Source organism: Zootoca vivipara, chromosome 5, assembly GCF_963506605.1.
Source record: "Zootoca vivipara chromosome 5, rZooViv1.1, whole genome shotgun sequence".
NCBI lineage: Eukaryota > Metazoa > Chordata > Lepidosauria > Squamata > Lacertidae > Zootoca > Zootoca vivipara.
Window position 1 is genome coordinate 65,351,741 of NC_083280.1, and position 144,179 is coordinate 65,495,919.

Consider the following 144,179-nt stretch of genomic DNA (forward strand, 5'->3'; position numbering starts at 1 on the left):
TTGAGGGTGACCAAACTGCTGATGCGGCCCCCGATGAATTTGAGTTTGACACCCCTGTGCTAGGAGATGGAACAAAATCCCCATAGGCTGACCCCATAGGCAGCAGTAGAGCCTCTGCCACACTGTGCCTTCAAATCCCATGTCCTGGAGGACATACCGTGGTCAGCGGTATTGAAAACTGCCAAGAGAACTCTTGTACATAATAGATTCTGCAGTACATAGAAATAGCCCATAAGTCTGAAATAGCATAAGGTGTATTCTTGATTCAGAGGGGGCATGGAAGACAATCCTATATTTCTGAGCTGAGGGTGTCCACCTTTGATGTAGAAAATTGCTGTGCTTAGGATGGAGTGTAACCACTTATGAATGTGACTTCTCTGTATTGTGCAAGATGGTGGGGAACCCCCAAATGACATTCCAAATGTGGACCACAAATGTTATTTAATCTGACCACTCCCTAAGCCTTCCCTTAGCCACCCCAGCAGTGATCCAATGGAAGGAGTGGCACCAGCAGACATAGGGTGGCAGGCAGGTGAATTTGAAAAAAAGGGAGGAAGTGCCCCAGAAGTAGCTTTCGTTGTGATTGGATATGCAAAGTCTGAAGTTCAGAAAATCTTAGATGGGAATTCTTATTGCTGCCATTTCTGCTTTAATTTGGAAGCATTTCTGGAGCAAGCTACAATTTTAAAGCAAGTTGATGCTGCTTTCTGCCACAAGATGGTGCATTGTCACTTACCAGTGATACTTTGTAGCTGCTCCCTAACATTTTTAGCTGGGAGACACTGCTTTTGTAATGTGTATCAAAAAAGAGAGAAGCCGCCCCACCCTTTCCATAATGTTTGAAAGCAAGAATACAAATATCTAGCCAATCTCACAACATTGCTTGGTTTTTGTGTGTGGGGGGGGGGGGATCTGTATGTTTAGGGAGAAGATCAATGTGTTGTGGGTTCCTGTGTGAAGATGCAAAAGCATGCAAACACAAGTTCTAGCAGCTGCATCCACCAGTGCAATCATTTTTAAAGACTTAAGCCTTTATTTTATTTCCAGGTGTTGTTTTTTACCTCTTAACTGCAAAAGCAAACAAGCTTCTAAGTGGTTTACAAAACATGAAACAGAAACATTATCAGTAAAAACCGGTTTAAAACCATATGTTTACAAATATTCAAATATGATTAAAATGAAAATTAGCACATTAACTTCAACATATCTGGATAGGCTTGCTTAAAAGAAAAATGTTTTAAGTAGCTACGGAGAAGTACATAGTGAAAGTGCCTTCCTTAGGTCAAAAGGCAGGGAGTTTCAGAGTCTAGGTCAGGGGTAGGCAACCTAAGGCCCGTGGGCTGGAAGTGGCCCAATCGCCTTCTCAATCCGGCCCATGGACGGTCCAGGAATCAGCGTGTTTTGACATGAGTAGAATGTGTCCTTTTATTTAAAATGCATCTCTGGGTTATGTGTGGGGCATAAGAATTTGTTCCCCCCCACACCACATGGCCTGAGGGACAGTGGACTTGCCCATGGCTGTAAAAGGTTGCTGACCCCTGGTCTAGGTGCTGCTACACTCAAATATCTATTTCTTACAAGTACAATTAAGGGATGCCGGTGGTGCTGTGGGTTAAAGCACAGAGCCTAGGGCTTGGCGATTAGAAGCTCGACGGTTTGAATCCCTGCGAAGGGGTGAGCTCCCGTTGCTCGGTCCCAGCTCCTGCCAACCTAGCAGTTCGAAAGTACATCAAAGTGCAAGTACGGTAGATAAATAGGTACCGCTCCGGTGGGAAGGTAAACGGCGTTTCCGTGTGCTACTCTGGTTCGCCAGAAGCAGCTTTGTCATGCTGGCCACATGACCTGGAAGCTGTACACCAGCTCCCTCGGCCAATAACGCGAGATGAGCGCCGCAACCCTAGAGTCACGACTGGACCTAGTCGTGAGCAGCTAATGGTCAGGGGTCCCTTTACCTTTACCTTTACAATTCTATGGTTCCATATGTGCAGAACTGGTATTATGGAGCACCTCCGTTCCTGTAAAGTGCAACAGGGCTGGTTGGTTCAATATATCAAACTGCTGGAATGGGCATATACAGTATGGGGAAAGGCAATCCTGGAAGTAAACTGCTCCCTAGCTGCGACGGGCTTTATATACAGTACTAATAGTGACACCTTGAGCTCGGCCTCGTAGCAAATGGGGAAGCAGCGCTGATCTTCCGCCGCAGGTGTTCTATGCTGACAGGATCCCATTCATGAAAGCAGCACGTTGTAATACACAATCCAATGCAAATTTAGGAATAAGGGTCCTCGAAAGCCACGGGACTTACTTCCAAGTCAGCGCGCAAGGGACTGCAGTAGGCTACCGGCGAACTTGGCGGTGGGGGTGGTTGCCGGGGCGCATGGAAAATCCACCTGCCTGCCTGCCTCTTTGCCTGAAGGAGCCCGAGTGGCAGCGCCGCCTCTCCCTGCCTGCGTCGCGACTCGGGAGGGAGGGCTCGGAGGGAGCGTTGCTTCCTGAGGAGGCGATAAACCGAGGGGAGAGAGCGAGGGAGCTTCTGAGGGCTCCCGCGGCAATTTTGCACAGAAGTAAGTCCCCTTCGGTTTCATGGGCTTGAAAACGGGCCAGTGCACTGTCAAGGCAGGAGGCAGATAAGGGGGTCGGGGGTGGGTGGGTGGGGAGGTTTGGGGGCGTGGGGTTTCCCAAATCTCCCACTACAACCCTAACCATGTCTACTCCGAAGTGAATCCCATTCCCTGCAATGAGATTTACTGCTGGGGAGGTGGGGTGAAGTTGTAACCATGCTCAGTCAGAGCCATCCCCACTCAGTTTGTAATGTGGCATGTAATTGCAGACTTGTAGAAATGATATTCTCACCACTTTATGGGGAAACTTAATTTTATAGCAACTGATTTTTTTAAAAGTGTTTGACGTTTCATTATGTTTTTATGTGTTGGAAGCTGCCCTGAGTTGCTGGGGCAACCCAGCCAGATGGGTGGGGTATAAATAATAAAATTATTATTATTATTATTATTATTATTATTATTATTATTATTATTATTATTAATGTCTACTCAGAAGTGAGAATTACAGCCTTGAAGAACTGAATTCATTCTCCCCCCCCTTTTTATTGATGTAACAATAAATAATGTATAGCATTCATAATAGGTCTGTTAAAACTTCAGTGTGTCATCATGGGACTCCTCTGCTACATTCCAGAATCGTGTTACCAACAGATTACATAAATGCTGCAAACAGGTTCTAAACCCATGTGACATGGATAATAGCTGGGGTCACAACTGTAATAATTTGATGGTTAGGCAACACAGTGCATGACAGCCATAAAAATATATTGGAAGCTTTGGACTTTGTTGGGCAATAGTTACTGCTTAAAGTTGAAACATGTCTCAACGGGTTTGCTCAAAAGTAACTTTCATCATTCAGCAGAGCTTGCTCTCAAGGAAATGTGCATAGGATTGTAGCCTTTTTTATTCTTTCCTTTTAATCACACCTTTTCTAGAAAGAGCTCAAGGCATCATACATGCCCCTCCCCACCACATTCCAAATTAAGTCACATATCTGAGCAAAGTGAGCTCCAGTTTCCAAAAGCTGGAGCTACCACATTTGTTACTAAACCTATGCAATCAGCCACTATTGAATGCTTAACAACATGGGGGGGGGGACACAAGTCTTTGGTCCTCCAGATGCTGCTGGAAATTGGGTAAGGCCAAACTAATCATATTAATTGAAAAGAACTGGCTGGAGTTCCCCCACCCCATCCAGGAAAGCACTGTCTGTTCTTGAAAAACAGTTGTAAGCCATGTTATCTGCCATTTCTTTCTGTGAAATATAATATAGCTTTCAGTGCATCTTTTTGACAGTTGGTTTAATCTAGCTGTGTGGAGGACCAGTCTTGTACATTTGTGCTGAAAAAATGGATTTGTTTCCATGCAGATTAAGGATGTGGTTCCTCATAAGAGCATAGCCGTCAACTTTCGGATTTGAAACTAAGGGATCAGCAGCCTCACCTGTCCTGGGGACAGTCTACAGCAGGCATAGGCAACCATGGCTCTCCAGATGTTTTGGAACTGCAACTCCCATGATCCCTGACCACTGGCCCTGTTAGCTAGGGATCATGGGAGTTGTAGTTCCAAAACATCTGGAGAGCCAAGGTTGCCTATGCCTGGTCTACGGTATATCTAACAATCCAGGATAGCAGCGGGAAACGGCGCTAGAATAAGGGAATTTCCAGCAAAAAAAGGGAAGGTTGACAGCTGTGACTTGGAATAAGGGAGTTTCCTGCAAAAAAAGGGAGGGCTGACAGCTATGTATAAGAGTGGCAGGTTTGGTCCAAGCCCTTGTTACTTCCAGAACACTTCCAAGAAGAAAATACCTGGATCCAAAAGCTGCTATGAATATCGTAAGCTATTTATCTTTTTGTGTTGTATTTGCTTTAGTTGAAGGTGCATTTGGAACAAGTGCTGGATTCTACAACTATTCACTCTATCTATCATCTATCTATCTATCTATCATCTCTCTCTCTCTCTCTCTCTCTCTCTCATCTATCTATCTATCTATCTATCTATCTATCTATCTATCTATCTATCTATCTATCTATCTATCTATCTATCATCTATCTATCTCATTTCAAAATACTTTCCCTGCCCTCCAAATATAAATGCTCAAGACAGCTTACAGCATGTTTTCTTCTTTTTTTTCTAAGCAAGTCCAGAAGGGTTACCAATCTGTGCTCTAGTACAGTATATTGCAATTATTCAACAAAAGGCAGAAAAGTAATTTTGTAGTCCACCGAGACCCTGAGCAATATTCAGGTGGTCAGGGGTTGGGAACTACTGCCAGCACAACACAACAGCAGAAATAGGCTGGGCTACAACAGAAGGCTCCTAATTCCAGCAGGGGGAGACAGGTGCCAGGAAAGGTCTCTGCGCTTGAATACCACACTGCCTACTCTTTTGCTTCTGTCACCTGGCATTCACAAATACTGCTGATCTGACCACCACAATAGACTCTTAGACGGCGTTGTAACTGACAAATGTTTATGTGGGGCAGTTCTACGATCTTCTCCGACTTTTCACATTTTTGCAAACACCAGCTGTTGGTTGTTTTCTGTGGAAAAGAGGTGTATAGGGTTTTCACAGTCACTTTCTAACTTACCCAACTGAACTCTGGCCATTGTTTTCTGTTCCCCTCCAGAGTGAAATTATTTCATTCAGAGGATATCCCAGCGAGGAATATGAAGTGGTGACAGATGATGGGTATATCCTGAGTATTAACAGACTCCTGATGGGAGAAAGAAGTGGAACATGGGTGAGTGTGTGAGGTACTGTATATATTCTGTGTACACATATATACAAATGTCCAATACTGCAGGGATTTTTTTCTGCTAGGAAAAATGATGATTTCTTGCTTTGGAAAAGTTTGAGATGCCATCAGAATATGGGCAATTTGTTTGGTAACGTATAGTTATTGTATCTCTTAAGTAATAGACAAGGTCAAGTGTGTTTTAGTTCCTTTTTGAACTATGGATTTCAGGTAATACAATTTAACTGGAACACTGTTTGAGTAGGAATCTATATACAGTGGTGTCTCGCTAGACGAATTTAATTCTTTCCACGGGTCAATTCGTATAACGAAAAATTCGTCTAGCAAATCCCATAGGAATGCATTGAAATTGTTTTATTTGTTTTTTTGCCCATAGAAACGCATTAATTGAATTTCAATGCATTCCTATGGGAAACCACGATTCACTAGACGAATTTTTCACAAAACGAATTCGTCTTGCAAGGCAACCTCCGCTCGAAAAATCTATTCGTTAAGCAAAAAATTAGTCTTACAGGGCATTCGTCTAGCGAGGCACCACTGTATATAAAAATGTAGGCATTGCGCGCGCAGAGGTCACAGCCTTTCTCCGTAACTGCTGAACAGTAATGTAACAAATTTGGCCACAACATTCCATGCCCATCAGGGAGGGATCTGGCGTAAAAATTATTTCAAAAAACCACACCTTTCACACACAAAATAGTGGCGCCCAAATTAGACACCACTAGCAGAAGGTCTGAAGACTCCAGCAGCATCCAATAGAAAGGCTGATTGCGTGCTGTCACCAGCAGAATCTCTGAAGGGCGGTGCCAAATAATGACATCATCAACCGAGCAACTGAAACCACCAAGGCGGCCATTACCAGACAACCCACAGAGCATAGCTGCCAAGTTTTCACTTTTCTCGCGAGGAAGCCTATTCAGCATAAGGGAAAATCCCTGTAAAAAAGGGATAACTTGGCAGCTATGCCACAGAGTCAGGCCGGGGCCAAGGAATGGAGATACAGGGTGGAGGCCTCGGCTCACATTTAAATACTAGCCCAAGCCAAGGCCGACAGACTAGGCCTCGCCTCCTGGCGGCTGCATTAATAAACACCTGGCAACATTAGGCAGTCGTCCATCATTTCCCTTAACATGCACTTGGGGGCACGGCGAGGGGTTTTTGCTTTTTAAATTAGCAGGTGTTGTGTCACATGCGAGGCTCTGACAGCCATTTTAAGTAAGGGCAGTCATGCCCCTTTTAACCTAGGCTTTATACTATGACTGATTGCAAGCCTCTGCGTCTTTAAAAACAACAACAACCATGCACTTTCTCTCCCCAGTTTAAGTTTAAGTCCTCGGATATTTGCAGTGGCCAATCCCCCCCCCCCCGATTTAAAATCCCCTACCTTCCCCTTGCCACTTCCTGGGTTTTTTATGGAACCAAACAGCTCGGGCGCTTCGGAACTATGGGGCTTCACTATTTGATCCCCCAAACAGGATTTTTAAAGTAGTTCTCTGGGTCCCAGGGCGCATCATCACCCCCGATCCTTATCTTTGCCCAAACGGACCTCTCCCCACCTTCCTCAACACCAAATACTCCTCAATTATACCCACAATAAAAGTCATAAAAATAAAAAAGCGTTACAAACAACACATTAAAAAAAACAAAATATATCCCATCCTACATTCCAAAAAATCACACCAAAAATAAAAAAACGAAAAACAACCACCCACACCAAAATCATACACTACACACCAAAATAAATGACAACCCCAACTAGAGAAATAAAACATTGCAAACAGCACAATAAAAAAAACCAACACCACATCCTACATTCAAAACACCTACTCCAAAATTAGAAAATCCAAATAACAAAAAAAAAACCACAAAACACACAACACCCAAATCATACAATACCCACCAAAATAAATGACAACCCCCAAAATAAAATTAAACAATAATAACTTCTGCTTCTCAGGTTCTTATTTCAATTTTTTAAAAATCTAAATATATAAGCATGTTCACGATGCGTGCGCAGGGGCCAATGTACAGTACAATGTACAATGTACAGTACAATGTACAATGTACAATGTACAATGTACAGGGGGAAGGGGACAACACTCTCCGGCGACAACAGAAGGCTCAGACAAAAGTAAATACTGGGAAATAGAACCCAGAAACTGACAGTTCCTTCTCCAAGGGTGGGGGCCAATGTAGGAAGATACCGGGGGAGGGGCCAACACTCCCCAGGGACAACAGAGGGCTCAAACAAAAGTGCATGCTGGGAAATTGAAATATACTCGGAGTCGAGAGTGAATTTCATGCTCTTTATTCAGCTCATATTCATCAAGGAGAAGAAGAGAAGACGAATGGCTCTTTTCCCAAAACCATCTGCTTATATACATTATTTACACAATGGGCCTTGCGTGATTGGCTACTTCAGGGCTACACCTGTGGGCCAATTATATTGTGGATTGACTTCTGCCTGCAGCCTGATTGGCTGCTCCTACAGGCCAATCAGGTAGCAGATTCACTTCTGCCAGCCGCCTGATTGGCTGCTCCAGCAGGCCAATCAGGTTGCGGATTCACTTCCACCTGGAGTTGGATTGGGTAGCTCCCGCTGATTCTGAATCCTATTGTTCTAGGATTTAGCTCAGTACATAACACCCCTCCCCTCTAAGTTCCAGTCCTGCCCGGGAAGTTGCATTCGTAGTCCCCAAGGTCTGCTGGCCGCCTCCGTGTGCGTTGTGGCCTGGGGTGTTCCTTGGTCAGGGGTTCTGGTTCTGGCTCGTGTTCCGAGGCTGCTGGCTGTGCCGGGGCTGTCTGGTCTGGCGCCACTGAACCACTAGGTTGTGACTCTGGTTCCGGTGTCCTTCCAGCCTCGGGGCGCCCCTCTGTGCCTACTGCTTCTGCTTCCCCTGCCCACCCCTCTCGCTCTACAGGCCTCACTGCCCTGCTGTCCCCTTGGGACCCCTCTGTCCCGCTCTCCTCCCGGGTTCCTCCTGGGAATCGTCGCCGTAGCTGGTCGCAGTGGCGGCGCCAACATTGCCCCCCTTCCGTTAGTACCTCGTACGACACGGGACCGGTCACCTTGGTGACTGTGGCGGGTACCCATGCTGGGCCTGCCCCAAAATTCTTTGCATACACTGGGTCCTGGGCCACAAATGTCCGGGGGTTCCTGCCTTTCCCCACCACTACCTCATCCTGAGCTCTGTCGGGGTGAAGTCGGTCCAGTCTAGTTGCAAGGCGCCGGCCCATGAGTAGTTCAGCTGGGCTCCGGCCCGTCGTTGTGCTTGGGGTGCTGTGCTGTGCTAGAAGAAATGCGGCAAGGCGGTATTCCCAGTCCCCTTGTGTTATGCGGCGGAGGCTGTCCTTGGTGGTCCGCACCATGCGCTCCGCTTGGCCATTGGTGGCAGGGTGGAATGGTGCTGAGCGAATGTGGCGGATGGCGTTCTGCGCTGTGAAGGTCTGGAACTCCTCTGACGTGAATGCGGTTCCATTGTCCGAGACGAGGGTGTCAGGGAGCCCGTGGGTTGCAAACAGCTTACGTAGTACCCGGATGGCTGCCGCCGTAGAAGTGGACGGTACCAGTGCGACCTCCAGCCATTTGGTGTAGGAATCCACCACTATGAAGAATGTTTTTCCCTGGAAGGGGCCAGCGAAGTCCACGTGCAAGCGTGACCATGGATGTCGGGCGGACTCCCAGGGCTGGACTGGGGCCCTTGGGGGATCCGGGCGGGATTCTTGGCAGGTCTGGCAGTGTTGGACCCAGGCCTCTATCTCTCTGTCAATCCCCGGCCACCACACATAACTCCTGGCAAGGGCCTTCATCCTCACTACTCCTGGGTGTGTCTCGTGTAGGGCTGTGAGGACCCTTTTGCGGAGGGGCTGGGGAACAACAACCCTGCTTCCCCATAACAGGCACCCCTTGTGGGCCGACAGTTCATGTTTGCGGTTTGTGTAGCCAGCGAATTCTGGCCCGGGGCTGCTGCTGGGCCATCCTCGCCACACCCAGTCCAGGACCCGGGAGATGACCCTATCTTTTGTGGAATGGTGCGCAACTTCTTGTGCCTGAATGGGTCGGTCGGGAAGCAGCTCCAGGGTCATAACCTCTTGCGCAGGCGCTGGGTCGGGGCCTGTTTCTGGTAGTGGTAGCCTGCTGAGTGCGTCTGCGTGGCCCATCGCCTTCCCAGGGCGGTGGATTAGTGCATACTGGTAGCCGGCAAGGAAAATTGACCACCTGAGGACACGTGGAGACAACACTTGGGGGGTCTGCTTCTCGGGGGCAAACAGGCCAAGCAACGGCTTGTGGTCAGTCACTATGGTAAAGGGCCGCCCGTACAAGAAATCATGGAATTTTTTTACGCCCTTCACGATTGCCAGACCCTCCTTGTCAATCTGTGAGTAGTTTCATTCGGCTGCAGCAAGCGTCTGGGAGAAGTATGCCACCGGCACCTCTCTTCCATCCGGGAGTTGGTGTCCCAGGACAGCGCCGATGCCATAGGGAGAGGCGTCGCATGCCAGCACCACTGGCAGCCTCTCGTCGAAGTGTGCCAAGACCGAGTTTGAGACGAGCAAGTCCTTGACTGCCTGGAATGCGGCCCTTTGTCGCTGGCCCCACACCCAAGGGGCCCTTTTATCTAGGAGTCTGTGTAGGGGCTCCGCTACCGCTGCCTTATGGGGAAGGAAGGCATGGTAAAAGTTCAATAGTCCCAAGAATGACTGAAGTTCGGGCTTGCTCTTGGGCGCTGGGGCCTCACAAATGGCCCGTACCTTGTCACCGGTTGGATGGACCCCTTCTGCGTCCACCTTAAATCCCAGAAAGTCCACCTGCGGCACTCCCAGTAAACACTTTTCCCGCTTCACCTTGAGGCCCGCCGTCTGGAAACGGTGCAGGACGGAGCGGAGGCGGTCCTCAAATTCCTCTGGTGTGGGCCCGGCGATCAGTACATCATCGAAGAAGGGGGTGACGCCAGGAATCCCTTTAAGGAGAGAGTCCATTAGATTCTGGAATATGCCTGGTGCCACGCTAACGCCAAATTGCAGCCGCTTTACTCTGAATGCCCCTCTGTGCGTCACAATCGTCTGAGCCTCTGCTGTGGCTTCGTCCACAGGCAACTGTTGATACGCTTGGGCCAAGTCCAGTTTGCCAAAGATTTTTGACCCAGCCAGGGTGGCGAGGACATGGCTGACCACTGGCACTGGGTATGCATGGGCCGTGAGAGCCTTGTTTATGGTGCATTTGTAGTCTGCACAGATGCGGACCGAACCGTTAGGCTTGACGGGTGTGACAATTGGAGTTTCCCAGGGGGCGTTGGGCACCGGCTCCAGCACTCCTTGCTCCACGAGCCGGTCCAATTCCTCGTCTATGCGGGGTTTCAGGGCGAACGGGACCCGGCGGGCCTTGTGCCTGATGGGTCGTACAGCGGGGTCTAGCTGTAGGGCAATGGGGGGTCCTGTATATCGTCCCAATGCCCCATCGAAAACCCCTGGAAACTCTTTGCATATGGCGTCCACGTCCACTTGTAAGCTAGTGCGGTTCACCCCGGTAACGGCTAGCCCCAGAGGTCCAAACCATGCCAGTCCCAGTAAGCTAACGTAGGGGCCCTTAACTACCAGCAAGTCCAATTGTTGCTTTCGCCCTCGATATTGCACCCTGAAGGTCCCCACCCCCATTGTAGGGACCTTACGTTTCTGGAAGTCCCGGAGGGTGAATGGGGCCGGCCTTAGTTTGGGACCCCCATTAGGGCACAGTTCCCTTAATGTTCGGGCCGAGATTATGGATAGAGTTGAACCCGTGTCCAGCTCCATGCGGCATGGGGCTCCCTCTATCTGTACCTCTATATAAATTTTCTCTGTGCTGGGATGGGGCAACTGGAATACCTGGTAGTCCGTGATCTCCGTCGAGTTGCCTTGGTGCATGGTGCCGTGTGACCTGGGGCTCCTGGGTCGGTCATCTGATGGTTGTCGACGGGTGAGTCGAGCCCGACACACCCGGGCGATGTGTCCCAATTTTCTGCACTGCCTGCACTCTGCGTTGCGGAAACGACAGGTCCTCCTCTCGTGGTTCTCCCCGCAGCTTGCACAGTTCCCTCCTTCTCGTCGAGGCTGCTGTGGTGTGTGTGCTGCTTGAGTGCGCCGCTGTACTCGGTGTACTTCCTCCCTGTCAGATTCGGATTCGTCGGTGAGGTCTTCGTGGTAGACCCTCGGTTGGGATGGCGGGGCCGGTCGTGCCTCTTGCGTTGACCTCTCGGCGGCTTCGGTTGCCAGGGCTTCCTCCAGAGCAATCTGGAACGTGAGGTCTTTTTTGGCGTAGAGGCGTCGTTTCAACATCTCGTCCCTCAGGCCACCGACGAGGCGGTCACGAAGCATGTTCTCCAACTCTGAGAAGTTGCATAACCGGGCGGCTTGGCGGAGGGAGGTCACAAACCCAGTTATGGTTTCCCCCGGGGCTTGCCGCTTTGCGTAGAAGGCATTTCGGCAAGCTACCACCGAGGGCTGTGGTGAAAAGTGCTCCTTCAGCCGTTCCATTATTGTTTTGTAAGAGACGGTAGCGACATCTCTAGGTGCAAGGAGAGCCCGGGCGATTTCAAACGTCTCCTCTCCACAGACGCTGAAGAATGTCGCCCTCTTCATGGCATCGTTGGTGACTTCTTTCGCTTGCAGGAGGAAGTTGAAACGGGCGGCGTACCCTTCCCAGTCTCCTGATGCTGGTTTGAATGGCAAGAAGCTGCTGTCGGTTGCCATTCTGGGTTCCTTGGGTCCTGGAGCTGAAGCCTGGATGCACGGTGCGATGCAGCGGTGCAGCAGGTGGCGGTGCTGCGGTGCAGTGCGTGGTGGCGGTCAGCTCAGCAGGATCCCACCTTCGTCGCCAGTGAAATATACTCGGAGTCGAGAGTGAATTTCATGCTCTTTATTCAGCTCATATTCATCAAGGAGAAGAAGAGAAGACGAATGGCTCTTTTCCCAAAACCATCTGCTTATATACATTATTTACACAATGGGCCTTGCGTGATTGGCTACTTCAGGGCTACACCTGTGGGCCAATTATATTGTGGATTGACTTCTGCCTGCAGCCTGATTGGCTGCTCCTACAGGCCAATCAGGTAGCAGATTCACTTCTGCCAGCCGCCTGATTGGCTGCTCCAGCAGGCCAATCAGGTTGCGGATTCACTTCCACCTGGAGTTGGATTGGGTAGCTCCCGCTGATTCTGAATCCTATTGTTCTAGGATTTAGCTCAGTACATAACAGAAATAGAACCCAGAACCTAACTGTTCCATCTCCAAGGGTAGGGGCCAAGGTATGGAGATACATGGGGGACAGGCCAACACTCCCCAGGAACAACAGAAGGCTCAGACAAAAGTGCATGCCAAGGTATGGAGTTACAGGGGGAGGAGCCAACACTCCCTGGGGACAACAGAGGGAAGGGTATCTTACCGAAACACAGGGATGAGCCAGGGGGTAGAGGGAGGAGGGGCGGGATACATCATGTATCAGGACAGGGTGGGGGGAATCACAGGGATGACCCACAGCAATGCGTGGCCGGGCCAGCTAGTAATTTATATAACAATTGTTGTTGTTTAGTCGTTTAGTCGTGTCCGACTCTTCGTGACCCCATGGACCATAGCACGCCAGGCACTCCTGTCTTCCACTGCTTCCCGCAGTCAACAATATATAACAATAACATGGGCTAAAAGAGAAGTCCTAGTGCATTATCCATTTTGAAAGTGCTTTAATAGTATTCACTGACTTTGTCCTTTTAAAACAATGTGTGAGGTTGAGTGCCATAACATTCATCCTGTTTCACAAATGTTCAGAGAACTGTTGATTGGATGGACTCATGGAGGAGATGAACTCTGGTCTTCCAGATCCAAGTCTCTTCTTGTATTGCCTTGAGTAGAGAACACAGCATTTTACATGTACAATATTTCATTGCATATGTTAAGCATAGGCTGTTCCCCCCCCTTTTTTTCTTGCAGCTATGATGAAATGGCTAAATATGACCTTTCAGCTTCAATAAATTTTATCCTGAAAGAAACTGGACAGGAACATATTATGCTGGTCATTCCCAGGGCACTACAATGGGTAGGTTAGCAGGCTTTTAAATTCACGTTGGCATTTCTAATAGCTAAACATTTTTCTGTACAGTTGCTATTGCATATTGCTTTCAAGAGGAAGGTTGTTCATGGTACAGTGATTACAAATGGAGCCACTGGACACCTATGGAGAATCATCTTGAATAACAGCTCCTGTGTGGGTTTCCTGCAATTTCCTATTTAGAAATATTTGCATATAAGTAATGTTTCAAGTGGCAATGGCCTTACAAAAAGCAGTGTATGGAGCAGGCATCGCCAAACTGTGGCCCTCCAGATGTTTTGGCCTACAACTCCCATGATCCCCAGCTAACAGGACCAGTGGTCAGGGATCATGGGAATTGTAGTCCAGAACATCTGGAGGGCCGAAGTTTGGGGATGCTTGATATGGAGTATAGTACTCCCAGCACACCTTGTTAAGTGTGCTTTGTGTTTGCTTCTGTTTAAATCAATTAAAATCCGGGGTGGCAAACCATGATCAAACCTGGTTTGTAGTCAGAGTTTAAACAGCAGTTTTTCAGTTTTGATGTAATGTTAAACAGATCAGTGTAGATCTAGCCTTGGTCTGGTAAGCCATAGTTCTATAATGAAGACAGTTGTAACTTCAGCTCACCTCTGACTGTCACTCCATATATCATGTATATCATGTATTCAGCCACTCAAGTGAATTTACACTTGCATTTTCAACCCTGCCACAGCTAGCCATTGATCCTGATTTATTTACAGATTAGATGATGTTGAGTATTTAATGGGTACTCATTCTGATTTGCTTCTGAAGAGCTTATAGAACAATGAGCATGAATCCTATATTAATCCTGAATTTACTTGTGGAGTGTTTACATGTCTTCACATTAGTTGTTTGTTCATCTTACACTTTTTAAGGCATTCCCACATAATTTTTGAAACCGCAATATTTTATTTATTTAAAGTGGATTTGTTGCACAAGGTTAGAGGTTGGACCAGTGGGCACATTTTAGATTTTGAGACAGCATTGGGGGCAGTCTCAACTTGAGTGCTATGGGAAGGGTGCATGACATAACACAAAGTGGCTACCATGGAGAGTGTGGTGTAACATAGAATTAGAGAGGCACCCACCCTTGACAGCCTTATGCTTACCATAGGAAGTCAGTTAGGTCCTGCTGATCCTGATAATTGAACTTTTCATATACATCTAGCTAAGAGCATTCTTGATGAGAGTCCATGAATGTCCCCTAATCATTGTTGGGAACCCAATTGGACATGACATTAAAGTAGGGTGGGGTGAATTCATGTCATATGGGCGGAATACATACAATGCCATGACCCACTGCATCAATGGTTGTTAATTGTCACATATATGTTGGCACTAATTGTACTGTATCATCAAAAGTTCTAGTTAGGGCTGTAATCATGCACACAGTTACCTGGGAATAAGCCTTGTTAAACACAGTATAGTTTACTTCTTAGTAAAGGTGTGTAGGATTGCACTGTAAGTATTTAGATACATAAAATGTAATAATGAATTTATGTTTTGGGTCAGTTAAACTGAAATGCCTTGCTCTATGCTAATATCCCTCTTGTTTGGTAACATAATATTGGGACCATAGCTGCCAAGTTATCCCTTTTTTAAAGGAATTTTCCCTTATGCTGAATAGGCTTCCTCGCGAGAAAAGGGAAAACTTGGCAGCTATGATTGGGACTGGGAGCTAGTTTAAGCTGATCTTCCTAAAAAGGTGTGTGTAATTACTAGGTGGCGCTGTGGTTAAACCACTGAGCCTAGTGCTTGCTGATCAGAAGGTCGGCGGTTTGAATCCCTGTGATGGGGTGAGCTCCCATTGATTGGTCCCAGCTCCTGCCAACCTAGCAGTTCGAAAGCACGTCAAAGTGCAAGTAGATAAATAGGAACCGCTACAGCGGGAAGGTAAACGGCGTTTCCATGTGCTGCTCTGGTTTGCCAGAAGCGGCTTTGTCATGCTGGCCACATGACCTGGAAGCTATACGCCGGCTCCCTCGGCCAATAATGCGAGATGAGCGCGCAACCCCAGAGTCGGTCACGACTGGACCTAATGGTCAGGGGTCCCTTTACCTTTACCTTTAATTACTACTTAAACACTGATTCCTGCATGATATCCATATGTTAAGTTCTGGTGCACTTCTTTTGTTCAAGCCAACAAACCAAATTGAAGGGAAAGTGGCTGTTGCACTATGTGATAAATTCAGCTAATCATTTCCCTCTTTCTTACAGAGTCGAAGTGATGTATATTTTTCTCACAGTCCAGCTGTAGCACCTAAATCCTCAGTTATCTTAAAATAAGTTTTGTGTATAGATTTCAGCTTTAAATGGCTGATCATATTCATGAGAACAGGCTGATAAAGAGGTGCGGGACATCTTTGACCACATATGGCACATGTCGTGGACTTGTGTCAGTGAAGGATTTGGATCTGTATTTCCTCTGCCTGTGAGAATTTGAATGTTTTTGTAGAGAGGTATTGGAAATTGGCTTGCTTCTTTGAGCCATCTGGAGTTGTCTCTTCCTAAATGCTGCTTGCCATGAACCTCCTCTCTATTTTGGATCAATTGTTATACTGTACTGATGATCCTTAGGGCTCTAGTGGCTGCAGTAGGAGTTGAACGAGTTGGTCTTTTCTGACTCTGATTCTGTGACTTGGGCTGCAATCCTAGACATGCTTCTCTGGGAGTAAGTCCCATTGAACTGTTTGGAATAGGCATGGGGAGATTTGTGCTGGTGGGGCTTATCCACACCTCTGTTTGCTCCACCGCTTTCTCCCAGGGAAACGTGATCTTTAGAGCTGAATCGGAACCAATGGCAATCAGGTGTTCTGCAGATTGTCATTTATTGTGATTTATAGCTAAAGAGCAGGTTTTCCAGCGGGGAGCAGTGGGGCAAAGGCAAAACCACTCAGACCTGTACCTAGAAAGTGCAGGAGAAACAGAAAACCTCTTTTCTGTGCACAGGACAAGAGGAAGTGTGGACAAGCCCTTAGACTACAGTCCTAAATGCACTTTGAAATGGCTCTGTTTAAGATTGTTATGTATGTCAGGATTGGTAACCTATTTAGCTCCACAGGCCAGATTCTTATCAAGATAATTTTCATAGGCCAAAATTAAGAGCAGGTTAGGGCCACCCATTTGTCAGTAACCTGATGTAACAATGAATGACCTCAAAACATTTTGCACAATGCTCTTGAAATTGTTTTAGTTGCGAATTCCGATGCAAACCTCTCCCTGATTCATCTGAATGCAAACTCCTTTCTCATTCAGGATCTGATTTACATAGGATCCCACTCACCAGCTAGCTTATCCTTAAGTATCCCTAAGTAAAATGGGAGTTCCTAATTAAAATGGGAGACATAGGTGAATGAGCAATATAGAAGAACAACAAAAGCTTTAGTAAGATCTGCTGCTTTCAGATGGCTTTCTGTATCTTCGGGTGGTTAAAACACCAATCTTTGTTTTCCTAAAGGGAAGAAGCTAATACATTACTGCGTAGCCTTAATTATAGCTTGAACATGGAAGCATGCACTGTCCTTGTTCACATTTGTTTGTTTATTTGTTTGCTTTTAAAATTCAACACATCTCTTTTTCAGGGTGTGAAGACTGGGAAGTTCAAAGCCTTTGACTTGGGATAGCAAGGAAGAAAATCTGGCTCGCTACAACCAGGTAAGAATTTACCAGTAATTGTTCATGTCCCTCCCTCTGTTTACATAATAGTAAAAAATGGAAATAGCTACTGGTGACAAAGACTGCTGTCCAAACTTAAATGAATTTTATAATCAGGCTAAATACTAAATATTTAGTTGACTATAGAAACCTCTATAATACAGTAATGGAAAAAGATGAAGCCATGAATTGAACACACACAATAGAGCCACAATATCCAACTAGCTGCTCTGAGTCCTGGTCAAAAACCGGTATCTCCAGTTCATACAGGTTTGCAGCAATTTGTAATAACCTGTCAAAAACTATGTATACAACATTGTGTGTTGTATGTATACAACATAGAACTGTAACTGAAAAAAATGTAAAGATATATGGCTGGGATGTGATTTTTTTTTAATTATTTGCAATTTCTCCTGTGTCTTAGCAGTTAAATCTATGGACGATTCCTTTTTTAAAAATGTGGTATTGGGCTTGGCTAGATAAGGTCCAAGGAGTGTGCTGATTTGTAGAAAATCCAAAACTGGGTTTGTTGAGATTTTTATGAGGTGATGTCATAGGTTCTTCATTATGTCACTCGCCAGGATCTTATATATTTCATCATTCACCACCAGAGACCATTTCACTTTTGACGTGCCCGAAGATTCGCCGACTGCACACATCGACTCTGCAGGAGGCTGACGTACTAGGAAAGGAGCTAATGAAACTAAAAGCGGTAAGTGATCACTTTCAGTTCTTACCAGCATGTCTACAATTTTCACCAGGCTGAAGAGTGGCAGTGAAACTATGAAGTAGTCTATGACACTTCCTCCCTCACTATGTAAGAAAGTGAGTTGGCCCTTGGAGCTGTCAACTGGGCATCCATTTAATATTAAGAAATCATGCAGAAAAACCCATTCTAGGAGTTTCAGACTTTCTTATCCATGGAGGTACGAATAAAGGGGGAAATGTCATCCAGATCTATTCCACGTGATATTAGGCTTCCTTCTGGGCTTTCGCCAATATAAGAACTGTCATATTGCAAATAAGAATTGGCATCTTTAGGTTTTCTATAGGAATTGGTCTCCAAATTCCCTTAATCATATCTAATTTCTATATCCAAATATATATATATATATCTCAGATTTAAACTGGGATTTAAATGGTTGACATATCTGCTGAATTCCCAAAATCTGCCTTCAGGGCCCTGCCATATAATGAAGATACTGTCTAGATCTTTTTTATATATAGTAAGATGTTATGCCTATGAGGATTGCCTGCATTCAGCATGTATGTTCTTTCAAATTTTTCTATACATCAATTAGCTGACTCAGATGTAAATGTGGTACTTGCCAGAACAATGTTGTTTAAAATGAAATCTTGTTTGGTTAGTGCCAGTTCCGCTAAAGCACAAATGAAACTGGTGTGTATGTGTGTGAAACTTGCATTTTGCTTTGAAGATCCTCAGTCACTAGTGTGACTTTCTCCTGTGGAACGTTTGTGTAACATAAAACTCCACAAAACACTTTGTTAGAAGAGTATGATGTGATAAAGGACATAAACAGACAATTTTTGCCTACAACAACTTCCCTAAAGCTAGTTACATCATCTTCCCATAGCAGTCAGTGAGATGAATGATATTTGGATGGAAGGCAAACTGGAGGAGAATGGGAACAGTGTGGCATGTGATGAGCATAGGGCGGAATGGAAAACGATGCCGTCTGACATCCAGAGGTTTTATACATGCCCTTTGAGAAATGTAGAAAGAAATGAGCTGAAATCCAGTAACTCTCCAGTTCTGTCTCAGGATTCCCCCTCCCCTTCTTGTACACTTGGAAAATAAACAAACAAAACTGGTGGGACATGGAGGAACACAGAGATGGGTATTTCTTGTCATCAGTCAATGACATTGAGCTGGTTTGCAGGTAATGGTAAGACAAACCATGGCTTGGTTTGAATGCTGGTGTGGGAGGGTTCCTAGAGAGGAGCACGTGGCCCTTGGATCTCCTACTAAGCTAAGCCATGGTTTGTCTTTCCCAAGACACTCAATGAGTTGTAAATCCAAGAAGAAACCTTGGTTCCAGCTTGTGGTTTGTTTGGAGTGAGGCAGTACATACCTGGGATGTGTAATTAATGTTAAGCAAACTATGGCTTATCTCACAGCAGAGCAGCAACAGCAGGACCACAGAAAGTTCAGTGTCTGTGATCCTCTCTTTAGCAAGTTGCACGTTCATTCTGTGTCATAGTTGAGTTTAGTGTCAAATGTAAGTCAGTTCATTTCTCCAGAATGCCTGGAGAATGTACAAAGTGCAGCTCACATATGGACATGCCCCAAGGCCTGTTAAAGTATATTAACTGGGTAATGTACACAATTTATTCTTTATGGTTGGATTATGTTCTCATTCTTCACAACACCATGTGAATCTGCACAATGGTCATTTCTTATGCACGTTAACTGCTCAACTTACATGCATCTTAACATATAAGTGCTTGTGTGTGTTTGCTTTGATCGGGAGGCCTTTGCAGAGCTATAAACAATGAACTGTTTTTAAAACGGTTATTTCTCCCTTCTCTTTTAGTCAACACCACCTTTCTGCACTGTAAAACAGATGACTGTTCCAACAGCTTTCTGGAGTGGTGGTCGTGACTGGCTTGCAGACCCAAAGGACATTGCTCTGCTGCTACCTCAGGTCCCAAGCTTAGTTTACCACAAGTATATTCCTGAATGGGAACACCTGGATTTCATTTGGGGCCTTGATGCCACACATCACATGCACATAGAGATAATTGAGTTAATGCAGAAGTATCATTGAGTCTGTGTCATCTCTGGAGCTCGGATCCTGAAAAATTCCTTCAAGAAACCAGCACTCTCAGTCTATGGCAAAGACGATGACAACTACACACAGGTCCTGCTTTCCAAACACAATGCATTCCCAGGAAATCATTTGTTAGGCGAGCATTTGCATAATGAACTGATGATTTCCTATGGAAGCATTTCTAATCCATGCTTTCTGCCCCAGACTACTTCAGCTAATCAGCAAAAGCCAAACACAGGAAAAACTGACTTGTCCGATCACTGTCCCTCCCTCCTTACTTTCTTCCTGAAATGGCTGCTACCAAACCTGCAAAACACAAACAGGTAAAGAATTGGGAAACTCCAGTTGTTTGGATATCTGAATCAGCCATTTGTGTAGCAAGGTTTGGGTATTATTCTTTGTGTTTGGCTAATTGAGATTTCAGATAATGACCATTCCAATAGTGGGTATTTAAAAACAACAACACCATCACTATGGAAGGAAGTCCCTGCCATCTTAAATACATAAAATATTCTAAGTTGTCTATGTGTGGTTTAGTAATCCCTCAGACACTTACGTTTTTACATTGCTCTTAGGTATTTAGATTCATACATCTTAGATGGAAGTATTGAGATGGTATTCTCATCACAGTAGTCCTGAGGAAATGAAATGCTTTCCACGAAACTTTTATAGTAGTAATGTTGGGATCGCCTGGACTGAACCTTCTGAAGAATTCCAACTAGAACCAGTTGGACACAGCATAGTGCACGCAGGTCTCCAGCAAGCTTGGGTCGCAAAGCGTCGGCTAGACAGGATGAAACAGGAACCAATACACTGCCACTAGTAACTGGAATAACTATATGACATTATTATATACAATAGTCTCACACATACAAGGTTATACAGACACGGATCTTAGGAAAACAAACACTTTCCCTCTCACTAACTCTCTCTACACACCAACCTCCTCTCATCCACTAACAACAACCTACCCAGAAGGTAATGAGTTTCCTGCCTTAATGGGAACATTGACCAATTACCGGCCTGTTGCCAGGGACCCATATCTCCAGGCAGATTAGGGAGAGTTCTTTAGCTCATTCTTCTTATCTGCCGGCCAACTCTTAATTGTTCAGTTGTGTAGCTGTGAAATGGCACATAGACAAAAATCCCAACAAATATATATCTGAAAGTAAATCTGATACCCCCAAATTCTGTTACGGAGAATGGGATGGAGACAAGTTCTTATTAATCTGAAAGCTATTTTTAGGAAGCTTTTTAAAAACAAGATATGTGGTAGTCAACTTAAGTTTTACTCAAAGTAGTCCCATTGACAATAATGAACACAACCATATTGGGGGCCACCCCACTTCCCATAACAGAGTTAGCAAGACCAGTTTTTCATGGTGCTCCAAAGCAGTAAACCTGAATCTTGAAAGCAACATGGTTTGTCACATTTATTTAAAGACTAGCACCTTGGGACTAAGCAGAATTCACTTGGAAATGATTTTTTGAATCTTGCATTTACGTAAGTCCCTAGCTGCTGGAATGCATGTTTTGAGGGTGCTGTCCTTGGTAGACCATAGCTCAGTGGTAGAGCACCTGCATCACACCCAGGGGGCTTCATGTTCTACCTGTAGCAGTTCCAGGTAGGCTTAGGAAAGAGCCCTTTCTGAAACCCTGAATAACTGCTGCAAGTCAGTATAGGCCAGCAGTGGGGAAGTGAATCAGGTCAACAGGCTGGAGCCTTATCTCACACAGCTGTCGCTCTCCTGGTGTCACAATGATGTCAGGTGATCCATTGTTGCCTGTGTGTCAGTGTGTGGCACTATGTCAGGGGTCATCAAACTTTTTCAGTCCACTGTCCCTAAGACCTTGTGAGGGGCCGGACTATATTTCGGAAAAAAAGTGATGCGAGAGCACCACAAACCCTGGAGGCTGCTTACCTGTGTCTTGTGAGTGGAAGGGGCTGGCGGCGGCAGAGGGATGATGAGCGGTGTGTGAAAGGGCTCCAGAGAGCGGCTGCTTAAATTGTGTGAGGGAGAAGGAAAGAACACACACACAGGTGATCCACGCGATGATTCCCGGACTGTCCGCAGGCTGGATCCAGAAGGCAATTGGGCCTGATCAGGCCTGTAGGCCTTAGTTTGCTGACCCATGCACTATGCAATCCCTGACAACCAGCTGACTGTGAGGGCTTCCAAAGAGCTGTGGGCATTCTTATTGACTGGCTGCAACTACCTTTGGTCTAGTCCTGTCTTTACCTTCCCCACACTTGAGGCATATGGCAGACTTTGCCAATCCGGCCCCACAGGTCAGATAGGGAGAATTAGTAGGTCTTATTAGGCATGAAGGCTGGAGACTCCCCACTACTGATGTAGACAGTATGGAGCGAGGTGGACTAATGTGCTGACTCTTACAATCCAAATCTCAGTGAGAATTCCCTAAGTGCTAGCTTGATATATCTGACCTTGTCCACATCTTGAGGCTTTTACTATATTAGAGGAGTGGTCTCTAATTTGAGATGGTGTGAACAGTTTTCTTTCAAATGTTTTTCAGAACTAACTTATGAGAAACAGCTTTTTGTAACTTCACAAATCCATACATGTTTACTTTGCAAATAGTTCTCTATTCTTTTAAGGCATACCTGTTTTTTCCCCTGCATCGATAAACTGAGGTGTAGTGTATAGACCAGCTGACTGCCAAAGATGCTCTATCAATTGTATTGTACCTATGCTCTGATTTTCTCATTTTTTACAACTACCGCACTGAAATGAAATTGACAGCTGGAAATGGAGAACATGCAAGTTAGAATGTTTCATAATGCATGATTAAAATAGCACTTTGAAACCATTTTATTCTGGGGTATTTTTGTTTCTAAAAATCATTCTAACCACTTACCCTAAATGTACCCTAAATCTAACCACTTACCCTTGAATCTATGTGCCCTTTTGTATTACCATGGAAAGCCATCTTCTGTCCAGGTGAATATGACATACCTTATCAAAGACTCCTAAGTAAGCCTAGCAGCCATAGAATACGAGTTAAGGTCCTCTTGTGGATTGGTAACCATTAAGAAATGGGAAGTAGACAGTAGGGATAACTGAACACATGTTTTGGAGTGCCATGTCAGAAAAAGCACTTTTTGTAGGGGGAGAGGGAGCCACAGTGCAAAATTGCACGAGTAATGGCAACCCAAACAGCCACCATGCTCTTGCGATTAAAAATACAGGAAGATGGTATCTAAGAGGATGGCATCATGGATTTTGGCTTCAAAGTGTTGGAAGGTGTGCTGGTGCAGGTGTGATGCAGGCCTTGCTGTTGCCCTCTACAAGGACCCTTGCATGTGTGTAAAGAGTTGGGGGTCACATACAAGAACTATTGCCTGCATGTACTACAAATCCTCACGTCCAGCTCCTCCTTGCCCTGGGATCAAGCAAGAATGATAGATGCACTTTATTTTTCCTTACATGGGGATATTGATAGGGTTATATTTCTCCTGAACCTCTCCTCCAAATTCTACCCTTCTTCTGGAAGAGCTTCTTTTTGCTTCCTGGGTCTCAGTCTCACAGGTCTTCGGGTTGTGCCCTGCTGCTGGCCTTCTCCACTACTCACTGAGAAAGCCCGCTTGCATGGGGAATGGTTAGAAAGCATTTTATCTTCTCTTTCATTAGGGACCTATTTGAAGTCCCCACCCAGGAAGACCACTCCTTCCTGAGCTGAAAATAGTTATCTAAAGACTCTAAGCCATTTGTGCTTATGTTACCTTTCATGCCTAGCAATGTGATACCCTGAAGCATAATTGCAACCAGGGAAAATTCTTTTATATGTCTAGCCATGTGGGATGTGCAAGTGTACCTCAATCCTCTCTTCACAGTCGTACCTTGGTTGACGAATGCCTTGTAACTCAAACGTTTTGGCTCCCGAACACTGCAAACCCGGAAGTGAGTGTTCCTGGTTTGCTAACATTCTTTGGAACCTGAACATCTGACGCCACTTCTGTGGCTTTGGATTGAGTGCAGGAAGCTCCTGCAGCCAATCAAAAGCTGTGCCTTGGTTTTTGAATGTTTTCAGAAGTTGAATGGACTTCCGGAACGTATTCTGTTCATCAACCAAGGTACGACTGTAGTTGCAAAAGAGGATTTTTGCATGAAAGAGAGAGATATGCATTTCTGTCATTTAGACTGAGTCACTGCTTGATTTTTAAAAAAAATGAGAGAGAAACCAGGGCTGTGTGCAACCTACCATTGGACAGAACTGAGTTGCCCAATGTCTTTGTTTGTGTTGTAGGCAGGGTGGTAGGACAGCCTGATGGCATTGCATTTGTGAAATCTGAGCAAAGGATGATCCGAAAAGTGAGGCACCAAGGCCATCCAATTAAGGAAGGGCAGATGAAATGAGCTTACTACTTCCAGTGCTATTATAAGATTTAAAGAGGGAGTAACGCTGAGCAGATAATTCTTTTAGCTTAACTGATACTTTAATGAAGTTTAACAAGCACTGCAACCTAAGACTGGCCTACATAGTTGGTCTATTCACATGATACCAAATGAATGAAAGTAATTGTTTATTATTTTAAGGCTGCTGTTCTGATTCCTCATACCTGTAAGTGAAAGGAAACACTGAATTGATGATATGTTAGTTCTTAAAAAATACCTTGCATCCAGAAGATACTCATTCCAGACATGTGAAATTGCTGGCCTGCTCTGTGCCCCAAGTTTATAGTAGGTGATATGCAGAAGGGGCCAGTGAGTCAGCACATGAGGGGCATCATTGCTCTCCTGGCTTCCCAACATGGGTCATTGCTGCTTATTTGGAGGGACAGGGGAGGTGCAAGGTTGGGGGAGCTTCTCCTAGTGAGACTGTACTGGGCCAAAGTGCCAGTGTCGAAGCAATGATTCTTCAACATCAACTTCGATGGACTGGTCATGTTGTGTGGATGCCTGATTATTGTCTTCCAAAGCAACTACTCTCTTCCCAATTTAAGAATTGTAAGCATAATGCTGGTGGTCAACAAAAGGGGTTCAAAGACTCTCTCAAGGCATAATATAAAAAATGTTTTAGAAACACCGACAACTGGGAAACACTGGCCTGCAAGCGCTCCAATTGGAGAACAGCCTTTACCAAAGGTGTCATGGGTTTTGAAGACGCTCGAACTCAGGATGAAAAGGAGAGATGTGCTAAGAGGAAGGCACGTTTGGCAAACCCACACCATGATCAACTCCTGCCCGGAAACCAATATCCCTACTGTGAAAGGGTGGATCCAGAATTGGCCTCCACAGTTACTTACTGTGTTTATGTTAAAACCGTGTTTATGTAAGACAATCTTACTCGGCTACAAGTGATCACCAAAGAAGAAGAAAGGAGCAGAGTAGTGGTCAACATACTGTGGTTCTTCACATCCTACAGCCCCTTTCTATTTGTGATGACTCTTGGCACAAATTATTTGTGAATAGATTATTACTAATCTTAATCATATGAAAATATTTTAAAAAGAAAAGGGAACCTTTTGTTCCTTAAATTCCTGCTTTATTCAGAAAATATTTATATGTGTATCACTGCCAAAACACAACACTCAAACTAAGACAGATGCACTCCTTTGTTTTTTAAATGAAACACAATAGGAAGTGCAATCCAAACCCCAGTTCCCTGGGAATTAGAGCAACTGAATTCAGTGGGACGTCTAGTCATCTAGTCATCACATAAATAGTTCTAGATGCTTTTCTTCCTTTCACAATATTTTTTGCAAGTAACTTTTTATAAATACCCCTTTCGGGTAGGAGTGAGGCAGTGCTTCGTCATAGTAGTTGCTGTATTGATTACATTCATGCAGAGAACCGATGGATTGCAGTTCATTCATTCAGGAAGCAGATTTGTCTGAGTGATTGGGTGATGACCACCTCTCTGTGTTTTTTTTTGCAGTTACCATGCGATCAGTTTTCTCAGAAAATGTCACAATGCAGAATGTCCATTGTGGAGGTTAACCAAACAGGAATATTCAAAGTGTCCCTTTTCATCTTGCTTTACTGGCCAAGGGAGCCAGCGTTTGTCCGCAGCTTCCGGGTCATGTGGCCAGCATGACTAAGCCGCTTCTGGTGAACCAGAGCAGCACACGGAAACGCTGTTTACCTTCCCGCCGGTGCGGTACCTATTTATCTACTTGCACTTGATGTGCTTTAGAACTGCTAGGTTGGCAGGAGCTGGGACCGAACAACAGAAGCTCACCCCACTAACCTTCGGATCAGCAAGCCCTAGGCTCTGTGATTTAGACCACAGCGTCACCTGCGTCCCCCCAACAATGTGCCTAGGTGAGTGCAAAAGGGTTCAGTTGCACTGGTCACCGAGCTTCTGGGGTACTGCAACAACAACATCCAATGGAAGGCAAGAGACGGCGTGTATGTGTGCTGGGTTTTGGCATTGCACAGGGCAGCACTGAAATTTGAGATGCCAAGGTCTCCCACTGCAGCTGCTGACTGATTGATGCTTGGTACTCTCAGCTGCTATGCTAAACTAGTTTTTACACCTTGATTAGCCTATTTTTTTATAAAAAAAATTAAGCTTGCAGTCCTATCTATGCTTGCTTGCATAGGAGACTACTCCTAGAGGGCCAAGGTCCCTTTGTCCCCCTATAAAATATTTGAGGGGGCTGGGCCCCTCCAAAGTTGATGGCCATAGCCATTCAAATGATGTGCATGTGTTGCATCTTGCAATCAATTATGTGGGCCGGGGCTTACATGGGCCCCCCAATATATTTTTCCCCAGGTTGGCACCCCTGCTTGCCGCATGGAATTCAGCGGTTGCATAGGCTTATAATGGGAGTTGGGCAAGTTGCCAACCCAACCCAACCATATCATTACATTGGATCCCCCTTCCCTCCTGGTAGGTGTTGAGAAACGAGGGCAAGCTATTTAAGCATTGTTATCTGCCATTTCCTTCTGTGGAATATGAAGTGGCTTTCAGTGATGCTGATGGCTGCTTGGATCTAGTTTTGTGGAAGAGTAGTCTTGTACAGCTGTGCCGAAAGATGGATATGCTTCCATGCAGATCAAGGATGTGGCTCTTCATAATGGGGGCAGCCTTGGTCCAAGCCCTTCTTACATCAGGAATATTTTTGAAAAGAAGAAAACTAAATCCAGAAGCTACTATGAATATTGTAAGCCATTAACCTTTTCTTCCCTGTCTTCTTACCTCAAGGAATCTTTGACAATAAGTGATGCTTACTGCTGCTATACGTCATATAACTGGAGTTCATTTTTAATGGGCTGCTGGGATTTTAGGGGGCAAGAAAATATTTATTATTGTTTTATTTTGAATATATACTTTGTCCTGCCAACACATCATTGCTCAGCATAGCTCACATCATTTTCCTGAAAAAAAATAAGCAGCCTAAAGTAGTTCCCAGCATGTGCTTCATGGAATGCCAATGCTCTGTCAGCTTCATTTAGTTGCTCCAAGAGTGGCAACTTTAGCATCTTGCAGAGTTCATTATAATTGCTTAACTGCAAGAAGAAAAAATATTTAAGTGGTCCACCAAGACCCTCCGCAACAGATGGCTCCCTTCATTTCTAATTACGCCAGAGGGAGGCAGGAAATCAATTCTTAGATTTCTTTTGAACTGCCAAACAACTGATTGTGTTTGGCAAATTCATAATCTTACTACTTTACTTTAACTGGCTTTTCACCTATCTGCACACTCTAGTTAACAATTGTGTTATGTGAAAATAAGTGTTTAGGCATTTTACAGTCTTTATAACCTTCCCAACCAAACCCTCTCGGCCTTGCAGAGCGAAATTATTTCTTTCAGAGGATATCCCAGTGAGGAATATGAAGTGGTGACATATGATGGTTATATTCTGAGTATTAACAGAATTCCTCATGGGAAAAGAAATCAGTCAAATGAGGGTGAGTATGTGCTTTGAGTTATAATTTGTGTGTATGCATATATACAAAGTGTGAGGATTTTTCATTATAATTATAATATGATCATTTCTTGATTTGCAAAAGTTTGACTAATTGCAAGAACACATAGTCAGTTTGTTTGGTAATGTGACTATTATTATGATTTCTGTGAGTGTGTCCTTGTTCTAATTTTCCTATAAGTTTGAAAGAGATAGGCCATATAAATTGATGAGGTCAAGCATATTTTACTCTTTTCCTGGGCTACTAGAGAAATGGAAAAGTATGGTGGAAAGGGAAAGAGGAAGCTAGAGTAAGTGGTTCACAGCCCATGTTGACTGCAAGTCATATGAATTGTTTGTGATATTTTTTATTCACTGTATTTCAGTTTTTTGTGGGAGGGAGTTGATTTAGTTTCAAAATAGTGTTTTTGTATTAATCATGGATATATCTGCTTCAGCCATTCATAGAGGGCCACTGTTTTATTTTTATTTTTTAAAGGAGAGAGAACCTAGTTCACTGTGGAGGCACCGGCAGTTTGGTTGCCCAACGCCTTTGTGTGTGTTGCATTCAGCTTTTCTTGAGGAGTAAGGAGTGAGGTGACCTGATATCTGAGGGAGTAAAGGTGGTGCAATGAAGGACGGGCAGGTGGACTCCTTCTTTCAGTGCCAAGTTTCAATTATAAGATTAAAGAGGGAGTGAAGCTGAACAAATAATTGATTATCTCATGAACTTTAACAAAACTGCAATGTAAAATGGGCCTGCATATTTGGTCTGCTCTAATTAAGACGCAGTAAATGGCACCAAAGGGAGGAAAGAAAAAGTGAATGATTTCAAGGCTGGTGTTCTGGTTCCTCACACTTCTAATCAAATGAGAGGAGCATTGAATTGATGTTATATGTTTATTCTTAAAAATACCCCTGTCTTGCTACTGTCTTCTTATAATCCTTGTTTCTCAAATCTATAAAGTATTAAACTCCCAAATGCTGCCACCCCTCATAACTCTAATGGCACGATACGAAAAAGATTTCGGTGAGCCTTTAGATGATACTTACGTAACAGAATCCGGATAGAGCTCCCTTTAAACTGTTTATTTAAGATTCCAGGAAAATGCACTCAAATTTATACCCATTATTATTGAGTAAAACGACTAAAAACATATTAGTTATGTGTTCTAGAATTTGCATTGCCACTGGCTGATTTATACACATGTGGTGGCAATACTCACAAGTTTTTTTTGTTTGGGAAAGAAGTTCTCCATGAAGCAAACCTTATCACAAAACAACATATCACTTTGAATCCTAAAATAGCACTTCTATCATATTAGTCAGAAACTGTTCAACAACTTTCCCATAAATATCTCATTAGTGGCTTGCTATTGCAAGGTATTGGAAGTCTGGATCTCACCACATAGACAAGAAAACAAATATGTTTCAATCAACCTGATATATATATATATATATATATATATATATATATATATATATATATATAAACACAGCATTGATGGAACATTGTTATAGGCATTGGAGAACACATGACTGTTTGTGGAATGATATGTTAGTTTAAAAATTGAAATAACTTAATAGTTAAATGCAACTGAATAGACATTTGGTGTTTCTGTGGCAGGTTGCTAGAATGGTTCAATATTGACTGTTACGTCTTGTACAAATAAGTCAAAACAATAAAACATTTCTTTGGAAGGAGGGAGGCTCTGACTTGATTTTCATACTGCATTCTGGAGTAATTTATTCCAGACTCTAATTTCAGGCATGTGAAATTGCTGGCCATGCATGCTCTGTGTCCATGTGCCCCAAGTTTATAGTAGGTGATATGCAGTAGCTTCCAGTGAAGTGGCATGTGTTGCATCCTGATTTCCCAACACTTCACTTCACTGGAGCTTATTGAGAGGAAGAGGGGAGGTGCAAAATTGGGGGAGCTTGTCCTGGTATGGCATGCAGAGATGGGAGAAATGGATTGGCTGTGCCGATATGCACTGCTTCCTTCCCTCTCCCTCTCAGTAAGCACCAGCAATCCAGTTTGTTGGGAAACCACCTGCCCCACCTCACTGGCTGCTACTTGAAATATGGAATGATAACAACTGCCATTCAAGGTTCTGATGGATCACTGTCTTGTTTGGAAAAAGACACTGAAGTTACTTCTTATAACTATATTTAAAACACTTCTGTTTCAGATCCGAAGCCCGTAGTGTTTTTGCAACATGGCTTGTTTTGCTCTGGCAGTAACTGGGTAGCAAATCTGGACAACAACAGCCTGGGCTTCATACTGGCTGATGCTGGCTATGATGTTTGGCTAGGAAACAGTAGAGGGAACACCTGGTCCATCAAGCACATCAACTATACTGTGGAGCAAGAAGAATTCTGGCTATTCAGGTAGAGTGAGCTTTCTAAACTTAATTATGTGTTTCTGGTTCCTAATCTTCCTTCCTTTTGGGATGATTAATCTGCCATCCTCTTTCTCTTCTGTTTCAACATTGAACAGTGCCCTCATAATGCAAGATATGGAGGTATAAAAATTAATTTCCAAATAAATGTAATTGTTAGTTGTTTCTTTAAACAAACAAACAAACAGCATATATTCTTCATGTGAGGAATTCTATGCTCTGATGAGGAATGGAAGATGGCAGGATTCCCAAAAGGTGTGTTCTACAGGGAGTTGGCTTCAGGCACCAGGCCCATTGTCAGACCAACTCTGCATTACAAAGTTGCTTGCAAAATTGACAATGAGGGCTGGCAGCATTAAACCCACTGTGTGGGAATCCCTTGCAGACAACCGCAGGGCTTGGAGACAGTCATTCAGGTCATGCATCCACGGCAATGACTAGAGGAGGAATGACAACTGAAGGAGCATAGAAAACTATGGTATAGCTGCATCAGTACAACCTGATGCCCCAGCTGCAACAAGATATATGCATAGCTGCCAAGTTTTCACTTTTCTCGCAAGGAAGCCTATTCAGCATAAGGGAAAATCCCTGTAAAAAAGGGATAACTTGGCAGCTATGGATATATGTATCAGATTCTGCATCAACAGCAGGCATTGTAACTCTTTGACTTTGCAGCGCAAGGCACACTCTTTAATTGTCTTCTGAGACAGACGGGTGTCAACAGCAAGATGATGCTGGATAACCCCAGCATAAAGGGATGAAATATGGCTTTGGTGAACTCTGCAGATGTTAGCAGCTCAGCTTTACTTTGGGTGCCATTTGATTTCATGTGGGAGGACCAAGTGCAGAGAGCAACATGGTTTTTTTCGCAAGGAAAACTGTCAGCAACAGAAGCAGTTGTTTCCCCATTCTAATCAATGTTGCAACAGATGGACTCATTTCCCTCTTCTAATCTGTTTGTGATGCATTTTTATACCGCCCAGCTGATTTATAGGCACTCTGGTGGCAGCCCTTATTCTGTGCAGGGGTGTTCTGCAGGCTTGCCTTATTTGGCTCTCTTGGTGCTGATATTTGCTCTTAACTGTATGTAGTGAGCTTTTTTAGTTTGCAGCGAACAGCTCATAGGGCAGCACAGATTAATAGTGAGCAGCCCCAGCGGAAATTTCTAAGGAGGATAAGTAATTGCTTAATCATAATTACTATGTTTCGCAAATGTTTATGGAATTGGTAGTTGAGTACATGGAGGAGGTGAACTCTTGTCTGCCAGGTCCAAATCTGTTTTTGTATTGCACTGAGATTAGTGGAGAACATGGCATGCTCGGCTTACACAATGTAGATCTCACTCACAAGTCTGTAAATATTCCTTTTCCTTTGCAGTTATGATGAAATGGCTAAATACGACCTTCCAGCTACTATAAATTTTATCCTGAGCAAAACCAGACAGGAGAAAATATTTTATGTTGGTCATTCCCAGGGCACCACAATGGGTAGGTTAGAAGGCTTCTTAAACACACGTTGGTCATTCTAACAGCTACACATTTATTTGTATGGTTGGTGTTGCATATTAATTTCAATACAGATCTTGTTTATGGTACAGAGATTTCACTTGGAGTCTATGGAAACCTGTGGAGAAGCATTGTGAATAACAATCTCTGTGTTGGTTTCCTATATTTTCCTACTTAGTAATGTTTCCCATAAAAGTAATGTTTCAAAGCTGCTATGGACTGACAAAAAGTGGTATATGGAGTATAATAATCCCTACACATCTTAATTGTGCTTTGTGTTTGCTTTGGTTTATCTGAGCCAACAGAGTTTGCTTGGGTTTGCCTGAGTTTCCCAGTCTGGGAACAACCCCTGGAAGTATTGCATTAAGACCCCCAAGAGAAGGGGAGAAGAGTGTGGGCTGAGTGTGGGTACCTTGTTTGAGGGGTCCAGGAGGTTGAAGTCCATGGGGGGAGTGATGGGCCAATACACTTCTCCCAAGCCTGTGCTGGGTTGTGGAACCCAGTCCATATCAGGGGTGACTCCCCAGGCCAAAGTCTACCCGATCAGGTTCCTAATAAAGTTGTGGTTTAATTCAACCCAGTACAAGTCTCAGTGTCCATTCTTTAGGCACTCCCTGTACTGGTCATGACCATCATGCACCTGTGACGGGAAACACTTCTTCACAGGCCTTACAATACTGTGGACTTTACTGTTTTTGTGTTATGAGAAAAGTGAGCTAATTTTGTATTCTTCAGTATTTATCAAGACTGCATTCATTTCTCTTCTATTTCTGTTTCTATTTTCCATCCTGTTTCTTAGCATTCCTTGCATTTTCAACCATGCCGCAACTCGCCCAGAAGATAAAAATGTTCTTTGGATTGGCACCGCTAATCACCGTGAATTATTTTACCAACCCAGTAGCAACTAAGTTGCTACAGCTTCCTGACCACACGCTCAAAGTATGTATTTTGTACCCATCATTTGACCTGAGACCATTTCTCGTTCTCATAGACACCTAAATTGGCCAAAGCTGCAACTTGGTATCAGGGTGTTGTTTTAACTAATCTGTACCCAGGCCCATTTTTCCATCTTGCTGTGTCCTGGGTGCCAGCAGAAAGCATCTGCTGTGAGGTGCTGGTATAAGAACAATCCTCACACCTGTGTTTGCATTCAGGGCCCATATTAAAGGGTTTGGTACAGGCAACTCTGCATTTATGCATGCTCTATTTAAGTGTAGCCATGCACCCAAGGAACCCGCAAGTGGATCCCAGAAATGGGGAGCACCCCGAGAGTCGTCCTGGCTTGTGAGTAGACCCTCCCCAGCACCTGAAGAGGATATCCTCTTCAGGCTCTGGGGAGGGTCTCCTTGAGAGCAGGAGGCGGGAGGCATGCGGGGTAGCTCAGCAGCAGACAGACTGACAGCTGGCATGCGGGGTAGCTCAGCAGCAGACAGGCTGACAGGCAGGGAAGGTTCTTCCCCATGCTCAGCTGTTCAGATACAGATGACTCCCCATTTTACGCAATTTCACTGATGTGTGCGGGGGTTCATAATGTAGGTAAAGGTAAAGCAGGGGTCCCCAGACTTACCGGCGTTTGGGCCGGTTCCCACCGCGCTGATCGCGCGGCGGGCCAGAGGATGGGGGAGCGCACGCCTGTGCAGGCCGGCGGGCGGGGGAGTACTGGCGCGGCGGCGCGCTTCCAGGGTGGAAAAAGCGCCGAAAATCGGTTGTGCGCATGCGTATGGGCCTCCCCCGACCCGGAAGTGCACCAGAAATGACCTCTTCCGGGTCGGGAGAGGCCCATACGCATGCGCACAAAGGATTTTCGGCGCTTTTTCCCCGACCCGGAAGAGCGCTGCCGCGCTGTGCGCCGTAAGAGCGGGCGGCGGGGGCGGGCAGCGGGGGTCGTCGCGGGCCGGATTGGCAGGCCAATTGGGCCGCATCCGGCCCCCGGGCCGTAGTCTGGGGACCCCTGAGGTAAAGGAACCCCTGACCATTAGGTCCAGTTGTGACTGACTCTGGGGTTGTGGTGCTCATCTCGCTTTATTGGCCAAGGGAGCCGGCGTACAGCTTCCAGGTCATGTGGCCCCCATGACAAAGCTGCTTCTGGCAAACCAGAGCAGCACACAGAAACACTGTTTACCTTCCTGCTGTAGTGGTACCTATTTATCTACTTGCACTTTGAGGTGCTTTCAGACTGCTAGGTTGGCAGGAGCTGGGACCGAGCAATAATGTAATGTAACCCCCTCATAAATAGAGAATCACTTGTACAAGCTTACAGTTCCTGCTGATGGGGAAGATCCATAAGGATCTTGACAGTATGATGGCATTTAACCCGTTTTTCTGGACTCAAAAATACTTGCTGATCATATTGGAGGCTGTTTGGTTGGGGTCCTGAGTTGGCCAGTGCTCCCCTCCTCCTGGTTTGAGCTCAGTGACCCATTCCACAACATTGTAACATGGTCAGTTTTATTCCCAGATTAGTGTCCTGTTGGTGGGAGGATTGAGAATGAGCGATTTTGGGTTGTTTAAAGCCCCCTGGTGGCTCAGGGGATATTTGATCACCTTGGGGGCTTTATGATTCACAGCTCACCCTTGGCTGTTATGCTACACTACTTTCTACCCTTGGCAAAAGCAGACTGAATGCTCTGTTCAGATCCCTCAGCAGGGCGCCAGTTGTACATTGCATAGATGTCAAGGTGCACTTTAACTTAGACAGCTGTAATTAGATTCTATACTGCCCTTCAGGTAGAGAACAGAGTGGTTTACAATATAAAACCACAAAAATACATACCATAATAACAAACAAAAACAAAACACCTTTTAAAAGGCCATAGATGGTTTAATGGGCATTCCGGCACCAACAAACCAACCCACTCATAAATGATACACCCGGAATCAATAAAGTTTTGGCCAATTTCTAATATCCCATAATTTTGTCTTGTCTAGATTGGTCCCCTTTGGGGCTGAGGCCTTGCTTGGGGCGGGGGGGGGGGGTAGTCACCGTGAGTGGGCAATATTTTTTGTAGTATTTTGTTGCTACTTGATATTATTAGAAGTATCTCTAGGAAAACAGGCTTGAATAACAAAATGACCTATGTACTCATGTTTTTGTTTTGGCAGGAAATGTTGGGAACTAAGCAGCTGTTGCCTCAAGGCAAAATTTCTAAATGGTTTGCTACTCATGTGTGTAACCGTTTCTTAATTGATTATCTCTGTAGCAGTGTTGTCTGCCTATCAACTGGCTTTAATATGAAAAATCTAAATATGGTAAGATTTCTGACTACTTAATAGGAGATAGAGAGTGTGATCTAAAGAACATAACTGTGTGGAGGCATCTCTGAAATGAAAGCCACTTAGGACATCCGTAACTTAATTACTCCAGGACAAAATTGGCCCTAGTTGTACTGTATAATGAAATGTATTCTAGTTAGGGCTGTAATCCTGTGCACAGTTACATGGCAGTAAGCCTGGCTTAACACAGTACAATTTACTTCTTAGTAAATGTGCATAGGATTGCACTGTAAGTATTTTGGTATGTACAAAGTGAAAATGGAATTTATTTTGTGGATCAGTTGCATGTTTTGCTCCAAGCAAATTTCCCTCTTATTTGGTAACACAATATTGGGACCGGCAGCTAGTTTAGAGTGTTAAGCTGATCTCCATAAAGAGGTTCATGTAACTACTACTTAAACAATGATTTTTGCATGATATCCACATTATTAGCTCTGGTGCACTGCTTTTGTTTAAACAAACCAAATGGAAGTGAAGTGGCTGTTGCACTTTGTGATAAATTCAGCTAAGCGTTTTGCTCTTTCTTACAGAGTCGAAGCGATGTATACATATCTCACTGGCCAGCTGGGGCATCGGCTCAAAACATGCTTCACTGGAGTCAGGTAGAATATTTAACAAATGTATTTTGCTTTTATGCTAAAGGATTTGAAGCCAAATGTGCTTTTTGTGTTTTTAAAGTTACCAAACAGTGACATTTCACCAGCAGCAGATATAATCATTCCCCCCCAGTGGATTTGCTTTTTTAAAATTGAAAATATATTTCCTCTGTATTTAGATGGACAAATGCTACATTTCTGCAGCATTTGGTTGATTTGTATATTAATGAATAACCCAGGTACTGGTAGTGCAACTGCAACCTTTGCCAACCTGCTTGGACTACAACTCCCATCAGCCAAGCCATGCTGGCTGGGGTTGATGAGAATTGTAGTCCAGAACATCTGGAGGACTCCAGGCCAGTGAAGGCTATGTGTTGTAGCATAAGGCAGGCCAAGAAGTGCTATGATTTGGGAGTACATGGTCTTGAATGTACTGTAGTCACTGGTAACATCTGCATGTCCCTGTGAAAAGAACAGGGTTGGGGAATCTTTTTGCCAGCACAGGACAGTTTTTTAAATCAGGATTAGCTTCATAGGTCACTGTGAGGCACAGGGGATATCGCGAAGTCCCTCCCCTCCTGAGATTCAGCCCATCCCCGAGCGCAGGGGAAAGCAGGGAGAGCTCCGTCTCAAGTGGGGAAGCAGGAAGTGGGGTCCGAGGCTCAGGCAGGGTAGCGAAGCCATCGTCCCAGGTGGGACAGGAAGAGGGAAGCAAGGGGGGCAGACCTATTCCCCCAACTCCGGAATTGCGCCGAAAACGTAGGGGGAAGAGGCTGGGTCTCCCCAAGTTATTATGTTGGAGAAAAACGCGCCAAACGCCATTCGGAGGTTCTGATTCTAGCGGATAAGATGTGTCTCTGTAAATAGCACTGCCTTCAGCACTGTAAATACGCAGCACCAATAAAAAGATAAAATGCAGAGCGGTGTAGAGTCGTTACTCTGAAGTAGCCCACTCCGGCCACTGTGACAGCAACCTCCGAATCATTTTTTGGGCTACTTTGGAGTTGCCGGGATGAGCACGCCAGAAGCGGAGAAATGGCGGCAGATCGCGGAGAAAGCCCAGCAGGACCTGCAGCAACTGGCCATGCAGGCACAGGGGGAATTAGAGGCGGCTAAGCAAGAAACGGAGCAGGTCAAGGAGGACTGCCAAAACCTTGCTGAACAGGTGAGAACGCTACAGGAAAAAGAGCAGCAGTTAAGGGTGGTAGCGGCAGACCTCCAGAACAAGTTGGATGCAGAGAAAAACAAGGGGGGAGGGCCCCCCCAACTCCAAGTGCTGCCAGGAAGGAGAGCAGGGACCCTAGTAAGCAAGTTCAACGGAGATCCAAGGGAGTATCATGGCTTTGAGACTGAGATCTTGTATGCCCTTGAGCTGCACAATGATGAGTTCCCTGATGATGCGCACAGAGTAGCGTTTGTAGTGGAACACCTTACCGGGGCAGCAAGGGAATGGCTCAGACCGTTAATCGTGACAAAAAATCCTTGCATGAAGAATGTCAAACTATTTTTAGAAGGCTTAAGAGTAATGTATGCGTCTGATAGCCATATGGACCAGACCAAAGAGGAACTGCATAATTTACGCCAGGGAAACATGACAGTTCGCCAATATTGGGCGAAATTCACCATGCTGGTGCACAGACTGGGGTGGGAACTGCACTCGCCTCCGATGCAAGCTGCATTCTATTTGGGGTTGCATGAGGATGTCAAGGATGAGCTCTCGAGAGGTCCAAAGCCCAATAGCATGGATGAGCTCAGCAAAGCGGCTCTGGCGGTGGGGGTGAGACAGGAATCCCGGTGGAACGACAAGCAAGCAACGCGCGCAAAGCGGGCTTGGTTCCCACGGTCTCTGGAGAAGCCACTCCCCCAACAGCCCTCCCAAGCCACGCCTGGGGCCAGCCAAGACCAGGTACCCATGCAAATTGATAGCGCGCGCGCGCGCGGGCTTTTCAAACCCCGGCGGCACCAAGACGCAAGGAGGGGAGGGGTGGAAACTGCTTCCTCTGCAACTCCCCCCAGCATCTAGTCAGAGACTGCCCACATCGCCGGGAGTGGCAAGGAAAGGCGGGAACGGTTGTGCCCTCCCCCACTGACACAGCACCACAGCAGGGAAACGAGACAGCCTGGCTGCAGGAGACAAGGGGCAGCAGCCAGGCGCAATCGGCAGCCAACAGCCCCAACCCACCCACCCGCGCAGCAAGGAGAAGCACCCCCCCCCAGAGCAGGGGTGGTTCTAGAAGTGACTCTAACGCTCCCAAATGGGTACCCCCTGACGGTCTTAGCGTTAATTGACTCGGGGGCGTCCGCGAATTTCTTTTCGAGAAACTTTGCAGAAGAGCACCAGATCCAACTTCTGCAGCTGGATTTTCCCCTGCACGTCGCCACCATTGACGGCAGGGAGTTATTGGGAGGGGCCATCACCCACCAGACCCCCCCCATGAGAATGACGGTGGGACGACACTCAGAGACACTGGCATTCAACGTCACCACCATCTCAGACCCCCCCATCGTCTTGGGCATGAGCTGGCTGGCGCGCCATGACCCCTCCATCAGTTGGCACCAGAGATGCATCACGTTTGGATCAGACTTTTGTCTGGAACATTGCATGCAGCACCAACCAGGGGAGGGGCCTCCAATAGCCATGGTGGCCACCATGCACGTCAAGGGGGGTGAGGCAATACCCAAGCCGTACTGGGACCTGCAGGAAGTCTTCAGCGAAGCGGAATCCGACCACCTGCCTCCCCACAGGTCCTTTGACTGTCAGATCAACCTGGTGCCAGGGGCCACGCTACCCCCTGCCAAACTGTACTCCATGTCAGACCAGGAACTGGAGGATCTGCGTGCGTTCATCGACAAGAACCTCAAGCGGGGGTTCATCAGAGAAAGCAAGGCAGCGGGGGACAGCCCGGTCTTCTGGGTGGACAAGAAAGACACGCAACAGCGCCGCCTGGTGGTGGATTTCAGACGGCTCAACAGCGTGACGGAACCGGTGGCTTTCCCTATGCCCAGAGTGGACGATCTACTGACAGCGGCACGCAGGGGCAAGGTCTTCACCAAGCTCGATCTGCGGGGGGCCTACAACTTGATCAGGATCCGGGAAGGCGATGAGTGGAAGACCACGATGTTCACGCCACTGGGCTCTTTTGAATATCTGGTGATGCCCTTCGGTTTGCAAGGGGGCTCTGCTTGCTTCCAGGCCTTCATGCACCACGTCCTGGGGTCCCTCCTCTTCAAGAACTGCTTGGTCTTCCTGGATGACATCCTTATTTACTCCAATGACCCAGTGCAGCATGTGAAGGATGTCAGGGAGGTGTTGCAGCGCCTGAAGGAGAACCATCTGTATGTGAAGCTGGAGAAGTGCAAGTTTCACACCAAAGAGGTGGACTTCCTGGGCTACAAGCTGTCAGACAAGGGGCTAGCGATGGACAGGGACAAGGTGCAGGCCATCCTGGACTGGCACAGCCCCAGGACGTGCAAAGATGCCCAATGCCTACTAGGCTTCGCCAACTTCTACAGGAAATTCATCAAGAACTTCTCGCGGGTTACGGCTCCCATCACTGACTGCCTGAGAGGCAAGCAGAAGTTCAGGTGGACACCGGAGGCGCAAGCAGCGCTCGAAGGCCTCAAGAGGGTGTTCGCCTCAGACCAGAACCTGTTCCACGTGGTGCAGGATGCGCCCCTACGCGTGGAAACCGACGCTTCAGACAGAGCTGTGGGAGCGATCCTGTTGCAACTGGATGCCAACAGAGAGTGGAGACCCTGTGCCTTTTTCTCCAGGAAGCTGACCCAACCAGAGCGCAACTACACGGTGTTTGATAAGGAGCTTCTCGCGATCCATTCTGCGTTTAAACACTGGAGACACTTCCTGGTGGGCGCCAAGCACCCCATTCAGGTGTGCACGGACCACAAGAACCTGGAGTTCTGGAGAACAGCCAGGGTGCTCAACCAGCGACAGATACGGTGGGCAGAGTTCTTCTTGCACTTCAACTTCTCCATCCACTACATACCGGGGGAGCAGAATGTCAGGGCGGATGCCCTCTCCCGCAAGCCAGAGTACATGGAGGAGGAGTTGCCACCAGCACCCCGACACGTGTTTCCCCCGTCGGCATGGTCCTGCGGAGCAGCAGTGGTGAGCGAGGCAGAACTCACAGCACTGACGGCAGCAGATGAGTTTGCCACCCGCATCTTCAGAGACCTGCGAGGGGGGAGGGAGCAAGCAAAAGGCTTTGCAGAACGCGGGGGGCTGCTTTTTTACAAGGGAGCCCTGTACCTGCCCACCAACCAGCTCAGAGGTAAGGTCCTCAAGCAGATGCACGACAACCCAACGGCGGGTCATTTTGGAAGGGACAAAACCACTCACCTAGTCATGAGACACTTCTGGTGGCCAGGGGTGCGGGAAGATGTTCGGGACTATGTAAGGGGCTGTGACACCTGCCAGCGAGCAAAGGTGGTCAGAGCAGCACCAGCAGGGTTGCTGGAGCCATTAGCCACACTGCACAGGCCGTGGGAAGTAGTGTCCATGGACTTCATCACAGACCTGCCTTCGTCCAGGGGCAAGACCGAGGTGTTGGTGGTGGTGGACCTTATGTCCAAAATGTGCCATTTTATACCGTGTGCCAGGGCGGTCTCTGCAGAAGAGACAGCCAAACTGTTTGTTGACCACGTATTCAGACTGCATGGATTACCTTTACGAGTTATTTCGGATCGAGGCCGCCAATTTGTTTCCAGGTTCTGGAGGCGGCTCATGAACCTCCTGCAGGTGGAGGTCAGCTTGTCGACGGCTCGGCACCCGCAGACCAATGGACAGGCGGAGAGGGTCAACGCCATTCTGCAGCAGTACCTGAGATGCTACGTCAGCCAGAGGCAAACGGACTGGGTGGATCGCCTGCCACTGGCAGAATTTGCCTACAACAATGCGGTGCACGTCTCCACAGGGGTGTCGCCCTTTAAGGCCAACTACGGGTGCGACCTCAGATCTTTCCCAGAGAGGGAGGGGGAGGAGGAGGAGGAGGGCCCACAGGCAGAGGATTGGGCAGAGGAACTGGAGACGGTGCACCAGCAGCTCAGAGAACACTTGGAGAGAGCCAAGGAAGCGTACAAGAAGGGGGCAGATCGCCACAGGCGACAAGGGGAGGTCATCAGGGTGGGGGACAAGGTTTGGTTGTCCTCGGAGGGCCTTCCCACAAGAGGGCGGTGCAAGAAGTTGGCACCCAGAAGGTTGGGCCCCTTCACGGTCACGCAGCAGGTCAACCCGGTTGCCTTCAGGCTGGCACTGCCAGAGGACATGAGGGTGCATCCAGTTTTTCATAGATCGCTGCTGTCGCCGTACAGGGAAAGCAGCAGGCTCCGAGGCAGCGAACAGACCCCCGAGGGAGGGGGGGAGAGGGGAGGCAGGGAGCAACTCAATGAAGCCACGGCCATCCTTGATTCATGGAGAGGGGTGGGGGGCCTGGAGTACCTCATGGCATGGGAGGATGCGCCGCCTTCCCAAAATGAATGGGTCCCAGCCACTCAGATACAGGAGGAATTCTTGGTGGAAGAATTCCACGCACTCTTCCCACACAGACCCAAGCCCTGGCACATGGAAAGAGAGGGGGAGGGGGAGGGGGAGGAGGTCGCAGAGAGCAGTTCACCGTGGGGATGGGAAGCGGAGTTTGAGGACCCAGAGGAAGAGGTATGGGTGTCTCCGAGGTCCACCCTGTCAGAGGAAGAGGCAGACTGGCAGCGTATTTTTACCCCCACCAGCTCGGACGCCACGGATTTCTTGGTCTTTCAGTCTTCTCAGGCGGAAGGAGGGAGCTCGAGGGATTGGGGAGAGGTGTTCACACCAACAGGCTTGGACAGCACAGAGTTTTTAGGCTTTCAGTCGTCACCGACGCCCTTGGAGCCCCTCGGGAGAGGAGAAGGGGGGCCTGGGAGGGGGGTGGATGTGAGGGACAGGGGATATCGCGAAGTCCCTCCCCTCCTGAGATCCAGCCCATCCCCGAGCGCAGGGGAAAGCAGGGAGAGCTCCGTCTCAAGTGGGGAAGCAGGAAGTGGGGTCCGAGGCTCAGGCAGGGTAGCGGAGCCATCGTCCCAGGTGGGACAGGAAGAGGGAAGCAAGGGGGGCAGACCTATTCCCCCAACTCCGGAATTGCGCCGAAAACGTAGGGGGAAGAGGCTGGGTCTCCCCAAGTTATTATGTTGGAGAAAAACGCGCCAAACACCATTCGGAGGTTCTGATTCTAGCGGATAAGATGTGTCTCTGTAAATAGCACTGCCTTCAGCACTGTAAATACGCAGCACCAATAAAAAGATAAAATGCAGAGCGGTGTAGAGTCGTTACTCTGAAGTAGCCCACTCCGGCCACTGTGACAGTCACATTTAACAGCAGAGTGGGGCCGCCAACCTGTCAATAACCTGATGTAACAATGGATTATTTCAAAGCATGTTGCAAGTTGCAGCAAGTCCCTCCCCTTAGTGTTAGTTGGGGATTCTGATGCAAACCTCTTGCTGATTTGTTTCCCCGAGTCTTTCAATGAAAAGGCCTCTCTGAACTGCCGTCTCAGTTGATAGTAGGTGGGAGTCTTTGGAGAAAGTGTGTGGGCCAAACTGGGTCCCCTGGCAGAAAAAGATTTTCTTGTGGAGTGAAAGTTCCTGATCCCTGCAATATATTTCACTTCTGCACAAGGGGTTACCCAAGCTACTTATCCACGTAATCTAGCTGCCGGGAGCAGAAAGGAAAATTCAGATTATATGACACAAGAAATTGGCAGCCCATAAATTACATGGGAATTACTTCCAAGTAAGTGTAAATTATTTTTACTATTTAAAATTTTAAAAGATGGAGACTTCCGGGTTGGTCGCGGTCGAGTCAAGACGTGGGTCGAAAAGGTGGGAGCATAATCTCGCTGATTTGGCCCTTTTGTAGGGGGCTTATAGACTCTCTGAGGGCAACGGAGGGTCGGAACCCTCGAAGGAAACTTTCGGGGTACGAAGGGAGGAAAGCGGCGCGGAAAACGGGGCTAGAAAACAGACTAAGAACTGATTGAGTAAACCTGGAGGCCCTCGCGCATTCCGAATCCCCTACCCCCCTATAAATGGCCTCGAGAGAGAGACAACCTAGCGACAGCTACAACATCGAAGACAATAACTAAAGAGCAAGGCTTAGTTCCTTTTTTAGAAAATTTATCGAAGACTTACCTTAGCCTGTGCTTCTATCGGGGAACGCTTGAGAATAGCGACGGGAACAAAGAAAAGGGCTTGCCTGAGCTCCCGGAGGTTGCAACATTGTAGCGAGAAACGCGGGGAGTGAGACAAAGAAACTTAGGAACAAAAAAGGAATCCAAGGAACAGAGAAATAAGGGACGACCCCCCCCCAACGCCTGGTCTGGAGGTACCCATAAAATGTTTTGGGGAAAGGACGAGGCGGAACGACGGGAGACTAGCGACTAACGATCAGCCAAGGAAGCAACAAGGAAACACCGGAGAGCAAGCGGGAAAAAGTAAGTCGTAAGTCGTGTAAGGGAGAAAGGAGTGGGGGTGTTCCCGGTCCCGAGGGAAGGAAGGAAAAGTATCTTTTCCCTTTTTTTTTAAAAAAAGTGACTCTCATTGACGGAAAGTGGATTGGCGGTGAAGAAGGGTAGAACACAAAACCCGGAGGAGAAACCCCAGAATGCAATTGTACCAACTTATTAAACTAACTTGAGAGCTGGGAGAGATCAAGGGGAGGAGGAGACTAGACAGAGAGGTAGACCACTAGAAAAGAAAATCGGCAAAAGGGGGGAAAGGTCTGGCAATTACAGAAGCCCAAAATGGCGACAGCAATGTGCTGAATCACGGCCAACCGGAAACAACTGAGTACAAAGAACGGGAAGAAGAGGGAAGGGCTAAGGAGTGAGAGAGAAGCCCCATAAGCAAAGACATTAACAAAGGCACAGCGACATCTGGTGGCGATCAATATAAAGACTAAGAAAGTGCAACTAAAGGGCGTAAAATAGAACAGACAATAGACCCTAATACCCCTCTCAACGTGGCAACTCTTATAATAAGACTTTCCCCCTTTGCACAGCCTCTATTCACTATGCAAGCTTAAAAATAGATGCCCAACCCCCCCCCAAAAGAGACAATTAGCTCCACCTCAGAAGTGGGAAAATTGGAAGGTCTAATCCAATTTAATTGGGCACAATACTCCCAAAATATAAAAATCAACATGAAGAAAAGGCTTGAAAATCAGGCAACGCCGGCTGTAGCAGGTCAACAAAGGCGTCAATCAAACGCAGATACCGAACCAATGGATATAAGGGAATTAATTCTAGGAATGAAAGCAGAGATTAATGAGAAAATGGACTCTATGAACGAGAAGCTAGATAATATGGGAAACAAAATTGAACAAAACTTGAAAAGAATTGAGGAAAATTCGAAAGCAATAATTGACCTGAACAAACAATATGAGGAGCTGCAAGAGAAAAATAAAGGGATAGAAGAAGTCACCCAGAGCCTGTCAACCAAAATGAGCAAACAAGAGGAAACAGCTAAAAAACATGCAGAGGAGCAGAGAGAACTGAAAAGGGCCCAAGAAAGAATAAGAGAAGAAATGCAGAAATTAAAGGATATGCAAGAGGCCACCTGGGATACAATTGCGATGCATGAACTTAAACAAAATGATTTGACATTGAGGTTTAGAGGTCTGAAAGAGAACCCAGAGGAAAATGTGGAAGACACCATAATTAAGGAAGTTGCAAAGTGGATGGAGTTACAAGAAGAGGATGTGTCTATATGTGTTGACAGAGCTTTCAGACTAAGAACGAAACAGGCAAAAGCTGGCAACTGGCCAAATGACTGTCTAGTCTTTTTGAACTCTAGAATATTAAGAGACAAAATAATGCAGCACAAAAAAACACAAAAGCTGAGGATAGAGGACAGAGACATTGTCATTATGAGGGAAATTCCACCAAGACTTTTGAGGAAAAGGTCGAAATACAAATTATTAGCAGATGCTCTGCAGAGGAATAACATTTACTATAAATGGGAGTTTCCTGAAGGGATAACCTTCACATACAAGCAGGTTAAGAGGAAATATACGACAGAATCACAGGTGGAAAAGTTCTGGAGAAAATATGCTAGTGCGTTGGGGGGGGGGGAGGTTGTGGAGAAAAAGAAGAGGAAAGGAAAATCGGAAAGTGAAGAAGAAGAAGATTAGATTAAGAATAAATAAATAATTACGATAGGGAAGGAAGAGGATAGATGTTCTACACTTGATCTATAACCCAAAGCTAGTCAGGAGAGTGAGCAAAATGATATGAGAAAGGAAGATTTTAGATAATGAGTGGTTGGTTATGGTAATTTTGGTAATTTTGTGTTGTTTTATTTAGATTATTTCTTTTTTGTATGTTTCTTTTCTTGTGAATATTATCTTTTTTCTGATGATGTGTTTACTGAGAAAGTAATTTTATTGTAGATTTTGTTGTATGTAGAGAAAGAATAAAGGTAATTGGTATAAAGTATATTTGGTGTCAGGGAGATTAAGATTGGAAAGTGCGGAAAATGGATTTAAGACTTACCTCTTGGAATGTGAACGGATTAAATAGCAAATTAAAGAGAAATAGATTGGAGCGCCTGCTGATAAAAATGAAATCAGATATAATATGCCTGCAGGAGACGCATATAGCAAAGAAACACCGCAGATTATTGGTGAATAAGAAATTAGGATTGGAATTTATATCCTCAGACGCAAATAAGAAAAGGGGTGTAGTATTTTACATTAACCCCAAATTAAACCCAGAACAACTATATAAAGATAATGAAGGAAGAATTATGATCCTAAAAATCAAAAATAAATTAGAGAAAATAATTTTAGTAGGGATTTATGCGCCTAATCAGAATAAGTCAAAATTTTACCAGAGATTGGAGAATGTGATGTTAGAATATAGTGACCAAAAAATTATTCTTATGGGGGATTTAAATGGGGTAATATCCACCGAACTGGATAAGGTGAACAAAGAGAGGAAAAACAAAAAAGAGGGGCGTCTCCCAGAATCCTTTTTTCAATTAATAGACAATCTGGATTTGCAAGATGTATGGAGGCGTAAACACCCCACCCAAAGAGAATTTACATTTTACTCGTATCCCCAAGATTCAGAAAGTAGAATAGACATGATCTGGGCGACTAAGGATTTGATGTTAAGATGTAAAAAAGTAGAAATTTCGCCCAAAACAATATCGGACCACAACCCAATAGAGATGGAAATAATTGGCGCAGAGAAATGCATTAAAAGGTGGAAGCTAAATGAATTTTTATTGGAAGATGAAAGGATAGTTAAGAAAGCAGAGGAGACAATAAGAGAATTTTTTCGGATAAATTTGAATCAAGAAAATAATTTAAACACAGTTTGGGATGCTGGGAAGGCTGTCTTCAGAGGGTTCTTCATTAGTCAAAATAGTTGGAAAAAGAAAGAGAGAGAGAAGAAATTAGAAAATCTTTTGAAAGAAATTAGGAAGAATGAGAGAGAATTAGAGAATACGAGGAGTAAAGACAAAGAGGATATGAAAAGGAACATTAAAGTATTACAAAGTCAAGTCTCTATGATTTTAGATGATGAAATAGAAAGGAAAATAAGATATTTGAAACAAAAGAGTTTTGAGCATTCCAACAAGGCAGGAAAATACCTAGCCTGGCAATTAAAGAAAAAACAAAAAGAAAGGACGATAGATAAAATAATAAAGGAAGGGAAAATAATAGAAGACCCAAAAGAAATTGCAAAACACTTTGTACAATTTTACGCCAATTTATACAAGGAAGGAAAGCCAGATCAAACTAAAATTGATGAATATATTAAAAACACAGATATATTAAAAGTTGATGAGAGGGGAGTGAAATTATTAAATGAACAAATAACAAAGGAGGAGATACAAGGAACAATTAAAAGAATGAAATCCGGCAAATCCCCAGGGACAGATGGAATCTCGGCAATATTCTACAAAACATTTATAGCAGTACTGACTGACCCCCTGCATAAATTATTAAATGAAATTTTAGAAAAAGGAACAATCCCGAAGACATGGGAAGAAGCATACATAGCTCTCATCCCAAAGCAGAACTCGGACAAAAATCAAATACAAAACTTCCGGCCCATTTCATTATTAAATAATGATTATAAGATCTTTGCAGACCTGATAGCCAATAGAATGAAAAAAGTATTGAAGAATATGATAAATAAAGACCAAACAGGATTTCTCCCAGAAAGATTTATGCATAATAACATCAGGAATATCATCAACATCTTAGAACATTTAGGCTTGAGGTTTAATAAAAAGGTTGCCTTTCTGATGTTGGATGCGGAGAAAGCCTTTGATAAAATTTCATGGACATTTATGAAGAGGTGTATTATAAGGTTGGGATTTGGAGAGAAAATTATAAAAGGAATCGAGGCAATTTATAAATCACAAAGTGCCAAGCTAATAATAAATAGTGAAATATCTGAGGGAATTCATATACGGAGGGGGACGAGGCAGGGCTGCCCATTATCCCCGCTATTATTCATTTTATGTCTGGAGTTTTTGTTGAAAAATCTAAGGGAAGAAACTAGGATAAAAGGCATAAAAATTGGCAAAGATATACACAAGGTTAAGGCGTTCGCGGATGACGTCATAGTCACTGTGGAAGACCCATTAGAGAGCATCCCAAAAACTATAGAAAAAATTAGAAAATTTGGTGAATTAGCAGGATTGGATATAAATATGAAAAAGACAAATTTGCTAACCAAGAACATGACAAAAGAGGAAGACAGGCAACTACAAGAAATAACAGGATTGGAGGTAGTAAAGAAGACTAAATACCTGGGAATATGGATAACAAATAATACAAACAATTTGGTTAAAGATAATTATATTAAAGTTTGGAAAGAAGTCAAGAGGGATTTGGAAAATTGGAACAAATTAAATTTGACGTTATTAGGTAAAGTGGCTGTAGTTAAAATGAACGTCTTGCCGCGAATGCTTTTCTTGTTTCAAATGTTACCGATATTGGGTACGGGGAATAACATATTTAAACAATGGAAATCGGATTTGACGAAATTTATTTGGAGCAATAAAACAGCTAGGATAAAACATAAATTATTAACGGATTCTAAAGAAAGAGGGGGGCTAGCCTTGCCAAATCTTAAATTGTATCACGATGCGGCAAGTTTTTTATGGTTAAAAGATTGGATAACCTTAAAAGACCATGAATTATTAGACTTGGAAGGAATTGATAATAAATTCGGCTGGCACGCTTATTTAATAGATGGGAAGGTAAGAGTTCATAAAGGGTTCAACAGCCATTTAATCAAAAAATCCCTTTTAAAGACCTGGGAATGTTATAGAAGGCTGCTGGAACCCAAAACGCCGAATTGGGCATCACCAATTGAAATAATTACAATCAAGAAGGTAAATTCAAACGGGAAATGGGGGAGATATACAGATTTACTGCAAGAACAGGAAGGTAAACTCAGATTGAAAAAATATGAAGAAGTAAAACAACACTTAACAGGGTGGCTGCAGTATTGTCAGATAAATAGCAGATTTAAAGAGGACTATTTCAAAAACGGCTTCCAGAATGAACCATCATTATTAGAAGTTAACTTGTTGCAAGGGGATCGGAAAGTTATAAACAGGATGTACAAAGTATTATTGGAGTGGGATTTAAAGGATGAATCCGTAAAGGAAACAATGATTAACTGGGCGATAGATCTGGGGAAACCAATCCTAATGGAGAGTTGGGAAAAACTTTGGAAATATTCGTGGAGATTCACGGCGTCAGAAACGATCAGGGAAAACATGGTTAAGATGTTTTATAAGTGGTATCTCACGCCGGTTAAAATTAAAAAAATGTATAAAACCCATGATAATCTCTGTTGGAGATGTAAAAGAGAGGTAGGGACATTTGTGCATATATGGTGGCACTGTGATAAGATTAAAATATTTTGGAATGCAATTTTGGAGGAATTGAAAAAGATATGTAAATATAACATTAAAAAAAAACCGGAATTTTTTCTACTAGGGATGTTGGGAGAGGAAATTAAAAAACAAGATGAAAAAATATGTTTATACGCAACGGCAGCTGCAAGAATTCTATTGGCGAAGTATTGGAAAAAGGAAGAAACTCCCAACATTAAAGAATGGCAGGAAAAATTATTAGGGTATATAGAATTGGATAGACTAACAAATGTAATAAGGGGAGGGAGCTGGGAAAAATCGGCGAAAAATTGGAGGAAATTTGGAGAATATCTTAAAAAACAGTGCCCCATGATAAAAACTTGGATTTGCTTTTAACACCTCGCAAAGAGTGAATTCAAAAAAACAAAAGAAACAATGCAATAAATATTAAACTATTAACCCGGGAAGAGGACAAGCGGAAGTCGGTTAGTAGGTGAAGGGGGATTATGTATGAATATTGTGTGTACATAGGAATTTATGGAATATAAGTATCATAAGCATTACAAGAAGATACAGGTATTGATATATGGGCTAATTTACATTCAAATTACACATCAGAATATAGATTTTGATTCTATTTTAGATTTAAGTTTTGATATTAATTTCGTGTTACGTTTTACGTTACGTTATAATTTTTGTTATGATATGATTTAATTCTAATTTGTATTTGAATTACGATTTATTGTTATTTAGACATCGTTAGGCTCTTTTTTTGTATTTATATATGTATTTGTTTGTGTTCTCGTTTTTTTTTCTTTTTTTCTTTTTTTTTCTATTTTCTTTGTATTTTTAATGTGTGTTTTTCATTTGGTATCTTTTCTGTATGCTTGTGTATTTTAATCTCAATAAAGTTTATTAAAAAAAAAAATTTTAAAAGATGATGCTGTTAAGGTGCTACACTCAGTATGCCAGCAAGTTTGGAAAACTCAGCAATGGCCAGAGGATTGGAGAAGATCAGTCTACATCCCAATCCCAAAGAAGGGCAGCGCCAAAGAATGCTCCAACTACCGCACAATTGCACTCATTTCACACGCTAACAAGGTTATGCTCAAAATTCTACAAGGCAGGCTTAAGCAGTATGTGGACCGAGAACTGCCAGAAGTGCAAGCTGGATTTCAAAGGGGCAGAGGAACCAGAGACCAAATAGCAAACGTGTGCTGGATTATGGAGAAAGCTAGAGAGTTCCAGAAAGACATATACTTCTGCTTCATTGACTATGCAAAAGCCTTTGATTGTGTCGACCACAGCAAACTATGGCAAGTTCTTAAAGAAATGGGAGTGCCTGATCACCTCATCTGTCTCCTGAGAAATTTCTATGTGGGACAAGAAGCTACAGTTAGAACTGGATATGGAACAACTGACTGGTTCAAAATTGGGAAAGGAGTACGACAAGGTTGTATATTGTCTCCCTGCTTATTTAACTTATATGCAGAATTCATCATGCGAAAGGCTGGACTAGATGAATCCCAAAATTAAGATTGCCGGAAGAAATATCAACAACCTCAGATATGCAGATGACACAATCTTGATGGCAGAAAGTGAGGAGGAATTAAAGAACCTTTTAATGAGGGTGAAAGAGGAGAGCGCAAAATATGGTCTGAAGCTCAACATCAAAAAAAAAAAAACCAAGATCATGGCCACTGGTCCCATCACCTCCTGGCAAATAGAAGGGGAAGAAATGGAGGGAGTGAGAGATTTTACTTTCTTGAGCTCCTTGATCACTGCAGATGGTGACAGCAGTCACGAAATTAAAAGACACCTGCTTCTTGGGAGAAAAGCAATGACAAACCTAGACAGCATCTTAAAAAGCAGAGACATCACCTTGCCAACAAAGTTCCGTATAGTTAAAGCTATGGTTTTCCCAGTAGTGATGTATGGAAGTGAGACCTGGACCATAAAGAAGGCTGATCGCCGAAGAATTGATGCTTTTGAATTATGGTGCTGGAGGAGACTCTTGAGGGTCCCATGGACTGCAAGAAGATCAAACCTATCCATTCTGAAGGAAATCAGCCCCGAGTGGTCACTAGAAGGACAGATCCTGAAGCTGAGGCTACAATACTTTGGCCACCTCATGAGAAGAGAAGACTCCCTGGAAAAAACCCTGAAGTTGGGAAAGATGGAGGGCACTAGGAGAAGGGGACGACAGAGGATGCGATGGTTGGACAGTGTTCTCGAAGCTACGAACATGAGTTTGACCAAACTGCGGGAGGCAGTGGAAGACAGGAGTGCCTGGCGTGCTATGGTCCATGGGGTCACAAAGAGTTGGACACGACTAAACGACTAAACAACAACAACAACAAGTGTAAATTAGACAACTCCTAAGTGTTAGTACATCTCTCCATCATTCTCCCGATAGCAAGTCTAGAAAAACTGCAAAAGCTGAAATGATACCAGTGGCTTTTTGATGGCTTTGCATATCTTTCTTTGGACATTTTCAACACTTTTCTGCTCCCTAAAAGGAGGAGGTTAGACATTATTGCATAGCCTGAGTTACAGCATGACTATTGATTCATCCACTAATCTCTGTTTATGCCCCGGGCCATGATCTATTTATATGGCACTCTTGTATATCATGCCTGGGCAGTCTTGAAAGAAGTGGATTTTCTAGATCCACTTCAGTTGGGGTTTACGCCTAGTTTTGGCACCGAAGCTGCTTTGGTTGTCTGATATGATGACTTATATTGGAGCTAGACAGTGGAAATGGGTCCCTATTTATTATCCTAGACATCTCAATGACTTTCAATACCATTAAGCATGGTATCTTTTTGGAGCAGCTGTCTGAGTTGGGGCTGAGCAGCACTGCTTTGCAGTGGTTCTGGTCCTACTTGCATGCTGATGCTTGGGAAGTGCTATTTGGTCCTGTGGATCCTTCAATGTGGTGTTCCTTAAGGTTCGATTTTATCCCCCATGGGATCTTTTTTGGATCCTTTGCTGTCACATGAGGCTCCGGTAGTCTTGGTGGTGAGGAGTGTCTTCCATCAGCTTCAACAGATGCCCCAGCTGTGCCCCTATCTGGGCAGGGATAGCCTAACTCAGGCACCCCCAAACTTCAGCCCTCCAGATGTTTTGGACTACAATTCCCATCTTCCCTGACCACTGGTCCTCTTAGCTAGGGATCATGGGAGTTGTAGGCCAAAACATCTGGAGGGCCGCAGTTTGGGGATGCCTGACTAACTTTAGATGTCTATGCTCTGGTCTTCTTCCATCTCTCTCCCCCCCCCCCCAGCCCAGGGAGTCCTCATAAGGAAGCTGTGCCTGGAGGAAGAACTGTGAGGGGAGAGACTTCATCAGGCAAAGTCTTCTTCCACCTGCCTTGCCCCACCCTCCAGTCTCTGCATCTCAATTTGTATTGTATTGTATGTTGTTGTTTTATTGATTGTAGTTAGCAATTATTTATTGTAATTGTTAAGAGTGGATTTCTGTTTAATTTTTATATGCTGATATTTAATATTATTCTATGCTATTCTAATGAATATTGAATGTTACTTTATTTGACACAGATTGCGTATTTTAAAGTTAGGTTTTATTATCACATTTTTGTATTGCATTAGATTGTTATAAGGTGTACATTCTTTGTTTCTTCACCTTGTAAACCGCCTTGAGTATTGTAAGATAGAAAGATGGTATACAAATTAAAAGATGATGATGATGGTAACCTATAGGTTACAATACTGCAACATGTTACACCTGGGGATGCCTTTGAGGACACGTCAGAAGCTTCAGTGGGTGCAGAATTCAGCAGCCAGTTTGCACACTGGGGCAAGACAGTTTGGGCAGATAACACCAATCCTGGCCCAACTGCAATGGCTGCCAGTCACTTTCTGGGCCTAATTCATAGGGTTGCCAGACTCAATAGTGGACAGGACTTCTGTGCCTTTAGTTGCCCTGCTCTCATTTGAGTCTGGAAACCTTAAAGAGAAACCAGCAGACCCTTTGCTTGGAAATTAAACAAAGGGTCTGCTGGTTTCTCTTTAAGGTTTCCAGACTCAAAAGAGAGCAGGGCAATTAAAGGCACAGAAGTCCTGTCCACTATTGAGTCTGGCAACCCTATTCATAGTACTGGTTTTGACCTATATGGCCTTGAAGTGACTCAGTACCACTATACTCAAGGATTGCCTCTCCCCGTAGGAACTGACCCAGACCCTGCAACCATCATCTGAGACCCTTTTTCATGTGCCCCCTCCACAAAAAGTCTGGAGGATGGCAACATGAGAACAGCCTTTTTTGTGATGAATCCACACTTGTTGAATGCTCTCTCCTGGGTAGCTCATTACGTATCTTTCGGCACCAGGCAAAAACTTTCTTCTTTTCCCAGGAACAACCCCACACCAATGGCCTTTTAAACTGGTGTGGGGTTGTTCCTTTGTTTTTATGTCATGTGTTTTTGTGCTTTTATATTGTAAACTGAACTGTGTTCCTTGGATGAAGGATGGTATAGAAATATCATCATCATCGTCATCGTCACCATCATTTTCCCATTTGACTTTTCAAAATATGGTACACCTCTTTTTCAGGGTGTGAAGACTGGGAAGTTCAAAGGCTTTGACTGGGGAAGCAAGGAAGAAAACATGGCTCACCACAATCAGGTAATAATTTCTCACTAATTGCATCTCTCTGTGTGTGTGTGTTTATATGAGGGTAGATACTGGTAAGGCTTGGCCTTGGCTACTGGTGGGAAAAGCTGCTACAGTGGAACCTCGGTTTATGAACACCTCAGTTTACGAATTTTCGGTTTACGAATGCCGCGGACCCACCTGGAACGGATTAATTCACTTTCCATTACTTTCAATGGGAAAGTTCGCTTCAGTTTATGAACGCTTCAGTTTATGAACAGACTTCCGGAACCAATTACACCCATGCTTCGGGTTAAGTACGCTTCAGGTTGAGTACTCCGCGGACCCGTCTGGAACGGATTAATTGACTTTCCATTACTTTCAATGGGAAGGTTCACTTCAGTTTATGAACGCTTCAGTTTAAGTACTCCGCAGACGGTCTGGAACAGATTAATCCATTTCCCATTACTTTCAATGGGAAAGTTCGCTTCGGTTTATGAATGCTTCAGTTTATGAACAGACTTCCAGAACCAATTGTGTTCATAAACCGAGGTACCACTGTATTCATAAAACACATGGTGGATAATATGAAGTTCCAATGTAAAACAAAAAAGTCAAGAGTGATAAACTTAAATGAAGTTTATAACCAGGCTGTATATATGTACATACAGAAAACATAATGGTTGTGATGCCCATAAATATGTTAGCAAAATCGATATTTAATTCCATAAACTGAACATATATCAAAAGAAGATAACCTCAGCAAGTGAAAACCTATGCAGTAATCAGAATAAAAAGAAGCTTTTTGTACGGTGCATGATGTGTTCTTATACTTCTTCCATCATATTCTTTAGATAATTGAAATGCCTGCATAAGATGTTCTTAATGTCCTTCAGTCAGACTTTCTGAATAACTGAAATGCAAACTGCATTTTGGTGTTCTATGCTTCTCCAGTGGACTAATTTGTTATGCAGCATCATTTATGTAAAAGTTCAGTCTCGCATTTATTTATTTTTTAATAAAAAGAAAGTACAGTGGTACCTTGGTTTAAGAACAGTTTAGTTTATGAACAACTTGGATTAAGAACGCTGCAAACCCGGAAGTAGGTTTTTTAGTTTGTGAACTTTGCCATGGAAGCAGAAGATGTTCCACTTCCTGTTGAGTGTGTTCCATTTGTAAATTGAGTCCCCCGCTGCTATGGGAAAGCATGCCTTGGTTTAAGAAGGCTTTGGTTTAAGAACGGACTTCCGGAACAGATTAAGTTCGTAAACCAAGGTACCACTGTAATTAAATTCCAAATACAGGCAATGACCAATTTAAGCACGTTTCATTGACTCGTGACTGTGCATACATACATTGCGCCAAACCTGGACGCCACTAGAAAAAGTGCAAACATGGCCTTAAAAGAGCCCAGAAAGTTTTTTTTAAAAGGCACAAAAACAATGCCCAGCAATCCTAGGAGCCCTTGCACTGACTGTCAAGACCTGTGGAGAGTTGGAGTTTGATCAAGGAGTTTTAGAGGGAACAATTATGGTGGAATTTGGCAGTTTTTGGAGATCATGCATAATAGCCAGACAATGTACAAAGATCAGTCAATCTATGCACATTCCCCCAGGCCTGCTGGAGACTATATATATTAACCAGGAAATGTGCACAATTTCATCTTCATGGATGCTGTGCACATTCTGTATGATGCCTTGTAAATCTGCACAATTGTCCAGTTGTTATGCACATTAACGGCTCAATTTATATTCCCCTTATATGTGTGTTTGTTTTGATCAGGAAGTTTTTGCAGAGTCCTAAGCTACAAGCTATTTTTTAAACGATTATTTCCCCCTCTCTTTTAGGAAACAGCACCTTCCTATGAAATTAAACAAATGACTGTTCCAACAGCTCTCTGGAGTGGTGGAAACGACTGGCTTTCAACCCCAAAGGATGTTGCCTGGTTGGTGCCTCAGGTCTCAAACTTAGTTTACCACAAGTTTATTCCTGACTGGGAACACATGGATTTCTTCTTGGGCCTTGATGCCCCACAGCGCATGTATGAAGAGATAATTGAGTTCATGCAGTATTATCAGTGAGTTTGTGATCCTGAAATAGTCTTCCAAGATACCAGCACTATGAATCTGTGATGATGAGTGAAACTGCTACTACTTTGAAAAATTCACCATGGAAAGAAATCCCTATGTTCTTAAATACTATTACTAAACTGTCTATGCAAAGCACGGTAATTCCCCAGGAAATAGCATTTATGCACTACATATAATTAGCTAAACCCATGCATCTTTAGTGGAGGTGTTTCGTGTTTTCCCTCTTTCACTACAACTTATTCACAAAGCTTCCCAGGCTACAAAAAAAGTGGATAAAATAAAATAGGGAAGGCTTTAGACCTAATGTTGCCCCCTTTTAAACTCAAATAGAGGTTTTACAAGTCTCCTTTTTCATTCACAAAAACCAGGTCTCTAAGCTGTGTGACTCTTTTTTCAGCTGCTTCAAAGGGCCCTGAAATTATCCATTTATTTATGTTAATTCTGGGGTGTTTCAAACCAAGTGTCCTTTTCCCTTTTCTTCAGTTTCTTCCAAAAGCCCACCTCTTAATCCATATATAAATAAAAGTAAATTACACCTGCTCCAGTTTATATCTAGTCCCTGTCAGATCCAAATAAATAATAATAGAGAGAAATTAACCATCCTTCCTGATGCCAAAAAAAGCAGAAAACAGACCAAATTCAATTCAATCCCACAGTGTCAGTCTCTTTTAAATTTTTATAAAGTCTAAAAATTCCGCTTCCAGTACTGCATGAAATGTGTTGAGAAACGGCCACAGCCCAGTATTCCTGAAGGAGCGTCTCCACCTTCGTCGTTCAACCCGGACACTGAGATCCAGCTCTGAGGGCCTTCTGGCAGTTCCCTCACTGCGAGAAGCAAAGTTACAGGGAACCAGGCAGAGGGCCTTCTCGGTAGTGGCAGCCACCCTTTGGATTGGCCTCCCATCAGATGTCAAGGAAATAAACAACTATCTGACTTTTAGAAGACATCTGAAGGCAGCCCTGTTTAGAGAAGTTTTTAATGTTTGATGTTTGATTGTATTTTTAATATTCTGTTAGAAGCCACCCAGAGGGGCTGGGAAACCCAGCCAGATGGATGTGGAATGAATGAATGATGATGATGATGATGATAGCAGTGGTGGGAAGCAGTAAATAACAAATGCAATTCAATCCAAGCAAGTGTAAACTGATACACATGGAGGCAAATAAAATCTTAATTTCATTTTCTGTATAAGCTCCTGGGGTCTTTCCTGACAGTGATTGACCAGGAATGAGATCATGGGGTCATAGTAGATTGATTGATCAAGATGTTGACCCAGTGTGTGGCTGCTTTGTGGGGGGGGGGAGAGAGGTGGATTTCATGCTGGGGATCATTAGGAAAGGGGCTGTAGATAAAGCTCCCAGTATCATAATGGCATTATGATCCAAGAACCCATTGAGGTGCTAGACCAGTGCTTGGAGACAGTGACAGGCAGGATGTGAATCAATTTTTTAAAAAACTGAATTCTGAAAGAACGTAAGTGCTATGTGTTTCAAGTTCTCCAATCTGGAAAGTGTGAAGATGGACTGTTCAAGATGGAGTTGCAGGCTCCTGAAAGGAATAGACTTGTTGTTTGGGGATTCTCCTGGATTATTTCAATCTGTGCTACATAGGCTGCCCTTGAAGATGATTCAGAAACCTCAACTTTACAAAATGAAGCAGTCAGGATATTGGCTAAGATTGTGTATACAACCCGTTTTAAAATACATGGCACCTGAGCCCAATTCAAGGTGCCCACAGTGTTTAAAGCACAAAATGAATTAGGCTCCAGAATATCTGAAATACTACGTCCTTCCCTACAGATCCTTGCAAATGTTAATCTCAGCAGATGGGGCCTGCTTGGTAGCAGAGGTTTGGGGTGGTGAGTGCCTAGGAGATGACAATCTCCCTGGCAGCTTCTATTCCTCACAAAAATGCATCTGCCATCTTAATTGTATAGCTTCCATCATATGGTGAAGACATGTCTTTTTGCCCTGGCCTTTGACATCTGAGATACATATTTTCATTTAAAGTGCTCAAGTTAAAGGTTTGATGTGCATAAAATGTGATGTTTGTATGCATGGATATTATGTACCAGTGTGTATTTGCAAAGCAGAGAAGTTTGCAATTAAGGGAGATGGTCCGTTCTAGGTGAAAGTGGAAGCCTAGTGGGGTGTTGTTGTTTTCCATTCCATAGGGTTTAGGCTGCCTAATGACTCATTACGAGCAGGTCCCTCATCAGCAGAAAAATTTAAACCTGAAAAGTCAACATCCTTGTATTGTGGGAAACTGGCAGAGAAATTGCCAGTTCAGCATGTTGGGAGAAGGGTTCTGAGCATCCATCTGTCTTGAGAGACAATGTAACGGGATATGCAAAACCCATAGTTAGAAAGATCCTAGCCTTTTGAATCTAACAATGTTGCCAGTTTCTGCTTAACTCCAGATACCTTCCTGGAACAAGCTATCATATCAAGCAAGTTGATGCTATCTGCTTTCACAAGATAGAGCTGTGGCCCTTATAAGAGATGCTTTGTAATTAGTTTGTAACATTGCTCAAATTAGCTGCCTAAAAGCAAGATTCCCAATATCTAGTGTGACGGGTATAGGGCTCCGTTGAGTTGTTTATGACTCAATTAGGAGCCACTGATTATCGCCCGGCGCGCTTCCTCTGCGCTTCTCTGCTTCCGTAGATCCGGGCTGGCAGTAAAACACACACAGCAGAGTTCTTCTTCTTCTCACACAGCGAAAGCTTGTATAGCCGTTGTATAAAAAGCCTCTTAAGAACACACAGAGTCCAAAGTGTTCTAATAACTACTTAAGTTTATTCTAGAGAGAAAATAACAAACAACCTGGTGAGAGCGCAGACATCTTGCGACCGTCTCCCAGGCAGAAACGAAACCAACTGTAACATACAGAAACACTTCTGGTACATTCTGTAACATGATATTCCTCAGTGGTCAGGTGCTATACAGAACACAGTTAACCCTTTGGTTACTTGTTTCTCCTCACACCCCCTCTCACCTGAACACTGGGGATAGCGGGTATCCAAACTTACCCCAAAACCAACCCTTCACAGAATTCCCCATGCCGTTGGAAACTGAAGGGTTTTGTGAACCCATCTGCTAGGTTCTCCTGGCTTGGACAATACCTCAACTTCACCAAGCCTACCTGTATGCTCTGACATACGTTTCGGAAGCGGATGTCTAAGTGTTTGGTTCTGGCCTTGAACTGTCCAGACTCCGCCAGTCTCAAAGATGGTTGATTGTCGCCCCAAACAGTGATGGGCTGGCTACAATCACCCCAGATTTCCTGGACCAAACATCTGTAGTACTCCAATTCAGTGCATGTCGCAGACAACGCACAGAATTCGGCTTCCGTGGAAGACATTGCTATTAGGCTTTGCCTGCGCGACCGCCAACCAATCAGGGCATTTCCAAACTTGACTACCAAACCAGTCACTGACTTCCTGTCCTCCTGATTGGCCCAATCAGCATCTGCAAAACAAGTGAGTTGTGGCTCACCTTGCGCTGACATTTCCAAACAATACTCTTTGGTCTCCTGCAAATACCTAAGCACTCTCTTAATGCCATTCCAAGCATGCACGCTAGGTTTCGATGCTTCTCTACTGAGCAAATTGACTGCAAAAGCAATATCTGGTCTGCTCCATTGTGACAAATACAACAGACTCCCTAGCGCTGACTGAAACACTTCAGGACTCTCAAACGCTACTTTGTCCTTCACTTGTGACTCTTTCACAAAGTTTGTCTCCATGGGTGTTCTGACCCCTTTACAGTCAGACATTCTGAACTTCTCAAGCAAATGTTCAATCTTGCCTTTCTGACTGAGCAAGAAACTTCCATCCTCAGTTCTGTCTATCTGCACACCTAGATAAACATTCACTGCACCTAGGTTCTTGAGTTTGAACCTCTTGCCTAGCTCTTTTGCAAACTTCTGCACTTGCATCTGGCTCTTTGCTAAGCAGATCAAGTCATCTACATAGACAAGCAACAGTTCCTGCTGTTCTCCTTCACCTCTGAGATACAGACAACTGTCAGCTAGACTCTTCCTGAAACCTAGGCTCTTCAAAACAGAATCAAGACATGAATTCCAATTTTTAGCGGATTGCTTCAGACCGTAGATCGACTTGTGCAGCTTCCACACCTGACCTGGCACGTCACTCTCAAACCCTGGAGGAGGCAACATGTACAACTCCTCCTGGAGGTCAGAGTTCAAATACGCGGTGTCCACATCAAAGTGGTTGACCACTAGGCCTCTCTGCGCTGCAGTCGCTAAAAGCATCCTGAAAGATTCCGCTCTCGAAGTTGGACTAAAGACATCTGTGTAGTGGATTCCTTTCTTCTGAGTAAAACCTCTAGCCACTAATCTAGCCTTGTACTGAGGCTCTCCAGTCACTGTGGGTTTCAGCCTGTAGACCCACCTACAACTGACTGCTTTCTTGCCTTCTGGCAACTGTGTTAGGCTATACACACCAAGAGATTGCATGGAGTTCAACTCTTTCTCGATTGCAACTTTCCACTTACTAGCTTCCTCCACTGACAACTGTTGCACCTCTTCAAAGCTTTCAGGCTCACACACTGCTAGGTTCGCCCATACACTGACAGCTGAAAACCTTTCAGGTGGTTTACCTTTCGTGGTGCATTTTGAACGCCTTGGTCCCACATCTTCCCCCTCTAAATCCGAACTGCTTGTCTCTGACTTTGGCTCTCTCGGACTAGCAGCACTGTCAAGAGACTTACTACGCTTTGCAGCCCCCTCTGGGCTTGCTTTGGGTGAAGTGGGTGACCTACCACGTTTGCTGTACTTCCCAGGCTTGACCTGGGGTGAAGTCGGTGCGCTTCTGACTACTTGCTTCACTTCCCTAGGAGCTACACCACTTGGACCAGCTGCCTGACCTGGATCTGGTCCTGCAGCACCTGGAACTCCAGCATCAGCTACCTGAGTTTCCTCTTCCTGGTCAAAACCTGAAGACCAGTCAAGAAGAACTTCGGGGTTAGCATGAATGCGTCTCCAGCCCTCTTGTTCACAGAACGTAGCACTCCTGCTAATGTGAACGCGGGTTTGGTCCCCCTCTGCTGGTACAAACCTCCAAGCCTTTGAGTTTGGTTCGTAACCACAGAAGATCATTTTTCTGGATCTTGATCCTCCCTTTCTGCGCTTCTGCTTTGGAATTAGAATCCAAGCCTCACACCCAAAAGTTCTGAAATAGTGCACCTTCGGAACTTTGCCATACAACATGTAGTAGGGTGTGTTGTCCACAACTGAATTAAAAGCGCGGTTTGAACAATAATTCACAAATTTATAGCATTCCCCCCAAAACTTCTGGGGTAGTCCTGCATCAAACAACGTTGCCTCCACCAGTTCAGACAGCGTTCTAAATTTCCTTTCAGCTAAACCATTCTCCTGTGGACTAAAAGGAGCGGTTTTCCTGTGCCTAATTCCCTTGCTGCGGAAAAACCCTTGTAGTTCTGCACTCAAAAACTCTCCCGCCCTGTCACTCTGGAAACACTGGACAGTGACGGAGAACTGTAGTTCTACTTCGGCTACCCACTCCTGTATCACTCTGGCAGCCTCCCCCTTCTCTTTCAGTGTTATGACCCAGGAAAAATGGCTGAAATCATCCAGAAGACACAAAACATATTTTGAACCACCTAAACTTAACGTTGACATAGGCCCAGAAATATCCAAGTGCACTAACTGAAATGGTTTTGTGCTCTTCCTCTCAGACCTAGGATAAGAGCATCTCTTCGTCTTCGCTTTCGCACATGCGCGGCATTGCAGGTGTTTTTGACATGGCTTGAACCTGCAACCTTTGACAAAATCAGGGGCTTTTTTCACATAAGGAAAAGACATATGACAATATTTCCTTTGCCAAGCATGAATACAATCCTTATGGATAGCGCCCTCTGTGCCCTTTGGGGTATTGGCACTTTTAGCCTGATCATCACCAGTGTTACTTCCACCTGCTTGCCCCCTCCCATCTAGGACAAACAGACCATCAGACCCAACAGTAACACTTACCAGCTCAGCCCCATCTCTGGCAATTTTGCAAACACCATTGGCAAAACTTATTTCAAAGCCCTCACGCAATAAGCAAGACACACTTAAGAGACCATTCTCCATGCCTGGTACAACATAAACATCAAGGTTAGTGTCTAAGCATTGCATATAAAAAACACCCTTGCTTTTAATTGTTCCAGAAGAACCATCAGCAAGATGCAGGCTTTTTTCATCTTCAAGTGGCCTGCAGTTCAGGATCTGTCCTGAAGGAGGTACAAGATGATGGGTGCTGCCTGAGTCGATAATAAAAGTGAAACTGTCCTGTCCTCTGTTTCGAACCGTTGCTAAGGCAGCAGAAAGACGGCTGACAGGCTTATCTGGAGTTTTCCCACGTCCTCTGCCTCGGCGCTGCTGGCTGGTCCCACGACCACGTCCGCTGGGTTGCCTGGCACCTGGCTGAGTGACCTTGGCTGCTTCCGGAGCTGGGCAAAATCTTGCTACGTGCCCAGGCTCCTGGCACCGATAGCAAAGCCTTGTTGCGCACGCACTCACAGTGGATTCCTCAGTGCTTTTTACTGCACCCCCACTGGCTTCTCTGCGCCCACGGCCCCCCTTCTCAGCCGATTCTTTCTGGCGTCTCAGTTCCTCATCCGCCAAACGCCCAGAAACGTAAGCAATCGTGAGTTCAGCTTCAGGCATTGACTCAAATGTTAAACACAAATGTTCAAAATATAAACTTTTTCCTTCTCTTTGAACACAAGCTCATGCCGCTGCAGCTTATGGAATGCATCAATCACATTGGCAATGTGCTCCTTAATGGGTTGCCCTGGTCTCAGTCTCAACTCAAAGAGATGCCTCATAGCATGCAGCTTAGCTCCAGCTGTTTTTCTCTGATGGACCCTTTCCAAACTGTCCCAGGCTTCCTTGGCATTTTCAGCATTTTGCACATAGGGCAGTTGCGTAGCATCACAGCTCATGGTAATGGCACATAGAGCCTTATTGTCTTTCCTGGTTTCTGCTGCAAACCTCTGTGCTTCAGCTGCTGAATTATCAGCGACAGGGGTTGGAGGATTTAACACACAAGTCCACAAATCCTTTCCCAGCAACCACATTCTGGCCCTTTCTCTCCACTCTGCATAGTTGTCGCCATTCAACCTCTGGAACGGCACGACAAATGACTCCTGTAGCTGCTCCGCCATCTTGTCCACCCCCGGGCTCCGTGTCCTTGTACTCACTCAGAATAGTTGACGTTGCTCCTCCGGGTAGACTGCGGATCCCAGCCTTCAGGGTCAGGGTCTTTCTGCTAGCGAGTGCATCTGTTAATTGCCGACTGCAAAACAACAGGTTTCTCCCAGCTAGCTCTTTACACCGGCTTTCTCCAAGGCTTTTACAGCTGCAATCACCTTTTATTGCTTTGGTGATTGATTAGGTTCTATGACCCATAACCTGTCACCCAGAACTTGTGACAGGTGGGTCCATGACCTGTTATCTCCCATAACCTGTGACGGGTATAGGGCTCCGTTGAGTTGTTTATGACTCAATTAGGAGCCACTGATTATCGCCCGGCGCGCTTCCTCTGCGCTTCTCTGCTTCCGTAGATCCGGGCTGGCAGTAAAACACACACAGCAGAGTTCTTCTTCTTCTCACACAGCGAAAGCTTGTATAGCCGTTGTATAAAAAGCCTCTTAAGAACACACAGAGTCCAAAGTGTTCTAATAACTACTTAAGTTTATTCTAGAGAGAAAATAACAAACAACCTGGTGAGAGCGCAGACATCTTGCGACCGTCTCCCAGGCAGAAACGAAACCAACTGTAACATACAGAAACACTTCTGGTACATTCTGTAACATGATATTCCTCAGTGGTCAGGTGCTATACAGAACACAGTTAACCCTTTGGTTACTTGTTTCTCCTCACATCTAGCCAGCCCCGCAACATAGCTTCTTTTACAGGAAAGAAGGATAAAACAACAACAACAACAACAACAACAAATGATAATGATAATGATAATGATAATGATAATGATAATGATAATGATAATGATAATGATAATGATAATGATAATGATAATGATAATGATAATGATAATGATAATAATAATAATAATAATAAATCATTTCTAACCTGCCCGTCTGGCTGGGTTCCTATGTGAAGATGCAAAAACATGCAAAGGGCCAGGGCCTTTTCAGTATTGGTCCCAACTTGGTGCAACGCTCTTTCACAGGAGACCAGGGCCCTGCGGGATTTGTCATCTTTCTACAGGGCCTGCAAGACAGAGCTGTTCCGCCTGGCCTTTGGGCTGGGCTTAGTCTGACCCCTGTGTTTTTCCTCCCTCATGGTTTGGATTTATGGACTACTTAAAATGAGGCTGCATTTTAAATTTTAATATTGTATTTTAATCTGTATTTTAATTAATTGCTTTTTATGTTTTATTGTAATTTTATTGGTGTTAGCTGCCCGGAGCCCAGTTTTGACTGGGGAGGGCGGGGTATAAATAAAAATTTATTATTATTATTATTATTATTATTATTATTATTATTATTATTATTAAATACCAGATCTAGCAGCTGCCTCCTGCAAACATTTTTATATGAAACTTTTTAGAAAGCAAGCTTCAAGCCTTCGGACTCATTCAGGCCTGCCAGTATAGTGTAAATCATTTAGGGCACACCTGATAGGTGAAAGCTGAGCATATGAAGCCTATGAAGAGTCATTTGAAAAACACTGAGGTGGCATGATTCCCTATCTCCCCAGGCAGATATTTCATGTGTGGCAGCTCATTCACAAGTTATGCTTGGCAAGACAGTCTCTTCACCCATCCCTCAACAGGACCACATTTGCACCGTTTGCTTCCAATTTGACACAGCTAGGCAGCAGGAATCTTGGCATCACGGCCAATCAATGCTTAGAACTTGGACAGGAGAATGAGCAGGCTACAGGGCATAGCTTCTTCACTATGGTGACATGTATTTCTAGTTAAAGTAAGAACATAAGAAAAGCCTGCTGGGTCAGGCCAGTAGCACATCTAATCAGGCATCATCTTTTCACAGTAGCCAACTAGATGTCCACTAGATGTCTTTCAAGTGATCTACTATGACCCCAAAATCACATTCTTGGTCAGTCACTTCCAGTACAGATCCCTTGAGCATATATATATATATATATATATATATATATATATATATATATATGATTTTATTTTGATTGCCCCAGTGTGTATCAGTTTACACTTGCTTGGATTGAATTGCCTTTACCATTTCACTGCCTCTTTGAAGAGATCATTTTGAACCCATTTATTCCTACTCTTTGCTTCCTGTTTCTTAACAGTTACTAATCCACAAGATGACCTCTCTTCCTATTCTACTAAGCTTACCGGGAAGCTTTTGGCGTGGTGTGATTTACTCACTAGGTCAGAAGATGAATTGCAATGGAGATTAAAAAGTGTGCATAGATTTAAGGTAAGTAATTAGAATGATTTAAAAATCAAACCACAGACCAAACCGGTTTTTAATGCTATTCTTTTCATGGATTATGAAGCATTCTCACTTGTATGGTCCCCATTTTCAGCTGTGAATTTCATCTCTGTGCAGCAGTTGGAAAAATGCACTTCAGTTCGTCAATGCAAGAAAAACCCGCTAGGTACAATCATTTGAACAGAGTACAAGATGCAAATATGTAGATTAGGGTGATGACTTTTTACAACCTCATTTCCCTGTATCATAATTTGATGAGCTTTCATTAAAGATTAGATAAAAGCTTACTTTCAAAGAGATTTGATAAAAAAACCTCACACACAAAATGATTTAAATTTTTTTATCAGTTTTTTGACCATTTTTGAAGTCACTGTAAGCAGATATAAAATTGAACCCAAGCTTTAGAGTAACATATATACAACATTATATAGGGTCATCAAACACACAAGGAAGCTTTGTTTTAGCTGCAGTAACAGTATAGATGCCGCTAGAGGACGATGTTTTGCTACCTCTCCTGTAGGTTCTTTTCCCAGCATGCCCGGCAGGGTCTGCTGGCTGAGTTTTGAGGTCCCTAAAAGGGGCTTTTACCTTGTGCAGGTGTGACATTTGTATACCCTATGTTGCTAAGAACACTCCCCAATGTGGAATGTGGTGTTGTGTCCAAATTTGATACGAAATATATATAGAATTGTTAATACAATTTTATGAAATGGTAAAACGGCATTAAAAAAAACGGTTTGTACGTAACCTTTTTTATTATTTCAATGGAATATACCTCATTTTAGTCATAAATAGGCAAAAGTTCATCCATTTGTGCTACAGGAAATAATTTTTGAGAAAAAAATATGAAAAAGTCATCACCCTATTGTAGATTTGTGAAGTTACAGAAAGTGGCTTCCCATAAGTTAATTCTGCGATATAGGTAAAAACAAAAACAAAAACACCCTATTCACACCATTTCAGTCTTGGGACCATTAATCTAATATAGTTAATGCCCTAAGATGTGCAGATATGCAGAAAAAGAAAAAAAGGATCACCTCAAATCATTGTGACATCAGGTGATTGAAAGATTCCAACCTGCTAATCAGATCCACTTCCTCCCACTGCTCTACACTGACTGGCAGAAGTTCTCCAGGGTTCCCAAAGTGTCTCTTTCCTAGGAGATACTACAGGCAGAACATGGAACCTCCTCGGGGTGAAGCAAGTGCTCTACTACTGAGCTAAGGTTCACTGAGGACAGTAGTTTAATACATGCTGAGAATTTGCATTCCAGCAACTAGGGGCATACATCAATGCCGGTATTGAAAGTCACTTCCAATTGTGCTTGGTCTCAAGGTGCCAGCCTTTCAGTAATTGTGACATACCAGGTTGCTTTCAGGATGCAGATTTACTGTTTTGTAACACTTGAATGAAGAGCTGGTCACCTTGTGTTATGGGCCGTGGGGGTGGCATTCAATACAAACGAGAACGCTTCACAATCTATGGATTAAAAAAGCCTTTAAAAACCATTGAATTCTGGTGTGATTTTTAAATCATTCTAACTGCTTACCTTATGAAACTTCTTTTGTGAATGTATGCACTCTTTTCAATCTCCATTGCAATTCATCTTCTGACCTAGTTAGGCTCTGAGATGGGCTGCAGGGAAGCCCCAAAATCTGCCTCATAAATTTATTTTGTAGGACGTCTATTTCAGATTTGACACCAATTCTCAGCCCCAGAGCATTTGGGCGATGATTTTTGAGACAAAAATATTGAAAGCTAGGTTGATTAACTGTCCGCCCTTTGAATGGAATAACATACAGTATATAGCTGCCCAGTAGAACAGCCAGATATTAGCTTAATTGCTTCTGTGATGACTTCCCATCAATAAGTTATCCTAGATATTTAAATCTGGGTACTTGCTCAAGGGTGTCATCGTCTAGAGTCCACCTGTACTTGGTAGGCCTCTTGCCAAATACAGTCACCTTGGTTTTATCATAGTTAATTTTTAGATGCTTTTTTTTTACACGGCTGTCTAACTTTAACCAGCATCCTTCTAAATCCGATTTTATTCTGGGAAAGCAAAACCAAGTCATTGGCGAAGAGCAGAACTGGCACTTTACGATTCCTGAGGTCGGGGGCAAAGAAGGATGGGGATGCCATATCAGGAATGAGATTATTTATATAGTAATTAAATGGGAAGGGTGCCAGTATACAACCTTGCTTGAAACCTCTGTTAATTGCAATTGCCTGCGGGTCCCTCGATGTGGTTGTTTGATGATCCAGAGAAGTCTTTTATTGGTATTTAAATGGGCCAATTTGTTCCACAGCTGTTCCCTGCCTAATAAATCAAAGGCTGAGGAGAAGTCAACGAATGCAGCATAGACAGTCTTATGTGGGTTTTTGGTGAATTTACAGATTAGGTGGTACAAAACAAATACTTGGTCTGTGGTGCACCTGCCCTTCTTAAATCCTGCTTGTTCTTCATGGATGACGGCTTGTTTGCTGTCCCATTCCAAAATTTTATTTAGTAGATATCATAAGTATAATTTAGAAGTCACACCTAGGAGACTAATGCCCTACCCTTTTGGGGGGGGGGGGCTTAGCACGACTATGCTGGTGCGCCACCCCGCAGGGATATCTCCAGTCATGTTTATGTGAGTAAATAGTTGGGCCAAAATTGGGGCCCCCATTTTTTACCACCAGAGGAGAATATCTCAGGAGGGATCATATCTTCTCATGACATATCAGTTCTCCAATCTCCATAGTGTAAACAGGTGGCCAGTCAGGGAGGTTCAAAGAATTTTCTGGCCTGTAAGGGATTAAGTTCATTTCACTGCCATAGATATCACTAAAGTGGGTCACCCATATGAGGGGTACAAGCCCAAAGGGTTTGTCCGATAGGCCTCCTTAAACTAGGCTCCAAAACTCAGCTCCGTTCCCATCAATGAGAGCAAGGCTGGGAGATTTCCAGCTATTTTCACAATATGCCCCCCTTTTCTCCCTTTGATAAGGGAGACGCCAGAAGGTGATATCGCGGCCTGGGGTGCAAAATACCCTAGCACCAGCCCTGCTTGTAAGTATGCTTAAAGCTATTTACTCTCAGGTCCCAAGACTGCAGTATTTCGGCTGATGTTGGTTATGATGCTTGGCTAGGAGACAGCAGAGGTAACACCTGGTTCAGCAAACACATGAGATATACTGTGGAACAACAAGAATTCTGGCTATTCAAGGTAGAGTGAGCTTTCTAAACTCTATTACTTGGTTCTGGATCCTAGTTTTCCCTTTGGAGAGTTTAATCAGCCATGCTCTTCCTAATCCACTTGTGCTTAAGGAATGCAGAAAATCCATTGTGGATGTTAACCAAAATGATTCAGTTGTACTGGGTGCTGAGTTTCTGGGGTGCTACAATGACAACGTCCAACAGAAGGCAAGAGGTGGTAGGTGGGTGTGCTGGGTTTTGGTGAAATTTGAGGTGCCAAGGTCTGCCACTGCAGCTACCTGTTGGTTGGTGGTTTGTACTCTCAGCTGTTATGCTAAACTAGTTTTTGCATCTTGACCAACCTTTAAAAACACACAGTCTTATCTATGCTCACTTGCTTGGAAGAATTTCATATTAACACTCAATGGACTGACTTCTGAGTAGGTTGGAAGTTGAGCAAGGGACAATCCAACTACATCATTACTTGGCATTTCCCCCTCCTATCAGGTAGGTGTTGCTTGTAATTGAGAAACAATGGCAACCTATTTAAGCCATCTGTAATGACACTTGCTTTAATCTAGCTCTGTGGTGCAGGAGTCGTATATCTGTGCTGGAATATGGATTTGTTTCCATGCAGATCAAGGATGTGGCTCTTCATAATGGGGGCAGGCCTTGTCCTAGTCCTTCTTACTTCAGAAATATTTTTGAAAAGAAGAAAACTAAATCCAGAAGCTACTATGAATATTGTAAGCCATTAACCTTTTCTTTCCTGTCTTCTTACCTCAAGGAATCTTTGACAATAAGTGATGCTTACTGGTGCTATACTCCATATAACTGAAGTTCATTTTTTAATGGGCTGCTGGGATTTTAGGGGGCAAGGAAATATTTATTATTATTTTATTTTGAACACATACTTTGCCTGCCAACGCATCATTGCTCAGTGTATCCTACAAATTTTTGTTTAAAAGAATAAGCAGCCTAAAGTAGTTCCCAGCATGTGCTTCATGGAATGCCAATGCTCTGTCAGCTTCATTTAGTTGCTCCAACAGTGGCAACTTTAGCATCTTGCATTATAATTGCTCAACTGCAAGAAGAAAAATATTTAAGTGGTCCACCAAGACCCTCAGCTCTTTTCAAGTGGTCCAAAGGAGGGGGGCTGGGAGGCATTTGGGAACCACTATACAATGGCAGGAGCAGCAGCAGCAGCAGCAGCAGCAACAACAACAAAAACAGGTTTGACAGATAAAAACATCCTGAAATGAAGGTGTCATGCCAGCAACAGAACGCTCCCTTCATTTCTAATTGCAGCAGAAGGAGGCACGAAATCAATTATTAGATTTCTTTTGTACTGTCAACAACTGATTGTGTTTGGCACATTCACAATCTTACTACTTTCACTGGCTTTTCACCTATCTGCACACTCTAGTTATCAATTGTTTTCTGTGAAAATAAGTTTTTAGGCATTTTACAGTCACTTTATAACCTTCCCAACCAAACCCTCTTGGCCTTGCAGAGTGAAATTATTTCTTTCAGAGGATATCCCAGTGAGGAATATGAAGTGGTGACAGATGATGGTTATATTCTGAGTATTAACAGAATTCCTCATGGGAAAAGAAATCAGTCAAACAAGGGTGAGTATGTGCTTTGAGTTAATTTGTGTGTTCAACAGTGTGAGGATTTTTCATTATAATTATAATATGATCATTTCTTGCTTTGCAAAAGTTTGACTAATTGCAAGAACACATAGTGAGTTTGTTTGGTAATGTGACTATTATTATGATTTCTGAGTGTGTCCTTGTTCTATTTTTCCTATAAGTTTGAAAGAGATGTTGTTGTTGTTGTTTAGTCGTTTAGTCATGTCCGACTCTTCGTGACCCCATGGACCATAGCATGCCAGGCACTCCTGTCTTCCACTGCCTCCCGCAGTTTGGTCAAACTCATGTTCGTAGCTTCGAGAACACTGTCCAACCATCGCATCCTCTGTCGTCTCCTTCTCCTAGTGCCCTCCATCTTTCCCAGCATCAGGGTCTTTTCCAGGGAGTCTTCTCTTCTCATGAGGTGGCCAAAGTATTGGAGCCTCAGCTTCACGATCTGTCCTTCCAGTGAGCACTCAGGGCTGATTTCCTTCAGAATGGATAGGTTTGATCTTCTTGCAGTCCATAGGACTCTCAAGAGTCTCCTCCAGCACCATAATTCAAAAGCATCAATTCTTTGGCAATCAGCCTTCTTTATGGTCCAGCTCTCACTTCCATAAATCACTACTGGGAAAACCATAGCTTTAACTATACGGACCTTTGTTGGCAAGGTGATGTCTCTGCTTTTTAAGATGTTGTCTAGTTTTGTCATTGCTTTTCTCCCAAGAAGCAGGCATCTTTTAATTTCGTGACTGCTTCCATGATCTGCAGTGATCATGGAACTCAAGAAAGTAAAATCTCTCACTGCCCCCATTTCTTCCCCTTCTATTTGCCAGGAGATGATGGGACCAGTGGCCATGATCTTGGGTTTTTTTGATGTTGAGCTTCAGACCATATTATGCGCTCTCCTCTTTCACCCTCATTAAAAGGTTCTTTAATTCCTCCTCACTTTCTGCCATCAAGGTTGTGTCATCTGCATATCTGAGGTTGTTGATATTTCTTCCGGCAATCTTAATTCCGGCTTGGGATTCATCTAGTCCAGCCTTTCGCATGATGAATTCTGCATATAAGTTAAATAAGCAGGGAGACAATATACAACCTTGTCGTACTCCTTTCCTAATTTTGAACCAATCAGTTGTTCCATATCCAGTTCTAACTGTAGCTTCTTGTCCCACATAGAGATTTCTCAGGAGACAGATGAGGTGATCAGGCACTCCCATTTCTTTAAGAACTTGCCATAGTTTGCTGCGGTCGACACAGTCAAAGGCTTTTGCATAGTCAATGAAGCAGAAGTAGACGTTTTTCTGGAACTCTCTAGCTTTCTCCATAATCCAGCGCATGTTTGCTATTCGGTCTCTGGTTCCTCTGTCCCTTTGAAATCCAGCTTGCACTTCTGGGAGTTCTTGGTCCACATACTGCTGAAGCCTGCCTTGTAGAATTTTGAGCATAACCTTGCTAGCGTGTGAAATGAGCACAATTGTGCGGTAGTTGGAGCATTCTTTGGCACTGCCCTTCTTTGGGATTGGGATGTAGACTTCTTTGGGATTGGGATGTTGAAAGAGATAGGCCATATAAATTGATGAGGTCAAGCATATTTTACTCTTTTCCTGGGCTACTAGCGTAATGGAAAAGTATGGTGGAAAGGGAAAGGGGAAGCTAGAGTAAGTGGTTCACAGCCCATGTTGACTGCAAGTCATATGAATTGTTTGTGATATTTTTTATTTACTGTATTTCAGTTTTTTGTGGGAGGGAGTTGATTTAGTTTCAAAATAGTGTTTTTGTATTCATCACGGATATATCTGCTTCAGCCATTCATAGAGAGCCACTGTTTTATTTTTTAAAAAAGGAGAGAGAACCTAGTTCACTGTGGAGGCACCGCCAGTTTGGTTGCCCAACGCCTTTGTGTGTGTTGTATTCAGCTTTTCTTGAGGAGTAAGGAGTGAAATGTGATAGACAACCTGAGGTGAACTGATATCTGAGGGAGTAAAGGTGGTGCAATGAAGGACGGGCAGGTGGACTCCTTCATCCAGTGCCAAGTTTCAATTATAAGATTAAAGAGGGAGTGAAGCTGAACAAATAGTAATCAATTATCTCATGAACCTTAACAACACTGCAATGTAAAATGGGCCTACATATTTGGTCTGCTCTAATTGAGACGCAGTAAATGGCACCAAAGGGAGGAAAGAAAAAGTGAATGATTTCAAGGCTGGTGTTCTGGTTCCTCACACTAACATCCATGGACAAACTGACAATACATGTCTGAGGGAGTAAAACAGACAAGAAAATAACTAGGTTTCAATCAACCTGGCATAGTTTTTTAAATATGCAACATAGATAGAACAGGAGCACAGTCTGAGAACACATGACTGTTTGTGGAATGATACTTTTGTTTAAAAATTGAAATGACTTAAAAGTTAAATGCAATTAAATAGACATTTGGTGCTTCTGTGGTAGGTTGCTGGAATGGTTCAATATTGACTGTTACATCTTGTACATCTTGTACATCTTGTACAAATAAGGGAAAACAATAAAACCTTTCTTTGGAGGGAGGGACCTCTAATTTTTAATATTGCATCCAGGAGTGATTTATTCCAAGCATGTGAAATTGCTGGCCATGCATGCTCTGTGCCCCAGGTTTATAGTAGGTGATATCAGTAGCTTCCAGTGAAGTGGCATTTGTGGGGTACCATTGCTCTCCTGATTTCTCAACACTTTGGTTCACTGGAGCCAGGGCCGTCTTTTTTTTTTTAATAATAATTTTTATTGGTTTTTATATAGACAAGACAAACAAAAAATACAATATAAATTCTGTCCCTTCATCCCCCTCCCCCCCACAGGCCCACTTCTGCCACCAGCAACACCCGCGGAGGTGGAGAGTCAAAGGGGTCCATTTTAAGGCTAGGTTCGACCTCCCCCCCTCTCCTCCCCCCCCAGTCCCTCCCCTGCCACTGAAGGGACGGGGACGGAGGAGCACTGAGGTTTGGTTTACTCCCTGCTTCTCCTTCAACACAACCAACAAACAAACAATAAAACAATAACATAATCTAAATCCTACTTCCTTAACATTGTATTTGTGACTTCCTCGATTCTCTTCTTCCTGGTTTTCTTAATTTCTATATCAAATTGTGGCGATTTTCGTATTCTAATTCAAAATCTTACCCTTATAATATTCACTCAATCCTCCTCCTTCTTCATGCTGCACCTCCGCCAGTCCTCTCCTGCCACCAGAAGAACCCGCAAGGCGCAGCACTTCAAAGGATATCCATTTTTACATCTGGGTTTCCTTCCATCCCCCTCCCCTCCCCTCAGGACACCCCCTGCCACCAGGTGTTCCCAAGTGCAGAGAGGAGGAAAATGGCTCTCTGCCCAGATGCCTATCTAAACAGAAAATATTTAATACAAATCTTAAATTTTTTCCTAGATCATTCTTCTTTCTCCCTCCAGAAAAACTCAATTTTCATATATATTCATTTCCCTAATCAAAATCTTAACTTTATACTTAAAAACACTCTCCTTCCCCTCCCCTGATGCCCTTCCCCCAATTGGATCAACATTTCCTTTTACAGGCCAAGATTTCCGAAACCGTTGTTCAGCTACCAAAAGTCTCTAACTAAAAAGTTTTTACCCCACACCACATCTTTCCCTTTTCCAAATCCAGGCCTCTAACCCCCCTCCTTCTGCATTTCCCTTTCCACCAACACACATCTCCAAATTTCAGTCCCTCCAGGTTCCTCCATTTCTTGAGTCTTCTTTTCACATTGTTGCTCCTTGCTTTCATCTTCTTTTTTTCCAATTCCTTGTTGTGCAACATCCAGAACTTGTTTTTTACAGTCCCAGTCAGTTTTAGTAAAGTCAGTTTTGATAAAGTCTTCTACTTCTTGTTCCTTAGTCTCACTTTCAAAGTCATTCTCAAAATCCTGTTCTTGAGCCACAGTCTCTGCCCATGACGAGCTGGAATGTTGCAGTGTCTTATTCATGTCCTTCAATATTTCCAAGTAACCCAACACAGCTTCCTGGAAGGCCGGAGTATACATTGTTTTCATTCCTCTCTTAACCACAAGCAGTCAGGAGGTTTGCAGACAAAGCAGACAAAGGGCACTGGAAATTTCCTTTCAGCTACACGGTGTCTCCATCTTGGCAGATCCTTCCCATTGTTTTAACTAGTCCACAAGTCAAATCAAAGTTCAGTCTGTCACAGCTTCAAACATCAGAAATATCTTATACCGCAACGATTTAGTAGATTTTCCAAATCATTTTGCAGCTTTGACAGCTTTTGACAGCTGTCAACGCACCTTCCCCTTAGAACCTTGCTGATCCTCAAGGGGTGCCGGCTCCAGGGTCTAGGAAAGGTTTGCAAAGTCTTTCATTCTTTTGGGATCCACAGTCAAATAGTTTCCCTTCGATTTAGGATTGCATATTTAATGCGCCTCCTAATTGTCCATTAGGAAGAGATCGACTTCCGTTTTTTAAATCTCTTCCTTTTTCCCAATCTTTGCCGAGATTAACAGAAAGTCCAATTAGAGATTCCACTTACTTTCCTTCCTTTTGATTCCTTTGGAAGAATCCACAGCTAACTGGTAGAAGACTTGAGGCTTCGCTTCTCGGAGGCAAGATATCGTCCGAAAATGGCTCCCGCGACTCCACTCCGCCAGCTCACAGGGTCTCTATTGATTCCCTGGGCAGCGGAGGAATCGCGGACCGGAGCCTGCCGGACCTGCGCCCCAGGGACGCTCTTCCCTGGGTTCTTGTGGGGAATCCGCTCGCCCCGCGGCGTTCCCCCCCCCTCTGCGATGCCAGGGACCTCGGAGCTCGAGGTCCCTGCGTCCTCTCCCCAGCGCTGTAGACCGGAAGTCCTCTGGAGCCAGGGCCGTCTTAAGCGCCCCTGGCGCCGTGGTGCGCCGGATCCCTCCGGCACCCCCCGGCCCCGTTTCCCAGCGCGGTGGACAGGTGGGCGCAGCACGCAGCACGGCTGCCACAGGCACTGCTGTGCCACGGGCGGGCGGGCAGGCACAGCATGGTTGCCATGGGCGCAGCTGCACAGTGGACCGGCGGGCCGGCGGGCCAGCGGGCGGGCGCAGCTCGCGGGGCCCTCCTGGCGGGTCGGTGCGTGGTGCCCTGCACAACCCAGCCTGGCCGTAGGGCTGGCCCTGACTGGAGCTCATTGAGAGGAAGAGGGGAGGTGCAAGGTGGGGGGAGCTTGTTCTGGTGTGGCAAGGAGGCAGACTCTAATTTTAGGCATGTGAAATTGCTCACCATGCATGCTCTGTGTCCATGTGCCCCAAGTTTATAGTAGGTGATATGCAGTAGCTTCCCGTGAAGTGGCATGTGTTGCATCCTGATTTCCCAACACTTCACTTCACTGGAGCTTATTGAGAGGAAGAGGGGAGGTGCAAAATCGGGGGAACTTGTCCTGGTATGGCATGCAGAGATGGGATAATTGGATTGGCTGTGCCGATATGCACTGCTTCCTTCCCTCTCCCTCTCAATAAGCACCAGCAACCCAGTTTGTTGGGAAACCACCTGCCCCACCTCACTGGCTGCTACTTGAAATATTGAATGACAACAATGCCATTCAAGATTCCGATGGATCACTGTCTTGTTTGGAAAAAGACACTGAAGTTACTTCTTATAACTATATTTAAAATACTTCTGTTTCAGATCCGAAGCCCGTAGTGTTTCTGCAACATGGCATGTTTTGCACTGGCAGTAAGTGGGTGGCAAATCTGGACAACAACAGCCTGGGCTTCATACTGGCTGATGCTGGCTATGATGTTTGGCTAGGAAACAGTAGAGGGAACACCTGGTCCATCAAGCACATCAACTATACTGTGGAGCAAGAAGAATTCTGGCTATTCAGGTAGAGTGAGCTTTCTAAACTTAATTATGTGTTTCTGGTTCCTAATCTTCCTTCCTTTTGGGATGATTAATCTGCCATCCTCTTTCTCTTCTGTTTCAACATTGAACAGTGCCCTGATAATGCAAGATATGGAGGAGTAGAAATGTGTGTGTGTGTGTGTGTGTGTGTGTGTGTGTGTTTGTGTACACATTTCCAAATATATATAATTGGTAGTTGTTTCTTTAAACAAAACAAATACAGTGGTATCTCAGTTTAAGTACACAATTGGTTCCGGAAGTCTGTACTTAACCTCAAGCGATCTTTCCCATTGAAAGTAATGGAAAGTGGATTAATCCCTTCCAGACGGGTCCGGGGAGTACTTAACCTGAAGCGTACTTAACCTGAAGCGAACTTTCCCATTGAAAGTAATGGAAAGTGGATTAATCCGTTCCAGACGGGTCCGCGGAGTACTTAAACTGAAAGTACTCAAACCGAAGCATACTTAAACCAAGGTATGACTGTATATTATTCATTTGGGGAATTATATGCTTTTATCAAGAATGGAAGTTGGAAGATGTGCTGCATGACGAGCTGGCTTCAGGCGCCAGGTCCATTGGAAGACCAAATCTGTGTTACAAAGTTGTCTGCAAATCTGGCATGAAGGCTGGCAACGCTAACGCTGCTGGGGGGAAATCCCTTGCAGATGGCTGTAGTGCCTGGAGACAGTCATTCAGGTCATGCATCCACAGCAGAGGAGGAGCTGCTGGGGGGAAATCCCTTGCAGATGGCTGTAGTGCCTGGAGACAGTCATTCAGGTCATGCATCCACAGCAGAGGAGGAGCTGCTGGGGGGAAATCCCTTGCAGATGGCTGTAGTGCCTGGAGACAGTCATTCAGGTCATGCATCCACAGCAGAGGAGGAGCTGCTGGGGGGAAATCCCTTGCAGATGGCTGTAGTGCCTGGAGACAGTCATTCAGGTCATGCATCCACAGCAGAGGAGGAGCTGCTGGGGGGAAATCCCTTGCAGATGGCTGTAGTGCCTGGAGACAGTCATTCAGGTCATGCATCCACAGCAGAGGAGGAGCTGCTGGGGGGAAATCCCTTGCAGATGGCTGTAGTGCCTGGAGACAGTCATTCAGGTCATGCATCCACAGCAGAGGAGGAGCGCAGAAAGAAGGAGCAGCATGGTGCACTTGCATCAACCCATCCAGGCGCCTTCCATTTTCCCCAGCTGCCACAACATATCTGTATCAGATTCTACAGCCACAGCAGACTCTTAATGGTTTGACTTCACCCCACAACACACACACCCTTCCATCTCCTGACATAGGCGGTTGCCAACAACAATATGACACACACAATTGGGATATCTCAAGCACCAAAAGATGAAATATGGCCTTGGGTGAACTCCACAGATGTTAGCAAATGAGCTGCACTTTGGGCAGAGGCGTAGCAAGCCCAGGTGGTAGCCGGTGCGGATTTTTTTGTCACCCCCCCCCACACGGCTCTGGCGAAAAGTGAAAAACATGAATTGCAAAAAACCTAAAGCTTACAGAACAAAACCGACTTCAGATATGAAATCAGCATTGAAAGAACATATAAGAACAGTTGAAAAATCTCATGCAACAGAAAAAAAATGTTCCCCAGTGGGGGGTGCGCCGCCGAGTGTCACCCCCTTCCAGGGTGGCACCCAGGGTGACCGACCCCCATCACCCACACTTGCTATGCCACTGACTTTGGGTGTAATTAGATTGGGTGTGGACAGACCCACTGTGGGTCCTGCGAATTCACAGTACAGTTACTGGGCCAGAATTTGAAGCTCCTCGGACCTGGGGGAGGGGAAGCAGAGCCATTGGCTGCCCACAGGAAAACATTTTTTCCTCCTGAAACTCCCATTTCAGATGGTTTTTTACTCTTTTTTTCTTCCAGTATTAAAGTCATGCTACATGTTTTTTCATGAAGAAAACTGTCAGCAACAGATGGACTCATTTCCCTCTTCTAATCTGTTTGTGTTGCATTTTTATACCGCCCAGCTGATTTATAGGCACTCTGATGGCAGCCCCTATTCTGTGCAGGGGTGTTCTGCAGGCTTGCCTTATTTGGCTCTCTTGGTGCTGATATTTGCTCTTAACTGTATGTAGTGAGCTTTTTTTAGTTTGCAGCGAACAGCTAGCTCATAGTGCGGCACAGTCTAATAGTGAGCAGCCCCAGTGGAAATTTCTAAGGAGGATGAGTAACTGCTTAATCATAATTACTATGTTTCACAATGTTTATACAGTAGAAACAAAATAAAAAAGTTTGTCATTGGTATGAGCTTTCGTGTGCATGCACACTTCTTTCACACCAAAGCTCATACCAATGACAAACTTAGTTGGTCTCTAAGGTGCTACTGGAAGGAATTTTTTTTATTTTGTTTCGACTATGGCAGACCAACACGGCTACCTACCAGTAACTAATGTTTATAGAATTAGTCTGGAGAACATCAGCTTCCACAATGTAGATCTCACTTCATATTCAAGTCTGTAAAACATAGTCTGTTATTCCTTTTCCTTTGCAGTCATGATGAAATGGCTAAATATGACCTTCCAGCTTCCATAAATTTTATCCTGAACAAAACCGGACAGGAGAAATTATTTTATATTGGTCATTCCCAGGGCACCACAATGGGTAGGTTAGAAGGATTCTTAAACACACGTTGGCCATTCTAATAACTACACATTTATTTGTATGGGTGGTGTTGTACATTAATTTCAATACAGATCTTGTTTATGGTAGAGATTTCACTTGGAGACCATGGACACCTATGGAGAAGCATTGTGAATAACAATCTCTGTGTAGGTTTCCTACATTTTCCTAATTAGTAATATTTCCCATAAAAGTAATGTTTCATAGCTGCTATGGATTGACAAATAGTGGTGTGTGGAGTATAATAATCCTCACACACCTTGTTAACTGTGTATTTGTTTGCTTTGGTTTACTTGAGCTGACAAACTGTTGTTCAATGTAAAATCCTGGATTTCAAGCCAGGATCAAACAGGTTTGTAGTTGCAATTTCAATAAAAGTTTCCCGGTCTGGATATAACAAGAAGCTGTAGTCTAACAACCTCTGGAAGTATTGCATTAAGGCCCACAAGAGAAGGGGATATGAGTGTGGGCTGAATACTATTTCCATAGTTTATTTTGGCCTGAAGAGTGTGACCATAACATCTGCTCACCTGGGGCTCTAGGTGTGTAGCTTTTGCCACATGGCACAGCTGTGGTGGGTCCAGGGAGGCTGCCATCTTTGGCAAAGCTGGGGGAAAGGACAGTCACCTGGTGCCATTCCCCTGTGGCATTATCAGACGACCAGGTATGGGTGGGCAACACCCCAAGGCCAATCAGGGGCAGGAGCTTGGAGGCTGTGCTCAACCCACCCCTGGCCTATTTAAGTGGGCAGCCAGGTTCAGGCTGCCTGCTTGACTGACTGTTGTAATTTCCCACCCACCCATTGGGCTAGATTCTTATTTTCAGGGGCACCTTGTTAGTGAGGTGTCTCTGTCCAGGACTTCACAGGGGGACTGGTGGGCCAATACACTTCTCCCAAACCTTGTGTTGCGCTGTGGAACCCAATCCATGTCAGGGGTGGCTGCCCAGGCCAAAATATACCCGACCAGGTTCCTATCAGATAGCAGGTGGGCTGCCTTTATGCTGGATACGTGCCCAGTGCCTTGGTCATACCTACTCTTTCCTGTAATCAATAATGTTGTGGCTTAATTCAACCCAGTACCAGTCTCAGTGTCCATTCTTTAGACTCTCCCTGCCTGCGATGGCAAACACTTCTTCACAAGCCTTACAATACACAATATAAAAGCAATAATGTTGTGAGGAAAGTGGGCTAATCATTTGTTCTTGGATTTTGATCAAGACTGCATTGGTTGCCATATTCATTTCTCTTCTGTTTCTATTTCCCATTCTGTTTCTTAGCATTCATTGCATTTTCAATCATGCCGCAGCTCGCCCAGAAGATAAAAATATTCTTTGGATTGGCACCACAAGTCACCGTGAGCTATTTTTCCAACCCAGCATTGGTGTTGGTCCTTGGGTTATCTGAACACAGGCTCAAAGTATGCATTTTGGTCAAAATACTCGTTTAAACTACAAATCTTTGGCTTTAGCTAAGAACTTGGGAATGTACCCATCATTTGACCCGAGGCCATCAGACATCTAAGCTGTTCAATCTGGCCAATGCTGCAGACTGTTGCTTTAGCTACTCTATACCTAGGACTATTTTTGAGTAAAAAAAATGGGGTGCCTGTCTTTTTATCTTGCTGTGTCATGGGTGCCAGCACAAAATGTCTGACGTGGGCAGTAAAAAGAGGTGCCAGTGTGAGGACGATCCTCATACCTTTGTTTGTATCAAGTGCCCATATTAAAAGGATTGGTACAGGTAACTCTCCATTATGCGTGCTCTATTTGAGCCCAATCGTGCGTACAAGCTGGGCCAGTAAATGAATCCTGGAAATGGGGAACACCCTGGAGAGTTCTCCTGGATCATGAGGAGACACTCCCCAGGCTTTGGGGAGAGTCTCCTCGTGAGCAGGAGGCCTCCCCACTTAACAGCTGAAACATGGGGTGGCTCAGCAGCAGCTGCTTCCCCACCCATCAGCTGTGAGCTGGAGGAACAGCAGAGCTTCATAGCTGACAGGCCAAGGAGGTTCTTCCCTGCACTCAGCTGAGCTGAGACAGGTGACTCCCCATTTTATGTGATTTCACTAATGCGCACAGGGCTTCAGAACGCACCTATTTCTAGCCTTGGTAAAAGCAGACTGAATGCCCTTTCCGATTGGAGGAAGTGCCACTCCTCGGATTCTCAAACTGGGAATGAAGACGAGAGGCATGGCACTAAATTCATTCTCCCTAACGTCACCATGCCGACTATAGAGAAGGAAAGCACCTTTGTTGAAATTAGTGAGGAATTAAGCAATTTATAGCACAACTATTTGGCAAAATGGCAAGCAGTTTGGAAAACAGTGCCCTTTCAGACTATGTTTGCATAACTACAAGTCATTTGCATATTCAAGCTCCTACTGAAATGATGTTAATGTTATGGGAACCACTTTGGAAGGGTGCCAGTTGCTCATTACATACATGTCAAAGTATACTTGACCTCTGTCATCTTGTCTCTTAGCTACAATTACAATGCCTGTGTCTTGAATATAGCTGGGTTTTTTCCTCCCTGCCTGACTGGGCATGCATGTGGGATTTGAATTATTATCAATTAATGAATTAATTAGATTTCTATACTACCATTCACACCAACATCACTTCTGTTTCTAGTGTATCTGAAGAAGTGTGCATGCACACGAAAGCTCATACCTAAACAAAAACTTAGTTGGTCTTTAAGGTGCTACTGAAGGAATTTTTTTTCTATTTTGCTTCGACTCAGACCAACACGGCTACCTACCTGTAACTACAACATCACAGGGTCGTTTACAATATTAAAAACACAAAAAGACATACCACAATAACAAAAAAAGACATACCACAATAACAAACAGAAACAACACACAGTTTAAAAGGCCATAGATTGCTTAATGGGTATTCTGGTGCCAACAAGCCAGCCCAATGATTGGTCTTGGGGGCTGTGTTATCCAACACCTGGACATCAAACCTGACAGAATGGACTTATTCAGACCTGATGACACACACCTTCCCCCTGCAGGAAAATAAATGTTGGTTGAAGGATCTTTGATTGGTTGCAGTTGTAGGTTGGTTTGGTGGTGAGTTGGCAATTGCACTGTCTGGGGTAATGGATAAGGCCTGGGGGTGATGTGATGTATCCCCCCCCTAACCCAGAATTGTGCAACAATAGGGTACTAGATGGGTCTAGTAGGATGTCTCTGTCCAGAAGCTAAGGAGTGCAGCAGATGGGCCATAGAGCTTCCTCCAGCGCCTTGGGAGGTTTATACATGTAGACCCGCAGTTTGTGGATGACCCTTTAAACCTGGGCTCGACCCTGTCGTAGCACAGCTCTCTACCAGGGGGCTCTGAGGGATACACACACAACGCCTAAGCTAAATCCAAGCTACATCTGGAACCAACAAAGTTGTGGCCAATTTCTAAAATTCCAGAACATTGTCTTGTCCAGTTTGTTCCCTTTTGGGGCTGAGGCCTTGCTTGGGGAGGGGGCAGTCACCGTGAGTGGGTAATTTTTTTTTAATGGTATTTTGTTGCTACTTGATATTATTAGACATATCTCTAGGAAAACAGACTTGAAAAACAAAATGACCTATGTACTCATGTTTTTCTTTTGGCAGGGAATATTTGGAGCTAAACAGCTGTTTCCTCAAAGCAAATTTGTTAAATGGATGGCTACTCGTGTGTGTAACCGTTTCTTAATTGATTATCTCTGTAGCTCTATTATCCACCTAGCAACTGGCTTTAATATGAAAAATCAAAATATGGTAAGATTTCTGACTCCTTACAGGAGTGTGTGGAGGCATCTCTGAAATGGTAGCCACTTACGACACCTGTAACTTAATTACCCCTGGACAAAATGAGCTTGGGGCAGCTCCCAAATAAGCTTTATTGAGCACTAGTGCTGTACTGCTCATGAATTTGAAGGAACTAATTCAAAAATGTGATTTTCAAATGGATAGGGTAATTTGTGATATTTGGGGCAATGTGCACACACAGACATGAACCCAGGGCTACCACTTAAGTCAGACAGTGTCTCACCTGGCCCCAAATCATTTTCTTGGGTGGGGGAGGAATGTTTAATTTGGGTAAAATTGGCCTGCCATCCTGATTGAAAATGGAGTCATTGCCACCATGATGCAATAGAACCATAGCTAAGAGCATTTATGAGGTCCAGTTCATAGTTCCTGATGAGAGTCCAAGAGTGCCCCTTAACCATGGTTGGTCACACAAATGGACATGGCACCAAAGCAGGGTGGGGTGAATTCATGTCACACAGGAGGAATGTACACAAATGTCATGGCCCACTGCATCAGTGGTGGTTATTTGTCATGTCTGAATTGGCCTTAGTTGTACTGTATAATGAAAAAAATTATAGTTAGGGCTGTTATCCTGTGCATAGTTACCTGGGAGTAAGCCTTGCTGAACACAATGTCAGTTTCTTCTTATTAAATACTAGCTGTTCCCAGCCACGCATTGCTGTGGCTCAGAAAGAGAAACCCCCAAGGATCAGAAACACACATGTTCTGTTAAATAACCCCACCCCACCCTGCCCCATTCATCCTCCCCAAAGGCACAGCCCTCCTCCACTCAGCGCCTCCACCCCAGCCTTGTTCCTCACCCTAAACGTCACAACACCTCTCTCTCTGGTCCCCCCGTTGCGTGATGTCCTATTCCTCCCACGTGATGGCACCCGTCACCCCGACCCCTCTCTCTCTTCCACCCGCACATCCCATGTATATCTTGGGATGGGCCTGGCCTGTTCCCCTGGCTGGGCAATGCTGGGCAATGCCATGTTAATGTGATGTCACAGATAGTCTTCAGCCAATGGCAGCAGCTGAGGTATGAGATTATGATGCAGCATCCTCAGCTGTGCTGCTTTGACATCCAGCAGATGGCGATGTTTTTCTTAAAAAGCATGTTCTCTCTTACCTGTCACAGGTGAGAAATCTATATGATCCAGGTATATAAAAACACTCAAATTTTCAAAGCAATCGGTCAAGAACTTTTGGAGATTATCGATTTCGAACAAGGTCATCTTTTCATTTTTATTTATATAGATGCACAGGTCTCCAGTATAATTAGAAATGCATTTACATTGTGGGACAGCTAAAAGTGAAATGCCCTGTTCTATCTATGCTCATTTCCCTTTTGTTTGGTAACATAATATTGGGAATGGAAGCTAGTTTAGAGTGTTAAGCTGCTCTCCATAAAGAGGTGCATGTAATTGCAGGCCCAGGCATTGGGCACTTCAGTCCCCACCCCCCTGGAGAATTAATGGACAACCAAGACTGCTCTGGATTGAAACCGACCAGAATTTTATTGAATACAGATGAAGGGTTGGGCTTGGGCATGGGGCAATCAAAATACTTCCGTCCCACCTGTTGGAAGTGACGCTATAGGGCAATCCGTGCTGGGGTTCCTAATACTTACATCAAATAGGGTGATGCCCACAGGGACCACCATCTGGGAGAGAGCCCTGGCCCTGACTGGGCAGAAGGACATGGCAACTCCCACGGGATCCCTTTAACTGAATACCCCAGGGTTGGAGGAGCAGGCAGAGACTATAACCTCCCCTCCATCCAAGACTAAGATTACCCCAGTGACATGCTAATAATAATAATAATAATAATAATAATAATAATAATAATAATAATAATTTATTACTTATACCCTGCCCATCTGGCTGCGCCTCCCCAACTGGATATTAAAAACACAATAAAACATCAATCATTAAAAACTTCCCTAAACAGGGCTGCCTTCAGATGTCTTCTAAAAGTCAGATAGTTGTTTATTTCCTTGACATCTGATGGGAGGGTGTTCCACAGGGCGGGTGCCACTGCCAAGAAGGCCTGGTTGTGATGATTACCATGAGGTAGGTGGGCAAATTCCTACCTGGCCCAGAAAATGGTGATCACTGTAACCACAGCAAGGTCATTGAGCAGCAACCTGAACAAAGGGTGGGTGGGGAACCCCAGGGGTGTAGGAAGGGGGGGCGATAGGGGTGCTCTGCGCCAGGCAGCGCGATCCTGAGGGTGCCATCGCAGCTGACCCTGCCTGTGCTGGGCACCCCGTCCCCGCAGGTGGCGGTCCCTGCCCCTACGGGCAGCGGCCCCTGCCTCCAGAACGCACGCCACGCCCCCCAGAATGCACGTCAGCCCCGCCCCCGCCTGCTCTCCGCCCCCGGTGCCGGAGCATGAAGCTCCGCCACTGGAGAACCCAATGAAAAACTCAGGTAATGGCTCCAGGTGCAAGCTGTTTAAATGTCCTGGACATGGACCTGAGGGAAGCTTTCTTCTTCCGTCAGCTCTGCCACCTGGCTCAGCCCACATCCAAGCCTGCACCCCCATTTGTCAATCCCGGGTGCAGGCTTGATTACGGTCCCATCAGGACAGGATGCCAATGCTGCGCTCCCTCATCAGGGCCTTTGGAAGAGCCTTAGGTAGTGAGTGGACTTACTAACTAAACACTGATTCCTTCGTAACATCCAGATGTTGAGCTCTGGTGTACTTGTTTTGTTTAAATAAACCAAATGGAAGTGAAGTGGTTGTTGTACTTTGTGATAGATTCAGCTAATCACTTTGCTCTTCTTTCTTACAGAGTCGTAGTGATGTGTATCTATCACACTGGCCAGCTGGGATATCGGTTCAGAACATGCTTCACTGGGCTCAGGTAGAACCTAAATCCTAAATTATGCTAAAAGAAGCATAATGTATTGATTGAAGCTTTGAATGGATGATTGTCAGGTCTTTTTTTTAGCGGGAACTCACCAGAACTCAGTTCGGGCACCTCTCAGGTGGGCTCCATTACCATTATAAGAGAACAAGGGAGGTGTTCGTGATGAGTTCTGGCACCTCTTTTTCTATAAAAATAGCACTGCTGATTGTATTAAAAAGAAAAGACTATTAAAAATATAACAGAAGGAAGCATTCAACTATGCAATTCAGCCTCTCTGTTTACATATTTAACAAATATATTTTGCTTTCATGCTAAAGGATTTAAAGGGTGCTTTGTGTTTTTAACTTCCTTGTTTAGGGAAGTTTTTAATGTTTGAAGTTTTATTCTGTTTAATATTCTGTTGGAAGCCACCCAGAGTGGCTGGGGAAACCAAGCCAGATGGACGGGCTAATAATAATAATAATAATAATAGTAGGTGGGAGTAGGTGGGAGTCTTTGGAGAAAGTGTGTGGGCCAAACTGGGTCACCTGGCAGAAAAAGATTTTCTTGTGGAGTGAAAGTTCCTGATCCCTGCAATTTATTTCACTTCTGCACAAGGGGTTACCCAAGCTACTTATCCACGTAATCTAGCTGCTGGGAGCAGAAAGGAAAATTCAGATTATATGACACAAGAAATTTGCAGCCCATAAGTTAAATGGGAATTATTTCCAAGTAAGTGTAAATTAGACAACTCCTAAGTGTTAGTACATCTCTCCATCATTCTCATGATAGCAAGTCAGTTACTAATGAATAGTCTAGAAAAACTGCAAAAGCTGAAATGATACCAGTGGCTTTTTGATGGCTTTGCATATCTTTCTTTGGATGTTTATGACATTGTTCTGCTCCCTAAAAGGAGGAGGTTAGACATTATTGCATAGCCTGATTACAGCATGACTATTGATTGATTGATTCATTCATTAATCCCTGTTTAATCCCAGGATTTATTTACATGGCTACTACAGTATTATAAGGGCTTACACACCAACACTGGATGCTGATGAAGACATTAAAGAAATTTGTTACTCTCAGCTGGATACCGTCCTAGCAGAGACGCCTAAGGAAGATAAAATTATCCTCCTGGGTGATTTTAATGCAAGTGTTGGGTGAGATTTTGATCTGTGGCCCGAGACTATTGAGAAAAACGGAATTGGCAACAACAACCAGAATGGAATCTTGCTTTTGACAATGTGTGCAGTGCACAACCTTGTCATTTATCTTTCAACAGAAAAATAAATTAAAAACTTCATGGAGGCATCCTCGGTCAAACCACTGGCACCTCTTAGTCTATGTTATAATCTAAGGATCGCTGTGATGAGCTCTTTACCAGAGCTATGATGAGTGCCGATGACTACTGGACAGATCACCGACTAATACGCTTCATGATGGCTTTCAAGAGTATACGCAGGCTTCAATCAAGGAAACCAAGGCACAAAATAAACACTCAAGCCCTTCAAGATCCCATTAAGTGGGATTGCATCCTAACAACTCTTAAGGACTACCTGCTTTCAGAATTCCCTGATAACATCGAGGAACACTGGACCAAGCTAAAAACATCCATTATTGCAGCCTGTGAACAAACTATTGGATACCAAATCAAGAAACACCAGGACTGGTTTGATGAGAATCACAGTGAGATTGAACGCATGATTGACAAGACAAGGAAGACCTATCAGATCTGGCAAAGAGATAGAAACTGTGCCACTAAGAAAAAAACCTATGTCATCACTAAGAAAAACCAGAGAACTAAAAAAACACCTGGTGGGTTAAAAAAAAAAGCTCAAGAGATCCAGCACTTAGCCAACACTCAAGATGCACAGTTTCTTTAAAGCCACAAAAACCATCTATGGTTCAATAAATCATGGCATATGCCCCCTACACTCCTAAAAGATAAATAAGCTATTGCACTGCACTGGAAAGAACATTACCAACATCTCCTTAACTGCAACTCCCCCGTAGCTTCTGAGGTCCTCTCACAAATTCCACAAAACCAAGGTAGAGATGAGCTTGCAGTATCTCCAAATCTGAGAGAGTTGTGTATAGCTATTAACCAAATGAAAAACAACAAAGCCAGCGGGCCTGGTGGGATACCTGCCGAAATCTTCAAAGTGCGTGGAATTTAACTTACACAACAACTTCACAAGCTCATCGAAAAAATCTGGGAGAGAGAAGAAATCCCAGCCGACATTAGGGATGCCAAAATTATCAATCTCTTTTTAAAAGGTGACAGAACTGATTGTAGAAACTATCGAGGCATCTCTCTATTAGCTGCAGCCAGCAAAATTCTTGCAAGGATCTTAGCAAACCTTCTCTTAACAATATCTGAGGTGGCCCTTCCTGAATCCCGAGATGGTTTTCGACCATCTAGGGGGACAGTGGGCATGATTTTCACCGCTTGACAGCTTCAAGAAAAACGCAGAGAGCAAAACCAAGCATTCGGCTCCTCCATGATAATATGACAGCAACAATCGCAGATAACAATGGCTCTCAAATGAACCATTCACAGTGGGATCAGGTGTTAAACAGCATTGTGTTATTGCCCCAACTCTATTCATTATTTTGATTGCCATGATCCTACACTTTGTCGAAGGGAAACTCCCCACCGGAGTAGAAATCATATATCGAACAGATGGAAAGCTCTTCAATCTGAGCAGGCAAAGAGTAAGGCAAGCTTGGCAAATCCATACCATGATCAACTCCCGCCTAGAAACCAATGTCCCCACTGTGGAAGGATGTGTGGATCCAGAATTGGCCGCCACAGTCACTTACGGGCTCTTTGTTAAAACTGTGATTATGTAAGACCGCCTTACTCGGCTACAAGTGATTGCCAAAGAAGAAGAATACCACACCCAGATTCAGGGTGCCCATGCTCAACCAGTTGAGGTTTAGCTCCAGTTTTGGCACCTGAGCTAGACAGGGGAAATGTGTCCCTATTAATTCTCCTAGACATCTCAGTGAAAAACTGCAAAAGCTGAAATGATACCAGTGGCTTTTTAATGGCTTTGCATACCTTTCTTTCGGTGGTTCAGAAAGTTCAGTGGATACAGAATTCAGCAGCCAGTTTGCACAGAGAGGCAAGTTTGAGCCGATAACACCAATCCTGGCCCAACTGCACTGGCTGCCAGTTTCTGGGCCTAATTTAAAGTACTGGTTTTGACCTCTAAGGCCTTAAGTGGCCCAGAACTCCCATACCCAAGGATTGCTTCTCTCCATATGAACTGACCCAGACGGCGCAGTCATCATCTGGGGCCCTTCTACTTGTGCCCTCTTCCACAAGAGGTCTGGAAGATGGAAACATGAGAATGAGCCTTTTCTGTGGCAAATCTGCAATTGTGGAATGATCTCCCCAGGGTGGCTCATCTGATGGCTTTATTACGTATCTTTAGGCACCAGACAAAAACTTTCCTATTCTTCCAGGCTATTGGCTAACCACACCTCTTTTAAACTGGGTGGGGAATTGTTGCTTTATTTTTATGGTATGTATTTTGTAAACTGAACTGTGATCCTTGGATGTAGGTAAGTATAGAAATATAATTAATTAATTAATATAACGATAATTTGCCCATTTTATTTTTCAAAATACGGTACACCTCTTTTTCAGGGTTTTAAGAGTGGGAGGTTCAAAGGCTTTGACTGGGGTAGCAAGGAAGAAAACATGGCTCGCCACAATCAGGTAAGAATTTCCCACTAATTGCATTTCTCTCTCTCTCTCTCTCTCTCTCTCTGTGTGTGTGTGTGTGTGTGTGTGTATGAGGGTAGATACTGGTACAGGGGGAGCAGTCTGAGTAGGAGTTCAACACCAGCTCTGGTTGGCTGAACTGCTTCAAAGGTTGCTTCAATTTGAAGAACATTCCCAGCACTGGTGAACTGAATTTGCAGACATGGAGGTTGCTGAAGAGGCTGTTGCAGGAGAAGGAGTATCTTCCAGAGCAGGTTTTCAGCACAGATGAGATGGGCCTGTTCTGGAAGAAGATGCCTGAGTGGACCTACATTGTCAAAGCAGAGCAGTTAGCCCCTGGATTTAAAGCTGTGAAGGATCAACACGATGGATGCTGATCTGCATCGCAATCTCATGGCATCATGGGAGTCCTTCAGCAATTGGTAACTGCATCATTTCACATTGAGCAAGCAGTGGATGCCATCAAGCCTGAAACTGTAAATGGATGCTGGTGCAACCTGTGGAAGGAATGTGTTCACAATTTCAAGGAATTTCAAGGGATTGTCCAAAGCCGGTTGGAGACCATGTATATTAACCAGGAAAAGTGCACAATTTCCTCTTCATGGATGATGTGCACATTCTCTATGATGCCTCGTAAATCTGCACAACGTCCAGTTGTAATGCACATTAACTGCTCACCTTATATTCCCCATAACATGTGTATTTGTGTTTTGTGTGTGTGTGTGTGTGTTTTGATAATAATAATATAACAATACCTTTATTGTCAATGTACAACCTATGTACAATGAAATTAACCAAGCCTCCCTCCCCCTTGCCACAAACACTCAATCTCATTGCACTCTGTGTGCTTGTCGCACCAACCCTGAAAGTCAGTTGCACTATATTATTATCCGTTCAGCAGCCTAACAGCCTACGGATAGAAACTGGTTTATAGCCAGTTGGTACGACTGATTATACTTCTATAGCTCCTGCCCAAGGGTAGAAGATTAAAGAGGTCCTGGCCGGGGTATGAATCGCCCCTGAGAATTTTTCTCGCTCTCCTAAGGCATCAATCCATTGCGATGTCATCTAGCGGGCTCAGGGGTCAGGCCATGATATCATGTTCTGTGTTCACCACCCTCCGTAAAGACTTTCTGTCTGTGGCTGTCAAGTCAACGTCTCACACTGTGATAAAATATGAGAGGACACTTTCTTTTGTGGACTGGTAGAACTTTCTGCAAAGTCCTAACTTACAAACTATTTTTTAACCTGTTTCCCCTCTCTTTCCCCCTCTCTCTTTTAGGAAACAGCACCTTCCTATGAAATTAAACAAATGACTGTTCCAACAGCTCTCTGGAATGGTGGAAATGACTGGCTTTCAACCCCAAAGAATATTGCCCGGTGGCTGCCTCAGGTGTCAAACTTAGTTTACCACAAGTTTATTCCTGACTGGCAACACACGGATTTCTTCTTGGGCCTTGATGCACCACAGCACTTGTATGAAGAGATAATTGAGCTTATGCAGAATTATGAGTGAGTTTGTGATCCTGAAATAGTCCTCCAAGAAACCATCCCCATCAGTCTATGATGATGATGACATCAACAACTACTACATTTTTTTTAAAAAAAATCACCTTGGAAAGAAATCCCTATGTTTGTTCACACAAAACAATCCCTTTGGAAATAACATTTTTGAACTGCTTATCATTATTTAAATCCGCGCATTTTGAATGGAGGTGTTGAGGCATAACTCAAGTGACTTCTCATCACAGTAGTCATGAAGAAAGGAACTCTGATCTTCCCAAATTTTGTTATGCAGTGTGGGGTGGAGACAAGTTCTTTGCTAACATCTGTGGAATTGACAATATGAAAACATGCTTAGGATGGCAAATGAAGGTGTAAGAGCAAAACTGTCTAGGGAGATAGTGAAGTGGTTATATTTGAAACAGGAAGATGTTAGATATACTGTAGAATTGTGAATGCTTTTTGGATAAATGTGTTTATCATTGCTTATCATTCCTAGTCTCCAAGTATTCTATTCTATCAACTATATTTCTCACATTATCTTTCATTTGTCAACCAGGAAGAAAGCCTCCTTGATCTTTATGAAGCATTTCATTCGAAACATATTTCATTCTATTTGCTAGAATGTCTGCAAATAATTTGTAATCATTATTTAGTAATGAAATCGGTCAGTAATTCTTGACATTCAATCGGTTTGTATCTTGCTTAGGAATCAAAGTAATATACGCTTCTTTCCAGGTATTTGGGATTTGTCCCTTAATCAATATATTATTCATAACCTCCAGCAACAGTGGTGTCAGTTGTTCACCAGGTGTTTTGTAATATTTTGCAGTAAAACCATCAGGTCCTGTCACTTTCTCTAATTTCATAGATTTTATTGCCATTTGGATTCCCAACGCCGTTATTTATGAATTTAAATGTTCTTTTTTCTCTAATGAAATTTGTTTTAATTTATATTTTTCTAAATATCTCTCAATTTCCCTTTTATTTCCCTTCTCCCTCCTATACAAATCTTTATAAAATTTCTGAAAAGTCTTTCTGATTTCTTTAGGATCTTCTGTCAATATATCTCCTATATTTATTTTATTTATTGTATTTTGACTCTGACGCTTTCTTAGCTGCCACGCTAGTAATTTGCCAGTTTTATTAGCAGATTCAAAATTCTTTTGTCTCATTAATTTTATATTCCACTCCTGATTCACAATCATGGAAAACTGAGTTTGCAATATCTTAATATTTTGTCCCCGCATGTCCAATAAGGTGGAATCTGTTATTCATATTCTTTTATTTTGTGAACTCTATAGTGAAGAACGAACGTGACTTATTTTACCCCTATTATCAAAATTCACACCCTTGCAATATTATCTGGAATTTTCCTCCGAAACATTACGTAAATTCATTTTGGAAGATTCTCTGAGCCCAGTATCCTACGCTGTGGCCAAATTTTGCACCTTAGCTATTAAAAAATTGTAAGGGTGACTCCCTACAGGGAGCCAGCCCCCATCATCCCAATGTCCACCTCGCTAAGCACAGGGAGTAGCAGTGGGTCTGAAGCAGCCGGGGGGGGGGGGAGGGAAAGACTTGGAGAGAGAGAGAAGCCAACGTGCAGAACCATGGGAGAGCTCACTGGAGGAGAGATGTAGGCAAGGGCTCAAGGATGCTTGAGAGCCCTTCCACCGCCTTGACATGGAGGAGACTGAGAGGGCATCGCTCCTTCCAGCGCAAGAGTTAAGGAGAGCACTGCGACGCAGGTCAAGGGGGAGGCGTTTTGGGGTGCCCCGACTACTTTGCTGGCGTAAGAACAGACATATGCCATTGCCAGATTTTGATTCAGAATGAGAGGTCATGTTTTAAGCTGTCTCTGCACTGTACTTTGCACAATAAAAGTCTTTAAAGACAAACTGGACTCAAGCATATCTAGAGCCATGACGACCCTCTGACAAAAACATAAATCTCTTTTATTGACTAACATATTATAACAATTTGTCCTGCCCTCTGATGATGATATTGCCGATCTTTTGTTTGGAGTTGTGTTGTTTTGTATTGCTGGCTCTTGCTGTAATAAAATTGATTGATTGAATATTTTGTTTTATTTGTTCATCCTTAGGTTTTGATGTTAACAATTTCTCATTCTCCATGAGGTGATTCAGGATTTCTTCCTTCTTCTTTTCTCTTTCTCTTTTTTGGAAACTATTTTGTTGTATCAAAAAAACCTCTCATGACAGCTTTACCATGACAATTCCAGTTCCTTTGTTTAAATTCCATTTAAAATAGTCTATTATAGTCTCTTTTGCTTTTTCTACAACTTTTTGATCGTCAAATAAACTTTCATTCATTCTCCATCTGAAGGAGGATTGGTCCTTCCCTTTCAACTCCATGTATATTGAATTATGATCTGATAACATTCTTGGGAGAATCTCAATTTTATTCACTCCTTGGGTTGACTCCTTGGAGGTCCATATATAGTCAATTCTTCCTGAACTTTGAAATTTCTTTGCCTTAAGTCTTTACCGATTTAACATTTATCCTTACAGACGCAAAAGAAAGAGGAGGCTTTGCCCTCCCAGACTTCAAATTGTACTATGAGGCTACCTGTTTGGTTTGGATTAGGGACTGGATAAAACCGGAAAAGGAAGAAACATTAGATTTGGACGGTCATGACAACAGATATGGATGGCATGCATACTTATGGTATGGGAAAGGGAAAGTACATAAAGGATTTTATAATCATATAATTAGGAGATCATTAATGAGAGTATTGGAGAGGTATAAAGACCTAATAGAACAAAAAACACCTTGGTGTCTATCACCAATCGAAGCTTCGTTACTCAAACCGCTTGGCAAAAAGGGGAAGTGGCCTGCATACAGAGACTTACTGGGAGATCAAGAAGAAAAATGGAAATTAAAAGATTATGATGAAATAAAAGACCACGTTCAGAGTTGGTTGCATTACAGACAACTAAATGAGATTTATAAGGAAGACAACAAAAAAGGGTTTAGCTATACAATTTCTAGATTCCAAAAAGAGGTTATAGAAGAAGATGCGAAGCTACTGAAGAAAGGATATAGTATTCTGCTAGAATGGGAAACGAAAGATGAAGAGGTTAAATCAGTTATGATTAAATGGGCGCAAGATATAGGACATAACATACAATTTGAGGATTGGAAAAAATTGTGGAAGGTAGATGTCAGGGGACCACCAGGGGTCAGCGGAGAGTCCAGGAAGTGGGGACAGGGGCTCTCGAATGCAGCAGGAACCCGGGATGGCAGCGCTTCAGAGCAGTCCGCAGAAGGTGGTACTGACCCTCAGGAAGCGGTGCAGAGCCTTGAGGATGCTGAGAGGGGAAGGTTCCCAGAGGGAAGATGTGACGGATTGGCCTGGTGGGCAAAAGAACTCCAGGGTGCAGAGAGTTAAACCCCAACCTCCTGGATAAATGACGCATTCCATTCCTGAGGGGCGGGACTGCCAGGAGTTTAAAAGGAATGGGAGTCAGTTAATTCGGTGGAGAGGGTTGTGGGAGCGAGGGAGAGTGTGGGTAGGTGTAGGAGATCTTAAAGTGTTCTGAGGAGTTTAATTGAATTATATTATCTAGCCATTGTTAATTGAAACTAAGAATATGATCTAAGAGCCTGTACACATGAAACCATTACGCTTTTAAAAGTCATCTAGTCTAAATAAAGCTTTCTTAAATGTTAGTGGATGTGCTTAATTATTCCAGCTGGGTATATAAACTCACAGAAGTGGTGGCTCAATAGAGGACAAAACTTACCTCGGGAATTGAGGCAACGGTTTGTGTCTTAGAGTTACACTGAGGAGGCTTAGGAGGATAACCTGGGGTGCTACAAAGTTGCCAGAGTGGAAAGGGCAAACTTTTGCAGTGGGGAATCAAACTGAGTGAGACCCTTTACTGTAGGCAGGAGGTTATTCCGTCAAACAGCCTAGAGTTTCTCATGATACCAGGCCATGTAAGCTGGAAGACTCTCTTTACTAAGAAACCCAAGTAACAGGAGTTCAATTTTAAGGCAGCAGGAGAAGTGGGGTGGTGGTGGTTTTAGTAATAGAGAGGGAGGACATTTCATCACATATTAAGAAGGATCCCCGAAAGTTTAGTGACAACGCCGGGACTGGGTTTGCCGCATATTAATTGGTGGCAAAGTCCCTGGGTTCGTTACAGAAGTGTTGGAGGGTCGGACCAGGGCACGCAGGAGGGGGAGGTGCCAGAGGAGACAGCACCGGCTCCCCAGTTTGGCAGTTCCAGTGGCAGTTCCATCACCCCAACAGTGGAGGGGGAAAAAGAGGTGCACAGAGAGGAGGAGATTCAGAACGCCTAGCGTGTTCTGTTGGCGAAAGTCCCGAAGTGTGGTGCTTCCGGATTCTGATTCAAGATAGAACAGTCATGCTTTTTGTTGCTCTGTCTTGTACATATGTATATAATAAAACTCTGTAAAAACCAGTCACATAATTTGGAGAGGATTACTCATGAGGAAGCAACCAGCACCATTACAGTAGATTTGAAATTTACAGATTGTTCTCTTTTGAAGGAAAACTATATGAAAATTATGTACACATGGTATATGACACCAGTTAAGATGGCAAAAATGTATAAAACCAGATCAAATACATGTTAGAAATGTAAAGAAAAAGAATGTACTTTGTATCATATGTGGTGGGAATGTAGGGAAGTCAAAAAATTTTGGGAGATGATATATAATGAATTGAAAAAAAATGTTCAAATTGACATTAGTTAAAAAACCAGAAGCATTTTTGTTAGGGATTTCAGGACAAGACCTGCCAAGGAAAACAAATAGTTTGTTCATGTACACTACAACAGCAGCAAGAGTCTTGTTAGCACAAAGATGGAAAAATGAGGAAATCCAATCTCCCCATCTCTTTCACCTCACTCTGTGTCTTCTTAATCGAGTCCTCCATCACCATGGACTTCACAGTTAAAACCTTTATTTTGCCTGTTAATTCTCCTACTGCATTTTCAATTTTTTTGTCTAATGTCTCCAGTACCTCAGACATTTTTTTTCTCGAGTCATGGAGCCCAAAATCGCTCGTAAAATCAGAACAATTTTTTCCTCAATGTTGTGCTCACTCTGTTTAAGTTCTTTCCTTATTTCTGTCATCAGGCCTTCCCAGTCCTTTCCATCCTTCTCCTCCTCTTGTCTTGATGGACTTCTTTCCCCTGGTGTAACTACATCTTTTTGCCCTGCCATTATAAGCACTAAACACAAATTTAAGCAAATTTTTAACAATCATTTCTTTTTCTATCCACCAGGGGTCGCAATTTCAGAAATTAAATTTGCAAGCTGTAATTTAACTAGATTCCACCAGATGGCATGTGAGATCACTTCTTTGACTCCAGATCCACTGAGCATATATATGTAATTTAAAGATTTTATTTTATTCGCCCCAGTGTGTATCAATTTACACTTGCTTGGATTGAATTGCCTTTACCATTTCACTGCCTCCTTGAAGAGATCATTTTGAATCCATTTATTCCTACTCTTCGCTTCCTGTTTCTTAACAGTTACTAATCCACAAGAGGACCTCTCCTCCTATTCTACTAAGCTTACAGGGAAGCCTTTGGCATGGTGTGATTTACTCACTAGGTCAGAAGATGAATTGCAATGGAGATTTAAAAGTGTGTATACAGTAGATTTAAGGAAAGATTTTCAAAAGGTAAGTAGTTAGAATGATTTAAATATCAAACCACAGACCAAACCGGTTTTAAATGTTATTTTATTCATGGATTATGAAGCATTCTTGCTTGTATGGTCCCCATTTCCAGCTGTGAATTTCATCTCTGTGCAGCAGTTGGAAAAATGCACTTTTTAAATATAATCTTTATTCAGTTCGTCAATGCAAGAAAAACCCCACCAGCTTCAATCATTTGAACAGAGTACAAGATGCAAATATGTAGATTTGTGAAGTTACAAAAAGTGGCTTCCCAGAAGTTAGTTCTGCAATATAAGTAAAAATAGACCGATTCACCACATTTCAATCTTGAGACCATTACTCTAATATAGTAATGCCCTAAGTTGTGCAGGTGTTCAGACGTACAGTTCCCCATTAGGCCTGTGGGGCTGTAACAACAAAGCGACACTCACCCCCCCCCGTTACACATGACCTCAAGTGTGGGGTAAGTAAAGACAGCACTGGACCAAAGAGATTTGCAACTGATCGATGGCACTCTTTGGAAAACCTCACAATCAACTGGTGGCCAAGGCTTGCATACTGTTACACACAGAGCTTTGCAAGTCATCATAATCAGCTGATTGTGCATAAAGTTAAAAAATGGATCACCTCACATCATTGTGACGATCACCTCACATCATTGTGACATCAGGTGATTGAAAGTTGGAGGAGATAACATCCCAGCCTGCTGATCTGATCTACTTCCTCCCACTGCTCTGCACTTACTGGCAGAAGTTCTCCAGGATTCACAAAGTGTCTCTTTCCTGCCCCTCCCTGGAGATACTTCAGGCAGAACAGGGAACCTCCTTGGGGTGAAGCAAGTGCTCTACTACTGAGCTATGGTCCACTGAGGGCAGTAGTTTAATGCATGCTGAGAATTTGCATTCCAGCAACTAGGGGCTGACATCAATGCAGGTATTGAAAATCACTTCCAATTGTGATTGGTCTCAAGGTGCCAGTCTTTTAGTAAGTGTGACATACCAGGTTGCTTTCAGGATGCAGATTGTGGTGTACTGGTTAAGAGCGGTAGACTCGTAATCTGGGGAACCGGGTTCGCGTCTCCGCTCCTCCACATGCAGCTGCTGGGTGACCTTCGGCTACTCACACTTCTTTGAAGTGTCTCAGCCCCACCCACCTCACAGGGTGTCTGTTGTGGGGGAGGAGGGGAAAGGAGATTGTTAGCTGCTTTGAGACTGCTTTGGGTAGTGAAAAAGTGGGATATCAAATCCAAATCCAAATCCAAACTGTTTTGGAACACTTGAATGTAGAGCTGGTCTTCCTAATTCTGTGATGGGCCGTGGGGGTGGCATTCAACTTAGTCAAGTTCACTAATTTCAAGAGATCTACTCTGCATAAAACTTAGTTCAATACCATCCTAAGCATGTTTTCATATTGTCAATTCCACAGATGTTAGCAAAGAACTTGTCTCCACCACACACTGCATAACAAAGGGATTATTTTGTGTGAACAAACATAGGGATTTCTTTCCAAGGTGATTTTTTTAAAAAAAATGTAGTAGTTGTTGATGTCATCATCATCATAGACTGATGGGGATGGTTTCTTGGAGGACTATTTCAGGATCACAAACTCACTCATAATTCTGCATAAGCTCAATTATCTCTTCATACAAGTGCTGTGGTGCATCAAGGCCCAAGAAGAAATCCGTGTGTTGCCAGTCAGGAATAAACTTGTGGTAAACTAAGTTTGAGACCTGAGGCAGCCACCGGGCAATATTCTTTGGGGTTGAAAGCCAGTCATTTCCACCATTCCAGAGAGCTGTTGGAACAGTCATTTGTTTAATTTCGTAGGAAGGTGCTGTTTCCTAAAAGAGGGGGGGGGAAGAGAGGGGGAAACAGGTTGAAAAATAGTTTGTAAGTTAGGACTTTGCAGAAAGTTCTACCGGTTCACAAAAGAAAGTGTCCTCTCATATTTTATCACAGTGTGAGACGTTGACTTGACAGCCACAGACAGAAAGTCTTTACGGAGGGTGGTGAACACAGAACATGATATCATGGGCTGTCCCCTGAGCCCGCTAGATGACATCTCAATGGATTGATGCCTTAGGAGAGCGAGAAAAATTCTCAGGGGCGATTCATACCCTGGCCAGGACCTCTTTAATCTTCTACCCTTGGGCAGGAGCTATAGAAGTATAATCAGTCGTACCAACAGGCTAAAAAACAGTTTCTATCCGTAGGTTGTTAGGCTGCTGAACGGATAATAATATAGTGCAACTGACTTTCAGCACACAGAGTGCAATGAGATTGAGTGTTTGTGGCAAGGGGGAGGGAGGCTTGGTTATTTTCATTGTACATAGGTTGTACATTGAAAATAAAGGTATTGCTATATTATTATTATCAAAACACACACACACACACGACACAATTACACATGTTATGGGCAATATAAGTTGAGCAGTTAATGTGCATAACAACTGGACGTTGTGCAGATTTACAAGGCATCATAGAGAATGTGCACATCATCCATGAAGAGGAAATTGTGCACTTTTCCTGGTTAATATACATAGTCTCCAACCAGCTTTGGATAATCCCTTGAAATCCCTTGAAATCCCTTCTGTGCCAAAACTGGGCCTAAACCTCAACTTGAATTGGATCTGGGCGTCGTATTCTTCCTCTTTGGCAATCACTTGTAGCCAAGTAAAGTGGTCTTACATAAACACGGTTTTCACAACGAGCCTGTAAGTGACTGTGGAGGCTAATTCTGGATCCACACGTCAGCTGGCTTTTAACCCTGGCCAGCAAAGAAAAGTGAGAGCTTTGCCGCTCTGGTCTGCCATCCCCGCTCCTCCCACTTGGCTGCCTTCGTATGTTTGCATTTGTCATGCAGAAAGTCCATTGTGGATGTTAACCAATCAGGAATATTCAAAGTGTATTTTTTCATCATGCCAGTATGTTTGGCCAGTATGAACTCCATATGACTTCAGTTAGAAGAAAAATAATGTGCCTGAAACCACCCAAAGAAATGAGATTTGGCTCCCCCTCCAGCAGGAACTCACAGGAACTGTGCTCCAGCTCCTCTCAGGTAGGTGTCATTGCCGTTATTAGAGAACAATGGAGGTGTTCGTGGGAAACTCCAGCATCTATTTTCCTAGAAAAATAGCACTGGATTTGAACCACCTACCTGCTGATGGATGGTTTATACTTTTAAATGGAACACTAAGCTAGCGTTTACACTTTGACAAACCTTTTGCTAAACTGAGACTGCAGTCCTATCTGTGCCCACTTGCCTGGAAGAACGCCACATGGAACTCAGTGGAAATTACATCAGAGAATTTTCCTGGATGTTAAGCAAGACCAAACAAATTATATCAATTAGAGATGACTTGCCATTCCAAGTAGGTGTTCTTTGCTCTTGGCAAATAATGTCAAACTATATAAAGTCATGCTGTTTGTCATTTCATTCCGTGGAACCTAAGTACATCTTCTTGATGGCTGCTTTAATGTAGCTTTGTTGAGGAGCAGTCTTGTATATCTGGGCCGAAAGATGGATTTGCTTCCACGCAAATCAATGATATGGCTCGTCATAATGGGGGCAGGCTTGGTCCAAGTGCTTATTAGTTCAGGGATATTGTGGAAAAGAAGAAATGTAGATCCAGAAGCGACTATGAATACTGTAAGCCATTTACCTTTTCCTTTCTCATCTTCTTACCTCATGGCATCTTTGACAATTAGTGTTGCTTAATGGTGCTGTACCCCACATCCCTGAAGCTCATTTTCCATGGACTGCTGGGGTTTTAGAGGGCAAGAAAATATTTAGGTGCTCTGCAGTAGCAACCCTAGCATCCTGCACAGTGCATTATAATTGTTCAACAGCAAGAACAAAAATCATTCAGTGGTCCATCAAGTCCCTCAGCAAGTGGTCCAAGGGTGGGAGAGAAGGGAGGAGTTTGGGAACAACAGCCATAAAAATATAGAACAGCAGCAACAGCAGCAATTGGCTGGGAGGACATTCTGCAACAAAAGGCTCCCTTAGTTTCTAATTTCAGCAGAGGGAGGCAGGTAATCAGTTCTTGGACTTCTTTGGAACTGACAAATGAGTGATTGTGTGAGACGGTCTTACTACCTTATCTGGCTTATCACCCTTCTGCACACTCCAGTTACCACTTGTATTATGTAGAAAATAAGTGTTTAGCAGTGCTTTTTCCCCTGGGGGTACTCAAGGATACACAGTACCAGTGCCTCTGTTTGTTTTTGTTTGTTTGTTTAAAAGTATGGGACTTACTATAACAACTTCATGGTGAGTACCAGCACCTATTTTTCTAGAAAAAAGCAGTGTTCTGTAGACATCTTAAAGTTGCTTGTTAACCTGTCCAACTACACCCCCTCCACCCTGCAGAGCGAAATTATTTCTTTCAAAGGATATCCCAGTGAGGAATATGAAGTGGTAACAGACGATGGTTATATTCTGAGTATTAACAGAATCCCTCATGGCAAAAGAAATCAGTCAAACAAGGGTGAGTGTGTGCTTTGAGGTATATATTGTGTGTACGTATATATACAAATGTTCAATATTTTGGGTATTTATTATTATTATTATTAAATGATGAATTCTTGCTTTGCTAAAGTTTGATTTAGTGCAAAAGAACATAGGCTGTTTGTTTGGTAATGTGTACTATTATTATGATTGTTATTTGAGATCTGGATCTCACCACTCTGAGATTTAACATTCATGGACAAACTGACAACCCATGTCTGAAAGAGCAAAACAGACAAGAAAACCACTACTTTTCAATCAGTCTGTTTCAATAAATCAATATAGTTTTATTACATACGCAACATTGATGGAACATGGTTATAGGCATCAGAGAACACAGGGCTGTTTGTGGAATGACACATTTGTTTAAAAATTATAAATTTAAATTGAAGTTAAATATAATTAAAAAGACATATGGTGCTTCTGCAGCAGGGGAGTGGGATGGTTCAATATTGCCTGTTACAAATAAGTGGGTGGGCTTTTTTGGGGGGGAAGGAGACTTGCTTTACATATTGCATTCAGGAGTGATTTATTCCAGGCACATAAAATTGCTGCCCATGCATGCTTTGTGCCCCAAGTTTATAGTAGGTGATATCAGTAGCTTCCAGTGAAGTGGCATTTGTGGAGTGGTGGCAATGCTCTCCTGATTTCCCCCACATTGGTTCACTGGAGCTTATTGAGAGGATGAGAGGAGGTATAAGGTTGGGGGAGCTTGACATGGTGTTGCACGTAGAGGTGAGGGAATTGGATTGGCTCCACCAAAATGCACTTCTCCCTTCTCTTCTTGCTCTCTGTAAGCACCAGCAACCCAGTTTGTCAGGAAGCCACGAGAGTAACATTGCCCCACCTGCACCACTTCACTGGCTGCTACTTGAAATATGGAATGACAACAACTGCCATTCAAGGTTCTGATGGATCACTGTCATGTTGGAAAGAAACTCTTATAACTATACTTAAAAGATTTCCATTTCAGATCCAAAGCCCGCAGTGTTTCTGCAACATGGCATGTTTGGCACTAGCAGTAACTGGGTGATGTCTCTGGAGAACAACAGCCTGGGCTTCATATTGGCTGATGCTGGCTATGATGTTTGGCTAGGAAACAGTAGAGGGAACACCTGGTCCATCAAACACATCAACTATACTGTGGATCAAGAAGAATTCTGGCGATTCAGGTAGAATGAGCTTTCTAAACTTAATTATGTGTTTCTGGTTCCTAGTTTTCCTTTTGGGAAACTGCCATGCTCTTCCTCTTCTGTTTCAACATTGAACAGCACCCTGATAATCTGGAGGTAGAGAAATATATTTCCAAATAAATATAATTGGTAGTTGTTTCTTTAAACAAAAAGCACGCGTTGTTCATGTGGGGAATTAGATGTTCTGATAAAGACTGGAAGATGATAAGATTGACTAAATGGATATCTAAGAAGTGTGCATGCACACGAAAGCTCATACCAATGACAAACTTAGTTGGTCTCTAAGGTACTGCTGGCAGGATATATATATATTTTGTTTCGACTACCAACACGGCTACCTACCTGTAACTAAATGGGTGTGGTGAGCCAGTTGATGACTGTTAACGACTGCAATTGGCCCTACTGGATAAAGCAAGGGATAGTATGCAGATTATTAGCCTATCTCATTACTCCACCCTCACACGCCGCTGGGCACCCATAATATGGGGCCCAAGTCGGTGCCCCTGGGACCAAGTGTGGGTCCTGCTGATTCTGAGGAAACTTACTTGGCCAGAATTTGAAGCTCCTCAAATGTGTAGGGCAGTGTTTCTCAACCAGTGTGCCTCCAGATGTTTTGGGACTACAACTCCCATCATTCCTGACCACTGGTCTTGCTAGCTAGGGATGATGGGAGTTGTAGTCCCAAAACATCTGGAGGCACACTGGTTGAGAAACACTGGTGTAGGGAGGCGAGGCACAGCCTCCTGAAACTTATGTTTTTAAAAAGCTTTTTGTTTCTCCTTTGGCTTCCAGTATTAGAGTCACACTAGTATCAGCAACAAAAGCATTCTCCTCCCCCTTCTAATCTGTCTGTTTTATTTTTATACCACCCAACAGGTTTATAGGCACTCTACTGGCAATTCCTATTCTGTGCAAATATGTTCTACAGTCATGACTTATTTGGCTCTCCAGGCGCTGATATTTGACACTTAGGGACAGCTTGCCTGTTAAAACTGTCACACTGCAGGAACCCCAGTGGCCCAGGGGCGTAGGAAGATAGGGGCAGTGGGGGCAGGCCGCCCTGAGCGGCGGGCTCCAAGGGGCACCATCACGGGCGCACACCCCACCCCCAAAATGCGTGCCCTGCCCCGGAACACATGTCACGCCCCTCTGGGAGGTGTGCCACACCCCTGGAATGCGCGCCGTGCTCCCGGGAGGCACGGGCACCAGCCCTGCCCCCGCCCCCAATGCCGGAGCATGAAGCTCCGCCACTGCATTGGCCATTGTGAACTATGTGGTGGACTTTTTAAGTTTTCAGTGAACAGCTCATAGCATTTCATTGACTGCTAGTGAACAGTGCCAGTGGAAATATCTAAAGAAGTTGAGTCATGGCTCAATTTAAATCAGATTTTTGTCCACAAATGTTCAGAGAATTAGTAGTCCATGGAGGAGGTGATCTCTGGTCTTCCAGATATTGTATTGCATTGGCTGGAGAAGTCTGTTTGCAAGTTTGTAAAAGACAGCCTGTTATTCCTTTTCTTTGCAGTTTTGATGAAATGGCTAAATATGACCTTCCAGCTTCAATAAATTTTATCCTGAGAAAAACTGGACAAGAGAAAATATTTTATGTTGGTCATTCCCAGGGCACCACAACGGGTAGGTTAGGAAGCTTCTGAAACACATGTTGCCAATTCTAATAGCAACATGTTTATTTGTACAGTTGGTGTTGTGTATTAATTTCAAGGGAGATTTTGGTCATAGTACAGTGGTTAGGTTTCCTGCATTTCCCCCTTAGTAACATTTCCCATAAAAGAAATGTTTCAAAGCTGCTATGGACTTAGAGAAAGCAGTGTATGGAATATAATACTCCCCTCACACCCTTTGTTTCATGTACTTTGTGTTGCTTCAGTTCATCTCAGCTGACAAACTCTTGTTTGATTTGAATAAAATCCTGGATTTCAAGCCAGGATCAAACCTGGTTTGTAGTTGGAATTTAAACAGAAGTTTCTGAGCCTGGATGTAAAAGGAAGCTGCATGGGCGTAGGCAGGAGGGGCAGGAGGGGGCAATTGCCCCCCTATAAGCAGGGCCGCTGGCCAGCCTGCCCCGCTGCCCGCCCGGTGCTGTCTCCCTTCTCCCTGGCTGTGGGGCGGGCGGAGGAAAAGCCAGGCAACCGCTTTGCGCGGCTCTGGGGCTTTCCCTCCACCTGCCCCGGCGATTGCAGAGGGGGAGGAGGGGATCGGAGCAGCCCGATTTCGGGCTGATCCTGGCTCCCCCTGGCCCCTGCCGGTCGCGGAGGGGGAGGAGGGAGTCGGAGCAGCCCGATTTCGCGCTGATCCTGGTTCCCCCTGGCCCCTGCCGATCGCGGAGGGGGAGGAGGGAGTCAGAGCAGCCCGATTTCGCGCTGATCCTGGCTCCCCCTGGCCCCTGCCGATCGCGGAGGGGGAGGAGGGAGTCGGAGCAGCCCGATTTCGGGCTGATCCTGGCTCCCCCTGGCCCCTGCCGATCGCGGAGGGGGAGGAGGGAAAGCTGGCAAGGAAGAAGGGAGCTTTCCTTGCCCCGCTGTGGCCCCTCCCCTCCCCTTGGCCCCGCCCCTTGCCCCCCCTGATTTTCATCCTGGCTACGCCCCTGGGAAGCTGTAGCTTAACAATCCTGGAACTACTTTTTTAAGGCTGCCAAGAGGAGGGGATATGAAAGTGGACTTTCCAATATTTCTTTTGACTTGAAGTATGTGACCATAAGCCATTCCTCACAGGCCTTACAATAATGTATATAGTCAAACCTCAGTTGTCAAATGTAATCCATTCAGCTTCTGAAACATTTGACAACCGAGACACAACTTCTGATTGGTTGCAGGAGCTTCCTGCACTCAAGTGGAAGCCGTGTCTGACATTTGGCTTCCAAAAAAATGTTTAAAACCTGGAGCATTTACTTCTGGGTTTTTGGCATTCGGGAGCCGAAACGTTCCAAAATGGAGCTGTTTGGGACCCGAGGTTTGACTGTACTTTATTGCCTTTGTGTTATGAGAAAAGTAGGCTAAGGTTATTTTTCTTGTATTGTGATCAAGGCAGTAGTGCTTGATATATTCATTTATCTTCTATTTCTATTTCCCATCTTGTTTCTTAGCAATCATTGCATTTTCAACCATGCCACAGCTCGCCCAGAAGATAAAAATGTTCTTTGGATTAGCACCAGTGGTCAACATGCTTTATTGTGGCAGCCCATCATCAACTGTGTTACTTCAGCTTCCTGAATATTTGATCAAAGTATGCATTTTGGACCAAATATTTGTTTAAAATAGAGGGTGCAAATATCTCTGGCTGTAGCTAAGAACTTGGGAATGTACCCATCATTTGACCTGAGGCCATTTGTCATTCTCATAGACACCTAAACTGTTCTAGCTGGCAGATGCTGAAATTTGGTATCAGGGTGTTGCTCAGTCTAAGCTGATCTGTAAAAACTGGGGTCCCCATTTTTTTTACCTTGCTGTGAGAATCATGGGTGCCAGCACAAAACACCTGCTGTGGGCAGGGAGGGGGGGGGAGAGGTCCTGGTGTGAGAGCAATCCTCAAGTGCCCAAATGAAAGGCCTTGGTACAAACTTACACAGTTCCCACTGATGGGGGAAACTGAAGTTCCACGAAGATCTTGATAGTATGATGGCAGATTACAACTGTGCGTAACTCAGCTGTCTTTAAAGCAGTAATGCTGAACAGTTATAGGAGTGTGTATTTATTACAGTATTGATTTATTGAAACAATGTATGACTATAAGATAAGAGAGCCAAACCAATCTACAGTACTGAGAAATAACTTGGGATGATCACAGTGTGGTGGGCAGTTACAGGCACATTTTCTGGACTCAGAAACATTTGCTGATCATGTTGGAGGCTTTTGGGGGCTTCTGTGTTGGCCAAATGTCCCCCTCACCCACTTTTAGCTCAGTAATTCATACAACAACATTGTAACATGATCAGTTTTATTCCCAGGTTAGTGTTAGGGCGCCAACAGGTTGGCGCGCTGAAGGCAGCAGTCGGATGCAGTGGGAGCCTAGGTCCACAGTCCAGGTCAGGAGAAGCCAAAGTCAGGAGCAGTCCAAGTCAGGAACCAGCCGAGGTCAGGTATCAGTACCGGGGGTCAGGAGAAGCCGAAGTCAGAAACACTGGAATCAGAAACTGGACGAGCAAAGACAACCACACGCTTCAGCACACCAGTTGCAAGTGCTGGCGAAGGGAGCAGCCGGCCTTCCTTAAGTAGTAGTAGTAGTTGTAGTAGTAGTAGTAGTAGTAGTAATAATAATAATAATAATAATAATATATTATTTATACCCCGCCCATTTGGCTGGGTTTCCCCAGCCACTCTGGGTGGCTTCCAACAGAAATATTAAAATACAATGATTTATTAAACATTAAAAGCCGGCTCATCACCATGCACGCCTCTTACGAGCTGCAGCTGCCTCCAATTGTTCCCTACGTTTCTTCGCTCTACGCCAGGCATCCCCAAACTGCGGCCCTCCAGATGTTTTTGCCTACAACTCCCATGATCCCTAGCTAACAGGACCAGTGGTTGGGGAAGATGGGAATTGTAGTCCAAAACATCTGGAGGGCCGAAGTTTGGGGCTGCCTGCTCTACGCTCTACAGCAGTGAAGGGAGGAGGGGAGGGAGTTCGCTGGCTCCTCTCCTCTCCTCACAAGGGCCTGATTCTGGCTCAACTCCTTCCTCCTCCTGTTCTGGTCTTCCCTCTTCCCTATCTGATTCTTCCTCTTCTGAGGAGTGCCGCCACCAGTCTTCTCCAGGTATGAATTCCTCCATTTCCCCAGACTCTTCCGTGGTTGCCGCTTTGCCTAGGGGGGCTTGCCACCACCCCTGCTTGTCTAGCACAACCCTGACAATTAGAATGTGGTTGGTGGGAGGATTGAGAATGAGAGATTGTAGATTGTCTAACACCCCATACTGACAGTGGCTAGGGGGGTATTTGACCACTTTGGGGGCTTTATGATTCACAGCTGCTATGCTGCACTACTTCTACCCTAGACAAAAGCAGATTGAAGTGCCCTTTTCAGATTGTGGGAACAGCCACTCATGGTATTCTCAACCTGGAGAAGTCAGAAGACAAGGCAGTAAAATCATTCTCCCATATGTTACCATGTAGACAATAGAGAAGGAGTCCTTTGCCAAAATTACTAGGGAATTAAGTAGGATTGCCATATTTCAAGTTGTTGAGCTTTGTCCAGGCATATGGCAACCCTAAATTAAGTGATTTCAAGCACAGCACAATTATTAGCTATTTGTGGCTATGTTTGCATAACTGCAAGTCTTTTGCATATTTGGGCTCCTACTGAAATGATGTTCATGTTGTGGGAACCACTACTATCTGGCCTGTTCCCAAACCACGTTGTAAGGGCGCCAGTTGCACATTGCATACATCTCAAGATGCACTTTAATTGTGTCATCCTGTCTCTTCAATGGCTGTGTGTGTGGTGTAGTGGTTAAGAGGGGTAGACTCGTAATCTGGGGAACCGGGTTCGTGTCTCCACTCCTCCACATGCAGCTGCTGGGTGACCTTGGGCTAGTCACACTTCTCTGAAGTCTCTCAGCCCCACTCACCTCACAAAGTGTTTGTTGTGGGGGAGGAAGGGAAAGGAGAATGTTAGCTACTTTGAGACTCCTTTGGGTAGTGATAAAGCGGGATATCAAATCCAAACTACTCTTCTTCTTCTTCTTCTTCTTCTTCTTCTTCTTCTTCTTCTTCTTCTTCTTCTTCTTCTTCTTCTTCTTCTTCTTCTTCTTCTTCTTCTATAGTGCAGAAGGTCCTTTTGCTTGACTATGTATGTGGGATTTGAATTATTGTTGTTATTATTATGGCCATAGATTGTTGAATGGGCATTCTAGCCTAACAATCTGAGTAGAAGATTCTCATAATACTGTTTGTGATATTTTCTTGCTACGTAATATTGCTGGAAGTATCTCTAGGGAAACAGTCTTGACTAACAAAATGACCTGTGTACTAATGTTTTTGTTTTGGCAGGGAATACTTGGAACCAAGCAGTTTGGTGCTCAAGGCAAACTCACAAAATGGTTTGCTACTAACCTGTGTAATCGTTTCTTACTTGATCATGTTTGTGGCAGTATGTTCTTCCTAGGGATGGGCTTTAATGTGAAAAACATTAATCTGGTAAGATTTCTAACTACATAATAGGAGGTAAAGAGTGTGATGTAAAAAAAATTACGTATGTGGAGGCTTCTTTGAAATGGTTGCTGCTTATAACATCCATATCTTAATTACCCTTGGAGAAAAAGAGCTTGAGGTGGATCCCAGATGACTACTTCATTGAGCACTAGTGGATAGTGTAATTTGTGATATTTTGGGCTGTGCGTACATACAAAAACCAACCCAGGACTGCCACTTAAGTTTAAGTGTTTAATTTGAGTTTAATTGGTTTACCATCTCGATTCAAAATGGTGCCCTGCATGCAAACATAGTTGAAGACTAATATGTCCACCTCAGGAGTCCTCGTACAAAGTTTGGCGATGATATATTGAGAGGCAACCTGACTGGTTGGAGCTGTCCTGCATATTGGGCAACATAGCTGCCAAGTTTTCCCTTTTCTCGCGAGGAAGCCTATTCAGCATAAGGGAATTTCCCTTTAAAAAAGGGAGAACTTGGCAGCTATGTTGGGCAATGATATCTTCAGAGATGTCCAAGATGGTGAAGGTTGAAATTGTCACCACAAATTTAACAAAGACTTGCAGAATGGGGTGAAATATCTTCAGAGGTGTCCAAATGGGCAGAGCTATTGTTGTTGTAAAATTCTTGTCTGGTAGCATTAAAGCAGGAAGCTTAAGAGGGCACAGCTGCCACATTCCTTGATACAAACCAAATACAAATATTAAATACACAATAGAAATTAGAGCAAAAATAAGAACAAAATAAACCAATATGGCTTTATGTACAGATACTTGTAAACTGGAACTTAATACCTGTATGCATTGAAAGATGGTGCACATCAGCCCAAGAAACAGGTGAAGAAGTGAGAAGTCATGGTGTGCACCAAGGCCTGGTTAAGGTGCTTGGGGGCCCTTGCGCAATTTCCCATACAGGGGTTCACTTCCCCAAAACAGAATGCAGGTAATGCCTTATGGGTCACAAGAAGACTGTGTCTTCCTTGCCACCATGATGCAATAGGACCATAGCTAAGAGCATTCCTGAGTTTCAGTTCATAGTTCCTGATAAGAGTCCAGGAGTGGCCCTTAACCATTAGGGTGGGTCATAAAAAACTTTTTTTTGAAAATGTTTCCTCCCTTGATCTTATATCAGGCGTATGGTATAAACATAGCCAAATTTCAAATTTGGGACAAATCGGTTAATATTTAGACCCTGCTCCTACAGATTGAAATTTTGCCTCACTACGAGTGATGAAAACATAGGAATTTGACTCATTTATTCTCAGTATGTTAAATTGTGAACTAATAAACATATATTTTAGGTTTTATGTAGAGCAATAATAGTTGCATACTATTATTTTCTGCAATATTTATTTATTTAAGATAAAACATGTTGATAATTTACATGAAAAACCAATGGTTTTGAACAAATTATATGGAACAATTAAGCAAACGGTGTACTAAGCAAGTAAACATAAACAATAAACAAAACACCACTCATATTATGTGTTGCGTCAAAACATCACATTATACTTAATTACTTAGGTATAAATTGTACTAAATGCTTACATTTTGTTTAATTAATAAAATTTAACAGAGGAGCATATTTCAATTGTTTCATTGCCTGATGGAAATTACATTGGTGGTCATGTTACACCGGTTGATAGCAAGGTGAAATCTATTGCAAATTCTATCTCATCTCATTTCTCAGAGAAAAATACCTAGTGTGAGTCTACTTGCAGCAGTTGCTTTGATGGGACAAACACAAACATAGGTGCCCCGGGAGGAATTAACCATCTTATTGAAATAGACATTGGCCGGCCATTGCAATGGAATATTTGCCTCCTTCCTGCTAATGAACTGCCTCTACAACATCTCATCATTGAACTAGATCGACCCACATCTGAGGCTAACACCTTTTCAGGGCATATTGGGAAATTACTGCCCAGTGTCACCGATTTGCCAGTTGTTGAATACAAATGCTTTGCATGTTCAGATTCGATCCCAGAAATGCCATAAGTAGTTTGGAAAAAATCTATCTACTGACAAAAAGTATTTGTGGCAAGTTACATCTGCACTCATCTCTGGAGAATTCAGCAGTGACTTACAGCTGTTCAGAATTGGCCCATGCAGCCATAGCAGATGCCTGTCGTATCTGCCGGCTGTATGGAACAAATGATAAAATGGTCGGAAACAGAGACATATATGAGCCACCAATAATCAGGAACATGACAAACAATGAACTGTTAAATATTGTGACCACGCCATTAACAATTCCAAAATTCAAGTGCCATTCTCAAATGGTTGAACGTGCAGTGAAGGAGGTTACTAGAGCATCTAGGATAGTTATTGGAGAGAAAAGACGTGATGCTACCATCAAAACAACAATGAACAATCACTCTAAATTCCCAAAACAAGAGACAAATAAGGACTTTGCACCAAAATAGACATTTAGTGTAAGGCATAAAAGCATATTTTTAGCATGATATAATATGGTGTACATGTACAATGTATAATATTGCATAAGACATATTTTTATTAATTACACAAAATGTAAGCATTTAGTACAATTTATACCTAAGTGATTAAGTATAATGTGATGTTTTGACACAACACATAATATGAGTGGTGTTTTATTGTTTAATGTTCATGTTTACTTGTTTAGTACACCGTTTGCTTAATTGTTCCATATAATTTGTTCAAAACCATTGGTTTTTCATGTAAATTATCAACATGTTTTATCTTAAATAAATAAATATTGCAGAAAATAATAGTATGCAACTATTATTGCTCTAAATAAAACCTAAAATTTATGTTTATTAGTTCACAATTTAACATACTGAGAATAAATGAGTCAAATTCCTATGTTTTCATCACTCGTAGTGAGGCAAAATTTCAATCTGTAGGAGCAGGGTCTAAATATTAACCGATTTGTCCCAAATTTGAAATTTGACTATGTTTATACCATACGCCTGATATAAGATCAAGGGAGGAAACATTTTTCCAAAAAAAGTTTTTTATGACCCACCCTATATTATGACCCACAACTGGACATGGCACCAAAGCAGGATGGAGTGAATTCATGTCATACAGGAGGAATGTACACAATGCCATGGCCCACTGCACAAATGGATGTTATTTGATATGTCTGCAATTGCCCTGGTTGTACTATACAGTGAAAAGTATTATAATTCAGGCTGTAACTCTGTGCATAGTTACCTGGGTGTAGCCTGGTTGAACACAGTGCAATTTCCTTCTTAGTAAATGTGCACAGGATTGCAGTAAAAATGTATTTATGTAGTGGGGCAATGCCTTGCTGTAAGCGAATTTTCCTCTTACACAATATTGGCATTGGCAGCTAGTTTGAAGTGTCAAGTTGATTTCCAAAACTGACATGTAATTGCTACTTAAACACTGATTCCTGCATGATATCCAGCACACTCGTTCTGTTCACTTTGCTCTTTCTTTCAGACTCGAATCAATGTATATTTATCACACAGCCCAGCTGGGGTTTCTATCCGGAACATGCTTCACTGGCATCAGGTAGCACCTAAATCCTCAATTCTGTTAACATCTGGGGGGCTCCAGGCTAGTGAAGGCTGTGTGTCGGTAGCATAAGGCTGGCAAAGAAGTGCCGTGATCTGGGAGCACCTGGTCTTGAACGTAGTTGCTGGTAATTTCTACATGACCCTGTGAAAACAAAACAGGGTTTTACACCACAGGAGTTTCTTATCAAGATCAGTTTCATAGCTCACATTTAATAGCAGGGTGGGACCGCCTACCTTTCAATAACCTGATGTAGTAGCAATGGAGGATTTCAAAGCGTGTTGCAAGGTGCTGCTAAACTAACCCCTCCCCTTTATTTTTGCTGGAGAGTCTGCTGCAGACCTCTTGCTGATCTGTTTTAACAAGTATTTTAAGAGAAACTCCTTTCTGAATTGGGAAGGGATTTGCATGGAATTCTGGCAAACGGAGTAGGATTTTCACACACACACACTCCATCAGCTGGCTTCAGCGGCGCTCACAGCTGGATAGTAGGTGGGAGGCTTTGGGAGAAGCGTTTGGGCCAAACTGGATCCCCTGGCAGAGTAAGATTGTCTTGTGGCGTGGAAGTTCCTGGTCCCTGGTATATATTTTGACTTACTTAAGTCTCCATAAGATTTGGAGGATGGCCACATATGAACTGGCCATTTTTACAGTAGCTTCCCATTTGGGAATGCATTCCCCAGGGAGGCTCACCTGGCCCCTTCATTATATATCTTTAGGCACTGAGCGAAAACATGCCTCTTCTCCCTGGCCTTTGGCTAATTAAACAACCTATGTCCCTTTAAACCGGTTGTAAGGGTTTAGACAGAGGAGGAATGGTGGAGACCTCCTCCCCAGCCTGACCCTTCCAGAGAAGAGGAAGACAGTTCAGAATTACAGCAGAGGTTTGAGGGAGGTCACAGCTCAGAGGCAGATGTGGGGGAAAGCTGGGAAATGATGGGAAGGGGAATAGGAAGCCCCAGAGAGTACAGCTGATGGACACAATGTCTTTAGAAAGCATTCCAGACCCCCCTCTCTTCCAGAACCCAGCGAGCCTTGAAGGTAGTAGAGCAAAGAGCTTGGAAACAGAGGGCCCTCAGTGGCACCCGTAGGGAGATGATGGCAATGACGGGTGAGGAAGTGGGAGAAAAGGGAGGTGGAGAGTCATTTGGGACAATGCCATTATCCCAAGAGGCTGTGTTCCAAGCCTCTCTCTGTAAATATTGAATCAAAAGCAGATGGTAAGAACTTTTTCTTGTCTTGTACATTCCTCGCAACCAGCCGTGTCTGTTGTGTCTGTGCGTATTGTTTTGTTATTATGTTATGTGCTTTTGTGTTTTTATATAGTAAACTAGACTATGGCCCTCAGGTATTTATTGATTAATAATAAACAGCAATAATAATAATAATAATAATAATAATAATAATAATAATAATAATTTCCCCATTTAGTTTTTTCAAAATATGATACACTTCTTTTTTCAGAATATGAGGAGTGGGAAGTTCAAAGGCTTTGACTGGGGTAGCAAGGAAGAAAACATGGCTCACCACAACCAGGTAATAATTTTTCACTAATTGCATCCCTCTCTCCCTCTCTTTCGCCTCCCCTCCCTCCCTCCTCCCCTCCCTCCCTCCTCTGTTTATATGATGGTAGACATCAGTAAGGTATGGCAATAGCTACTGATGGCAAAGGTGGATAAAATGTAGCTCCAATATGAAACAAAATAGTTAAAGGTCTTATCTATAAAGATCTTAAATGATGTTTATAACCAGGCTTTATATACACAAAATGTAATGATAATGATGATAGTGATAATAATTTATACCCCACCCTTCTGGCAGTTTTCCCAGCCACTCTGGCTGGGTTACATCATATATAAAAGCATAATAAAACATCAATCATTAAAAAATTCCCAATACAGGGCTGCCTTCTGATGTCTTCTAATGGCTGTTATGCCCATGGATATGTTAACAAAATCTAATATGTAAATACATAAACTGTCTATTTAGGAAAATAATATATCCACAATTATACAATAAACTGAATAAAAAGAAAAATTGTGTACAGTGCATGAGATGTCCTTATACTTCTTTAATTATATTAATTAGATAGCTGATGTGTCTATATAAGATATTTTTAATGTTTTTTAATGAAACTTTCTGGATAACTGAAATACCAAACACATTTAGGCATTTTATGCTTCTTCAGTGGACTATTTTGCAATGCAGTATTCTGTAGGCATAAGTTCAGCCTCTCAGTTTTGTTTAAAATTGTAGCTAATATCCAAATAAACCAATCACTTCAAACTGGATCCAAAAATCACCTTTGCTTGTGTCGTGGTCAAAAATCAAAATCTTCAGTTGGTACAGGTTTGCAAAAAAATGCTACCGTATCATCTGTTAAAGCAATGCATATAACATTAGAACCATATCTCAAAAATAGACACATATGTAAGTAAGTAAGTAAGTAAGTAAGTAAGTAAGTAAGTAAGTAAGTAAGTAAATATAATGAGAAACTTACCAATTTAAATTTCTACACCGTGGGGATCATGAGTGAACTTAAGTGAAATAACCTGCTATTATTTTACCCACAATATTGCACTGTTGATCTGATGACAATAGTTTCTAGCTCCATTTCATAGAAATTCCCCACACTGTGTCAGGGGCACAGCATGAGGGGGCAGTGAGACCATGGCCCCGGGCACACAATTTTGAAGTGGCACAAACCAGGCACCCCTATGCAGGATTCCTGCCCTGTTTCTGGGCCCTGGAATCTGGCCCAAGACTGCCGTGTCCCTGGCCACCTCGCTGGATGGCTGCCCAGCCAGCACATGTTTGCTCCTCACTCAGACAGTGAGCAGGTACAGATGGAAGCAGGCAGGCAAGGGGCAACCCCAGTGTGGCCCAGTCTGGCATTCCTCTCTGTGGGTCTTACAGGGATTTGCCTAACAACAGCCATGTTGGCTGGCCATGCTCCCCATTGTGCAGACAGGCAGCAGGAGGCACAGCGTGGCCCCACTTGGCTCTGGGGGCAAGGGCTGGCCTGGCCCAATGGACTCCATTCACCAGAAAATGAAGCTACATTGCTGCATAGTGCAAATACAGTGACGGCAATAACCAATATTCCACAGAAACATATATTAATGTGGCATAATTTCCAACAAAAGTACATCTTCAATTTTTTACATAACAGATATCCATTTAAGTCCTCCTTAAGTCCACCAGGTGCTACTGTACTTAATCTATAAAATATGTATCTTTTCTAATAGATATTTTGGCACATCCTAAAGTAAATCCAACGGGACGCGGGTGGCGCTGTGGTGTAAACCACAGAGCCTAGTGCTTGCCGATCAGAAGGTCAGCAGTTCGAACCCCCATGACGGGGTCAGCTCCCGTTGCTCAGTCCCTGCTCCTGCTAACCTAACAGTTCGAAAGCACGTCAGAGTGCAAGTAGATAAATAGGTACCGCTCCGGCGGGAAGGTAAACGGCGTTTCTGGTTCACCAGAAGCAGCTTAGTCATGCTGGCCACATGACCTAGAAGCTGTACGCCGGCTCCCTTGGCCAATAAAGCGAGATGAGCGCCGCAACCCCAGAGTACGTCACGACTGGACCTAATGGCCAGGGGTCCCTTTACCGTTACTCTTTAACTTATAAAGTATTTTTTTAACCTGTTATTTCTCCCTCTCTTTTAGGAAACAGCACCTTCCTATGATATTAAACAAATGACTGTTCCAACAGCTTTCTGGAATGGTGGAAATGACCGGCTTTCAACCCCAAAGGATTGTGCCCTGTTGTTGCCTCAGGTCTCAAACCTATTTTACCACAAGATTATTCCTGACTGGGCACACCTGGATTTCATCTGGGGCCTTGATGCCCCACAGCGCATGTATGGAGAAATAATTGAGTTTATGCAAAATTATCAGTGAGTTTGTGATCCTGAAATTGTCCTTCAAGAAATCAGCACCTTTAGACTATGTCTATGATAATAACAACAACTACAAAAACTACAATTAAAATATAAAAAAGCACCTTGGAAAGAAATCCCTATGTTTGTTCACACAAAATAATCCATTTGGAAATAACATTTTTGAACTGCTTATCATTATTTATATCCATGAATTTTTAATTGAGGTTGTCAGGGGATTCTTGCGACTACTCTAGAGTAACGACGCTCCGCATGCTTGTCTTTAAACAGTCTTTATTGGTGCAATCTATTTACAGTGAAGCTGGTGTGTAAAAGCATGTCTGCTCAGTCCGATGCAGAATCCGGCACTGGACCGCCCCTGGACCTCCTCCAACATAAGAGTCTCGGGACAGCAAATCTCTTTCCCCTCCTTCTCCTGCGTAATTCCAGAACCGGAGGGAAAATGGGTCTATGCTCCATGTTTTCCTTCTCCCCCCTTTCCTCCCTCTCTCTTCCTTCTTCCTGTGTAGCAGGGGCTCTCCCTTGCTACCAGAGCCCTGGCCCTTTCTCTGCCCTTCCTGACTGGACTCCTGAGCGTCCTCGCTGCTGTCGCTGCTTGTGGAGGAGCTGCTTCTGATGAGGGGAGGGGGGTCCGCCCCTACATTCTCTTCCCCTTACATCCACCCCCTCCATGCCCCCCTCCTCCCCGAGGAGATGGGCATCTGTGGAGACGATTGTAAGCCCAAAAACTCCGTGGCATCTGAACCTGTGGGGGTGAAAATGTGCTCCCAGCCTGAGTCCTGCGAACATGCTGGGGGGGGGGGGGACAACTGAAACCCCAGGAATTCCATCTTGTCCGATCCCGTAGGAGTGAACACTTGCTCCCAGTCCGTGATTGGGGTGTCTGCGCTGGAGGGAGCGCTGAACCAGCTCTCCTCTTCCCGACCCTGAAACCTTGCTTCCCATTGCCACAGCGAGTCCCCTGGCTCTTCTCCCCCTGAGGAGACCTCCCCCTCCCCTGCAGGTGCTTCTGAAACCGCTCTCTCCATGTGCCATGGTTTCGGCCGGTGTGGAAACAGCGCATGGAATTCTTCCACTAAGTATTCCTCCTGCACCGCAGTGGCCGGCACCCATGCGTTCTGGGAGGCCGGGGTGTCTTTCCAGGCCATGAGGTACTCCAGACCCCCCTCTCCCCACCTCAAATCCAGGATTTCCATAGCCACATTGAGAGGTTGTGACACCCTGTCCCTCTGAAAGCCTGCCTGGGATGTGGTTCCTTCCCTAAACCTGGTGCTTTCCCTGTAGGGGGATAGCAATGACCTGTGGAACACTGGGTGTATCCTCATGGATTCTGGGAGCTCCAACCTGAACGCTACTGGATTGATCTGATGCGTGACTGTGAAGGGCCCTAAGCGTCTGGGTGCCAACTCCTTGCACCTCCCCATTGTTGGAAGCCCTTCTGAGGACAGCCACACCTTGTCCCCCACCTTGATGACCTCTCCCGGTCGCCTGTGGCGATCTGCCCCCTTCTTGTACGCTTCCTTGGCCCTATCCTAGTGCTCTCTGAGTTGCTGATGCACTGTCTCCATTTCCTCCGCCCAGTCCTCTGCTGCGGGTCCCCCCTCCTCTTCCCAGTCCCTCCCCGGGAATGCTCTGAGGTCCCGCACGTAATTGGCCTTAAAGGGTGACACCCCTGTGGAGACGTGCACTGCATTGTTATAGGTGAACTCTGCCAGAGGCAGATGATCCACCCAGCCTGTCTGCCGCTGACTGACGTAACACCTCAGGTACTGTTGCAGTACGGCATTGGCTCTCTCTGCCTGTACATTGGTCTGGGGGTGTCGTGCCATAGAGAGGCTGACCTCTACGTGCAATATGCTCATGAGCTTGCGCCAGAACCTGGAGGTAAATTGGCGCCCCCTGTCGGAGATCACCCTTAATGGTAAGCCGTGCAGTCTGAATATGTGGTCCACGAACAGTTTTGCCGTCTTCTCAGCTGAGACAGCCCTTGCGCACGGTACAAAGTGGCACATCTTGGTCAGGAGGTCCACCACCACCAGTACTGCGGTCTTGCCCCTTGAAGAGGGCAAATTGGTGATGAAGTCTACGGACACCACCTCCCAGGGCCTATTTGGCGTGGGCAATGGCTCCAGCAGTCCTGCCGGTGCTGCCCTGTCCCCTTTCGCCCTCTGGCAAGTGTCCAGCTTGTCTCAGGTCCAGCTTGGTGAAAATCTTGCCGTGTCGTACCGCTGCCAGCAGATTGTCCACTCTGGGCATCGGGAAGGCCACTGGTTCCGTCAAGGAGTTGATTCTCCTATAGTCCACTACAAGCCTCCTCTGGGGTGTGTCTTTCTTGTCCACCCAAAACACTGGACTGCCCCCTGCTTCTTTGCTCTCCCTTATAAATCCTCTCTTGAGGTTCTTGTCAATGAACGCACACAGGTCTGCCAGCTCCTGATCCGACATGGAATACAACTTTGCAGCTGGTAGCGTGGCCCCTGGCAGCAGGTTGATCTGACAGTCAAAAGGCCTGTGCAGGGGCAGGTGGTCCGATTCCGTTTCGCTGAAAGCCTCCTGCAGGTCCCAGTATGGCTTGGGGATGGCTGCTCCACCTTGCACCTGCATTGTTGCCACTGTGGCCAGCAGAGGGCCCTCCCCTTGTTGGTGTTGCAGGCAGTGCTCAATGCAGTAGTCTGAGCTGAACGTGAGGGACCTCTGGTGCCACCTAATGGATGGGTCATGGCGCGCTAGCCAGCTCATGCCCAGCACTACGCCAGTGTCTCTGAGTGCCTCCCCACCGTCATTCTCATGGGGGGCGTCTGGTGAGTGAGGGCTGCAGGAGTTGGATCTGATGTGCATCCGCAAACGATTTATCAAATAAGTTGGCTGAGGCTCCCGAATCGATTAACGCCATTATTTGTAGAGGGTAGCCATTGGGCAATGTTAAAGTCACTTCCAGTACCACCCCAGCCCTGGGGGGTGTGGGCTGGAGCTGCTCCGGCTGGGGCGGGTGGGGTCTGCTTTATTGAGGTTGCGCCTGGCTGGTGCCCCTTGTCTCCTGCAGCCAGGCTACCCCGTTTCCCTGAGACTGGGCGTCTCCCGCTGGTTCTGGAAGTACCATTCCCGCCTTCCCCTGCCACTCTTTGCGCCTGGTGCATCTGCAGACCTGGAGGTCAGGGGCGTTGCAGAGAAAGCAGTTTCCTCCCCTTCCCTCCTTCCATTTTGGTGCCACTGGGGTTTGAAAATCGCGCACAGGTGCTCCATGAGTCTGCATGGGCTCTGGGTCTGGGAGGGCGTTGGGAGGGGCTTGAGTTGCAGCTGGAGCTGGCTTCTCCTGAGAGTGTGGGAACCAAGGACGCGCCGAGCGCGCTGCCTGCCTGCCGTTCCATCTGGATTCTTGCCTCACTCCCACCACTAAAGCAGCTTTACTGAGTTCATCCATCAATTTCGCCCTCGGCCCTCTAGAGAGCTCATCCTTGACTTCAGGATGCAGCCCTAGGTAAAACACGGACTGGACTGGCTCAGACTGAAGGTCCCATCCTAGTTTGTGAACCAGCATGGTGAATTTCGACCAGTACCCTCTCACTGTCATATTTCCCTGTTTTAACACATGCAACTGTTCTTTCACCATGTCCAATTGCGAATCGCTGGAACACATTATATTCATTGCTTGAAGAAACAATCTTATATCCTGTAATGCTCTATTTTCCGATGCGATTAACGGTCTGACCCACTCACGAGCCGCTCCTACTAAATGCTCAGTAACAAACACCACTCTGCGGCTATCGTCTGCAAACTCCTCACCTTGCAGCTTTAGGGCATATTTTATTTCTGTCTCAAAGCCCAGGAAGTCCCGAGGGTCTCCATTAAACTTGCTCACTTGGGGTCCCCTCAGGTCTGCCCTCCTCCTTTCTTCCAGCTGGGCTTCCAACTTAGCCGCGTGGGTCATTAATTCTTGCTCCCTTTGAGCCCGTTTTCTTACCTCCTCCAAGAGCTGGTTCATTTCTTGGCGCGCTGCTTGAGCGTCTGCGTTGGCTGCGTCCAATTGCCTTTTCGCTTCTTCCGCAACTTTCTGCAACTCCCTTTTAGTGTTTTCGGCAGCCGCCCTCGCCTCCGCCAATTCTGCAGCACTCATAGCTCCTCTTGCTCCAGAGTAGTCTCAAAGAGTGTCGGATTGCTGTCAGGGGATTCTTGCGACTACTCTAGAGTAACCCCTTACAGAGGAGTTGAGACATAACTCAAGTGACTTCTCATCACAGTACAGTGGTACCTTCATTCTCGAATTTAATCCATTCTGAGAGTCTGTTTGACTCCCAGAACAGTTCAGAAATCAAAGTGCGCCTTCCAATTGGCTGCAGGAGCTTCCTGCACTCAATCAAAAGCCACGGAATCTACAACGAATATTAGGCTTCCAAAAAACGTTCGCAAACCGGAACACACACTTCCAGGTTTGCAACGTTCGGGGGTGATTTGTTTGACAACAAGGGTGTTCGACAACCAAGGTACCACTGTAGTCATGAAGAAAGGAAATACGATCTTCCCAAACTCTGTTATGCAGTGTGAGGTGGAGACAAGTTCTTTGCTAACACCTGTGGAATTGACAATATGAAAACATGATTTGGATTGTATTGAACTAAGTTTTATTCAGAGTAGATCTATTGAAATCAATGAATATGACTAAGTTGAATGCCACCCCACTGTCCATCACAGAGTTAGGATAACCAGCTCTACATTCAAGTGTTCCAGAACAGGAAATCTGCAGCCTGGTTTGTCACAGATGCTGAAAGACTGGCCCCTTGAGACCAAGCACAATTGGAAATAATTTTTGAAGGAAGGAATAGAAACTGGAACAAAAGACAGATAATAACAGCACTGCTGTTGCAAATTTAAACACGAGACATTAAATAATTGTCACATAAAACTTTAGAATCATATTTCGGGGTCAGGCAGGATTTTTTCCCACTTGGCAAATTGGCACCAGCCATTTGGTTTTTGCCTACCTCATAGCAATCATCACAACTTTGTGAGGCTGGGCACTGGGGAAGCCTTTGTTTGAGTGGAGAGAAGGTTGCAGCCTCTGTCTACCCCTCCTCATTAAAGGTATCCTGTTAAAGGGATCCGGGGGGGGGGAGTAGATTCTGTCAGTTGCCCAGATGGTGGCTAGGGCCAAACCACTCCCCTAACAGGGATACCCCTATTTGATGTAAGTCATAGGGCTCCTCCTTATGGTGGTTTACCCTTAGTTCAACTTCCAGCAGATGGGCTGGAGTGAATGATAGAGCCTTGCCCAGCTTCCAATATAATATTATGCAACCTACTCTCAAGTCATTTCTACTGAGTTCCATGTGGCATCCGGGCAAGCGAGCATAAGCAGGAGTGGAGTCCCAGTTTAACAAAATATTACTCACAGTGCAATAGCTCATTTAGTATAGCAGTTAAGAGTACAACCAACAACCAGCAGGTAGCTGCTTCAAATCTTGTATCACTTCAGATACATTATTTTTCGGACCGCAATCATATGGAGTTAACATTGGATTGATGAAAAAGGACACTTGTATACTTCAATACCACCAAACTCACTTGCAATTAATACATCAGGATATGCATGTTATTGAACCAGAATATGCGCAAACATAAGTTACCCACATATATGCTCTTATCTTGTTGTTGCTGCTGCTGCTGTGCCCTTTGGCATGCAACTGGTGCCAAGATCCAGCATTTAACAATATCTTTCCCTTATGTGCACACCCAGAAACTGCTTGCAATGCCTTCAAAACATTCCAGAATGTGAAGCTATGCTCCTCAGGTGCTCCATCTCTTCTGACTTATATTAGGTCATATATATATATATATATATATATATATATATATATATATATATATATATCACTTCTACCAGGGCTCTTCATCTTGAAGCCATACTTTTTCTAATCCATTTGAGCTTACGTATTCTTTCATGCCTATCAACATGATGTCCTGAAGCATAATGACGATTGGGGAAAATATTTTATATGCCTTGCCATGTGAGATGTGCAAACATGCATCAATCCACTCTTTTTTCTTTCTATCAAAGTTTCACCAGATATCTTCCATTCTGTTGCTACCGGTAGTAGTTTAATTAGTACAGGTCTTCCTTCCAAAGTGTCTTCTATGAAAATATGTGTTTTTTAAAATCATATTTTACAATGCCCAGTACATATGCAGATATTTTGAAATCAGTTGCCTTCATTGTGTATTCACTTCTATAGTTAATGGGTTTCTAGAAGGATGGGCCTGTTAGTTTTTGGAGCAAAGGCATCCAAGAGTCTTGTGGCACCTTGAAGGCAGAGTTCATTAGAAAGCCATCTATGACTTCTTCGTAAAGATTTTTATTTGGTTTTACCTCTGATTAGGAACATCCGCTGCTTACGGTGACGGCATGTGGCTTCGGCTGCAGGGTATGGTGAAGCCGTGAAAGGACTCAAGCCTCTTCCCTCTTCTCTCCTCGCAGAGACGGCAACGGGGAGATTGAGGTTGTGGCGAGTTCTCCAACGCTCCGCTGGACCCTTAGACCCCTCCACTTGCCCGTGGGGTTTTTTGGGGTGTGTGTCTAGCCCTGGCGCACACCCCTGGGAGCTCTAACAGCCAGAACCATGTTGTCTCTTAAGCGGATGACATGGAGCATGCCGCCATTGCCTCTGCAGCGAACTGGAAGGCGTAAATCAATTGATTTGGTAAAACGGAAGCAAAAAAGGAAGTCAGCTTCCGTTTTCTGTGGACAGGCTCTGCAAGGGAACATTTTGTGAATGGGAACAGAGCATGGTAGCTGCAGCTAATGGAGACTTTTAAACAACTTTTAACTCTGAGACTCCCTTTCTTGTGGATACATTCTGGATACAGTTAAGTTGTTATTCAATAGGGCAACATTAAGATACAAGTTGACTGTCAGACAAAGACTTTATAACAGACTGATACTTTGGCAGAGCAAGAAAAAAGGTTTGCATGGAAGTTAAAAAGGCTTGCATGAAAGAGGCTTGGAATACAGGTTTTAAAACCTAAAACCCTGGAGCTTGGTGGCACAGAACTGAGCTAAGCAGGAGATCTCTCTATTTATACCGGGGGAGAAATCCCCCGGGAAGAAAAGAGAACCTGGAATAGCTGGAGTTGGACTGGATTACAAGTGCTGACTGGAGACCAGGGGAATTTCATTGCAACACTACCTGCCAAAAACAACCCTTTTACAATTTTGGAACATATCTCTTAAAGTTTAATATTGGAAGCTTCAGATTATAACATACTGGATTATTATTAAGAAAAACTGGACTGAAACATGTTGGATTACAATTATAAAGTTAGACCACTCCTCATTCACTGCCACTTTTTTGAGAAGGAATGACTACTGAAGAGAAATATATAAATTAAAACTGACTGCTGGAACAAGTTTTGTTTACTTTCTGTTTTATTTTGTTCATTTCCTGGCCTTATTCTATATGTGAACTGTCCTGTTTGAGATATGGATTGCTAGTTTGGAAAAGTAAGATTTGATTGAGTTAAATAATTAACTTCTGGGTGAAAGGGATACAGTAATAGAGTGACACCATTCTTTTTCCTTTTTTGGTTTCCTTTTCTCTTCTTGTATTTTTGCAACTTGGTCTCTACTCTCTCCTTTCTTCTTGTCTTTATTTATTTCTTTGGAAAGGTGGGGAAAAGGTTTAAAAGTGCAAAGGGGATGTTTTTTTATGGTTCAGCTCGGGAGTGGGGAAATACTTTCACTTTTGGGCAGAACTGAGAAACACAGGTGTGACCTTGAATAGACTATAACAAATATCCCAACTGTGGGGAACTCTCTAGTACAAATATGGAGAAGTCAAAACATGATATGGGAGCTGTTACTAGGAAGGTCTCCATAGAGAAGAGACATGCAAGTGTGCAGGAAGAGATAATAACAGAAAAAAACAGGGAAGGCAGACTATGCTGACTTTCTTACAAAGCAATTTATTGATTTTAGGAAGGAGATGGCCCAGTCTATGAAAAGCCTGGCACAACAAGTGCACTCAGATTTAGAAAGGTCTACTAGCTTATTGATGGAAAAGTTCGGGAAGCTGGGTGAGAAGGTTAATAATTTAGAAAATAAGTTGACAAGTTAGGAAAAAACCACTGAGGAACTGGGCCAATTGAAAGAGGAACAGAAAGCTGTCATGGGAACTGTGCGAGGCCTCCAAGAAACACAAAATGATCTTGAGGACCAGATCCTTCTTTTGCAGCTATGGGAGAGGGGGGAAATGCTGAGAATAAGGGGGTTACCAATTGCAGAGGAAGAACAGAATTTGGAAACATATGTGGCAAAAACAATTTCAGAATGGATGGGGAAGAGCCAGGAATGGGTGGTGGAAATTATTGAGAGTTGTTTCAGAAATACGCACAAGAGAAACTAGAAAGAGAAAGCAGCCAGGAGATGTCCTATTAATATTTGTTACCAAAAAAAAAAAAAAAGCAAGGGATGCAATCCTTCAAAAAAACTTTGAGGACAATCTTGTGGTTGCTGGACAGAAAGTGGACATTTTTAGGGAAATTCCGTTTAAGCTTAGAATCAGAAGACAAAGATACAGGTTTTTGACAACAGCTCTTAGAAGAGCAGATATAAAATACAAATGGGAGTACCCAGAGGAGATCTCATTTACATATATGAGAAAGAGATACAGGCTGACAACAGAAAGTCAGGCCATATAATTTTTTGAAAAACAAGAGGAGAGACCTAGAAAAAACAGACCCACTAGCAGAACAAAGAGCTGCTTTGGAGCGGCTGTCACTGGAAGGAGCAGTAGGAGGGGAGACAGGTATTGTAAGTGACCCTGAAAATGGCCAATCTTAAAATATTAAGCTGGAATGTTAACGGTTTGAACGACAAAGCCAAATGCAACAGAATTGAATATGTTAACTCCAAACAGAAATTGGTTATAATTTGCCTCCAGGAAACACATATTGCAAAAAACAAAACAAAACAAAACACACACAAAAGAGTTTTAATTTACAAAAGATTAGGAATGGACTTCATCTCAGCAGACAATGTTAAAAAGAGAGGAGTGGTCTTTTACATTAATCCTGCACTAGAACCCAAATTTATTCAAAAAGATGAGAAAGGTAGAATTTTAATAGTACGAATAAAAATTCAAGGAGAGAAGATAATCTTAGTTGGAATATACGCCCCAAAATGAGCAAAAAGCAGGTTTTTTTCTTCAAAAAACTGGAAACAGAATTACTTGAATATGCAGATCAAAAAATCATTTTAATAGGGGACTTAAATGGAGTACCATCACTTGAAATAGATAGATCAGCTAGGAAAAAAGACACAAAAGAAGGCAGATTACCAAAGACTTTTTTTGAACTTGATAGATATTTGGGGAGAAAAACATTTATATGACAAACAGTTCACTTTTTATTCACATGTTCATGCATCAGCTAGACTGGTGACTGGGGGCAGCTGCCAAGACCATATAACACCCGTCCTGAAAGACCTACGTTGGCTCCCAGTACGTTTCCGAGCACAATTGATTTGAATTTGATTGGCAAAGCCCCCCTGGAAGGACTGTATTAGAAGTAACCGGTTTTGAGAAATTACTGAACAGATGCCTGGTTTTGATTCATCGGAGATATGCGAAGATGGCGGCTGCCAGCAGCGAAAAGACTCTTGGATTGGTTCAGCCGAAATACTAGCGTGAGGAGATACTGTGAACTTGTGGAAGGGAGTCATGGCAATAAAATCCACACAGAAATATATATTGCTTGGTTTAACGCGCTTGTGGGATTAACTCAGAGGCTGCAAAAGAATGAAGGATAACATCAGAACTATTGGAAATGATTATAATTATATGATTATGAAATGCAGTAAATTATGAGATGATCAGATCCTCCGAACTTGAAGCATGGGAAATCCCCCAAATTTTTTGATAATTTGGCTTTATATTTGGATTAATTGATATGTATTTGTATAATTTGGAATTTAATGTGATATAATTGGATGGTTAAAGTGGAAAATTTAATAAAATTATTTTTTTAAAAAATGGAAGCTATCTATGACTGCAATTCTAATGTGCATGTTTTAAAAAACTTTTATAGGGAAATAAGGTAAAAATCATAACAGGAGTCTATGTCATGACAGAGGCTGTGCAGTACATTATACAATTTGGTTCTCATTTCATTATCAGAAAATAATTCAAATTTATTTCTGCTTCCAAGTATCTTTATTATTTTAACCATTTTAACCATAATACTTTGATAATAAATATTCACAATATAAAAAGTAAGAAAGGGAGGATAAAGAAACAACTAATCATTGGAGGCACAATTGTGTAATCTTAGTACTTGGGAAAGATTTCAGTGAGAAATTTAACAGAAATGCCTTTTTAAACCAACAAATCCATTTTGGGGGCGGCGGCGTGGAGAAGGCAGCAAATCATACATATAGATTTTATGGGGCGTGACTTATCAAGTATCGTGGCTGCATAATTCCCTTACACCCAAATAACAGATTAATTTAGAAACTCAGAGTTTGCTTTAAAAACTGGGTGATGAAAGATGGTCCAGAAGAAAGAAGTGAACTTGAAATCCTATGTTTCTGGTACAAGAAGCTCTGCACTACCCAGGAACGTCAGCTATAGCAAAACTGAGCTTTATCTGGTGGTGAATGCAGACTGTCAAAAGTCACCAAAACTCCCATGCAGAGTCCCAATGAACTCCTTGCCCATTTCTAATGTGACAATAACTTTTCTCAGCCTGGAATGAAGTCTTATTACAAATACTGCAGATTAGAAATGAGATGAAATCTTATTAAAATTAATGGACACAGAAGTTGCAGCTAGTAAATACGGTGACATGGCGATGGCAAGTTAACATTCTGCCCGGACACTGAGGTCCAGCGCCGAGGGCCTTCTGGCAGTTCCCTCGCTACGAGAAGCCAAGTTACAGGGAACCAGGCAGAGGGCCTTCTCGGTAGTGGCACCCACCCTGTGGAATGCCCTCCCACCAGAGGTCAAAGAGAACAACTATCAGACCTTTAGAAGGCATCTCAAGGCAGCCCTGTTTAGGGAAGCTTTTAATGTTTGATGGATCTGTGTAATTTAATATTTTGTTGGAAGCTGAGTGGCTGGGGGAACCTGGCCAGATGGGCGGGGTATAAATAATAAATAATAAATTATTATTATTATTATTATTATTATTATTATTATTATTATTAGAAAGTAAGAAAACAGCTCACCCTAATAAAGCTCACCACCATCAGGCAGCTGACTTGAAAACAGGAGACATTTAAATTTGAGGATGAGAAAATCCAACCTGAAAGTCTTCTCAATTAAATGGATCAGTGAAGTATGCCTGGACATGCAGCTGGCAGAGGAAGACTTAAAAAGAACTAATTAAACTCTAGGACCAAGATCTCAACAGGCAGACCAACCCTTGATACGTTTCAAGCTAGAGGAGATGCAGGCTATAGGAGATGAGAGTGCAGAACATCTTGTGCAACTTGGAGTGGGTCCCAATTTCAAATAAATCAGGACCCTTGCACTGAAACTCCAGAAGCACAAATCTCACTGCCATTTCACAGAATGCCTTTGTAAAGCAAGACTTGCCTCTCACTGGGGCTTTGCATTTAAGCTGCTGTTTCTCAACAAATGAAATGGCACAAACTGCAAGGATACTGGAAGTACTGGACATTGAGGTACCACAGGGGTTGGACTAGATGATCTTCAGGGTACCTTCCAACTCTAATTCTGATTCTGATTCTATGATTCTAATAACAAACTACAACAAAGAGAAAAATATTATATATATAATTATCTTAACCACTCATATCTGTTTAACAATATTGCTAAATTATATCTATTCTTATTCCCCAAATATGTGTCATTCCAAGCCATAATAAATAAGGACCACTAATAGGTACAATCTGCTTTATTACCCTTCAAAATGTGAGTTCTAAAAACGTTACGATTTTTCATATTTCATCAAGCCATTGTTATATGAACGATGTTGTAGTTTTCTTCTAAGAGTTTGCAATTGCTGGTTTTTGCTGCTATTGGCAGAGTTATGACCATTTCCAGATCAGAATCAGGGACCAGGAAACCTTTCGTTTTTTTAAAAAAGAAATATATCAAAACAGACACATATGCACTGCCTGTGGACCATTATCACCACGGGAAGTGCTGCTGAATCCTCCCCCCCCAAAAAAACCCCCACAAAGCTCATCAACTGCCCTATTCTTTTTAAAAAAAATTAAAGGTTTTCTTGGTTTACAAAGATATGTGCAATGTCTCTCATCACATTTTTACAAGTCAGTTTCATTTGTTGAGACATTGGGAAGAAACTGCCCAATTCTAAAGCTTTTGTGTTCTTTTGGAAGCCATGTTTCTCCCATCCACATGCTTCTTGCTTCTCAGTCGCCCCATGCGGACTCCTAATCCTGCTGGCACTCACCAGCTGAGGCAGCTATTAATGGGAATGATAATTACAAGATTATGTGTTAAAATAAAAATAAATAAACCTTAACACTTTTTGTAAATCCATCCTTCTCTTTTTCACCTCCTGCTAGTATCAAGGAAATGCAGGGGCATAGCGAGGCGCCGCGACACCCGGGGCGGCAAATTGCCATGGCGTGGCGGGCTTTCTACCTGGAGTTTGTAGCTGGAGGCGCGAGGCTTTGGAGGCGCAGGGGGGCGGCGAAACCCCGCCACGTAATGACGCATGCACAGCATACATGTTACGTAGCACGGTATCGCTGCCCCCCGGCGACTCCAATCTGCGCAGTGCGGTGGGGTGTGTATGCCACTTGGCACCCCCACCCCCGTGACTCCCAAGCCGAGCCTCCAGCCTCCCAATAAAAAGTCTGCTTGGAGGCTGGAGGCTCGGCTTGGGAGTCGCGGGAGTGGGGGCACCAAGTGGCACCCCCCCCGAGTGGAACCCGGGGTGTACCACCCCATCACCCCCCCCATTTCGATGCCCTTGAGGAAAAGACTTTTAAAATAGTGAAATGGTATCATGCCATTATATTCTTTTAAAAAGGTGACTTAATGTAAGTCAGAAGATACAGGGCAATAGAGGAGCATGGCTTTGAATTCTTGCATTAAATGAAGCCATTGCATGCAGGGGCGGAGGAAGGGGGGGTGCAGTCACTGTGCTGCCCACCCCGGGTGTCACCACTGAGGGGTGTGTGTGTGACAAAATGCTGGGTGGCAGTCACTGCGGGGCCTGCAGTACATCCAGTCATGCATCTCTCCTGGGAGAGATACGGTGGCTTGGGTGCACACAGCCTCCGTCTGCCCGCTGCTTCACCCCCCCAAGCTGTAGGGTGGCTGAATGGGAGGAGGCAGGCGGACGCCAGAGGCCCTATGGTACGCCCCACCCCTGGGCCTCAGATGCCCGATTGTTCCCTCCGCCACTGATTGCATGCAGTTTCTGGGTGTGATGAAATTGAAAGGCATCATTAAGGGCTGGATCCTGGCACCTTTTGCATGCCAAACGGCACAGCAGGAGCAGCAAAGGGCACATATATGGGTAAGTTCTGCTTCTGCATATTCTGATTTATTAACGTTCATATCCTGATTTGTAAATGGTAAGTAACTTTTTAAAAACACCTCTTTTGGGTAGTTTTGAGTTATACATTATACAATATACATGAGATTACCAGTAGCTGCTGTATTGATCACAGTCATGTGGAGAACCAGTGACCTCCATAACTCTCTGGAAAATTCTAGAAGCAGATTCAACCCACAGAGTGATTGGGAGGTGGCTGCCTCTCTGTGTGGTTGCAGTTGTCATGTGATCAGCTTTCCCGGAAGGTCTGTTGTGCATGTCAACCACAGGTGCAAAGTGTTCTTTTTAATCAATCCAACATTAACTTCATATGTCTGGGATGCAGGTGGTGCTGTGATCTAAACCACTGAGCCTCTTGGGTTTGCTGATCAGAAGGTCAGCAGTTTGAATCTGTGCAATGGGGTGAGCTCCCGTTGCTCTGTCCCAGCTGCTGTCAACCTAGCAGTTTGAAAGCACACCAGCACAAGTAGATAAATAGGTATCACTGTGACTGGAAGGTAAACAATGTTTCCTTGTGCTCTGGGTCTTGTCATGGTGCACCAGAAGCGGTTTAGTCATGCTGGCCACATGACCCAGAAAGCTTTCTGTGGACAAACGATGGCTCCCTTGGCCTGAAAAGCGAGATGAGTGCTGCACCCCACAGTCGCCTTTGACTGGACTTAACTCTCCAGGGGTCCTTTACCTTTATAATTACCTATTAACTCCATATGATTACGGTCTGAAAAATAATGTTCCTCAGGCTACCCAGATGAGCTTTGAATCAGCTACCTGGAGGTTGATCATTGTACTCTTAACTGCTGTACTAAATGATCTGTTACGCCTTGACTAAGCTTTTGTTGAACTGAGACTGCAGTCCTGTGCCCACTTGTCTTGAAAGATGCCACACAGAACTCAGTGGAAATACCTTCTGAGAAGTTTGCATAAGATGATATTGGGAGTTGGGAAAGACTGAGCCAATGATATCAATTAGAGAGGATGTTCTTTTACTTATAGGAACATGTTGTCTGTTCTTGGTGAAGAGAGGCAAGCTATGTAAGCCACACTATCTGCCATTTCTATCTCTGGCACATGATATAGCTTTAAGCACATGTTCTTTACAGTTCTGCTAATCTAGCTTTGTGGAGCCCAGTCTTGTACTCTACGCCGAAAGATGGATTTGCTTCCATGCACATCAAGGATGTGGCTCTTCATAATGGGGGCAGGCTTGGTCCAAGCCCTTGTTACTTCAGGAATATTTATGAAAAGAAGAACTGTACACCCAGAAGCTACTATGGATGTTGTAAGCCATCTATTTTTTATTCCTTTCGTGCTTAACTCAAGGTGTAACTCAAGGTATTTTTGGTTATTAGTGCTGCTTAATTGTGATATTCCACATACCTAAAGTTTGTTTTTCATGGAATGCTGGGATTGCAGGGGGCAAGAAAAGGTTGATTATGATGGTGGTGAAGATGATGATGATGATGGTTTTGAAATATGTACCCTGCCCTCTCAATACATCATTGCCCAGGGCAGCTTGCAGCTTGCAACGGGGTTTTTGTTTAAGCATTCCCAAAGTAGCTCCCAACATCTGCTTCATATAACCCCAGCGCTCTGTGAGCTTCATTTAGGTATCAGCAGTAGCAACTTTAGCATCTTGCCCTATGCATTATTATTGTTCAACAGCATGAAGGAAAATCATTAAGTGGTCCACAAAGACCTTCAGCAATTTTCAAGAGATCCAAAGGTATTGGGTGGAGTTTGGGAACAATTGCTATTAAAGATATAGTCTTCTGTGGAAAAGAAGTGCCCAGGAGTTTTACAGTCACAACCAAGCTCTACCCTTTCTTTTCTCCCCTTCCACCAAGGGTGAAATGATTTCCTTCAGAGGGTATCCCAGTGAGACATATGAAGTGGTGACAGATGATGGATATATCCTGAGTATTAACAGAATTCCTCATGGGAAAAGAAACAAACAGAAATCGGGTGAGTGTGTTTTTTGAGGTATCTATTATGTATACATTCAAATACTGTTAGGCCTTTTAAAATTATTGTTAGAAAAATGATAATTTCTTGCTTTGCAAATTTTTCACTTATTGCAAGAAAACCTCATGCCAAATGAATCTAATTTCTTTTTCTGATGGAGTTTTTGATGGAGTTACAAGCTTTGTGGAACAACGGAATACTATGGACATTGTGTACTCCTCTCTTCTTTGTTTTGTCTGAGGTTATAAATTCCATGCTCATCTTTTTATTTATTAACAACAACAACAACAAAAAATCCATTTATTGTGAGGACCATGCATTTACACAAATATCAACACGACAATAATTAAAAATATTAAAATTGATTGCATACTATCCCAACGAAACCTTCACCCCACAAAACAGGAAGAGAAAGAAAAAAACAGCAACAAGTTAAACAGACGATGAAGGGGTCTTTACTTTGTCATCGAGAAATCTTTCCCTGGCTTTCATGGCCTTCATCACAAAGACTGCTACCACATGGGTAATCCATGGGTTAGCATCAACTAACAAAATTTTTACTCTATCTTCAGGATTGATTATAGAGTTGGGTATAATTTGCAGCATCGCATCTCTAAAGCCCAAGTAAATGGGACAACAGAGGAGGTAATGTATAAGATCCTCTTTAATTTTCATGAACGGTGCTCTACTGGGATTTTTGTGAATCTACCGGTCAGGTATGCAGTTGGCAATGTTTGAAACCGGGCCATAGTGAAAGCTCTCCGAAGGGTGGGATCAGTGATATCCACCAAGTAGTTGGCACAGATTTTGACTGCTTTTACTCAGGGAAACCAGTAGGAAAACACAAAATTTTGTTATCTTCGTGGTGTCTAAAAAGGCATCTTTTTCAAAGATCCATTCCTGAACTTTATCAGGGCTCCACAGTTTGAGAGTATTAAATTCGTGTAGATTGTATCTGGATAGGATATCTAATAGGTTTTGACGCCAAGTAGTATTATGTTGTAAAGATACAAAGGCTTGTTTAGCCAATAAGGTGTTCGAGGCATCTGTGAGGTTGATGAAAAAACACAGAAATCTTAAGTGGGCCCTGGCAGACACGGAATGTAATCCTACTTCCACTCTTAAGAAAGCTACGGGAGTACCCTGAGGGAGGCCTAGAATTCTTCTGAGATAAATTTTTTGGAAGATTTCAAGCCATTCTAGCAGCTTCTGATTCCACCCCCAGAGTTCTACCCCATATAGCATCTGGGGAATCACTTTTCCAACAAAAGCTTTTAGTGCCAGGATCACCAGTTGCCCTCCCCTCGTATAAAAAACCTGAGCAAAGCACTGATTGTCCTACATGTTAGAAGGGTTACAGCCTTGTAGTGGACAAGCCAGCTAGATGTAGCTTGGAAAGTGATACCAAGATATTTAAAAAAAGGACACTGTTCAATTATATGTTCATCTAAAGACCATCTAAATGTGTGGCGGGCTCTAGTAAACACCACAATTTTTGTTTTGTCATAATTTATCTTTAAAGAATTTTGGGACCAATAAGCTGTGAGCCCCTCCAGCATGCTGTATAGACCCCTTCGAGTAAGTGCCATGACAGCCATGTAAGCAGCATATAGCAATATATTCAGATGTTTGCCATCCAGGGCAGGAGCTGATGACTTGTACTTCACTATATGCTGTATTTATATAAAAATTAAATAGGAACGGCGCTAACAAGCAACCCTGTTTAACCCCTTTCCCCAGTGGCAGTGGGTCAGTATAGTTGCCTGAGATCAAAGTTCTGATTTTAACTGTGCTGTCTGTATGTAACTCTCTAAGTATTTTGAGAAGTCATCTGTCAATATCTGTTTTGTATAGTTTTTGCCATAATTTGTCCCTACAAATTGAATCAAAGGCAGATGTAAGATCTACGAAAGCCACAAAAAGCTTACTCTTATGTACCTTTGTTTACTTATCTATCATTGTCTGTAATACCATACAATGACCTGTTGTGCTATGGCCCTTTCTAAACCCTGCCTGTTCCGGGTTAAACAGGTTAGAGTGGTTAGCCCAGTTCAACCAATTTATTTATCAGGTAGAGAGTATAAAGTTTATATGCGACATCCAGGAGACTTATGGGGCGATAGTTTGACAGGTCTTGAATGTCTCCCTTCTTATAGATAGGGGCTACCAGACTCAGTTTCCAATTTGCCTGGATTTTGCATGTGCCATTAATTACTCTGATATAAGGAGGGAGCTGCAGCCCAAGATAGGAAAAGAGGTGGTAAGGAAACACCTAGCTACTTTAAATGAATTCAGATCTGCAGGGCCTGGTGAGCTGCGCCCCAAAATACCTCTGCCTTGCTTTCCGTATTGCATTTAGAAGATACTCGTTCCAGACTCAAATTCCAGACATGTGAAATTGCTGGCCTGCTGTGTGTCCCAAGTTTATAGTTGGTGATACGCACGAGTGGCCAGTGAGGCTGCACATGTGGGGCATCATTGCTCTCCTGGCTTCTTAACACCACCGTCACTGGTGCTTATTGGGAAGGAAAGGGGAGGTGCAACGTGAGGGGAAGAAGCCAGGCTGGCTATCTAAAGAACTTTTGACTGAGTTAAGATTTAAAAGGGATATGTACCAAAAATGGAAAAGGGGGGAAATCTCCAGAGAGGAATTCAAACATATAGCCAGCACGTGTAGAGACAAAGTCAGAAAAGCTAAAGCACAGAATGAACTCAGGCTTGCCAGAGAGGTTAAAAGCAACAAAAAGGGCTTTTATGGGTATGTCCGTAGCAAAAGGAAAAACAAGGAAACAGTGGGGTCACTCAGAGGAGAAGATGGTGAAATGCAAACAGGGGACAGAGAAAGGGCAGAACTCCTCAATGCCTTCTTTGCCTCAGTCTTCTCCAAGAAAGAAAAAAACGCCCGACCTGAAGAATATGGAGCAGATGATTCAGCAGGGGAAACACAGCCCAGAATAAGTAAGGAGGTAGTACAAGAATACTTGGCTAGTTTAGATGTATTCAAGTCTCCAGGGCCAGATGAACTACATCCAAGAGTATTAAAAGAACTGGCAGAGGTGATTTCAGAACCACTGGCAATAATCTTTGAAAATTCCTGGAGAACAGGCGAAGTTCCAGCAGACTGGAGGAGGGCAAATGTTGTCCCTATTTTCAAAAAGGGGAAAAGAGAGGACCCAAACAATTACCGCCCAGTCAGCCTGACATCAATACCAGGAAAGATTCTAGAGCAGATCATTAAGCAAACAGTCTGTGAGCACCTAGAAAGAAACTCTGTGATCACTAAAAGTCAGCATGGGTTCCTGAAAAATAAGTCATGTCAGACCAATCTGATCTCATTTTTTGACAGAATTACAAGCCTGGTAGATGAAGGGAACGCTGTGGATGTAGCCTATCTTGATTTCAGCAAGGCCTTTGACAAAGTGCCCCATGGTATTCTTGTAAAGAAGCTGGTAAAATGTGGGCTAGACAATGCTACCATTCAGTGGATTTGTAGCTGGCTTACTGACCGAACCCAAAGGGTGCTCATCAATGGCTCCTCCTCATCCTGGAGAGTAGTGACTAGTGGGGTGCCACAGGGTTCTGTCTTGGGCCCAGTCTTGTTCAACATCTTTATCAATGACTTGGATGATGGGCTTGAGGGCATCCTGAGCAAGTTTGCAGATGACACCAAATTGGGAGGGGTGGCTAACACCCCAGAGGACAGGATCACACTTCAGAATGACCTTAACAGATTAGACAACTGGGCCAAAGCAAACAAGATGAATTTTAACAAGGAGAAATGTAAAGTACTACACTTGGGCAAAAAAAATGAAAGGCACAAATACAGGATGGGAGACACCTGGCTTGAGAGCAGTACATGTGAAAAGGATCTAGGAGTCTTGGTAGACCACAAACTTGACATGAGTCAGCAGTGTGATGCAGCAGCTAAAAAAGCCAATGCAATTCTGGGCTGCATCAATAGGAGTATAGCATCTAGATCAAGGGAAGTAATAGTACCACTGTATTCTGCTCTGGTCAGACCTCACCTGGAGTACTGTGTCCAGTTCTGGGCACCACAGTTCAAGAAGGATACTGATAAGCTGGAACGTGTCCAGAAGAGGGCAACCAAAATGGTCAAAGGCCTGGAAACGATGCCTTATGAGGAACGGCTAAGGGAGCTGGGTATGTTTAGCCTGGAGAAGAGAAGGTTAAGGGGTGATATGATAACCATGTTCAAATATATAAAAGGATGTCATATAGAGGAGGGAGAAAGGTTGTTTTCTGCTGCTCCAGAGAAGCGGACACGGAGCAACGGATTCAAACTACAAGAAAGAAAATTCCACCTAAACATTAGGAAGAACTTCCTGACAGTAAGAGCTGTTCGGCAGTGGAATTTGCTGCCAAGGAGTGTGGTGGAGTCTCCTTCTTTGGAGGTCTTTAAGCAGAGGCTTGACAGCCATCTGTCAGGAATGCTTTGATGGTGTTTCCTGCTTGGCAGGGGGTTGGACTGGATGGCCCTTGTGGTCTCTTCCAACTCTATGATGATTCTATGATTCTATGATTCTATGAGGGGAGCTTGGCCAAGTGAGGCTGCATCTTATTGGATGGAGAGACTGAAATTACTTATTGTAATTATGTTTAAAACAAGGAATTAGGCAGAGGGCCTTCTTGGTAGTGGCGCCCACCTTGTGGAATGCCCTCCCATTAGATGCCAAGGAAATAAACAACTATCTGACTTTTAGAAGACATCTGAAGGCAGCCCTGCTTAGGGAAGTTTTTAATGTCTGGTGTTTTGTTGTTCTTTTAATTATGTTGGGAGCCGCCCAGAGGGGCTGGGAAAAACCAGCCAGATGGGCAGGGTATAAATTCTTCTTCTTCTTCTTCTTCTTCTTCTTCTTCTTCTTCTTCTTCTTCTTCTTCTTCTTCTTCTTCTTCTTCTTCTTCTTTTTCAGGTCCCAGGCCCGCAGTGTTCATGCAGCATGGCAACTTTGCTTCTAGCAGTGACTGGGTGCTTAATATGGACTACAACAGCCTGGGCTTTATATTGGCTGATGCTGGTTATGATGTTTGGCTCGGAAACACCAGAGGTAACACCTGGTCCAACAAACACATCAACTATACTGAGAAGCATCAAGAATTCTGGCTATTCAGGTAGAGTGAGCTTTCTAAACTTAATTTATTGTTTCTGGTTCCATGCTCTTCCTACTGGAGCCATGTTTTTCCACCTCCTCTTATAATATATGATATGGAGGTATAGAAATACATTTCCAAGTAAGTAAAATTGGTAGTTGTTCCTTTAATCAAACAAACAAACAACTTGTTTGTTCCTGGGGGGAATAGGGCCTTGGTGGAATATGGCCTTGGTGAACTCCACAGAGTAGATGATAGCAGATCAGCTTAACTTCAGGAGCAATTAGACTTGATCTGGAAAGACTCAATATTGGTCCTTCTGAATCTCTGTAAAACTACTGGGCTGGAATTTGAAGCTCCTCAGACAGACATGGGTTGGGGGGAAATCAGAGTTCTCTCCTGCCCACTGCATAAATACTGTTCCTCCTGAAACTGACATTTTAAAAATCTGTTTGCTTTCCCCATTGCAGCCACATGGTTGCTCTTAACTATGTGGTGGGCATTTTCAGTTTGCAGTGAACAGCTCATAGTGTGGCCTTGATTGCTAGTGAACAGTGCAAATGGAAATATATAAGGAAGATGAGTCATGGCTTAATTCAGATAACTCTGTTTCACAAATGTTCATAGACTTGGTGACTTTATGGATCCGTGGAGGAGATGATCTCTGATCTGCCAAATCCAAGTCTGTTCTTGTATTGAACTGAGCAGAGAACAGGGCATTTTAGGCTTACACAATGTAGATCCCACTGCATATACATGTCTGTTGAACATAGGCTGTTCCTTTTTCTTTGCAGTTTTGATGAAATGGCTAAATATGACCTTCCAGCTTTAATAAACTTTGTCCTGAACAAAACTGGCCAGGAGAAAATATTTTATGTTGGTCATTCCCAGGGCACCACAATGGGTAGGTTAGCAAGATTCTTAAACACATGTTGGCAATTCTAATAGCTACATATTTATTTGTGCAGTTGCTGTTGTATATTAAATTCAAGAGACATCTTGCTCATAAAAGGTAAAGGGACCCCTGACCATTAGGTCCAGTCGTGACCGACTCTGGGGTTGCGCGCTCATCTTGCATTATTGGCCGAGGGAGCCGGCTGCTCTGGTTTGCCAGAAGCGGCTTCGTCATGCTGGCCACATGACCTGGAAGCTATACGCCGGCTCCCTCGGCCAATAATGCGAGATGAGCGCGCAACCCCAGAGTCGGTCACAACTGGACCTAATGGTCAGGGGGTCCCTTTACCTTTACCTTTATTCCACTTCATTAACACTTCGCAAAGCAATATGTGAGCTGAAACACAACCATATTTCCAAATTCACCCTTCTCCAGATTTTGAAATGAAGTTCTGCAACCAAGAAATGTGTACAAAAATGCATACACTAGGGTAAAAATGCACGAGTGGAAATACATGCAAAAAAGCATTATATAGTGGACACTTGGGTTGCAAACGTGATCCGTGTGGGAGGCACGTTCGAAACATGCAGCGTTCGCAACCCCCAGTGCCGCGTCTGCATACATGCGGGTTGCGATTCAGCGCTTCTGCCATTCCTGTACTGTACTTCTGGGTTTGGTGTAGTGCGCAACCCTGAAATGCGCAACTTGAAGTGTCTGTAACTCGAGGTATGACTGTATTTGGAAAAAGTGCTTTGCAAAACTGTGGGTACTAGGTAAGATTGCAGGCAAATCATGCAAACTACGATAAAACTGCTCTAAAACATTGATGATTTTCATAGGCACTTAAAAAACCTGTTGTGGAAACATGGAGAACTCAACTTGAGATTTGCTCATCCTCAGTTTTAGCTACTATTATTGCTGTTATTATTTATTTCACTAATCTTGCAAGTGACTTTGAATTTAAAAGCAAACTTCAGATTTAATTATGAATAAATAAAAGTTCATTTTGTCCTGAAACAGGGGCATAATTGGTCCCCCTCATGACATACAAAACTGTGTACTTGATTGCTTTTGCATTATGCAAAAATTGGGTTTTACATTTTTGTTATTGGGTTTTTTCAAGACTGCATTGCTAACTCTATTCATTTCTCTCCTCTCCCCTCCCCACCCCACAGCATTCATTTCATTTTCAACCATGCCACACCTTGCCAAGAAGATCAAAATGTTCTTTGCATTGGCACCAGTAGCCACTATAATGTATTTGACCAATACGGCTTTGACCAAACTTGGAATGGTTCCTGAACCTCAGCTCAAAGTATGTATTTCGGACAAAATATTTGTTCAAACAACAGAATGCAAATATTGCTGGATGTAGCTAAGTACAGTATTTGAGGATGTCTGCTTCATTTTACCTGAGGCCATTCATAATGCTCTTAGACATCTAAAGAGTTCAAGCTGGCCAATACTGCAACTTGATAGCACAGTGTTGCTTTGGCTGTTCTGTGCCAGGACTTTTTGGGGGTAAAAAAAATGAAAGGCTGGCTTTTCTCCCTTGCCGTACAGGTCATGGGTTCCATTTTCTGCTGTGGGCAGAAAAAGATAGGTGTTCGTGCTCTATACTCGTGGATACTCTTTGCACCCAGTGCCCATATTAAAGTATTTGGCACAATTCTCTACGGTTCCTAATAAAATTGCCATGATAATCTTGTCAGTATGGCAGCAGATCACAGCTGTGGGTAACTCAGTTGCCTTTAAAGCAATAATGTTGAGCAGTTACGTGGGAATGTATTTATTACAGTACTGTATTGCTTTCTTTACAGTACAGTAAGCGTATGCTCCAGGGATCTTGCTTAAAGCCAAAATCAAGTAGAATCAAAACGTACTGGGTTCAATGGCAGGTGGGATTGCCAAAGCCCTTTTCCCTGAAACCCTGACCCCTTTCTTTCTTTCTTTCTTTCTTTCTTTCTTTCTTTCTTTCTTTCTTTCTTTCTTTCTTTCTTTCTTTCTTTCTTTCTTTCTTTCCACCTTTCTTTCTTTCTTTCTTTCTTTCTTTCTTTCTTTCTTTCTTTCTTTCTTTCTTTCTTTCTTTCTTTCTTTCTTTCCACCTTTCTTTCTTTCTTAGTTGCGGACTTACTTCCTTACTAACAAGGAATGGCTGTAGAGGAAGAGAGCCAAGCTGATCATATTACAGACACATGCGCCCATTTTTAGGACTCAGAGACACTCGGTGATCATGTTGGAGGCTGTTTGCTTGGGTCTCCTGTGTTGTCTCTCTCTTCCACCCTGCTGCTTTTAGCTCTGTAATCCATAAAACAACATTGGAGTATAGTCAGTTTTATCCCCATGTTATAGTCACCCTTGGTTGCTATGCTACACTCCTGTCCTTCTCAGATTGGAGGAATAGCTACTTCTCCTATTCGTAGCCTAGGTTCAAGTCAGTATTTTGTTGCTACTAGATACAAGTATCCCTAGGAAAACAGAGAATTGACTAACAAAATGGCCTATGTACTAATGTTTTTGTTTTGGCAGAAAATGTTTGGAACGAAGCAGTTTTTGGAGGAATAGCTACTTCTAGTACTCCTAGCTTCAAGTCAGGAGACATGACACTAAATTAAGTCCCTAGGCATACAATAGAGCAGTAAGACACTTTTGCTGAACTTACTGTGGAATTAATTGATGTCAAGCACGTCTATTTAGCTACTGGACATTTGGCAAAATGGACATGTGGCAAAATGTTTGCATAACTCATGTCCTTTGTATATTTGGGCTCCTACTGAAATAGTATTCATGTTGTGGGAACCATGATAATCTCGCTTATTCCTGAACCACTTTAGAAGGACGCCAAAAGTCTAGAAATCAACAAAGATGATGGACTATGCGGATTTACCGAAACTGATGGGCAAAATCCGAAACCAGAGTGACAAAGCGTTCCAGAGAGACTGGAGTAAATTTATTCAATATATAGACAGTTATTATAAATGTGTAAAGACACTTGCAGGACTGTGATAAATCTCGCAATGCTCATTGGAAGCAATCTTCTACTTGTGCTTTAAGACTAAAATAACCAAGAAAAAATGTAGAATTGAGATGGTATAAATGTGTGGAAATATGATGGAGTTATACAAAAACCAGATGATGGGATGGAGGGAAGTCGAGTGGCTCGGTGGAGCTATGAATTAGTAAAAGGAAATAAGATGTTATAATAATGTTAAAAATGAAAAAATAATAATAAAATATTATAAAATAAAATGAGGAAATCAATGCCCTTAGAGGCTATGTTTGCATAACTCATGTCTTTTGTATATTTGGGCTCCTACCTAAATAGTGTTCATGTTGTGGGAACTATTACCATCTAGCTTGTTTCTGAACCACTTTAGGTGGTTTCATATCATATCATTTTATTTCATTTCATCTGGCTCGGTTGCCCCAGCCACTCTGGGCAGCTTCCAACATATATAAAAACATAAAAAAACATTAAACATTTAAAAACCTCCCTATATAAGGGTGCATTCAGATGTCTTCTAAAGGTTATATAGTAACTTATCTCCTTGTTTGGGGGGCTGCAAAACTCCATACCCTTAATAATTTCTCGGGTGAAAACAGGGACATCCTAAGGAACAGTGGAACATTCTGGGATCAAATCAGAAACCAGGATGGCTTCTGTAAATCTGGGATAGCCTTTGAAAATAGGGACACTTGGAGGGTCCAGTGGGTCATTTGAATGGGTTGTTGTTGTTTAGTAGTTTAGTCGTGTCCGACTCTTCGTGACCCCATGGACCAGAGCACGCCAGGCACTCCTGTCTTCCTCCTGTCCAGCCATCTCGTCCTCTGTCGTCCCCTTCTCCTAGTGCCCTCAATCTTTCCCAACATCAGGGTCTTTTCCAAGGATTCTTCTCTTCTCATGAGGTGGCCAAAAGTATTTGAATGGGTATTTTATCCTAAATATCTGAGTGGAAGATTCTCATAACGATTTTTTTGTAATATATTGCTACTCTATAGAAGTATCCATAGGAAAAAGAAGAATTGGCTAACAAAATGGCCTATGTACTAATGTTTTTGTTTTGGCAGAAAATGTTTGGAACTAAGCAGTTTTTGACTCAAAGCAGAATTATAAAATGGTGTGCTACTTACTTGTGTAACCGTTTCCCAATGGATTATCTTTGCGGCTGTGCTTACTTCATTGCGACTGGCTTTAATGTGCTAAACTTCAATGCGGTAAGATTTCTGATTACTTAATAGGAGTGTGCTTTTAATAAAATGTAGGTGTATGGAGGCAATAAAATGTAGGTGTATGGAGGCTTCTCTGAAGTGATAGCTACTTGTGCCTTCCATAACTTAATTACACTTAGACAAAACATAAAAGGTACCTGCACATTTTGCCCCATAATTTTGTTTCTATAAAATATAAATAGATTTATATTTTAAAGGAAAGCTCAGAGTTTGGGACACTAGTGAAAACCTGTGTGGGTGCCATGGTGACTCTTGCACTAGGAGCAGTGGCATAGCATGGGTTGCCAGTGCCTGAGGCAGGGCAAGTATTGTGACCCCAAGCTCCTGGACTGTGTGCTGTGCTTGACTCATGGAAAGTGTTAAGAGGAGTGGCCAAGAGGATGCCTTTCCACCACCTGAGAAGTAGCCCCAAAGCTGGGGCTGCTCTGCCTAATAGGCCTCATGGCTGTGCTCAAGTACAGCAGCACACATGCGCAACCACTGCCCATCCTCCCTCAAGGCCTCCCTGCACATTGACCTGCATCTTTTTGCCTTTGCTATGGCGTTGTTTAAATGGGGACCGCACAGAGTGGGATGGGAAGGAGGGAAACAGATAGAATACATTTGTGCATTGGACCGCCTAACGACATCTGTGGCCTCCAGGAGTTTGCAGCCACAGAGATAAGAAAGGAAGAGTAGTTCCATTGTCTGGAGAGGTCACTTCCTGGTTTGCATGGAGAGGCCGTTTGCAACAGAGCCTAGCGATGGAAGCGCACAGCTGTTGAAATTTTGTACCCCCCCCCTAAGAATTTTGCACCCTGGGCAACTGCCCCTGTTCCCCCCCCCATGATATGCCATTCAACGGAGTATCTAAATCCCCTTCTTTTGTACAAAGCTAAAGCTCCAGAACACACACCACTACCTCCAAAATATTGGCCATATAAAGGTTCCTGTAAAGAAAAGCATGAAGACTTCAGTAGACCCTGTTCTGGGATTTTGTCTCCGGTGTAAGCACTACATAATGGCTAACTGTTTATTTAAGTATTTATATACCGATATAACAGCAAAATGTATCAAAGCGGTAAACAAAAGTAAAAATAAGATTAAAACCATATAATAAAAGAACAAAAAAGTGAAAAACAAGTTAAAAGTCGAGGTCAATAACCCATGGTGGTGGGTGTACTGGCAGAATAGAGAAGTTTTCAGCAGGCATTTAAAAGGTGCCTGCTGAGTCTCTATTGGAAGAGTATTCTGCAGGACTGGGCTGATGACATTAAAGGCCGAGATTCTCACTGTTGTCAAGTGTGTCTCACCAACTTGAAGAATGACCAGATTATCTCTGTTCATGCAAACTAGTAGCATCTCGTAAATAATTTTGTATTCATTTTCCATTAATAACAAAAAAGAAATAACATCATAACAGGACAAAAAAGAAAAATATATATAAAAAGAAAAAAAATACACACAAAAAAAGAAAAATCTCTTGATTCTAACCATTGCCATAAATCTTTAGATTTCCCCCGTCCCCCCCCCCCCCCCGGGTTCCCTATTATTATCCTTAAAGCAGTTTTCGCATTATTTTCATACATCATGCATCCATTTACATATTCCCAATTTTACTACCTTATACATATAATTATATATTTATTTATTTATTTATTCAATTTCTACTCATTCCAAATCCTCACCTTAATTCAATTCTAACTTATCATTCTTATATCTAATACTTCTTCTCTTAACTTATTATTTTTTTACCAGGAATGCAATATATTTTAAATCATAAATGATCTAACTTACTTTTATTTTATATTTTATATTTAAGATCATTCCCCCCCCCCTACTTCTGAAGCCGAATCCTCAGGACAATTCAATGAATTCCATTTGTCGTACCTAGTTCAAGCCATACATATCCATCCATTAAAAGCAAACTAGTAGCATCTCACTAAGCAAACTAGTAACATCTCGCTAAATTGGTGTGGATTTTGTGAATGATCTTTATGAGGCTGCTTCTTAGTCTTTGTCCTTTCTTGCTTCCTTTTCAGCCAATGTTCCTCCAAATTATTATTACTACTACAACAATAAACAGCAGTCAACAACAGGCAATCATTTAATCACACAGTTAGGTCCAATATTTGTATATGGGTTTGTGTGCATATGCTTGTAAAATGGAAGTGAACATTTGTGTGCATTGAAAGATGATGCACATCAGCCAAGGAATCATGACATTAAGTGAGAAGCCGTAAGTGCACACCAAGGCCAGGTTTGGTACTGAAGCAGGGGAGGGTGAATCCAGGTCCTATAGGAGGAACATACACAATGTTGCATCAATCATTGTTAGTAACCGTACCCGTATTGGTTCTAGTTGTACTGTATGATGAAAAGCGTTATAGTTAGACTGTAATCCTGTGCATAGGTACATGGGAGGAAGCATGGTTGAACACAGTACAAATTGCTTCTTAGTAAATGTGCATAGAATAGCACTGCAAGTAATTTGATATATAAAATGTAAAAAAAAAATGCATTTAAGTTCTGGGACAGTTAAAACTGAAATGCCTTGCTCTAAGCTAATTTTTTGTTTTTTTGTTTTTTGTAACATCATATTGGGATTAGTAACCAGTTTAGAGTGTCAAGTTGTGTAGTTGCTATGTAAACACGGATTCCTGTGTGATATCCTGATGTTGAGCTCTGGTGCACTGCTTTTGTTCAAACAAACCAAATGGAAGGAAAGTGGCTGTTGCAATCCATGATAAATTCATCTAATCACTTTGCACTTTCTTACAGAGTCGAATGGATGTATATTTATCACACTTTCCAGCTGGGACATCTATCCAGAATATGCTTCACTGGATTCAGGTAGCACCGAAATCCTCTGTTCTGTTAAAAAAAAGCTTTTCGTATTGATTGAAGAATGGGCGATCAGGACAGGCTTTTACAAAGACTTTTAAGAATGAAATGAATAAATACAATGGAAAGAAAAAAAATCTTAATAACTCAGCCTCCCTTTTTACATACTCCAGAAGTATGTTTTGTTTTTATGATAAAGGATTTAAAGCTGAGAGTGTTTTATTGTGTTTAAAATGTTTCCAAACTGGAGTATTTCAAATGCTACAGATACAATAATTTCCACAATGGATTTGTTTTTATTGGCAATATAGTCCCTCTGCATGGAGATGGACAAATACTACATTTCTGTGGTATTTTACTGATTTGTGTCTCAGTGAAGAACCCAGTGCTACTGGGAGATGAGGTTAGACATTATTGCACAGCCTTAATCATAGCATGGTTTTGGACACATTCAATATCCCTGTTTATGCCGGTGCCACAGTTTTTTCCTATAGCACACTTCTATATCACCTGCTTTCCCCATTTGGTTTTTCAAAGTACGGCACACCTCTTTTTCAGATTCTGAAGGCTGGGAAGTTCAAAGGCTTTGACTGGGGAAGCGAGGAAGCAAACATGGCTCACCACAACCAGGTAAGAATTTCTCACAAATTGAGTACAGTATTTCTCTCTGTAGGAGTTTATATGAGGGTAGATACTGGTAAGGCTTGGCCACAGCTACTCGTGGCAAGGGCTGCTGTTCATTTAAAACATGGTGGATAATATAAAGTTCCAAGGTAAATTATGTTATTTTTTCTTCAATTAGGCTTATAACAGAAATGCCAAATGTGTTTTTAAGTTTTCAGAGCTTTATCAGTCAACT

General features: G+C 43.6%; 4 protein-coding genes across 8 annotated transcripts in view; all 4 read left to right on the top strand.

Moving 5' to 3' along the window:
* The first annotated feature begins 2,129 nt into the window (after positions 1-2,129).
* On the top strand, positions 2,130-58,177 carry LOC118096484 (putative lysosomal acid lipase/cholesteryl ester hydrolase). 3 transcript variants are annotated; one of them, XM_060274872.1, is made up of 14 exons: positions 2,130-2,567; positions 5,194-5,320; positions 13,282-13,387; positions 16,984-17,056; positions 17,668-17,768; positions 19,612-26,977; positions 27,609-27,726; positions 29,915-30,113; positions 31,502-31,611; positions 32,429-32,568; positions 34,732-34,878; positions 35,433-35,504; positions 52,964-53,035; positions 54,850-58,177. In XM_060274872.1, the coding sequence occupies exons 6-14, from the start codon at positions 26,849-26,851 to the stop codon at positions 55,081-55,083; spliced, it is 1,221 nt and encodes a 406-aa protein (XP_060130855.1). In that variant the 5' UTR covers positions 2,130-2,567; positions 5,194-5,320; positions 13,282-13,387; positions 16,984-17,056; positions 17,668-17,768; positions 19,612-26,848; the 3' UTR covers positions 55,084-58,177. The 3 variants fall into 3 exon arrangements, with proteins under 3 accessions (XP_060130855.1, XP_060130854.1, XP_034994272.1); XM_060274871.1 differs by having other exon boundaries at positions 5,194-5,307; positions 17,638-17,768; XM_035138381.2 differs by having other exon boundaries at positions 5,194-5,307.
* Positions 58,178-64,315: 6,138 nt separating this feature from the next.
* LOC118096233 (putative lysosomal acid lipase/cholesteryl ester hydrolase) lies at positions 64,316-91,352 on the top strand. 2 transcript variants are annotated; one of them, XM_035137770.2, is made up of 9 exons: positions 64,316-68,487; positions 69,255-69,372; positions 75,034-75,232; positions 77,769-77,878; positions 79,175-79,314; positions 81,508-81,654; positions 84,488-84,559; positions 88,203-88,274; positions 89,563-91,352. In XM_035137770.2, exons 1-9 carry the CDS (start codon positions 68,359-68,361, stop codon positions 89,794-89,796), a joined length of 1,221 nt encoding a protein of 406 aa, XP_034993661.1. In that variant the 5' UTR covers positions 64,316-68,358; the 3' UTR covers positions 89,797-91,352. The 2 variants fall into 2 exon arrangements, with proteins under 2 accessions (XP_034993661.1, XP_060130856.1); XM_060274873.1 differs by having other exon boundaries at positions 69,275-69,372.
* Positions 91,353-98,881: 7,529 nt separating this feature from the next.
* On the top strand, positions 98,882-114,903 carry LOC118096232 (putative lysosomal acid lipase/cholesteryl ester hydrolase). The gene is made up of 9 exons (XM_035137769.2): positions 98,882-99,114; positions 99,838-99,955; positions 100,949-101,147; positions 102,694-102,803; positions 104,272-104,411; positions 107,172-107,318; positions 110,780-110,851; positions 112,319-112,390; positions 114,527-114,903. The coding sequence occupies exons 1-9, from the start codon at positions 98,986-98,988 to the stop codon at positions 114,758-114,760; spliced, it is 1,221 nt and encodes a 406-aa protein (XP_034993660.1). The 5' UTR covers positions 98,882-98,985; the 3' UTR covers positions 114,761-114,903.
* A 14,472-nt stretch (positions 114,904-129,375) lies between these two features.
* LOC118096234 (putative lysosomal acid lipase/cholesteryl ester hydrolase) overlaps positions 129,376-144,179 on the top strand; it is an 18,878-nt gene continuing 4,074 nt past the window's right edge. The window contains exons 1-8 of one of the 2 annotated variants that reach the window (XM_035137772.2): positions 129,376-129,580; positions 130,146-130,263; positions 135,195-135,393; positions 136,167-136,276; positions 137,443-137,582; positions 140,336-140,482; positions 143,258-143,329; positions 143,879-143,950. In XM_035137772.2, the coding sequence (XP_034993663.1) occupies positions 129,452-129,580; positions 130,146-130,263; positions 135,195-135,393; positions 136,167-136,276; positions 137,443-137,582; positions 140,336-140,482; positions 143,258-143,329; positions 143,879-143,950 (987 nt within the window). In that variant the 5' untranslated portion in view covers positions 129,376-129,451. Of the gene's footprint in view, positions 129,581-130,145; positions 130,264-130,296; positions 130,909-135,194; positions 135,394-136,166; positions 136,277-137,442; positions 137,583-140,335; positions 140,483-143,257; positions 143,330-143,878; positions 143,951-144,179 lie in introns of those variants that run through there. The other variant, XM_060274874.1, reaches the window with a different exon arrangement.

Excerpts from the sequence above, each read along its gene's own strand:
- LOC118096233 (XM_035137770.2), top strand. The coding sequence starts at position 68,359 with ATGGATTTGTTTCCATGCAGATCAAGGATGTGGCTCTTCATAATGGGG. Across the intron at positions 77,879-79,174 it reads TTCCCAGGGCACCACAATGG|CATTCATTGCATTTTCAATC; the intron begins GTAGGTTAGAAG and ends TCTGTTTCTTAG. Across the intron at positions 88,275-89,562 it reads ACATGGCTCGCCACAATCAG|GAAACAGCACCTTCCTATGA; the intron begins GTAAGAATTTCC and ends TCTCTCTTTTAG.
- LOC118096232 (XM_035137769.2), top strand. The coding sequence starts at position 98,986 with ATGGATTTGCTTCCACGCAAATCAATGATATGGCTCGTCATAATGGGG. Across the intron at positions 102,804-104,271 it reads TTCCCAGGGCACCACAACGG|CAATCATTGCATTTTCAACC; the intron begins GTAGGTTAGGAA and ends CTTGTTTCTTAG. Across the intron at positions 107,319-110,779 it reads ATGTGAAAAACATTAATCTG|ACTCGAATCAATGTATATTT; the intron begins GTAAGATTTCTA and ends TCTTTCTTTCAG.
- LOC118096484 (XM_060274872.1), top strand. The coding sequence starts at position 26,849 with ATGGATATGCTTCCATGCAGATCAAGGATGTGGCTCTTCATAATGGGG. Across the intron at positions 26,978-27,608 it reads CAGAAGCTACTATGAATATT|AGCGAAATTATTTCTTTCAG; the intron begins GTAAGCCATTAA and ends TCGGCCTTGCAG. Across the intron at positions 35,505-52,963 it reads ACATGCTTCACTGGAGTCAG|GGTGTGAAGACTGGGAAGTT; the intron begins GTAGAATATTTA and ends CCTCTTTTTCAG.